The sequence below is a fragment of the Anthonomus grandis genome, chromosome 22, assembly GCF_022605725.1.
Source record: "Anthonomus grandis grandis chromosome 22, icAntGran1.3, whole genome shotgun sequence".
Taxonomy (NCBI): domain Eukaryota; kingdom Metazoa; phylum Arthropoda; class Insecta; order Coleoptera; family Curculionidae; genus Anthonomus; species Anthonomus grandis.
This window is the reverse complement of record NC_065567.1, coordinates 41,148,316-41,292,494: the sequence shown is the minus strand read 5'-3', so window position 1 is coordinate 41,292,494 and position 144,179 is coordinate 41,148,316. Positions and strand designations below refer to the sequence as shown.

Below are 144,179 nucleotides of genomic sequence, written 5' to 3'. Positions count from 1 at the left end.
TGGCGGCTTGTTCAGATATAGTTTCACAAAATTGTACTCGCCTATCAAAATCGTCTTCGTTTAGTTCTTGTACAAGATGCATTTTGTACGGATGAAACTTGTTTTAATATCTTTTGAATGCTGCTTCTCTTAATACCAGACACGGTTGATAACTTCCTTGTGCTCAGTGTAGGATCTTGCACAATATGGCCTAAACTAGCTACTTCTGAAGCTTCATTCACCACTGGATTATCCATTTCGCGCTTTTCATTAGCCACAGACCCAGTTTCCCTAAATTTTTGAACCAATTCCAAAATGTACTTGCGATGGACCTGTCGATTAGGGTGTTGTAGTGTGTTAAAGAGCTGGGCAGTTCTATTAGCATTTTCATTGTTCGCAAAGAAAAGAGATATTATTTCAACTCTTTCAGCAAGTGAATAAACCATTATCACACTCAATGTTGTAACTAACTAACTTTAAAGAGCTATTTGTTTGACACACTATGATCTGACAGCAGTAATTGACAACTACTATTAAACTCCAAAATGTTGCTATAATAACAGTCTCAACAATAACCAAGAGTTCCCTTGTAGAATTGGCATAGATACCTACGGGTAAAAAAAAAACAACAGAAAGTACGGTTCACAATGTAGGAGAACAAATTTTTTTGTATTTATTTAACTGCTAAATTTACAAGCATTTTTTTTCATAAAAAATTTTGACATGTTTTTGTAACTTTTATTAGCCCCTGTATCGACTAGGCAAATAGTAACGATTTAAAACTTTAGGGTTATAATCCACATAAAAATACCTTCAAAATAAGGTATCACTCGACCCCCCGTTCCATTTAAAATTTTGGGGGCTCTTGTCACTCCCGCTAGGACTTTGCCCTCAGGGGGGCGAAACTAGCAAAAAAATGGTTCACCCTTAAATCAAAAATTGACGGGTCCGAGGATTTTTTCGCAAATGTTCTGAAGGACCCAAAATAGGCTCTGTTTCGTTTTCAAATGGCCACCCTGTATATTGTATTACTTTGTCCTCCAAATTTGCTCACGGTAGATTTTGAGACCTTTACCTTTTGGTTTTTGATTTTTATACGATACATTCTTTTACGAAAATTACGCGTATTTTAAATAACCATAGTTTTTTCATTAACTAAAGAGATTTAAAAAATGTAGGTTTGGTCAAGGGACTTAAAAACATGGCCTTAAGAATTTTTGTATGGATTAATGGTGGGGTTTAGCTTTGTGTTTAGCTTGTGACTATATTATTATATAGTCACGTCCCTTGAATCAACATAGATGAGGCTACAAAGAACCGAATTTTACATACATATTTGATCTAATATTATTACATTGACTTGAAACCAGGCGGATTCACAGTGAACTTATCTTTAAAGTAAGCCAATAAGCAGAAACACGCTTCGGCAAGTAATTTTTCTGCTTTTCCACATACGGAATAACCCGACTATTCTTTTTTTTTGTTATGTAACTTTCTTTGTACAGAAAAATAAATATGACTCTCGCTGGATTGCAATTTCATAAATGGGATCATTTTATTCCTTTTTTGAGAAACATTATTTATCTTTCGAAGTTTCATTTAGTGTAACCCATGGAGGAAAGGATGGAAATTATAAGATTATTTTTTATATATAACGACTTGAAGCTTTCCTTAACAAAATATTTTTCTTTTAGAAGGTTAACACTCGGTAAACCAGAAACCACTTCTGAAATAAATAATTATAACCGCATATAAATTACCCTACTAAATGGGACTAATGAGTTATAATTAAATAAATATTACATTTGATTCCAGGAATTATGGTGAGATAGCAGTACTGGTGTGGTTTGTCAATATTACTAGTTGCTTACGTTTTGCGACCGATTGTCAAATATTAGAGGAAAAGTTAGCAAAGGAAATGGTTGTTGTAGCCTATCAAGGAATCTCTGTTCCTGAAGCAGTTCTTTAAAATTCAACTTATATGTGACCGATTTCTGCATACTAAGAATAAAAGTTTCAAATCTGAAGGATTTTCTCATCACTGGAAAATAACAAGAGCAATCCAAAATCAAAAAATTAAGATTAATTAAAGAGTTTCATTCAATTATAACATGGTACCAGTATACGAAAAACTTTAAGCCGGTTTTAAATGTAATTTTTTTTATGAGAGTCTTTTTCAAATTATATTAAGTACATGACTGAAAATTACTCTGAATCAGACAATAGATAAATAATTGATGTAAAAAAAATAGCGGATAATATTTCATAAATTTTTACTTAGAAGAACACATTTTTCGTTTCCTTCAAAGATCAAATCCAAAAGTTAAGCAAGACTTTGAAAGTATTGATAGGACATATATTACTCCGAAAATTACAGAAATATGATTTTTTTGGCAATATTAATTGTGGGGAGGAATATCTTACGAACAGTGACCAGCCTGTGAAATACAGAGCCCATCGAAAAGATCGAAAGTCTATTTGTCACTCGCCTGGCATATTTTGGAAAAAAAGATCGGACACGTCAATTTTGATTTCTAAGAGGACATCTTTTCATCGAGAACCATATAACACACGGTGATCCAAAAATAAGATATTGCGTTACACTTTACATGTTTAAATAAAAACCCTATTTTTTATTTCTAGATTCTCCATAAAGTTTTTAAGAAAGTGGTAGCCGTTGACAACCTGATACGGATTTTTTTTCGTATTATTGCCTTTTCTTAGTCGAAAGAGACGGAAACTGTGGAGCCATGCATGTAAATTGGTTATTCTCAAATCGTTTAAGAGATAGATGATTTTTTGAGCATCATAATAAGAGATATTTTCAAACACCTTCAAACTATTTATACTTTTTCTCTATTATATTCTGGATAATTCTTCGGTTTACTGTTATGGTTAGTTTTGCACTCGTAGCACTTTTTGTTGCATATATTCGTCTGAACTCCGCTCTCGTCTATATCTGTCTCTTAATCCGTTTCCTCACATTGAAAGAGGTAATAACCTCATCTATCGGAGAATAAATACAACAAAACAGCTTCTGCAACATACTGCAAAATTCCGTTCCGCGCCATTTTTCCATGGAGCGGACAACCTCAAAACAACCCGACACGCTCCTTCTATTTATTTTTCTTTTCTAACGGGAGACTTTCTATGATGAGTTTCGATCATCAAATAGACTAGAGTAGATCGCAAATTTTTTTCTTATAATCTATTCTTTTCAAAGTACTCGATCGACTCAAATTTTAAAATATTTCAAAATCGGAGATTATTTACAAAACGTTTTTCAACTTTTTCACCGAAATACGAGTAATAAACCATAAACGAGATATTTCTGGTTTAGGCACTTTGTGTTGATTATAAAGTTTAAAGATTTGAAATTTGAAAGAAATTTGCCTTGTTTTTTGAAAGTCAATTATAGCCTGTTTTTTTTTTTATGGAAAACAACAACCGAAACTTACGGCATTTAAAGCAAATCGCACTGTTGGGTGGCTTAAAAAAAATTTTGAGCACTAATTCACTAAATGATGACATATTTTCTCCGTTTTTCCTAAAATGTTAGGTATTACTTTCACAAATACTCTAGAAAAATGTAGAAAAACCAAAAGTTTTAATAAAATCGGCAAAATTTTGTAAAACGTTCGTTCTGTTTCTATCTATCTCTTTTCTTCTTATCACAAAGGTATAATTACGTATGTCCAAGATTACATGGCTAAATGATTCTAAATATTTCATTAAAAAGCGAAGTTCTCATGTCTCTTTTGGAATTTTTAAGAATATGGGTTAAGAATAAGGCTCTGGGTGTATAGGGGAAGGTGGGGGAATATCGACCGTCGGGCAAAATCGACCAGTTTCAAATCTCATAAACTTGGTGCCATCCGGGCGTAATATACCAGCCGATCGAGAGATGGCTTCATATGAGCCTGATTTATACGATTAGTATCGTTCCATAACTCGTTCTGTGTTGTTGATAGTTTTGCTCGTGTTTAGACTTTTTTTATTAAAACTCCGCTGCCGTTATTAAGGTAGGGAACTCTTTTTACATTCTAAATGTATTGCATTTCCTGTTTATATGATGCTGCAGATATGCTTTCGTTTATTAGGTCCAATTTGGTGCACTTATAATACATATTTTGAGTAAAAAAAAAATCTAGGTTAGGTTTACCGGTTCAGGTAAAATCGATCACACTGGTTGATATTACCCTGCAGTGGTCGATATTACCCTACCTAATGTTTGTGGCCTAATTATATATTTATATTTTATATAATAAAGTGCGCCATAAATGCAAGCATTAGGTACCTACATGTCAGCATTTCATTTCAGATGCCGCGAACATACGTCCGAAAAACTGGACGTTCCTCATGGACGGAGGATTCCATGAAAAGAGCAATAAAGGCCGTGGGAGAAAAGACATTATCCATTAGGCGTGCCGCACAAATGTTTAATGTACCATATGGTACTCTTCAAGATCAGAGAAGAAATGAATATTTTTTTCAATAATCTAAGTTACTATTTGAAAAATATCATTTTGAAGTTCATCGCATCTATAACGTTGACGAAACTGGTATTTCCAATGTCCACAATACGGGTCGCATATTGGCAAGAAAAGGAGAGAAGCAAGTCGGTGCGATAACAAGCGGAGAAAGGGGTCAAAATACTACGATTGTGTGCTGTTTTAGTGCATCCGGGCAATATATCCCGCCTATGTTGATTTTTAAGAGAATGAGAATGAAAGATGGCTTGGAAAAAAATGGTCCGGCAAGCGCGATATACAAATGCTCAAAATCTGGATGGATTACCGAAGAGTTGTTTACCGAATGGTTGCAACATTTTGCGAAATTCGCTAATGCTACTCCAGAGCAACCTATTCTTTTAATACTGGATAACCATTCCACTCATTCTTCTTTAGCTTCCTACACTTTTTGTCGAAATGCTGGCATTCATTTACTATCGCTTCCACCCCACACGTCTCACAGGACACAGCCTCTGGACGTAACTTTCTTCAAGTCCTTGAAAACTGCTTACCACCAAGAATGTGATAAGTACATGAAAAGCAGAAATTATGAAAAAATAAAAGACACTGATATTGCCGAACTTTTTGGAAATGCTAACAATAGGGTGACCACAATAAAGAAGGCTCTAAACGGATTTAAAACGACCGGAATATTTCCCATCAATCGTGATGCGTTTTGTGAGGAAGACTTTGTACCTATCCATGAAGATAATAATGATCCGCCAAATACAACGGCTTCAGGAGATTTACCATTGCAGGAAAATACATCAGAAAATATTTTAGAACCCATAGAATTCAGACAGAAGACTTCTTCTCTAAAACCAGGGCCAAGTGGATTAAGTGGATCTGTTCCAGGAAGATTGAATACCTTACGTAATACTAGATTATCATCAGATTCGTCTGATTCTGAATTCAGTTTGGAAGAAGTTGCGGAAGACAGTCTAAGCGATGATGGTGATAAAACCCTGAAAATTAAAGGAACACTGGAAAATACTTCCTTTCACGAGTTATGTCCACCTCCAGTGTTTCAACGAAGAATTTCACAGCGAAAAAGGCAACATTCTCAAATTTTAACATCTACCCCTTTAAAAGAAGAGCTCGAAAATAAGACATTAAAAAACAAAAAAAGGAGGAAAATCAAAAATTAAAGATCACAAAAAAAATTACAGGTAAGGAGGAGGGAAATGACAAAATTAAGAAGGTCACAAGGAAAATTACAGATGAAGAGGAGGGCAATAATAAAATTAAGAAGGTCACAAGAAAAATTACAGATAAAGTGGAAACCCCGGTTGGAGAGGAAAGAGAAATTGATGAAATCTGCGCTATTTGTGAACAATTTGGATACAATAATGAGATTTGGTGGCGGTGCCGTTCTTGTGCAACCTGGGCTCATGCTGACTGTACTAGCGCAGAAAAAGCTTCAGTATATATTTGTGACTTTTGCTCAGTATAAATTAATGTTTAAATGTTAAAATAAAATGAATTCCAAAATATTACTGCCTGGTCGATTTTACCCTACACTGTGGTCGATATTATCCTATCGGTCGAAATTACCCGATTTTTTTCCATGTTTACAAAAACCCATCTTAGAAAAAAAATATTTGTTCATTTGCGAAAGCAATAGAAAAATCTTCTACTAGATAAAGTAACAAAGCAATTTTACCATTTTAGACATATTTGTACAAATACTTCTATTTAAAAAACTCAGTAGCGCTTAAGTAGTCGATATTCCCCCATTCTCCCCTAAATAGACTGGAGCTGACTGTTATCACATTAGAAAAAAGGGCAATTAAAACAAAATCAAAATAGTAAAAAACTATCTTAAACCCCTCGTGTGCCTAACGGGTTGGGATGGGCATTGGGAGCTTAAGCCTCCCAAATTTGACAATTTAATGGCAACATCAAATAGTCTAGATTAGACCCCTATTTTAGCATATTTTAAAGGAACAAATCGGCGGAAAATTTGAAAAATGGACGTGAAAATTAATGGACTGTGGCAAAAGTCTGTTGGATTTTATATTGTATAATTCAATAAAATAGTTATATAAAATTTAAACAAATATAACTTGGAGAGCCACAACCTTTTTCCGCATATAAAAATAACTTTTAGTATTTTGCTTATTTGTATGTCAATATGGCAACATCGCTCTAGATCAGCGAATAAGCGAGTTATAGGACAACAACCAGCATTTGCTTTTTTAAAAAACAAATTTATTGAGAACAGGGACTAACTAACTTATAACTAACTTGATTGATATATAATGACTACATTGATTACTATATTAATTATTGTTGCTCTTGTCTATTACATTATATTTATAGGTTCTAAAAATGATGACAATACAAACCAAGCTATTTCTAAATAAAGTATGCAGGGTCGACATAACTCCTCCCTCCTAAGAAATGAGCCCAGGGGTGAATTATATGACAATATGGCTCGAATTCTGTAGGGTTTCTTCGTCGTCACTGGTCTGTGTCGGTGGTTTGGTTGGGATGTATTCTTTTGGTCTGGATTAATTTTCTTGTCTTTCTTAGCAACAGGAAGGCGGCTACAGTGGTCATCAGGATATACAGGATGATGGTTCATACACTAACACTTGGCTGGTTTCTTCCATTTTGTTGGCTTGGATGTCCATCATTGTTTGAATGTTTTTAAGTTCATCGAAGTTTAAGATATCGAGTTCAAAGGGCTGTAAATCAATAGCATTAGGGCGATCATTTAAGTCTAAGGTCAGCTTGGGTAATTCAATGTTGTGAAAATGGGTGTTTGTATCGTGGAAACTTCTAATCTGGAAGTCCTGAATTTGTATGGTGCAGCTAGGGTTTAACTCAAGGACAAGGGTGCCTTCGACTGGGATATTTTCTTTATTATGGCTACATTATTGGACAGCTATGGTTTTTTGGGGTGAAACAATTACCCATTTTTCTTGTTCCAGCTTCTGGATTTTCAAAGACTTGACCTCGGTTTGAATGGCTCGACAATTTGAGGGATGTTTTAAATACAACATCATTTGTACTTCACATGGCGGATACTCGGATACGCTCAGAGGACTGTTTTCTTTGCAGAGGTAGATTTCTGTAGCTACCTCTTGACATCTGGCATTGAACAGTACATATGAGTGTTCATTTAGGATAAGGTATTGACTTTGAGGGATAATTATTTGGTAAATGGAATTTAAGGGTACGGGTAAAGGATAGAGGTAATATAGTACATAATTTTCAAGTTCAACTATAGGTACCTATACCTATTATAAAGAATATTTTGTTTTCCTTTGTATAACACTTAATTTCGACAATTTTTTCGAATAGTAAAATGTTCTCTAAAGTTGTCGCAAATGGTAACTTAGTTTTACTTAAGTTAGGGCCAATTAATTTTATTTCATTTAGAAGTTCTTTTGGGTCAATTATTGAGCTGTGAAATATATTTAATTTCGAGAATGTAATCGCTATTTCGATGTTATCCAAGATATCGTATATATTTTGATACGCATTTATCACTTGGAAGACAAGTATTTCACTTAAAAAGAAAGAGTATGTATTTGTATTATTCAAATTCATTTGTTTAGCCACCAATTCTAGTTTTTTTATACGATTTTCTAAAATACGTTGATTATGTGACAAATTTTTGCTTATGCTTTCGAAATGTGCGACAGATTTTTTAGATACAGTTATTTGCTCTTTTATAAACGTTTTTTGCGAATTTTGGTTATTAGAGATTTCCAAAATAGCTTTGTCATATTTTTCAGCATCTTCTTGTGCGAGATTACCAGTTATGGATTTTATAATGGAACCTAAACCGTTAATAAGTCCACGATTGTTTCGGTTGTTAAATAAGGGATTTAGTTGTTCAATTTGTAAGTTTACTTTAGCACTTAACGAATTGACTAGATTAAAGGAGTTATTGTAAAAGAACTGATTCTTTTAGTTTTATAAAAGTCTGTTCTAGGTATTTGGTTTCTTGGATTGCCGTCAAAAGTAGGGATATTGTCAGCTTGATATCTTAACATAGCAATATCTATTTGATTCATTTTCTTTTTTTCGATAGTAGTTGAAGGTAAAGGTCTAAGTTCTTCGTGAGAAACGGTTTGCAAAAAATTTATGAACTCGTTGAGTTCTCTTATTTCATGCTCAGACATAAAAGAAATTCAAAAGTCTAGTAAAATTTACAATTATTAACTGTAAAAATTGTAAAAATAAAGGTTATAAAAAGGTAAAGCGTCTTTTTATAAAGAAATAAAAATAAATGGTAAAATCTTCAATTAAAATTGCACTCAAATAAAATAAAATACACCTTGGTAAATATTAAAATGTACCAAAATACTCGAAAATAAATGCAAAAATATATCACCAAAAGGATTAAAAAATAATGGTAAGGAAAAATGTTCACTTACAGTAAGGCTCTTGCCAAAATTTCCATTTGTCTCTTAGCCTAATTTCCTAAAGGTATCGATTTTTGTATTCCCAGGACCTAAACTATAGCTGTTCTCAATCCGGTGTTGAACGGGTGGTTGCTTCAGTTGGATCGCTGCAGGTACTTCCGACGATTCTTGTTCTTTGAAGGTTTCTGCAGGTCTTCTTTCAGCTTCCAGGGATTGTAGCGGTCTTCAAACCGTAGAAACGGACCCAAATATGGCGATTTTTGTCCAATATTGGAAAGACTGAACTACCGACTGCGCCAGTTATAGGACAACAACCAGCATTTGCTTTTTTAAAAAACAAATTTATTGAGAACAGGGACTAACTAACTTACAACTAACTTGATTGATAGATAATGACTACATTGATTACATATATTAATTATTGTTGCTCTTGTCTATTACATTATATTTATAGGTTCTAAAAATGATGACAATACAAACTAAGCTATTTCTAAATAAAGTATGCAGGGTCGGCATAAGGTGGCGGGTTGGTACCCGTAACTAGCGGAAAACAAGTTTCATCTGATGTGGAGTTTTTGCAATGTATCTTTTGAAAAAATATGCAGATAATTTTGTTTCTTAGGGTTTTTTGACCTTTATTTTGTTCAAAAACACCCTGTAGCTGCTTTTTGTATTTAGATCTGTAGTACAGCTGCTGTTTCACTCTATTTTATAGTTAATTTACCCGATCCAACCCTCCTATTTACTCCCGGTTCCCGGACGCTTCTAAGTTTAAAAACAACCACAAAAAAAAAACATTTTTTTTAAAGCAGCGCCGACAGTTTTGTATCCTATAAAGACACTAGAAAAGGCCTATATAGAAAAATTTTCAGCGTATAATAGCAGAAAACCGTTTTGTTAACTGTTACCGGAGATAGGTACTTAAAGACGACCCTTTTTTTGCAATTAAAATAACGAATAAAATTTAAAAAATGATGTTTAAAGTTTTAATATTTGGAGCCGCCAATTTAAAAAAAAATAAAGGAAAACCTGAGATTACTTAAGTTTATTTTTATGGAATAGAAGGTAGTGGCATTCACTGTTTTCGCAGTTTCCACGTTAACCTACTTGAAGTCACGCCATCCATTTTTAGTAAACTTAACCTAGAAAAAAGCTTGATACATTTTACAATTAAATTACTTTTAAATTTAAAAGGAATATAAGAAAAACTACAGTTATTTGGAAAATAATTAACACATAATAATGGACCCAAATGAAGGAGCAGTCAGAAACGTAGGTTTTTTTTAAACATATTGGTTAAGTAAATGTATATTTTCATAACATGTACAATAGCTGTCCTAAAAGGGAGCAGCTATTTAATATGTTAAAAAATATAGTAAGAAGCTTTAAAAAGACGTATTTATAATTTCCTACTTACTCTGTAAAGGCATTGCAGATCTCTGTATTACATACTATATATTAAATATACACTGAATTGCACCCTCAATAAGAATTAGTAGAATAAACTTCATTATTTCTTCTTTAAGAAATAATTTGAATTTTGCAGTCTATATATTAAAAATTTCTTCAGTTAATAATTGGATTAATTTTTACCTACTGAAACTGCCTACCATGTTGCAAAAATTTTTGTATTCTCTTGGAATATCTTAAACCGACTTAGATATGTAGATCTAAATTATCATATTTTATATTAGATAGCTGCAGCAATAAAAAACTCTTCTGCTATTGTAGGCTGATAAGTTTTATTGAAGCACCTTTAAGATTTCTTCCTTGTCTTAACTGTGTCCATTATCTGTGAATTTCAAAGTTGTCAGTTGATTATTTACTATGAAGTGTCTTGTAAGCATACCAACTGTTACAGTTACTACATTCCAATTGTGGTATCTGTTGTAGATTTATTTTAGTGTTTGGGGACGAACAGGCAGTAAGTTGCTTTTTTTTCTCAAGTCTTAAATGAAAACTTGACTAGAAATGGAACAAATTCTAATTTTATCACCTACTGCCTACCCAAGAAATAATAATAATAATAATAATAATAATAATAATAATACTTCTTTATTTGCTCATATACATCCAACAGCTTAGCATCGTCAAAAAATATAGACTGTCAAAGGCCAATAATACAGTGTACAGTGCATAAAGGGAGACATTAATGTACCAAAGTTTTACCTACATAACATAGCAAACAAGAAACTTACATTTTGTTTACAATGAAAAGGCATCTAAAATTTTATATAGGTATGAAAGTATAATATTCGATAAATTTTGATAGACTATTGTAGAATTTGTCCACTGAGTATGGACAGGTTTACATTACTTGCTTAAATCTATTTAAATGTAGTTGTTTTATGGTTTTGGGTATTGCATTAAAAAGTTTTATGGCATTAGTCATATAGGTGTTGTGGAAGTAAGAGATTTCCCCCATATCTGGTGTCATATAGGTGCCTACTATTTACTTTGCTAGATCTAAAATAGTGTGTTCTAGCAAACATCAGACATTGGTGGATGTATAAATGTATAATGTATGTATAATTTATTTCTGTCAGTCTTTTACCTCAAGATTTCCTAGTTCACCTATTCAGAACCAAACCATAGTATGTATATTATCTCAGACAACTTATACATCATGCAGCCATTGTTAGTTAGAGGGAGCATCCTCTTCTAGTGAACAGGCAATCCATGCGAAAGTATTGATATTGGCATCTTGGAGGATTTCCGTTTCAGTCATTAGCTCCATTTGAAATTTTGAGCGGATTCCAAAAAGCACCTTTCAGCTTTGACATCTGCATCGTCTTTGGTAAATTAGGATATAGAACAGAATAAGACCAAGTTATCAGATGAAGCTCGATTTTGTAGTGTGTGGACCCACATAGATCAAAGAAGAGTCCAATGTCTTGTCTCTTACTAGGGCAGTAATGGTTTGAGTTAATTATCCTTTTGTATTTCTCCAAGGTCAAGTATCAACAGCTACAAGGCCCTTACAAATACTGACTTAACATACCATAAAAAGTACTGAAATAAATAATAAAAGGAAAAACCAAAATGAACAACACAATGTACATAATAAGGCAGAAATTACCTAGACTAATAAAATACAATATCAAATACCAAACACATCATTGATGAGTTCAGTTCTGTTTCAGTTTATTTTTTTAAACTTCTTCAGACTGGTTGAATTAATGTCAATATTGGAAGCATATAAGTTACATAAATAAAACAAATGAAAAACCACTAAAAACAAGTAATTATTAAAAGATAATTTACATGATCTAAATTGAAAATATAACATTTACCTTTAAATCACTAATTACAATAATATAAATTTACTATTCAACCAAACTAGTTGCTATTATGCATATATGTATTTAATACATTTTTAAATCCATCAGGTGATAAATCTTTGATTTCACAAGGAAACCTATTATATTCTTGAAAGCCCCTAAAAAGCACTTTTTAAATTTGTTCTTGAAGTATACAGATTGTCATTATTTCTTGTAGGGTAATCATGGACATTTCTATGAAAAATTACACACCTCGTAAAATAAAGGTGGTGCAAAATTATTTGATATTTTATATATGAATACCATAGGCAGAAAACAAAGCCTTTTTGTGAACCGAAAACCAATTGAGTGAGTTTAGCATAAAAGAAATTGGTGTAAGGCAACGTGCCCTCAATATTACTCTCATTCGCCGACTCTTAAGCTTTTGAAGTGTATTAGTTTGGTTTAAGTTAAATAAATATAAAATTCAGGCACAACGTCAAAATAAGGCTTGACAATTGTATTAGAAACCATCAACTTAAATCTATAAGACAAACTTGATGAAATTCTGTCGAAAAAGTACAATTTTTTTGCATTTTTTTCCAATGTAATCACAATGACCTCTGCGAAAGTCAGATTGGTTGACATAGATATCTCAGATCTAAAGAATTATTTTGCAGGGAAAAACACGGTATAAATTGTATCAGATAGGAGATATATAAAAGCTTCTACCACACATTGCTTCATTTTTTTGACATATTATTGCCTGTCTGTACCACTTGAATTAGAAATAAGTTCATGAAGTGAATTAACACAGATAGGCTACTCACAATATGTAAAACCTCTACAGACAAAAAAACCGTGGAAAAATTCAAGAAAGATCTATCATAAATATCTTGCCAATTAACGTACTTCTTTAATTGAAAATAAAATTAAAACTGTTTGGAGCAATTTAAATACGGAAATAAAAAAAATGAATGATAGTGCCAATTTCAACTTGAAAGGAAATGACGGTGAAAGAATAGAAGATCCACACTTCATTTAGCAATCAGTTTCATATTTCTAAACTCATGGCCATCCCAGCTTCAATTACCCTTCAATATTCTTGATATCAATGAGTTATATGAACCCGTCAAAAAATTTTTTAGCTGGATTGGATGATATTGCTATGATAATTCTAAAACATATAACTTGTTTTATTTGCAAACTGTTAGCTTTTATTATTAATGAATGCTGATAATGAAAGCTACAGTTAGGTAAGTTGCCAACTCGGCCTAAAACTGCAAAGTTAACCCCGATTTATATAAAAGGGAATGCCACTAATCCAACAAACCGACCCGTCTCTCGAATTGTCTTCAATGTGGAGAAAGTTTTTAAGAGAACCGTATTATAAACTTTATTAAACCTCATAACATAGTGGTTAGTGAACAATTTGGCTTTAGTCCAGATCGGTCCATTGAGCTTGCACTTTGTGAAACAGAAGATCTTGACGCTGACTTCTCTTTTCATTTTGGAAACATCTTCCCTTATTTTTAAAAATCGTAGCTTGCTGCAAGGTTCAACACCACTGCATGTGACTCGTCAGAAATTTAATTTACCCTTACCGATTCCTAACAGTACTTTGGTGAAGAGGTCATTGTTATATGAGGGTCGAAAAGTTTTTAATCATTTGCCTATTGCCTATTGGTTTAAAAGCAACTAATTCATTAAGGACTTTTAGAGGATTGCTGTAGAAGTCACTTAAGCAAACCTTATTATAACTTGGAAGAGTTCGACCGGGACGTCCTTGAGGATATTGTATAGTTTTTTGGGTTCTTTTCTTGTTATGCGAGAGGCTAAAGTTATATATAAAGTTATATATGGTTTTTAATTAGTTTTATAGTTTATGATATATCTATTTGTTTTAATACCTTTTATTGTTTATACTTTAAGTTTTACCAGATTTTCATATTTTATTCTGTTTTGCTATTTCATAATTGGTTTTATAACTTAAATCATATGTTTTACCACTACTTTGTATATTTTATAATTTATATTTTACTACTTTATTGAGGTATAATTATTTTCATTCATCTTGTTAAGCTATATTTTGAGTATCGTTTGTTTCGTATTGTTTATCCCTTATAGAGTCCCACTTGGGAGATAGATCTCAAACAGTGTGTATACGTAGGAATGGTGTGAATAAAACATTTTTCTGGTGTAATACAGCTGGGGCAGGGCATGCCCCAGGGCTCCATACTTGGGCTTATTCTGTTTTTGCTGTATGTGAATGACCTTCCCGGGCGGATGACGTTTTTCAGTACGTCGTAACGTCGATGACACCTCGGTTATTATGGTTGCACCATCTTCGGTGGGAGTCTCGAAGTGTTTTTCGTGTACAACGGAGCAGATGCCTTTGTGATGTATGGATCACTCTCTACGGCTAAATGAAACCAAGACTGGCTTAATGAGATTCAGTAAGATGGTCTTGAGGAAGTCATCTTTGGTTTGGCTTACAGACATTCCAGGCTCACTACAGACACAGTTAAGTTACTTGGCCTGCTCTTGCGCATTAATAACTAGATTAAGACACGCCTTAACACTGGATAGCATTCAAATGTTCTACTTTGTCCACATTCAGTCAATTATCAAGTACGGTATCATTTTCTGGGGCTCATCTGGGGAAGCCATTAATTTTTTAAATGCCAAAAAAGAATCATTGGATGTATGCTGGGTTGGGGAGCTAGGGACCCTTGTTGGAATGTTTTTTGGTCACTTAGAATTCTGACAGCTCCTTCACTTTACTATTTATCCTTAGTATTCCGTATAAAAAAGCACAGTACCTTATTCCTTACAAATTCTGACCATTGTTCTGATGGCATCGCTATAGTAACCGGAAGCAAAGACCAACTCGAAATCCCCCTACATTATTCTGGCTTCTATGAAAGAAGAGCACATTTTAGAGCGGTGAGAGCTTTTTAAATGCTACCACAAAATATAAAATGCATTCAAAATTTCAATCCTTTTAAGAGAGTAGTGCTTGATTTGTTACTAGACAGGCGTTTACTACTCCTTTAGTTTTACTTAATTATCGCAACGTTTTCTTTTTGATTGATGCTTATTTTTCTTCATATTGTTTTTAAATTGGTATTTTGTAATTTGAATGTTTATATGTTTTATTTAAGAATGCTTATTACTTAAGAAAAATACTTAAATAAGCAACCAAATATTTAAGAATATTTGGTTGGTAGTAAAAGGCTATTATTATGTTTAAATATTTATTGTTTATTATTATATAATATAAGTTTTTATCTACTGATATTGTATACAGCCGGGAATCTGCGAAAGGTTGGTAATTCTCGAAACTGGAGATGCTACAGACCAAAATATGTGAATTGACCCAAACATACCTTAGTGCGAAAGTTGATAATTTGCGAGATACAGGGTGTCAAAGTTCCAATTCTATTTTTCCTTACAGTTTAAGATGTATGTATTCCAAAGTTTGGCATAAAACTCGGTATAGGAAGGTTTTCTAGTACGAGAAACGAGGCTCTATTATTTTTTATGATGAAACTTTTAAAGGGCGCCACTTACAGCACTATTTCGGTAAATAACTTATTATAATTTTTTTTGTGCTGCCCTGTATACAGCAACTGACCGAAAAATCCTATTTTCTTGTATTTCTATGGTTTCCAGCAATAATAAATGAATATAACAACAAAACTAATAAAAGAAAATACTAATTATAAAAATTTGCCTCTTATACTTTCGAGCTCAACGAATTAATCCTTGTTGCACTTTCCAAAGTATTTGGGTGTTATTTTTCATTTTCTAGCTACGTTGGAAAATGCTTTGTTTAAGATCACCTTCAGTTCTCACTGCCGTATCAAAGCTTTAGAAAACCTATATCAAATTTTATGCCAAATCTGAAATGCTAAGAAGCATTTAGGACGCTATAAGGAAAAATAGAAAATAAAATTATAACTTTGACACTCTGTATCCTGTAGACTATTAACTTCTGGACTAAGGTATGTTTGGGTAAATTCGCATATTTTAGCCTGCAAAATTCCCAGTTTCGAGATTTGCCAACCTTTCCCAGATACCCTGTATATCTCTTTAATAATAATTATAACAAAATAACATTTTTGTTACAGTTCAGAGACTTCCTACAACTATACAATAAGATGACTGAAATGTGTTTTCAAAGGTGCATAACAAACACAAATTCAAGAACACTAGATCCCGAAGAGCTAATATGCGTTGACAGTTGTGCCCAAAAGTTTATAACTTACAACAATAGGCTTATGCAAAACTTTGTAACTGCTCAGTCACAGATTGTAGATAGGAGAGTTAAGGAAGCAAATGAACAACAGAATATTCAAGAATCACAACAGATCTCAAACAGTTTAACAGATCATCAAGAAGTTTCTGTTTCATAGTATAATTTTTGGAACTAATGTTAGTGAATTATTAGAAAGTTTAGCAAAGGTTATAGGCACGCCTAACTATTTGGTAAAGTTATTACATGAAAACTTAATTGGGTATTTGAAGCCAGAATAATATTTTTTAATATCCTCTTTATAATTTTGCGACATATTGCATTTATATAAACTCTATAGTCTTAAAAAGTTTATGAAATAAGGGTCTTTACTAGTAAGTGACATTGTTTCATTGTAAATTTTTGGAAGTAAATACATCGACAATAATATTTCCTCTATTTTAGTGTTTGATATGCATGTTCTATATTATCTTAGTGCTTCTCAGGTTTTTTTTTAGAAAAGCAGATTTATTGGTATTTTATTCGCTGTGTAAAAATTTCGGAGAGTAAAATTCCATTCCGATAGAAAAATACCGAAAGTATTTTTTTCGAGGATTCAGATATGGGGACTGTGGTAGGCCAAAGGTTTTTCGGCCTCTTCCTATTCATTTTCTTTTATAAATATATGTTAAAATTGCAGTCTTTGGCAAGCAAAATGTAGTATAACACCATCTAACTGAAATCACATATTTCTGCGTAAATTTAAAGTTACACTTCTAGTAGTAATGGTGGGGGGACAGTGTCTGGCATGTAGACCTAAAAGTCCCTTTCCGCCAACCCCTAAAACCCCGTCATCACTGCTGACCTCCCTAAGCAGGCGACCCGTCCTCCTAATAAAGGAGAGCAGTCTTCCCAGTTAAGGTCCTTTAGCTCCTCTCGTGGCAGAAACGGACGACCCACGGTTTCTCTTCTTGTCCTAGGCCATCCTTCATACCCTCCTATAAAATTGTTCTTTTGCCTATCAACAACCGTTGTTCCTACTCCAGATTTTCCTGTTCTTTTCCCATGCCCAATTGTCTACACTGAGCATGGGAAAACTACACATGGCACTACTACACTTCTAGTAACACAATGGGCAAATTGTTTTGCAAAATCTGGTAGCTTTGGCATATCTTTTTATTTTTCCCCTGAGTGAGAAATGTAAATTTTATGTAAATCTTGTTGTGGGATTTGTTTCAATTTTTTTATGCACCCTATGTAGTCCGGGAGAGAATGGATTTGCTTAGGGATGTATACAGGACCGTTTAGGGTGAGAAGGTTAAGGAGTAATTTACAAACGTAGAGCGTTGACTAGAACTCGAAATGCTTTGGCAGTTTTTTTTGTTTGAATCGAAAAGAATGTAAATCAGGAAACTCATGGGCGCCACCGTTTGCTACGCATAAATACATTCTCTACCTCAGCGGTCAGTGCAAGTGGGGAATCAGGAAATGAGTAAAATATTGTTCTCTCTTTAACTTTCTATTACATATTAACGCATCGGTATTTCCGCATTAAGACCTGAGTGGTCCCGATTCGTAGGTGTAGGTCTTCGAACTTGTTATTAAGTTTTGCGATAAGAATAAAATACGACAAACTTTTTTTTTTATAACATTTATTATATATGTCTAAAAATTAAGTTAAAAAAACAAAAAAAAAGCCAGATAGTTGTCGTAACACCTAACAGAAAAAAAATATTTGGTGTATATGCTTACCAAGCTAAATACATTTTGATTTTACACTAAAAATAAATATGCACAAGCTTGAATTCATCAAGTCTTGTAGTATTCAATTAAAATGTTTATTTTCCATATATACCTTGTATCCCTTTTTATTTATTTCAAAGTTACACGCCTATGAATATTATTAGAAGATAATACTAAAAATTTATTTGTAAAGTAACTAAAAAATTATTTTGCTAAAAAAAATTGATAATATTTTCAAATTATCCAACTCCGTGTTTAATGCTGTACTGTATGCCCGTAAGCCAACAGATGACGTAGTTATCCGTATTTGATCCCTGTTTTGTCTTATGTGGTCGGCAGCTTGCTGAATACGGTCCAATAACTTCTTTCGTATGAAAACTTGAACTTGCGCATAGACCAAATCTTTCATGTACCCCCATAAATAAAAATCAAAGGAATTGTGATGAATCGGGTGATATAGCTGGCCAGGCAACAGGACCACCTCGACCAATCCATCTTGAATAGTTGGCCCAGTTTCGGACAGCAATTCCAAAATGCGGTGGAGCCCATTTGCAACCACATGTATAAACGAATATTCAGTGGGGGCATCCTCCAAAAGTTCTTGCACTTCTTCCATAAGAAACTGCCCGCATTCAACCTTGGAGGAAGCAACAAGTCATCGATTAAAGCAGCTTAAACGTTAACAGAAAATTCGTGTTGAAAATTACAACGACGTACAGCTTTTGGATTTTCTGATTCCCACCTATGCAGGTTTCTCAGGTTTGTAATACCACGCCTTGTAAATGTCGCTTCATCTGTCCACAGGACTGTTCTGCAAAAATGAAAATTAAGACGGGACTGTCTTAATATCCAGTTAGAATAAGCGAAGATAGTTAAAATAGACGAGGATAGTGATCTTTCTCAAGCAAACCTTGTACCTTACGATGGGTACCTTAGGGAGTACCGTCATTCGCGGTACTCCGACTTGTGTAGATTCGACGTACAGTGATAGTTGGATCTCTTGCAACAGTATCTAATACTCGTTAATCCAAGACTGCTAGCAAGTTCACTCCTCGATCGAAATACTAATCACGCATACTTCCAGAAATATTCTGTAATTAGGAGTGCGCCTATTTGGAAACCTATATTCAAACTCGATAACTGCTTGACAAGCACTGCCGTTACAGTATGCAATGCATGTCTGCGTACTCTTGAGAAGAAAATCAGTAGGGCATTTTGATAAAGATACCATCACTTTCATGGGCGAGTAACTTTGAAACAAATAAAAATGGACCTACAAGTTTTGCGTTTTTTTTTTACTTAAAATAAAGCGTACTTTATGCCCCTAAAATTTGAACATAACGATACGGGACATCTTGTATACATATAATCAATTATAATTATTATATATTATATAATTCGTAAATGCTAAATTACGTATCTCAATTACAGCATACATTATGGTACAACAAAGCCAACGTTTGATGACAAAATTTTACATTTTTTTTTATTTTAACGAGTCTAGGACAGCTGGGGTAAAAATGTATCTACATTTGTGTGTTTTATAAGGATTTTCTTAACACATTAAATAACATTCGAAGTATACGTTAGTTACCATTACAGGGGTTATAAGAGTAGGATTACAACTTGAATTAAACATAAGAAAAAACTAAAAACACAGCAGATTTTAAACCCAATTAATTTTCCATAGGTTTTTATACTTTCGTTTCAAACGTTTGATCAAATTTTAAATATGCCTTATTCATGTGGATTTTGCGTTTAAGTAGGTAGTAGGTCACATTTCCTTTCTTGTCTTACTAATACTTTATATGTTTAATATTAATTTTTTAAGGGATAAAAAAAAATCAAAAGTATATAAAGATAAAGAATAATTTGTTACACTACTTTATTTTACTTTTTTTAAATTTTACCTCTTAAAATATTGATTAAATGAAAAAAAATGTTTGTAATAGCAGCGATTAATGGATTCCTATAAGTTACTTATGTTGTAAGAAAACAATGAACTTTCTTAAATAAAAAATCAACATCGACACATCGACAAGCCTTTTTAAATTTGATACAATAACAGTAAATAAAGTATTACACGGTTAGTATTTTGGGGAGATAAATTTTTTTTATGTAGACGATAACGTTGATGCGTAAATTAGTGGTATATACAGGGTGGGTTGGTTCATCGACGTATATAAAAAAGAGGGTGATAGGTGAGATCATTTTGAACATATGTAGCCCTATATAATGTAATACCGAGTGTTACGGTTTTCGAGATATCATCGTTTTTCCGAATTGTACCAAATTTGGTGACGGATCCATAAAAGTTATAATAAAACTTTTGTTAATTATTTTATCTAATTATTATTTTTTTATTATAAACCTGAATGTGTATATTTCAGAGATATAAAAGACGTACTGAGATTTACATTTAATAAAAAAAAGTGTAGAACAAACTCATCTTTTATGATTTTTACTTATAAGTAAATGAAACAAATTATTAACTATTAAATTTTTAAAGAAGCATATTATAATGTGTTGTGAAAAAAATAAAGGAAAAAGCATTTGTAAGTAAGAAACGTTCTGGGAATCAAGTTAGATCCCAAACTCTCCTGGCACGATCATGCAGACACCAGAATGAAGAAGGACACTTGCGCGCTATGGGCCTGCAGGCGGGCTTTCGGCAATACTGGGGTCTGTCTCCTAAGATCCTCCACTGGATCTACTCGTACATTGTGAGACCTCTTCTCACATACGGGGCTATCGTTTCGTGGCCATGTACGGAGAAATCGAATATTCGTGCTCAACTGGACAAACTGGGACTCAACTGAGTCCAACGTCTTGCATGTCTCAGCATAACGGGTGCCAACTAGAGCGCTTAAGACCGGTCACGCAAAAATTTGGTCACGGGCCATACAGGAATGTCCTCTCCTTCTGATGGGCAGTAACTGCATGGCTCCAGTGACTGTGAACTGCGAGGAATTCGTGACGCACATTGCAGGCAGAGAGGAGTGGCAGCATTCCAACAGACCTGCATTGCTAAATAAGGGGACCATCTGGTACACAGAGGGCTCTAGAATGAATAACTGAGCTGGATCAGGGCTTTGTGGTGGGATCCCACATACCAGTAGGGCATACTCGCTGGGGGAGCACGCCACTGTCTTCCAGGCCGAAGTATTCGCTGTATTAAAATGCGGACAGAAAATCGCAATCGAAAGCTGCGGACACCGCAATACAGTCGTATCAATATGCTCGGACAGCAGAGCTGCCATTAAGGCTATCACGGCCGCAAAGGTAAGCTCCAAGCTTGTACTAGAGTGCATAAAAGTCCTGAAAAAACTGGTGCATGTTGGCTGCAGGGTCCAGCTCTTCTGGATACCTGGCCACGCAGGCCATGCAAGTAATGAGGAAGCAGACTCTCTTGCCAGACTGGGATCCGCGAATGTGCCGATGGGGCCGGAACCCCTAGTTGGTATCGCCAAATGCGTTGCGGTCGCGTCAATGAAGTGAATCGTTGGACAAGTGGACCCACCGAAGATGGACTGAGTCCCCTGGTATGAGACAGGCCAAAGCGCACATAGGTGGGCGCTCTGCCTGTCTCACCAAAAATCTACTACGCCTAAAAAGACGCGAAATTCGGCTAGTGACAGGTCTTTTAACCAGTCACTGGCACTTAAGAAGCCATTTCCATACTATCGGTATTGCGGACAACCCGGAATGCCGATGGTGCTGTGAGGAGGATGAAACCGTTGACCATGTAGTCGAGGAGTAAGAGTCCCAACACTCACTCGCGCCAGGTTCAAATACTTGGGTAACACTTTCAGTGTACCGAGTGACTTAAGTCCTTCAGATCAGAGAGCCTTATCGGTTTCTCTAAGGCCGTTGGGCTTTGATAAACCCCGGTGGGGCATGACGGGTCCGTCAGGAGACCTATATGCACAACTGCCTTGGCAGCCCACTGTTTGACAATTCAATTCAAGTAAGAAATTAGTGTTTAAAGATCTAACCGAAGATTACTTAGCACCGAGTAGTTAGCTAAATAAACAAAAAAATACACCGGAAAATACGGAATGTGAAATTATTTACGAGAATTGATTATTCTCCTGCTCGAAATGAGAACCACCGTTTCTAATACAACGTCGACATTTTCGTCGCATCTTTGTAGTACGCCCAGCTTCAGTTCCGCCTTCATTATTTCTGCTGCTGCGTAAATTTTTTGGGTAAGGTCTTCTTGATTTAGGATTTCTTCATTGTACACCAGTTCTTTTTTCTTCCTCAAACATGGTAGTCGAGGGTCAAATCGGGAGATCTAGCTGGCCATAATATCGGTCCATTTCCGCTTATCCATTTATTACCAAAATGGTTTTTAAGAAAATATTTGTTTTTTATAATTTTGTTTAACAATTATCCATTGTTTTAGTGTATGATCTGATCTCTTATATCCAGAGGCAGTTCATTCAAAATATCAGGTAAGTTATTTCTCAAAAATGTTATATAACTTTCACCATTTAAATTTGGGGCAAAAAATACAGACCGATTAAAACTCTGCCTATTACACCTGCCCTCATATTTACATTAAATTTTCGTTGGAATGAAATTTGTTTCTTCATATGAGATTATTCGTCTGTCCAATAATGTAGGTTGTGAAAATTAGTAATCCCTTCACGAGAAACATTGGATTGATCCGTCCACAAAATTCTCCGTGAAAATGTGTTATCTACTATGTCAGTATTTAAAATGATTCGACAGAAAGTGATTCTTCGAACAGGGTCACCTTCATGCAGCTTGTTGCTAGAAAATAGTTTTTTTTGTTGTTGCTAGAAGCAGCTTGTTGTTCTACCGCAGCAAGCTGCGTTGCTCTTCCGTCGATGCGGTGTTAACGGATCGTGTATCGCCTCCTATTTAAATCTATGTGTCGTCGTACCAATGCGGTACCGCTCCGTTTCTACCGCATCCGTTGAAATCCGGATCTTGTATACCCGCACTAAGTCCCACTAGGTTCCTAAAAGGACAAATTAGGGGATATAAAAACCGGAAAGTTGCAGGCAGTCTTCGCTAGTTATTGGGCCGTTTAACATAAACTTATTTTGAAGTTTTATAACGCTCCTACAATAAATTTTGGTTTTAACTTTTGAGGTTTTAATTAAATCTCATGACTTTACATGAAGTACTCTTCTTTGAGGAAATTTTTCAGCATAAAATGTCCGAGCAGCTGCTGCGCTGCCGTCCGCTTTACCGTACATAAATACTCTATTAGCGTATTCAGAATTCGAAAAAGCAGGCGTTATATCAAAATATTTAACAAAAATATCACAAAATAAGCGGTATGAAATACTGAAGTTGACAACTGTTGATAACTAATCAAGTTATAAGTTTGTTTGTCGCGGCCCAACGGGCAAAACAAACCTACTAAGGAGAAACATTAACAAGAAAAATTAAATTTTAAATATTAAACCACAACTCTAAACTGATGTCAATAAAAAATGAATAAAAATTGAATGAATGTTGAAATGGTAAAGCTGTCATGCGGGTCGACAAATAATAAACCAGGACGCACAGATCACAAAAACGACAGTTTTGACTGCATCTTTGTTGGACTTGTTATACTTTCCAGGATGAAGAAAATTTAGCCTATTGGAAAAGCGGGACACATTCATATAAGGTTCAAAAGTAAGTATGCTGTAAGATCTTCTCTGGTATAATAAAGGTGGAAATTAAAAAAATATATATAAAGGTCGACATGAACATTCAGACAATAATGGTTTTCAAACAATTATTTAGTTATGTAAATGTCCTTCATAAAATCAAGACGATTGTAATTTTAGAATCAATTTGCTGTGAAAAATTTGATTTACTTTTAGAGCTGAATTTGTATTTGTTAGATTTGATTTGTTCACCAAATAATTAATTAGATTTGCCTAAATCTATATACGAGTCTTAAAATGTCTATAAGTGTAACCAATTCAGCTTGTAAAAAATCACTTTTACAAAGGGTATTGTTTTGGTCCCTATTAAACGAAAAGCCTAAGAACAGTTTGTTTTATTACATATAAAACCAAAAACTAGTAACGGACTGACAGTTACAATTTGCTGATCATGTAAAAAAAACTCTCCAGAAAGACTATTTTAACCCCGTTAAAAACTCCTCAATACTTCCCAAGTACTAAAAATTGGAAATCCTGTACATATAATATATGTAAACGATATACGTATCACTCCTTTGAGCTGCTTAATGTATTTCCTGAACTGGTAGCTTTGTTCATTATGTTTTCCACCCTGTTTGCGGTTTCCCGGACGACATCTGATAATTCTGGAAGCTCAGGTAGATCGAGTGTTATGTGTACAGACAGCCGTTTGTATACAGAGTTTGATTCCGATTTCTTTCTTCTTGATTCTTCATATTTCAGTTGTTGTTTTAGGAAAATTGCATTTTTTAAATTTTCTTTTATGTTTTTAAAGCTTTCGTCTGAATTTTGCATGGATTTTATGGCGCTAAAAATATTAAAAGAATTAAACGGAATCGTTAAAGTTGCTGTAACATAAACAAACAGACATTTAGTATTAAATAAAAATTCATAACATTAAAGTTTTTTATTTTTTTTTTTTGTTATAATCTTTCACAAGGATGATTTTTTCAGTATTTCTAAGTAGCTGTATTTGTAACTAACAAAAGAATGTTGTGTACAAAGCCTTAAATTTTCTTAATTTAAGTTGGTTAATATACGAAGCACATTTATTATTCTTTTACCTTTAAGTTGCATATAAAATAATTATTTTAACAAATTATTTTATTTTGACGTTTAAGTTTAAATTCTTCATAGTAACGCGTCAAAAGTAAAGCAACATTCAAATAATTTGTTCAAAAAAAGGGTTTTAGCAAAAGTAAAGGGATACAAAAATTGTGTAAGGTGATTTTTATGGTTTTTGAACATTTCTGTGTAAGATTAATCATGCCGAGAGGAATTCCAATTTCGAAAGAGTTGTGAATGGATTCATGGAAGGTAACAAACAAGCCGATATTTCAAGACTGTTTGAGTTACCCCGGTACACTGTGTCCAAAATAATATCATCGTATAATGAGAGGGGACATTTAGAGAAATTGCCAAAATCGGGAAGGCCAAGGAAAACATCAGTAATGACTGACAGACGCATCAAAAGGATTTCCCAAAATGATCCTTGGAAGTCTAGAAAAAAGTTCTATTCAGTGATGAAACGCGCTACAAAATATTCAATTCTGATGGAATGAGGCGTGTGAGGCGACCAATCAATACAAGGTTTATTCCTAAATACGTAACACCTACAATTAAGCATGGTAATGGTAGTGTATTTTTATGGGGTTGTTTTTCATGGAATGGGGTAGGCCTTATGCACTTTATTAATGATACGATGGACCGATTTGTTTATAGGGATATCACGTAGAATGTTATGCTTCCTTATGCAGAATGGGAAATGCCATTGCGTTTTATTTTTCAACAGGACAACGATCCAAAACATTCTTCACAAGTTGTTCAACAGTGGTTTCGGGAAAATAATGTTCGTGTTTTACAGTGGCCAGCACAATCCCCAGATCTTAACCCTATTGAGAATCTCTGGGAAGAAGTAGAACGTCGTATTCGTACCTAAATGTTTCCAAATAAACAATCCTTAATAAATAAAATTAGTGAAGTTTGGACAAGTCTTCCCGAAAATGTCATTCAGAAGTTGATTGCTTCAATGCCGCCCCGTTGTCAGCAAGTAATTAATAATAATGAATATTCTATCAATTACTAATGTATTACTTTCAATTGTTTTTGTTGTTAATGTGTTAAATATTTTTTGTTGAACTAAAGTAAAATAAAATACTGTTAAATACAATTTGTTGCTCTACTTTTGTCGCCCCCATTCTTATCAATTTTTATAATCATTAATATTTACCGTTCTTAAAATGATTAAAAGTACACCAAAATGTACTGAAATATTACTTTCAGTGTAAGGATAGTGTGTACATTAAGCTTAGCGAAAAATCACGACCCAATAATTTTTTTTATTCAAACATGAATAAAATTGAACTTTGTTGCTCTACTTTTGTCCGATAGGGTATATAAATTTAATAAAATAAAATAAAAAGCATTCGATCAAAACTACAAACAAAAAAAAATCATAATTGCATTGAAACCTATTAACTAATTGAAATCGTTAAAATATTCTCGCAATAATAGTTTATAAATAGTGTTTATTAATAGTGTCAATAATATTTTCTTTAAAGTTTTTCAAAATTTCCTCGCACAGTGGTGTTTTCTTAATGAGAGGACATGATTAAATAATATTTTTCCGTTATAAATTATGAACTTTTTCACTCGCTCAAGACTGTCGAATTGTAGCATGCACATTGTACGCAGTACCCGTTTTTGTAGTAGGAATACTGAGTGAAACAATTAATCTGAACAAGACCCCTAGAATGAAATACCATAACGAAGATGTGGTTCGAATAGGGAGAAATATGACATACAGGCCGCTGCCAATCCCAGATTGAATGATATAATATGAAGAGCAGACCAACCAGAAGAGAGTTTTCTGTCCAACTGAATTATGTGGTTTTCAAATTTTAAGGATTCGCCAATGTACAGGCCCAGGAACTTTATAGTAGATGAATGAAACAATGTTTTATTGTTAAAAGATATTCTAAGTCACAGTTAAAGTTCAGAATATTATTATGAAAATGTAAATACGTTAATTATTCTCCTAGTTTTTGTACAATTTTATTAGTATTCTGTAGTTAAAGTTGATTCGTAGGGTTTCTTTAGGGTTCTACTTACGTTTGGTTTATTATTTTTATCTGTAGTGTTTAGTTTTTAAGTAGTTCATCTTGTTCGAGAGCCTTAATTTAGGTTATTTAGGTTATATTATTGTAAATCCCTGTAGTTTTAATTTTCTAGAATTTGTATACTTGCTTGCTTTATCTGTCAGTATTCTCCTGAAATAATTGGTCTCTTTCGGCAAAAACAATGAAGATAATTCCAAATATTTCGAAACTGTTCCATCACAGTTGGTGGTACAGTGGATATTGTTGTTCTCAGTGGAGCATGAATATTGACTTTTTGAAATAGCTCTGAATTAAGGAAAAATTCAAATTTCTCATTTGAAAGAACCTCGGTACCAGGTACCAATTTTGATTCAGAAATGAGAATTATTTAAGAAATTATGCATTTTAGACTGCACATGTATATATCTTTTTACCTTAAAAATACTTAAAAAATCACCCTGGGAAATACTGGACCCTTATTAAATAACCCTGTATAGAATTTATTAATTTATTGCCTCGTTAATTTCATCAAAATATTAGTAAAGAAATGTAATTTTAGGCTATCTTCAACTTTCAGTTTACACTTCATAAAGGTTGAGGATACTTCCCAACCAAAACGTCGTGCTAAATTTAAAATAAAGACAATGTTAAAATAATACAATAATGGCAAAGTTAGAAAATTAGACTTTAATACTTTACTACTTTACCCATGTCTGCTACTTTCAAAAATTTACAAGAATACACAAAAAAATGATGTATAATGAAAATATGAAAACACAGTTTTCAACAGTCAATAACTGGCATCAGAAATTCTTCTCTTTTTTTGATTCAAACATTGTCGATTTTAAATTGTTTTGGTTTCTATTTCCCCTACAAGGTTTATTAAATATTTAGGTTGATTTCAAAATTTGCGTTAAAACAAATATAATAGTCCATAATAAACTATAAATATGAAACATAATTTGCAGCCAAAAACAACTTTGTACATTCTTTCTGTCCCACACCCAATTTAAAAAACAATTATTAATATTAATGTATTATTTCTTACACTATAGCAACTTACACATGGCATCAATTTATATTAAAACAATAAATCTAGATATAAATTAAGATATTTATTTTACCTCGCAGCATATTCCATGTCATAACAACTTCCTTGTAACTCTACTTGTAACTTATCTACATCAACTCTTCTATCAACCATTGGGTTTAAGGCTTTTCTTACATGTTCTTGAAGTCTATAAAAAGCCAAAGAGGGCTCATTTGCAACAATATGCATATTTTCAGATATCCTTTCTGTGGCTAAAACACAAAGAAAAACTTCAAATATAAAAGACAAAAATAAATTATAACAATATTAAAATTTCTAAATGACAATATACCGGGTGGTGCGTCGTCGAGCATAGGAAAACCCATGTAAATTTTAAGGGGGCCAATTATTAGCTTCCCTGTACATCTTACAGGAAAAATGTAAGATAACTTTTTGAAGAGACCAATCTGACAAACCCTTGTGCAAAGTTTCAAAAAATTTTAATAAGCGACTCTTGAATTATTCAATTAAATGTAATTGCAAAATTAGCAAATTTTCGGTTCAGGTAAAACCAAACGGGCACCAGTAAAATGAATATTGTCATTGACGTGAAGAAAAGTGTCAATAAATCAGTGACAGTCAGTCGATATTTGAAAACAAGTATGAATTATTCAATCGACGAAAAAATAGCCATAATTAAGTGGCATTATGCGGGAAACAGTTTTAGAGCAGTATCTGAAATGTTTTCAGTTTCACCAAACCCATTCCGTCCATTTCAACTACTAAACGTATTGTCAATAAGTTTGAGTCCAAAGGTACCGTAATAAATAATTATAAATGTTCAACTCAGGTTATCGAAAATAGAGCCGAAGAAAGAAAGAACAGAGATCTTAATATTCTACTGAGTGTGGAGGAAAACAAGATGGTTAGTACGAGGGTTCTTGGGCAAGAGGTAAATAAACATCATACAACGGTATTGCGCACGTTAAAAAAACACAAATATTATTCGTATACATTCAAAAAACATCAAGAGCTGCAGGAAAGCTGTAATATATGCAGACTTTTCCAAGGCATTTGACAGTGTCAACCATAGCTTATTATTACCAGAAAAATTGACTTTTAATAATAATAATGATAATAAAGGTCTTTTTACTTAGGAAATAAAATACAATTACAGTGTTTGGCTTTTCAGATTTTCAGAGTGTTTGGTTGCCTGGTTTGCAAGTTTTCTTTCAGCCAGATTTCAGCAGGTACAAATTGGTAATGTTGCACCCTATCAGTGTGACCTCTATTGTGATCATTGTTCTCCTCTATTGTTCAACATTTTCATTAATGATATTTTGGTTTGCTTTGAAAATAGTAATTTTTTGTTGCTTGCCGACAATTTAAAGTTTTATCAGTTCAAAACAAGACATGGTTCTCTTTCAAGATGATCAAGATGATCAACCAACACAGCATGCAAGATTGTGTGAATGGTGTGTTGGTAATAGTTTAGCTTTGAATGTGGGTAAATGCAGTTACATTAGTTTCTACAAAGGAAATAAACAGATAATTTCCTCCTACTATTGATCATGTTAATCTTAGGTACACTAAAGTAGTAAAGGACTTTGGTATCTTTTTTCTCTCTCCTCCTTACTAACTAAAGAACCCTGGAATGACATTCTTCACTATACCAGCACAAATGACATGCTTACATCATTTTTTGATATCTTTATCCATTACTTTAACTTAGCTTTTCCAAAAAAAAAACAAAAAATTTAATAAAAAAACAACACCAAACCAAAAAACCCAAAAAAAGGTGGATTGATGAGAAGGTATTGCAGCTTTCTGAACAAATAAAAGATCTTCATTGGTTAAAAAAAATGCAAATAATTCTGAAATAAACAACAAATATATTGAAAAAAGAAAGGAGTATAAATTTTTGTATGACCCTATTTACTAAAAACGAACAAAATTTTGTCATAGAACCAGTAGATGTTTATAAAGTTTACAATATAATTAATAAGACTTGTTCCAAGAAACCAGCAGGAATTGATGAGATACCATGCAACATTTTAAAGAAAGTCGCTCCCGCAATTTGTCTACCAATCCGTATATTAATTAATCAGTCTTTTCAAGAAGAAATATTTCCATCCATCCTCCATAGCTCTAACTATTTTAATTTTAAACTTTTTAACTTAATCTTAATTCTAGTACTATCCTTAAATCTATGGCCTTATATTACTTATGTAATCAAAAGAGCAATAAATGAATTTGAAAAAAAAATTGAATTTGAATTTTGATGAACAATTAAATTTTAATACCCATGTGAATACTATTATAGTAAAGCATCTAAGGTCCTTGCAAAAGGTTGTACATATCACTTGTTGTCTCTTTGCTGGAGTATGGATCAATAATTTGGTCTTCTTTTTACACGAATTACACAATTGTGTAGCACTAGAGAGTTCAAAATAAATGTTTGTGATACAAACTTCACATTCCAGTTCCTAATGACCATTGTTATGATGAAGCAATGAACTTGCAAAGTTTACTTAAGAGACACACTGAGAATGATTTAATGTTTATTTATAAACTATTGAATGGCATTGTGATTTATCCTGAACTACTTAATAAAATTTCATTTAATATTCCACACCGTAATCTCTCTTTGCCTCATCATCGTACCAACTATGCTATACACTCACCTGTCGAAACAACCTTGAGGCTAGTAAACTCTAATGGAATTGAAGTTTTGGGAATTTCCTCATTGTATTTTAAGAGTCTTATTAAAAATTAGTGGGATTTTGTCCTTTTTAAATTAATTTTGTTCTGTGATTAGTAATTTGAAGTACATTTGATCATTTACATTTTGAGAGATTAGTATTACTACTTGTAAAACAATTTAATTAATAATAATGATAATGTCTTTTATTTCAAACTCAAATAGATACAATATTATTATAAGAAAAAAAAACAAATAACACTAATGCCTTAACTGTGGCGCAATCTAGCTTAAGAGCTACTCTACTGAACCAGGTATAGGCAACACAAATTCTTTAGAGAAAAGAATGTACAAAATTGCTCACCAAATTATACTAAACTATAAGTACTAAACACCGATTTAATTAGATAACAGCTACTGTCTCATTAAACTTATACCACTAAACACCAACTAACCTCAAATTGAACCACATCAACATTCTATAATGTAATACCTACATTATACAAATCGATCACTATAAGCTCTAACATATTTTTTAAAGATTTTATTCAAATTCAAGTATAAATAATCAGGGCACTTTTTCACAATTATTTTATTAAACAAAACAACTGAGTGAAGAATATGCCTCTCATTCATTCTAAACCAGTGCAAGTTGAACTTAGCAACTGAATTTAGGTGATACTTCCTGCTCTCTACCACACAGACCCTCAATCAGTCTTACACAGTGGTTCTGTAGTAGTCTGTAGTAGCCTTATACACATACTGATGTTATATTATTCTTATTATTAAAATTAAGTCTGCTAATTATTGTTAATTAATAATTAGTGGTTAAATAGTCTAGCTTTTATTTTTGTTTCAGAAATATTTATATTTTTTGTAATGGGGTTGATCCCATGTATTGATTAAATAAATAAATAAATATATAGTGTCCCAGATAAAATGATATACATGAGGTTTCATAAACAGTAAGAGATATAGTTTCAGTTAAATGGTAAAAAAGTTGTGCCTTTCCAAGCCCAATCAGACGCGATATGAGATCTACAATACCTACAAGGATTTTTAAAATATAGGGGCAAATCTAAAAATTACATTTAATAACAAATATATATGTTTCACACAGAAACTTATATATTTGTTATTCAAGTTATTATGATTGTTTTTTCAGTTCAATTTTACCTCTTAATTTGACACAAGTAAAAATTGTGATCTGTTCTTTGTATGTTGTAAAAGTTGAAAGGAAAGTGCTGTTTGTAATAACGCCTTACATTTAAAATACTCTCACTAATGAAGAGATTACAGGTTCTCTTTACTTTATTTACCTTTTCTAACTCTAACTTCAAGATCTGCATCTGGATTATAAGACATCTTTTCTATCCGGTTTTAAATTACTTGACAATCTCACTAAGTGTTTTTTTCGTGTAGTGGTAGTCATATATCAAGTTTACATGGAACAATAAATTCTCGCTCTATTATCTTAAAATAAAAAATTGAATTTAATTGATTAAAAGCTTTTAATTTGTTTTGTTTACATTATTTACAATTTTGGCATGACCCGCAAACAAACTCGACAACCCAGTAGATGTCGATTGTCAAAATTCCAACAATCAATTGGTTACCTAAAGGCCTCTCTACACGCGACCCGAAATTACTATTAAATACAATTCGAGTAAAATACAATAACTCAGATATGCCAAACCCAGAGTTATGGTTTCCACAGGACAAGGCGTCTTTCCCATTTAGCTGTGATTGTTAGAAAATTTCTCAAACCAGTGGATAGGCAGGCGTGGATAAATAGAGTGACAACCTAGGTCACCCGATCATAATACATTGGACTTTTTTGGGGTTATAACAAAAATATACAAAGATATACCAAACACGCTCGATATCTCCAAAGATTGCATTCGTAATGTAATTAGGAATATTTCTCTAGACACAGTTGAAATTGTACATCAGAAATTTATTTATCCACTTCTACCATCTGTCAATAAATTTTAAGAATATGAAATGTAATTTATTAATTTATGTTGCAATTAAGTTTTATAATTATTATTTAAACGTAATTATGTCGGGAACAGTTGAAGGTAGATAGGACATATACATTAAACATGTTTAGAATTTTTCGGGGAATCCGAAAATACACAAATATATAAGAGCTTCTATTTAAAAAAAACATTTTTTTCTATCACACTTTTTTCTGACAACATGTGTTATGCTTCCATTCTTATGCTTCTGTTACATTTATTCTTTTCCTGTATACTTATTCTTCTAAATATGTAATTACTGAACAAGCATATTTTCTGTTTAATAATTTAGCCTATATTTCTAAATTTAATATTTATCTAAGTCGATCTTTGAAAGTTATAAACTTCTACAAACGAAGTGTTTTTTCAGTAGATTTATGAAGTGGTTAAATGTGAAACAACGTACAATATATTGTAATGATATTGGCAAAACCGCTAATATCAGATGTACTTCGTTACTCGGAAATGACACAAGCGGATACACTGCACATCTCTAGAGACGCATGAAGGTTAGCGAATCTTCCGGATAGTGTTCTGCCGAGTATATGAAGAGCCGCGTCACCAACAGGAAATTCGTTGACAGTTGAGTTCAGAATATTATTTCGGTTGAAGCGTACCGTCTACGAAACCAGGAAACCTCTACTATCGCCAACGCGTTAATGAGAAAATGGATCTGCTAATCTGGTGTACCTTTGGAGCTAGATTCAGACCAGGGACAAAATTGTGAATCCAGCTTGTTCCAGAACATCTACTAACTACTGTATCCGCAGGCAGATGGCATGGTGGAACGAATGAGTTGCGTCATTAATCGGCCATCGATGAAAACACAGGCGAGTCTCCGGCTCGAATAGTGATGGGAAGACAGCTTCGTCCCCCATACGATCTGAAGTTTAGTTGCCCGCCAGAAGCCGCTGTTGCCGGGGAGCACAACGTCAATGAGATGCGTAAGTAAAAGAATAGAACATCTATTTATTCATAGTGAAGTTTGCATTCCTATTCTAAATGCCAGCGATCGAATGAAGGAGGCATATGATGTCAATGCCAAAGATCAGAGGTCCTACTTCTACCAGAGGTAACTTGAGTTGGCTATATTATCCTAAGATACTGAACGGACTGTCACCAAAACCAACATCCTGGGAGGGGCCATACAAAGTACTGGGAGCCATCGACGATACTCTTTACAGAATATAAAAGTCTCCTAGGGATAAATCTCGAGTCATTCACTTCAACCAACTGGCTTCTTCTTATGGAAACCACAAAGACGCTCTACTCAGAGTGTGACCTGTAAAGTGCAGTAAGATCTGTTTGTTGTTCTAGCTGAGTAGACTCATTTACAAATGTCTGGAGGAATAGTTGAGGTTTTCCGTAAAGAAGTTTCGGAAAAATTCAAGAGCTGCATAAGTCTAATCCCAGAGTTGGGCATTCACTCAAGATAACCGACGAAGATAGTGGGAGAAAGATTTTGTACCTGGTTACCAAAGAGGCCCCACGCCAGAAGCGAACCTATAAGCACGTTTGAGACCCTTTACGCTCTAAAGGAGGAGAGACAAAATAAAAACGTCCCGAAGGTTACATGTTTTCCTTAAAATATCCCATCATCAGACCTTATAAGTTAGTAGTATCTCTCACGAGATGACCTGCTTTGTCCTTTAGCACACTGATGTACAATAAATAAACTACCTCTGAATATTAAATAGCGCATGTGTATGTCAATCTCAAATATTCGCAATGAAATTAAGCACATTTATAGATTAGGTAATATTCCCCTAGAAAATGTCAGGGGTCACACAATGAGGGATCATAGTTTGTAACTGATATTCAACAAATACATCGATGAAGTTGTTAAATCTTCAATGAAAACTCTTGGTTTCATAATCAGATCAACAAGAGAATTTAAAAGGTTAGACAGTCTTGCTAATTTGTATAATGGCCTAATTAAGTTTAAATTACTTTATGCAGCAATGGTGTGGTTCCCCAACTCTAATGTCCACATGGACTAGAATATGTGTAGCGCAGGTTTTTGAAGTATCTATGCTTTAAAATTGATGGAATATACCCTCCAAGGGAATATGACCATAAACTACTACAAAGATTTAACTTTTTATCACTGAGGCACTTCGCTATTCTGAGCAGCCAGTTTTTTTTTATTTAAACTATGCACCTATAAAATTCATTCACTTTATCTTTTAAGGGACTTGTAAAATTGCTGTAATGTTTATGTTATTTGTAACCATTGTTTTATATGCTGTTTACCTAAGCTACCTAAAGTATTTAGTTTTTAGTTTTTTATAATTACTTTTCATCTGTTAAGCATGTGTTATCTTAAAAGGGGATTATTGTAACTCATATAAGGTCTAGCAGGAATAAATCCAGCTGTATTTTGACCTTCCGCAAGCGAAGAAGTAGTTTTATATAAGGGAAATTTTAATAAAGATACTGCTAGGCTATATTGCACCACAATGGTCCAGTGTTTTTGCTTCCTTATTTTGACAGTATTGACATTTGAAGAAATTACACATGATCTAATAAAATGAGGAATGAGGTTATTTTATTTGTTAGTAAGGTAGATGTCTGTGAAGACACTAACAATAATTGTTTATTATAGAATAGTAAAGTAGCAACACCAAAAAAACAAACAACAAAATAAACAGCTTCAAGTAAATAGTATTTAAAGTTTGAGGTTGAGAATAACGTCAGCGGCACTAACCTAACGCGCCAACAACTCTTTTCTCACGTACACGTTTGGGTTTACCAGTAATAAAATACGGGTTTTTCCTTAAATATTGCTAGCACCAAGACTGTTGATTGTTGTGCACTTTGACTGGTCCAATAATTATCAGGAATTATTATTAGGAATTTCCTGTTACACAATGTTTGGTTGCAGGTGTAAAACCCGCATAGATTCGTAATTTTTCGCCACTGGTCTTCAGGAAACCCCTCCTGAGTTTTGGAATATTTAAAACATTTGTATCCATGTTTTTTCCAAATATTCGTCATAGTTTTACGGTGCATACCCAGTTCCTCTCCAACATTTCTGCTCGATCGTGTTGAACCCAAAACTAAAGCACTACAAACCATTTCTTCAGGCCGTTCTATCACCTAGACCCTTTCAATAGGTGGTTGGGTTGGTTTAGGTTTGATGTGACAACTTCTCTATTGTTGGAGGCAAAAAGATGCTTCAAAATTTGACACGACATTTAAAATAGTTATAGCACAGAAAATTGGTCTATTTTCAAAATTTACTGAGAATAAATCCCTGAATTGTACTGCCGAATTGCCTCCATAAAACCATTTAATTAATTGAACTTTTTCGAAAGGAGTATAAACAGTCAGAATGATAAATCGACGTTGCCAAGTCAAAACGGCACAAACGCCAAAACTGAGTTAGGCATACCAGTGCATAGAATTTTTATTTCTGCGTCGAACTGTGCCAGCGGCATATCCATCGAAAAATTGTATTACTCAGCTTTAATGTTTACTCAAGCGCCATTTGACTCACGAGTCTCACTTCGTGAATGACACAAATGCCATGCGGTCGTAAGTTTTACACGGTGTTAGTTTGTGCTGTTCACATGCAAAGGTAGGAAATTAATCATACTAATATTGATAGTAATTGATTGATATAATGTTATAGTACATGTATTTTCGGTTAATAATTATTGTTACCTTGTTAATAAGGTGAATTTCCTTGAAAATTGAGATGCCGCTTGTGCCAAAACAATTATTTTCAAGCGTGTTTAGCATAAGCGCCACAACCCCTTGCTATTCTTATGCAAACTTTGTTCTTGAAAAAATGTGCTTTAAAGCAAAGATTTATGAGATTTTTTCTGGGGTGATACCATTATCATCAAAAAATATTTTATCATCGCAGCAGAATAAAAATTTCAATTCTAGTTTACTTAAATCTACGATGGATACTTATGCCATTTCTTATGTTATCTATTGCAGATGAATTACCATGATGACACTCGCGCACTTGTATCAAAATCAAAAACAATAGTACATACACACAAACTAGTAAAACAACAAGAAAACAAAAAATGTGAAACGAATTGTGATAATAATAGATCAAAGACTGAAATAGAAAAGCAAAAGACTGGTAATCTGCCTAAAATCGACAAGTCCCCAACGTTTCAAAAGTCCTATAATATAGTTGGATATGTTATAATAGAAGAAACCTTAGAATATTGAAAGGCTAGAATTAGTAAACAACAACTTTGTTTGAGTTCAACATGTGCACAGGGGCAAGGGGGATATTTTGTTTACAAACGTATTCATCGATTCTCTGTTGTCAAGTTTACATGCATTTTCAGAAGAGGGAAATTTCAGCTATATATCAACACTTATAATAATATTAATTTAACTTGATATTAGATTTTGGATCACAAATAAAAAGTAGAAATGTAGTATGTTATTCTAAGCGCAAAAATAACATCTTCAAAACAAAAAAAAATTATTAACATTCTTATTCCTAATACCGCTTCTACAAAATTTGAAATGGCAACACCGCAGGCAAAGGTTGATGCCAACTTGCGAAACGTCATTTTGACAAACGGCTTTGTGTTTACATTTAGTATTTGTGAAGTTCTGTGTTTTTTTCTTTAGTTCTTGGTTGAAAAAAGACGCATTTAAGTGTTTTTGAATGTGAATTTTTACAATCACAGATTACTAATACTTACAATAGTAAAAACTTGTGCTGTTTATGCTGCACCATTGGAACAAAGCTGATTTAAGCCGATCTTTTCACAAGTAAATACGGATATTGTCATAACATCACATCAAGGGCCAACCATCGTCAGAAACATAGAATAATAGCAACTTATTAAGAAATCTATAATAATTATAAAATATTTAGTTTCCATAAAAATGCTTTTTATTAAATAAGTACCTTTACTCTAATGAAGTACGCTTAAAAAATGCATAAAGAGTTTATAAACGGTAATATTATTTATAATTTAAAGCATAATCTATTAATAATAAATATTTAACTTGTAAATATCCTTTGACGACGTTACTGGTGAAGATTAGTTGTTTCGGTGGAATCAACAATGCGATCGAGCGGCGTTGCGATGTTGTTGCCTTTTTCTCTAATATACGTTATCTACGTTCATTAGCCTTTGAATGTTGACTTCTTTATAGAGTATCTAATCATATTTTATTAAAGAGGAATAGTATAGTTTTGCGCTTGTCACAATAAGTGACAAATTTTTATGATATAAAGTGTGTTTTTTTGCCATTTCTACATAAGACATTTGACATTATTGCATGAGAGATGTTGCAAGCAAACAAACTGCCCATAGTTCCACGGCAATGCTAATTCTAGCCTTTCAATGTTCTAAGGAAGAAACACTATATTATGATCCTGATGTAAGTCCCACGACAAGCATACTCCTCTGAACAGCCAACTCCTAAACTTAAGTATGAGAATTTAAAAACCTTGTGCCAAAAATTGATTATTAGGCCACAGTACTACAGTGAATATCTAACCATTAAAACAAGCAGTTCATTTCCAGATCAGCTTGATGAAACAGAGAAAGAAGATGAACATTCAAGACGAACCTGAGTCCATTATTTGCCAGTATCTCTACTTCTGCCTCTCGAAACTTTAAAATGATAACACATTTTTAAAATTCTGCTTCAAGAGTGACAGTATTCGGTAATAAGCAATTGCAAAATTTCCAGATTATAAATTAATGTTATTTATTGTTGTTGTTGGTTATTTATTGTTTATTAATTATTAGCGAAGAAGGTATTGGCGCAGAGGAATATCCCCTCAACGCCCATAACATTTTTCGCTGATAAATAAACAATTTAGAATTCTGAAAATTGCAGCAGTTGTTGATTACTGAATACTAAATCGTATCCTTGTAGCGAAATTTTCAAATTTTGTTTGGTTTAAGAAATATTTAATTTAAATGTGTCGAGGGCAAGAGGAGAGGCACCGCCAGATAATGGGAATTTAAAGTACCCACCAACTTAACTTTTTTTTTATTTACTAGATAGATCGTTACAGATTATGTTTTCGTTACTAATGTTTTTATTTATATGAAATGATTTTTAAATTATTTTTATATATTATACATATTTTTTATAACTGAAGAAAAATAGAATTAAGCTTATGATTTTTTCGTTATCAATATTTGTATTTCAATAACTGAAAAAAAAATGATAATAAAATATTTTCGTAAAATTTTTGTGTTTTATTTTTTACTAAAATATATATCAGTGCTATTTTTTGATTTGGAATAAACGACATTTTTAGGGTTTTTTACTTATTTAAAAAGAAGGTCTTATTATAATAACTCGTATCTTTCAACTAAATTTTTAAACAAAATATAAATTTTTTATAGGCAAAAATTAAAATAAAAACAAACAAAATATTTAGTTTTTAGTGTCTTCTAAAAAATTTAGGGAATGGTGTTTGTGTCGTTTTGACTTGACAGCGTTGATATATTTAAAAAAATTATCCAATCAAAAGATCGGAGTCCGCCGCAGAAAACAAGCGAGAAGCGGTGTTGCCATTTATAATGCCTAGTCTTTTATTCGCCAACCTATACAGATCGTGTTTTCGTTCGTTACTTATAGGAAACCGCATAGAGGCGAAATTTTGCAACGTCGTGCGTGTACGAGTGCCTGCGAGAGAGCACCGCCCCGGCCGGCCCGAGGACGGGATTAGTAAATATCTGACTTTCGTGGGAGCTGCGTCGTTTGGCGACAAAATGTCCCAAAATATTACGAGAAAATCCAGGCATTTTTAAAATATTTATTCTAATGCGGGTTTTACAGACATGACAATGTGTAAAACCCGCATAGAATTGTAATCTTAAAATGTTTAATATGCTGTGTTTTGCATAATTAAAATTAAAGCGTTATTCTAATAAAAAATAAAATATCAACTCTGATAAAAATATAATAAAAAATCAGAAATAAAACTCTAATAAACAAACTTAACAACATATCATTTTTTAAATAAAAGGCTCAAATAAACCGCCTTCTTTCGCTAAACAAAAACTTAACCTATCGTAAAAGCTATTTCGCACCTCCAAAAGAGTTTCAGGTAAAACGGAATTGGCACATTTCGACAATTTTATTTCGCAACTCCTCTAAATTTGTTGGCCTACTAGATTCATGCTTGTAAATGGTCTGCTTAAGGTAACCCCACAGATAAAAGTCATTTGGAGACAAATCTGGAGATCTAGGAGGCCATTATTTTAATATCGCCAGTCCCACTAATAAGGCGGTTAGAAAAAGTATTTGTTAAAAATTCTTTTACCCTAGCCGCGTTATGAGCAGAACAGCCATCTTGCTGAAAATAAACCGATCCCAGGTCTACATCAGGTAGGATTTGAATGGCAGGAAGAACTTGGTTTTGCAGCAACTCGAGGTAATTTTGGGCGTTTAAAGTGCCATCAATAAAAAATGGCCCTATAACATTTTCGCCTAAAATACCTGCCCAAACATTCAATTTCTGAGGATACTGGGTACGAAACTGAAAACTTCTGTGCTCGTTTTCCTGAGACCAATAACGAACAATGAAAGGATTGTGTTTGCCATGTAATGGAAAAGAAGATTCATCAGAAAACAAAATATTCGTTTTCATTTGCCTTTTCCATTATGGTTTCACAAAATTCCATTCTTCGCCACGTGTCTTCAGGAAATATTTCCTGAGTTTTTGAATACTTGAAACATTTGTACCCATATTTTTTCCAGATACGAGAAACAGTTTTATTGCTCATTCCCAGTTTCTCTCCAACACTTCTAGTGAACCGTGTCGAATCAAGTTCTAGGGTACTGCAAACCATTTCTTCCCGCCGTTCTATATCCTGGACCACTTCAACAGGTGGTTCTTGACGTTTTGTGTGGAATTTTTTACAATCTTGAAGACAAAAAGATGTCTCAAAATTTGTAACCACATTTAAAACCGTTTTTGCACAAGGAATCGGTCTATTATCAAATGTCACTGAAAACAAATCTCTACATTGTACTGCCGAATTGCCTCCATAAAACCATTTAATTAGTTGAACTCTTTCGGAAGGGCTATAAACAGCCATAGTGAAAAAAACACGAAAATAACTCTCAAAAATTATTAATGCAACGTGCAGTAACACAGCAAAGTGAAGTCTGCTGATTCCCGGTTCAAAAAATAAAAACGAAAAATTCCGCCGCCTGCAAGCAGCAACCAAGCGGTGTTGCCATTATTTTGGGTAATACGTAGCTCACGATTACACGATCTGTATAAGGAGCCGGATGGCCGCACATACGGGTATTTGCGAGATCTGCGCGGCCAAAAGTTAGTTTTTCAAACTATCAAATTAGGTAAGAAAAACGATGGCATAGGATAAGCAACTAATCCAAGAGTCACACCCCACCTTTCACGCCTTTCTCCCGTGCGCACCATTCGTCCAGCGTTAGTTTGAAGTCGACCGTCGCTCGTGCTCTTACTTTTGTTTCTCGCATTTTTCTCAATTCGCTACGCTTTCAGTGAATATTAATAATAGTTGTGCCTTTATTTTGGACGCAGTAGTGATGGATTTGGATAGACCGATAAGAATCCACTAATTTCGATATAATTTAAATTGTTCTAAAATATTTTTATTTAGTTAATAAAATTTAAACCGTAACAAGTATTATGAAGATTTTTTTGGGTATTATTTTTGCTTACTAATGGATTTGATATACTTTCCACCTAGATTCAGCTATTATTTCTATTACGATTAAAGGTTTTAGTCCTGTAGAAGTAAATGTTTTTATAATTAGTCGCGGAAAAGCGCGGATAAGTACTACTAGGGCACATTGAATTGATTTGTTTTTATCTGAATAAAAATAAAATAAAAACATTGTTATTGTAAGAGTAATAACAGGCGAACATTTTTTTGTTATAGATTGCCAAGGTCCCTCGGAAGTAAAACTAGTGACCCGTAGAAACATGTTCGACCGTATGCAGGCCCTGGGTCTACCAAGTTTGGAAGAAAAACTAAATGCTTTGAAGGATCAAATTTTGTCCTGTGACAATTTTACAGAAGATCAAATTGAAAGTTTTAAAGCCAGTTTTGCACGTTTTAAATCACAAACGAAGCAAAGGTGGGTAAAGGCCCATAAGAAGGAAGACGTGTTTTTAAAATACAATCAATCATGGTTAGAAGGAACTATTGAAATTCCCGTGGTTATTCAAAAAAGGCCAGGCCGACCACCTAAGATGTTTGAAGAATCAAGTGAAAGGACTAAAAGAAGAAAAACCGAAGAAATACGGGCTTTATTAGCCAAGGAAGTTATCATTCATGCTGCTCAGGTTAAGTTGCGAAAAAGCGGAAAACGCGATGCTTCCGACATACTAAAGGAAATAACCACAAGTAGCCCGTTACGTGATACGAAATATAAGAAGGCATTTTCAGAAAAAACAAAAACCAAAGAGCCTACCCAACTTGCTCCATTGGAGGCGCTATCAATGTTTGTGGAAGCAGATTTAACTCGAAGACAATATGAGGTAATCCGAAATACGAACAAAAAGTTTTTTCCTTGTTACAGTCTTTTACAAAAAGAAAAACAAAAATGTTACCCACCAACAGAAGAATGCAACATAACCAATACCAGTGCCGAAAGTAATTTGCAAGCTTTGGTTGATCTCACCGTAATGCGTTTATCTATCTACCTGAACGAAGTTCTTATAACGCTGAGAGAGGAAGAAAAAGACAGTTTAAAGGTTATTTGCAAATGGGGCTGTGATGGCTCACAACAATGTCAATTCAAACAAAAATTTGAAAATGACGCCGACTCAGACGCTAACATATTTCAAAGCTGTTTTGTACCTCTAAGACTAGTGTGTGGTAAAGAAGGTAAAAATATAGTCTGGGAAAATCCTACTCCCTCATCTCCCAGGTACTGTAGACCAATAAGGTTTCGATTCGTAAAAGAAAGTACAGATGTTACGCAGGAAGAAATTGAGTATATAAATAAGTCTATACAGGGACTTCAACCAACACGTGTTAATTTACAAGAAAAAGAATTGTTAGTTAGGCATGTCTTTATCATGACAATGGTGGATGGAAAGGTCTGCAATGCAGCTACAGGCACTAAATCAACCAGCAAGTGCTACATATGTGGTGCAACCTCCAAAGAATTTAACCAGTTAAATCTAGAAAAGCCAGTCTGTTCTGAAGCTTTAGAGTTTGGACTCTCAATTTTACATGCGAGAATTCGCTTTTTCGAAACTATCCTCCACTTGGCATATAAATTGCCGGTGAAAAAATACAGAGAACGAAAGACCGAAACAGAAAAAAGTATGGAAAAGGAGAGAAAGCTGGAAATTCAGGAAAGATTTCGCCGAGAAACTGGACTCTTAGTGGATATGCCAAAGGCTAATTTCGGCAATACAAATGGCGGCAACACGAGCAGGAGGTTTTTCGAGGACCCAAAACTGTCATCAGAACTAACTGGTATTAGCTATGAGCTAATCTATAGACTAAAAGTAATTTTGGAAGTAATTTCAAGTGGTTATATAATTAATCATGAAAAATACAGCATATATGCATTGGAAACTGCTAGGTTATATGTTAGTTTGTACCCTTGGCACCCAGTGAGTCCAACTATGCATAAAGTACTTATTCATGGTGCAGTTATAATAAAAAATGCATTATTGCCCATTGGACAGCTCTCCGAAGAGGCTGCAGAAGCCCGAAATAAACATTTCCGAGCATACCGTCAAGATTTTGCCCGAAAATTCTGCAGGAAGGACTGCAACAGGGACATTTTTAATCGGCTTCTTTTAAGTTCCGATCCGGTATTAAGTAGCATAAGGAAAGTAAACAGAAGAAAATTGGGATCTTTTCTACCAGAAACCATAACACTTCTGATTCCTGCCAGTCCTCCAGACAGCGTAACTACTGCAGATCCATCAGACAGCGAAGATGATATTTTATTTGACGAATGTTAGTTTTTTTATCATTATTAATTTTATTATTATTAATTTTTTTTATATTAAATATACTTGACTTATTAAAATAAGATGTTATTTACTTTAAAATATCCTTTGGCATAGATAAAAACAAAAAAATAATTTTGGCCGCATAGATTAATGAAATACCCGTATGTGCGCCGCTGGGAAGCACGTTGACAGTTGTTTAGTTCGGAATATTGGCGCGAGATTTAAATCAGATATAAATAGTTGTAATTAAATAAGATGTAAATAAATAAATAATAAATATTTATAGTAATTGTAAGTGGTCGTGTTTAGTAGTGAATTAGTTATATATCGTGTTTAGTTAAATGTGTAATTAACGAAACGGTAAAACGGTACAAATTTGAAACCAATATCATAAAAAATACAAAAGAAAACACAAAACTTTTACACAAAACAAAAAAATTACTCTGCTACCCTGTATGACGTTAATTAGCACCATTTGAAGTTATAAATAAATATAAATGTCGCAAATTCCAGACACGCCAGGTTATTCAATTTATAGCGGAAACGCATTTCATTCAAAATCGGGCGTTTCGCCATTCTCACTTTGCGCGCTTTGGAATGGAATCCCGGCTTAAGCCGCTTAAGTCTGTTTTTGCTTATGTGTTGTGTGTTCTATATAATATTTATTTGTTGTTTTTTTGTAGCCTCTACTTTAAAAAAAATTAAAACAAACATATTTTATTATGTTTTTTTTTGTGATTGAACAACAGTAAGATCTAAAGCCATAAAAATGCCTGCAACAGATGGTAAAAATTGAAAGTTTTTAAAATAAAACACTGATCTAATCAAGTATAATTTTTTCTTATGTCTGATGAGAATTATTTTAGAAATAGCTCGAATATGGGACAGACTTTTTGAGCAAAAATGTTTTCTGAGTAGAGAAATTGACTTTCTTTTGAAGGAATTCGAGGTAAGACATGAAAGTAAATATCTATATAAAAGTAACTATTTTTGTGTTTTTAGTCTAAAAGGAAAGACATTGAAGTTGATAGCATTTTTAAAACAATAGAAAATATTACGGACATTAAGAATACCCAAATAAACAATCTGAATGAAATTGTAAATGAAAAAGCTATTGATTCCAATCAAAAATTAAGTGAATCTTTAAACATTTGTAATCAATTTATGGAGCTAGAAAATATATATGCAGAGGTAAGTTTGTGTTTAAAGGTAGTAAGTAAAATGAATGTTGAATCAGTTTTACGACTAACAAAAATTCTTTATTTTACTTGTGACATATGTTTCACTAATGATGTTAACATCTTCAGAACAAGATTAAAACTAACCTAAAAATTATTATTTTAATGTATTTCTAATACATTCCAATACTTTCAATGAGTTTGGTTAAGATAATATGATGATGATGTGTTTGCAATATTGATAATTTTGTAGAACAACTCCATAACTTAAGCATTAAATTTATTAACCATTTAACTTTGTCTGAGGCACTAGAACTATAACATGAATTGACAGAACCTCTTAATTGTTATCCCTGATGATGGACATGTTATATGTCCGAAACATATTGGATTAATGATTTTAAATAAATTTACTGGAGAATAACCAAAATACTTTCAGTTACCCATTAATTTATTAACTCCACTGCAAAAATCAAAGAACATTTACTCTATAACTGTATGCTATCTATTAAATTTACCTTCGAACAAGAAACAAATACCTTTAGATACATAACTAGTGACTCTAACCATTGTTTTCAACATAAAATGGCTAGCATGCATTTCATGGTACATCATTTGCCCTCATTTCCTCTTAAGTAATACAAAGTTTAATAAAAAAAAGCTACATTTAAAACAATTGTTTATAATAAGCTGATCAGCAGACATATGTAGGTTTAAAGTTGATCTTAAAAACTTTACAATCTCAAAAAGATGAAAATAAACTTTTGTTGCAATACAATATGATCCTACCTTGACAAGACGCTTTAATAGGATTTTTATAGACTTAATTCTAAGAATGGTCTATGAGAAGTTCAACCAAGTTATGAAATCTTTTATGAAACCCAAAAGATAAATTCAATTTCAAGATAAGCTTTATTATCAAAAAATAATTACATCTTGAATGAATTGAATTGTCGAAACACTGGGCTGCCAAGGCAGTTGTGCATATAGGTCTCCTGATGGACCCGTCATGCCCCACCAAGGGTTACCAGAGCCCAACGGCCTTAGAGAAACCGATGAGGCTCTCTGGTCTGAAGGACTTAAAGTTGCTTGGTACCCTGATAGTGTTACCCAAGTATTTGAACCTGGCGCACGTGAGTGCTGGGCACTCCCCGACTACATGGTCAACGGTTTCATCCTCCTCACAGCACCATCGGCATTCCGGGTTGTCCGCAATACCAATAGTATGGAGATGGCTTCTTAAGTGCCAGTGACTGGTTAAAAGACCTGTCACTAGCCGAATTTCGCGTCTTTTTAGGCGTAGTAGATTTTGGTGAGACAGGCAGAGGGCCCACCTATGTGCGCTTTGGCCTGTCTCATACCAGGGGACTCAGTCCATCTTCGGTGGGTCCACTTATCCAGCAGACCCGTCATTGACACGACCGCAACGCATTTGACGATACCAACTATGGGTTCCGGCCCCATCGGCACATTCGCGGATCCCAGTCTGGCAAGAGAGTCCGCTTCCTCATTACCTGCTGCCAGACGAGCTGGAGCCTGCAGCCAACCTGTACCAGTTTTGTCAGGACTTTTATGTACAAGCTTGGAGCTTACCTTTGCGGCCGTGATAGCCTTAATGGCAGCTCTGCTGTCCGAGCATATTGATACGACTGTATTGCGGTGTCCGCAGCTTAGGATTTTCTGTCCGCATTTTAATACAGCGAATACTTCGGCCTGGAAGACAGTGGCGTGCTCCCCCAGCGACTATACCCTACTGGTAATGTGGGATCCCACCACAAAGCCCTGATCCAGCTCTCTTATTCATTCTGGAGCCATCTGTGTACCAGATGGTCCCCCTATTAAGCAATGCAGGTCTGTTGGAATGCTGCCACTCCTCTCTGCCTGCAATGTGCGTCACGAATCCCTCGCAGTCCACAGCCACTGGAGCCATGCAGTCACTGCCCATCAGAAGGAGAGGACATTCCTGTATGGCCCGTGACCGGTCTCGCCAGCACGTAGTTCGCCGAGGACGTATAGCCTGTACGCAGTCCTCATTGCCTCGAATTGCACAACGATGTCCAGAGGCGGAAGGCTCAGCAGAGTCTCAAGCGCGCTAGTTGGCGCCGTCCGCATGGAACCCGTTATGCTGAGACATGCAAGACGTTGGACTCTGTCCAGTTGAGCACGAATTTTCGCTTTCTCCGTACACAATAATGTGGACAAAGGATATTAATAATTACAAACTTAAAACAAGACAAATCAAATAAAAAAATCCTTTATTGTTTATAACAAAATTGTTTTAAATAAAGCTAAATAAATATGTACATATGAAAAGAGTCAAATTAAAACTTTCAAATCATGGTGCTAAAACAGTCATAATTTTTTTTTAAACAGTAAGAACTGGAACAGAACAGATACATATATTTCAAGAGTATTAGTATTAAAATTGGTCATTATAATATTCCTGAACGTTATAATAGACTCTTGCAATAATTAACCTTTTGACTTCCTTTTTAAATACTTTTAGTAAATAATTAAAAAATGTTCGTCCATTGTAAACAAAGGGTCAAGCATTTGAGAAGTTGTGGGAACTGGTAATAATAGCCTATAAGTTTGTCTGTTGGTATATGTAGATGAATTTTAACAGAGTATTCCTATACTTATGAATTAAGGACAAGGTTTTCATAAAAATGGCAGTGTTAGAATTTTGGTTGTAATAAAAAGTGGTTTACATCAGTCTTGTGGTTTTGCTTTACTCATGTATCCAATAGGTCTTTTTTGCATTAGAAATACTGTATGCATTAGCTGTTTAGCGCAAGAGCCCCAAAAACATATACAATAACGTAAGTGGGATTTTCTATTAATCCAGAATAAGATACCTGTTTTGATACATTTTTATCTAAGTAATTTGAAATAGTTCTTAAAGCAATTTTTTTTTCGATTCCTTGAAGGGATCTGTGCACCCTGGCTCCCTACCACTTATATTAAAATTAAAATCATAAATTAACAGATGTGTATTTATATTATTTTATATATTTATTTATATATTATTTATATATTTATTTTATTTATTTATAATGTATATTTAACAAAAAGAAAAAAATCTTATTACCACTTTTATTTGTTTTAACTTAACACTTAAGTATACATAAAACACCTGTGTGCATTAATATTTCATGCAAAAGTTGTTTCTATTTCTTTTCCTGTTTTTAATAAACATAACTTATTAATCTCAAACTATTATGACAAATCCTATCCTTGATTCTACCTTCGTCCTCTACCAAAAAACTGTATCAAAGACCCAGACTGCATAATAATAATAAACAAAGCAAACAAAAATTCGTCTTCAAACAGTTTTCTAACCTATGTTTATATATATAAATATATCTACATACATATATAAAATGATGATAAATAAAAATTTTATGATAACTTTTTATTTCAATCTTGTATGTCACTTTCAAATTTTGGCCTATTGTCTATTAGTAAACCCAAGAATTTGCTTAGAACTTCATTTGCAAAAGAACTTTAATTGCATGTGCTTGCAATTTATAAAGTATTTTCAATGAAAAATCATTCCATCCTGGAGCTTTTTTATTGTCTAACTCTAAAATAACTTTTTGATGTCATATTGATCAGTGGGAAAAAGGAAAAAATGTATCAAAATTAATATTACTTTTAATTTGACTTGATAAATGGGAGACTGTGTTGTAATAGTAATTATTTAAATCTTTGGCATTCAATTCAGTCACTGAAACTGTTTTTGCACAATTTTTGCCCCTAAGTTCATTAACAGTAACAGCAATTTTTTTCTTGTTAGAAGAAGACTGAATTCTATTTTGGTAATACAGTTGTTTTGTTGCTTTAAATATATGGACCTGTATGAGTTAAAATAGTTAATTGTAAACATGTTTTGCATATTAAATTTTCTGATGTAATGAAGTGTTCTTAAATTTTTAGCTGTGACTTTTATCCCTTTCCTAGTTATCCAACATTTTTTCAAATTTTTCTTCAAGGATTTTTAAAGGAAAGCATTTTGTAAAAAAATTTAGTTAACACTGTCTGGAAAGTTGCCAAAGGATTCTCCGAATTTAATTTTCATCTTATAAGTGGGTCGATTTTGCAACTAGAGGGAAGGTGATTATAGATAATGTCTTTACCAATTTGCAGCCAAATTCTTATGCAAACCTTTTGAGGTTCATCATTCGCCTGACTACAAGGGTGTAATTTTCTATTTTAATCACAACTATAAAGCTAAGAAAGACATGAAAAGTTCCGTTTATAGGGCAGTAGTATTGAAGAAAACGCAAAATGAAATAACAGAGTGGGTCTCAGCTAACAAACACAGCCTCAATGTTTCCAAGATTCAAAATATGAACTTTAGCCTTAGACATGAAGGACCATCACTAAAATGTGACTTGTAGGTCAAATTTGAGGTATTTTTGGACCCTGGTCTTACATAGGAAACTCTGTTTGGGACATTAAAGCTACTAACAGAAATTACCAGATTTATGCCCCTGCTCACGGTCATGTGAGCATATCATAGCTACTTTTCGTCTAATATAACCTATGCCATTTTTAACTTGGGCTATTCCTGCCATGCAAATAAAATTCTGCATTCCAAGTAAAATCTTCAGACTACAAAGAATATGAATATGGGTTATAAGTGGTCCAGGGGTTAACCAGGAAGTCTAAAATCAATGATCAGTAATTTTTTTTTTGAGAAAATGTATCATTTCTGTCAGAATGTTCAAAAAAAGCCCTTTGGTGGCGACATGTGAAACTAATAAAACTACAAATACTAAAACAGATAAAGCCCAAGAATTGGTGTTTTTAAAGAACACAATTGTGTTAAAGTCACCTAAGCCATTTCTAAGATACAGGGTGTTTTTTACCATGAAACCTTTGAATACCCTTCCACCACATTATTTTTAGATACATATTTTACAGGTTTTCTCATTAACAAAATTTTAAATCATTAACATTCGTGATGATGTAGTTGGGATAGTTACACATAATTTCTTCGCACGCGTTCGACGGAAGTTCGCATCAGATTTTCAACCATCCGACATATTTCCACTTAATGCACCTGTTATCAGCTACTTCTCATATCTTTTTTATCCTGCAAATTTATCTGTATAATTTTTGATTATCAGCGGTGCCATTAGGTCATATGATGGTCACATCAGGTCGGTGGCACATATTCAAAAGTATTTTTAATAATTTTTTTCTTAATTCAGCAAAACCTTTATTATCTAATGTGTTCAAGTAACCAGTTGATAAGCAAATCAATTACAATAATAAAGAATAATCCCTATTTCTTTTTCAGAACGCTTTCCTCGAAGAAACCAGGTCAAAAAGGAAATTACAGTGGGAAAAAATAATGGATAAGATTACGTCAGAATACTCGCAAATTAATATAGAATTTGAAGAGAAGGAAAGATTAGCCAAGGAACATCACAAGAATTTGGAACTTAAATTAAAATAATTTGATATAATTGTTTTACCATTGTAATTTTTGTTTCTTTTTATAATTATGCAAAAGTGTTCCTCTATTAGAATCAACGATAACCATTAAATAAGTCATGCTACTAAAACACCTTTTAGCAATTTTTCAGTTTATCATATTAGTTGTCACAGGCTTTCTGTTTGGATTAATAGGAGTAGAACAAATTATGGGTACTTTAGATTTTGGATTTAGACTGTTACTAGGCGTAATTTTTGCTCTTGTTATTGCAATTTCTGCGTTGTATGGCTTAGCAACCAAGCTTAACGAAGAACCTAATTTTAGTGAACATCTAAAAAATTCATAGTGTGTATAAGACATCATAAACAGGAGTTTTTTTTGTTTTATTTTCAAGTAGTCTATTAGTAAAGTTTATGTTAGCGAAATTTGTTATGTTTCGACTGTGTGTCAACATTAATTTGATTTCATGAAATGTAAAAGCAGCTATGATGTGACAAGTAAATATAAACATTAACAGCAGAAATGAACATTACAATATTTGATAACGAATATTAAATATAGCCTACAGAAACAAAACCCTCAATAAACACGAAATAAATCCCTAAACAAGGTATTGGATTATTAATAGTATTTGATAGTTTATTCATTTATCTATCATCATGATTATGTACAAAAGTATATTAGTTATCAGTCCTAACTAACAGTAAAATTCAAAAGTACATGTTTGTATTATTTAACGTCTTAATAAAACAAAGGCTTTATTTAAAAGGAACGACTTAATAGTTTCGTTATAAGTTTTTTCTGGCAACTTATTGTAGAAAAGAGTATTACAAGATTTATTTAGTCTGTGAAAAACAATTCTAAGATCACTCCGGGTTCTTGTGTGGTGATTGTGGTTCTCTGCTAGAAGATCATACGAATCCACATTGTGGTAAGCATAGACGTGAGTCATGTGACGAGCCACCCTGTACAACTATGGAAGCCACTAGTTGCAAACCCAGCATTTTATTATAACAAAACTGTTTCATTGTTTATTATTGAGTTAGTCAATTGAAATCGCTAAGACAATTAGCATGTAATTTTGTATTAATTAATTTTCAAATAAAATAATATTTTTTAAAAAGACGTTTTGGTTGTTAAGTTAGTTAAATCGTGGCAGTCAAAAATATATTGTGTCGGTAATGTTAGAATTTTGAGTGTTTGGAAAAAAGATCGCACTTCATTCCTGTACCCAACAGGATCCAGAACTTAAACTGCCTCCTTCTGAAAGCCGGATATTCTGTCTGTATAAGCACAATGACGGCAAACAGGAAATTTGACACGCGTTAAGATCTACTATGTGAACCAAGTTTCTTAATACAAATATGGATGAGCAAAGGAATTTTTTTTGATAATATAGTTACATGATTTTCAAAGGACAACTTAGTATCTAATGCAACACCCAAAAATTTTACTTCATTGAGGGTTTGTAAAATTTCATGAGGTTTTAGTGAACGAATTAAATTATTTGTCTCAACAACAATCAACGTATAAAGTTATGGGACTGTAACGATTTTGACAACGCAGCGAATATCAGCTGTTCTTCTTTATTCCGGCATCATGTCTCTGGAGACGCGAGAAAGATTGACGAATTTTCCGGAACCATGTCTATCCAGAAATGGAAATGCAGATGCTCAAGCTAGAAGGCTCTGTCCAGAGGACGGCAAACATTGTCAGCGGGCAAAGGGGAAAGATGCTCAGTTGTTAAGAACCACCACGATTGATAATACTTGGCAAAATGGAAAGCATATGAAAAACCAAGAGGAAGATCCCAACATTACAGGCTTTGCGAGTGTGTACGTATAAGATAAATCAGTTGATTATTTTTGTGCATCGAGTATTTTAAATCACACTAATAAACGGTAAAAACTCTACAGTACCCTGCGGCCACGTCGTTTACATATATGAGAAAAAAATAAGTGCCCCTTTATGAAGATCTGAAAAACGCCATGCACCATTATTCTTTTGTCTGAGTAATAAATAGTAATAAACTTCTCTTTACTTTTCTAGCAGATTTTCATAAGGGCTTTTTAGCTTCTCGGCGAAAATTTGTTTAGTGGCTTCTATTTTGGGTGTAGAGTTCAGAATTCCATATTTCCTAGGTTTTTGTTAGTTTTGCGTTTAATCTGACTGGCAACAGAAAGAGCCGATATGTGTATTGGGTCTTGCAGAAACTGTTATTTGTACAGTGAGTTAGTAATATTTTTGTAACATGACGGATATTCATTGGATGATATAAATTGTAGACATTAGTTAATTTGTCTCGCTCTTAGGGGTTAGATCCAGCTACATTCGAATAAACTGGAAACTTATCGGAAAAAATATCTATAGACATATTCCTTTTGACGAGAAACCGCTTTGAGAATTTTTAAATTTTGCAGCCTAATCATAAGAGCAGCAACTTGGTAGTGGGTCACGGTTCTGCCAGGATGACAATTATTTAGTGCTTGATTGTAATATGTGTTTAAAGGCTCAGAAATCTGACGTCAAGTGGATACCACCCATAGAGTGTATAGTGGTGGAAATCAAAACAATAGAACATCATGAGAATTTGCAAATTTCATAACTTCCGTGTCTATCTAGAAGCAATAAATCTTTTTTTTCAGTTGTTGCCTTAACAAACTTACTTTATCCAGTTTCTCTTAACTCTGTCAAACTTCATCCATTTAATGAAAACATTAAAATTCATTCATTTATTTTCTTGAGTGAATCCTACAGCTTCTATATGTGCATTGTCTGTTCAGCTTCATATTTATGTTTTTTCTAGGAAATATTAATGCTGACGGCATAAATGCCCCGACAGCATTCAAACAACATACCAACAAGGGACCTTTTTTGTAGAGCATTAATTTCCCTTTAAGAATCTATATTATTCCTTTCTACTTATATGTGTTTGTTCGTTAGTTACATAATTCCAACATAAAATAGGTAAATCGGAAAAATATATCAATGTTTAAAGATTGATTATTCGAAAACGGCTCCAACGAACATTTTTTGTAGAAAATTTAATTTCCTATAAATATATATGCAGATAAGTTTTTTAACATCCATAATTGGGCAGCTTTGACGCAAAAATCAAAATACAAATAAAAAAATTGAAATTAAAATAATAGATTAAATAATAATAAATAATATTAAAATTAATAATATAAATAATAATATAAAATTAATATTCAAATGTCAAACCTTCACGATATATTTTTTTGTCATCTTGAACAATATTTCCCATATATTAAAAAAAATAATCGATTTTTTGTCTCAGTCTGTACATATTGTTTACCCTATTATATTTGAAGGTTTTTTTTAACGGGTTGTGAAGCATTTGGGCTGAGACGCTAAATCGGTTTTAAAAGTCACATTTTAAAATACGCTCCAATTACCAGTTAACGTAGGTACTTGTGATAGATTGTTGTTATTTATTGTTTAATATTTAACAACGTATTATAAGTATTTTTGCATGATAATAATAGTCATAATACAGTTTTCAAATGGATTTGAATACTGTTCAATCAAGTTCTTTCAAATATAAAAAGCTACGCTTTATTCACATAAAAGAAACGATGTTAATTATTATAATTAATAGGAAAATTAAAAAAATTACTTAACAAGTATAAATTTATTTAAAAATTATATCTACGAGTATATAAAATATATGAATATAGTATATTTAAATCTAAAATTAGTATTAAGGACGGTATAAGAATATATAAATGTTTAATATAAAAAGGAAAAAATGTTAATACTTTAACAAGACTTGAGTATTACAGCTTAAATACATTGATATAAGCGAATTAATGCTATAAAATAAAAAAATACTGTTTATTTATTACGTTAAAATTTAACAGCCATAGAGACGTTGAATTACAGTCAACTCTTACTATTTATAAGAGTTAAAACAGGCCAAAATAAGAATACAGAACCTGTTAAGTAGGTAATTCGTGAGCCGGCACTCCAAAATGCTATGCTAGCAACACAGGGTCCTAAAGCCCTAGCTAAAGCTCCTAGAGATCTAAATATTCCCATGACAGTGCCCTTCTGCTGCTCTCCCCCATATCGTGAAGCTAGAGTTGTTATGGAGGGAACGACCATTGCTGTAGCTAAAAAAGATTATCTTACATAACATAATATTTTACATTCGATAATTTTATAATGGACATAGAGTTGTAATTGCATAGAGGCAAATCCCAAATGTATTTTATTCCGTTAGACAATAAAATCAAATAATCCTCTCAACTATGGATTAAACCGTACATAAAATAATCGAATTATTATTCCAATTATTGCTGAGATTTGGCCTTTTTGGAGGCGAAAATGTGGCATATTTGGCAATTTTCAAAGTGCTCCCATTCCCTTATTTCTGCTCGTAGACCTATATAACCCTGTATTTTTAGGAATGTTCGGATCAATGGCGGCTCCTTCTTAGGGTCAATTGGTCAATGACTCCCCTAAAATAATCTCATAAAAATACCAATTTTATTAAAAATATCTTTTATCTAAAACTTCACTGTGAATTATAAAATTCTCTAAGCAGTCTGCATTGGCAAAACAAATAAATATATTACTAACGTCGCGCCTCGCGCTCATCACACAAGCCCGTGGCTGGGCCGTATTTTAAATTGTCCCTATACAGTTCTTATGGCTTATGGAGAAATGCATATAAAATAGAACAAAGAGGGCAGATTCGCATTTCGTGAGCGGGAGTGAGAGTCACCTTTCAGTCCTATATCGCTAACGTAGTCGACGGCCCGACTGGATGAATGTTTTGTTTTAGTTAGTTAATGTCATAGATAATATATTAATAACTAGGTTAATATATTAATAACTAGGTTAATAACTGGTTAATGTATTTTAAACAAACTAATCGTCTGTGTAAAATTTTGCGGAGTTTTCGAAATTGCATTGCGCGGTCATGACGAAAGTAACAGCTTCAATAATCCTGGAATTTTTCTGGGACTTATCGATTTTGTTTGTGAACTGGATTTAATGTTTAAAGAACATATTGAAAAAAGTACAGTATTTAAAGGAACATCAAAAACAATTCAGAACGATATTTTAGAATCAATGTTAGCCATTGTACATACTCATATAATTAAGGAGATTGGCCAGACAAATTTTATGGCAATTCAAGTAGATGAGACCACAGACAGCTCCAATAAAACGCAGATGATTGTCATATTACGATATGTATTAACAGGTATTGTACATGAAAGATTTTGGAAATTTGTTAACCCTCCAGGTACCACGCACAACATTTAACTAATGTAATATTGGAAGAACTTCAATTATTAAAAATTAATGAAGCACCTGAAAAATTGATTGCCCAAAGTTACGATGGTGCATTAGTCATGAGCGGTAAACTGGAAGGAGTACAAACAAAAATTAAAGAAATATACCCAAATGCACACTTTATTCACTGCTATGCCCATCAACTTAATCTTATCCTGCAAAAAGCGGCGAGTCAATATAAACCGATAAAAATATTTTTTGCAAATTTACACGCATTTTCGTCATTTTTCGGCCGATCTCCAAAACGTACGATGGTTCTGGATAGAGTGGCTAAAGTAAGGCTACCTAAAGCTGCACTCACTCGATGGGCTTTCAATACAAAATGTGTTGAAATTGTATACACTTATAAAGATGATTTAAAATCTTGCTTAGAGGAAATTATTTATGAGGAGCAAGATGGTAACAATATAAATCAAGCAACCGGTTTAAAAAGACATTTGGAAGATGAGCTTTTTTTTTTGGTTAAATTTTTTCCATAAAATAATGCCCCATGTTGATATATTGTTTAAACAATTGCAAATGCGAGATATTGATGTCATATCTGTCAAAAATTATATACTGTCTTTTAATAACAGTATCCAAATAATAGAATCAGAAGAACCAAGCACATCAACAGCAAAAAAAAAGAAAAAGTACTACAACTACAGAGGATCCATAGCGACGAACTGTACTGGAAATTTGTGATATTATTATATCTAAAATAAATCACAGGTTTGGTTTCAATGATCATCTCATGATTTCACAGTTATTCTACACAGAGAAATTTGAAGCATACACTACCAACTTTCCGCAAAATATTTTAAATATGGTGAAGGCTCATTATCGCACAGTAAATATTTCCAAACTAAAATCGGAACTTGAAGTCATATATTGTCGTGAGGATTTTCGCAATAGTGCCGGTGCAGTAGCCATACTTCAGCTTTTTATTAACATGAATTTGTCTGAAACATTTTCTGAAGCAGTGAAATTATTAAATATTTTGTGCACACTCCCTATGACAACCGTGGATCTTTCAAATACTTTAAAAAATCGATAGTTTGATTTGTTTTTTTTTATTAGAGTAAACTATAAGTTTTCAAACCAAAATGACCCCCCTGAAGATTGACCCACGAGCCGCCACTGGTTCGGATGAGAACAAGACGTAAGTATTGTTAGTTCAAATTCGAAAAAAAAATTTTTTTGGTGAAAAATCGATACGGCGAGAGGTACCCAAAAAATTGAAATTCCCAAACTTTGAAGTTCGATATCTCGGCTCCCATTGGCTCTATCAAGATAATTCCAGTAATTTTCTTTTAGTTTTGTCATTTTGAAATCAACGAGACCATCCGTAAGGTCGTAGCTTTTATAATAGCCGAGATATAGCATTTTTGATGACCATTTTTGGCCTCAAAATAGACGTCGAAAAAATACTCGATTTCTTAGTTCTGCTCAAATTCCCTTATAACCTTATTGTTAATTTTTGTGTAAATATTGATAAAAGAAAATTAATTTTTCTCGTGAAACTCTTCTATTTAATAAATAAGATTAAATAATTACTTCGAATCAAATAGTTTATTTAATCCTAGTCAGTCTGTCTTCAGATCCTCAATGTCAACCGCAATGGCAATAAAATAAGCTTAGGCGGGTGCCTTTTCTGCGATCTGCCTGTGACTGTCTCCTTCAGATTGCTTGTGTAAATGTTAGGACATTATCAATTTGTTCAAAACAGCAGAAATCTCATTAAATCGTATCTAACCAATAGAAAGCAAATAGTAGACATTAACGGTAAATTATCAACATTCGAGAATGTTTTTTATGGTGTGCCTCAAGGATCAGTGCTGGGGCCACTGCTTTTCGGGATCTACATTAACGATCTTGGAATCTGTGACCCCAGATGCAGTCAAAGGCTGCAGAAGGGTTCACTGCTAATCAATTGAATCTTATGAACGAATACTGATGAACTGTGTGAAAAAATGGCTTCTCGTGTGTATACACCGAGAACTTTGGCTGACGCAGTTTCTGAAAATGTACTTGCCACTGCATACTACGCAAGCATTGAATCGAGGCTGGTCTATGCTCTTCTAGCTTAGGGCTACTCACCAATTATTAAAAAAAAATTAGTCTTCAAAGAACGATTGCAAAATTCATTATAGAGCAGACTGCAGACAATCTATTATTAATCTAAATATATTAACGGTTCCCTGTCTTTACATATTTTACTGCCTATGCTATGTAAAAAATAACCTAACTTTATATGATACAGAGATATCCATGAGCATCTCACTAGAAAAAGAAAAAGTTTCTGCATCGCATTTCACAGAATTGATAAAATTAAAAGCGCCATAAGTTTCTATTCTCCAAATTTTTTTTAACTTGCTGCCACCTTCCATAAAATTGCTAAATATAAATGAATTTAAATCTGTTATTAAAAAGGATCTAACTAAAAAATTTTTTTATTCACCAGATGAGTTCTTCAGCAATAATTTCTCAGACATGGTGTAATTTTATTTCTTTGCCAACTTAAATTGTGTATCTTGTTATTCCTTCATCTATCTATCTGTGTATTCACTGATTTTTCATGTGTATAACATTTCATTGACATGTGTAAACATTTTTTGTATGTATATAACACTAATAAAAATCTATTTTATTTAATAGATACTTTATAACAATGAACAGAACAATTTAACACACAGTTCTGGCCGATTACACTCATTACATTTATCATGAGCTTTATGTATTTATTGCTTTATTTATTTTAAACATTCATGTTTGTAGTAGATGTGGCCTACTCGCATCGTCCGGTGAAAAATTGGCCTATGGCGCTCAAGGTTTTGTCGCTATGCTGATGCGTCCGGTTCGCAGGGTGGGAAAGGAAAAAAAAATTGCGTGACGGCTTCTCCTGGATCAAAATATTCCGGGCTTAAAATACGCTTCCGTTCGGATCTCCGGGTGGAATCTGATATGGGAAATTCGTCAGATGTGAAACATTTAACAGTAAATGTATGTAATATTAGAGGTCTGAACACGAACAGAAATACCGTGCACCAATATCTGCACAACCAGACTTTATATTTTAGCTCTACCTGAAATGAAAGTGAACTCAAAGACAACCATGTTGTCTCCTGGATAGATCTGTGACCGGATTTAGATAAGCTCTGAAACCCCTAGGGTTCGATGGTATCTGGTTCAAAATAACCACCGAAAGATCCACAAAGTATTTCCGCTTCTTCTACAGACAACTGTTCAGTGATACACACTACAGCAGGCTTTTCACCGACCTTGCAAAAATTGTTATTGTGGGAGACCACGATAACTAGTTGGCGTATTCTAATAGGACTGATGATGAGAGGCGCCAAGCAGAGGACTTTGTGCATAGTCACTGTCTAACGCAGCTTACACGGGAGCCAACCAGAATTTCTGATAGATTAGGAGACTTTGCTAGGATCTGTTTCTCGCGACGGATACATGCACCACTAAGAACATCAGATCGCAATTTAATAAATGCAATATGTGAACTAGGAATGAAAACTTAGAATCCACGAGTTTGGCAATATAGATCAGCCAACTAGAGACATTTTAAACAGTTTTCTTAAAACGATGTCTCTTTCAGGACCAAGGAGGCTTATATTCCGAACACCTTAAAAAGCTCTTCATACAGAAAACCGTTGTTTCATAAAAATTGAACCAAAGCAGTCAAAATCAAAAGTGCTACTTGCCACAAATGGCGCCAACACCCAAGCCTTACAAATCATGCCAACTTTGTTGCCTTGAGAAATTCGTGCAAGCAGATTATTGATACCTGCAAACAAAATTATAATGAGAAAATGAAGTGGGCAACTCCTCAATTGCCCAAATGAATCAAGATCGTTTTGGTTTATAGCAAAACCAGGTAGTCAAGGTTTCTGTAAGTCAAAAATTCTACCATTGCATTGACCACAATGGAAAAGGCAGACTTGCTAGAGCAGATGTTCGCATTAAACTCTACCGTAAACCCACAAGACCAAACACTACCGACTTTGCCAAAAAAGACTTGAACACTAACAAGGCCACCATCCCTGAATGAAAACTACCAATAGTATTAAGAAAGTGTGCGATGGTACTGACACCACGGTTATGTAAACTGTTTTCTCTTTCATACAGAAGAGGTCTCTTCCCTGGATACTGGAAACTTGCGCGGATTCAACCGATGCCCAAAAATTTTGAAAGACCTGGAGTCCACCAACATCATAAGCGATCGTCAGCATGTTTTTCGAAAACACAGACCTACTGGCGATCCATTGGCCTATGTCACGCATATTTGGACCGGGGCTATCGAGAAATATGGTGAATTCCGTACAATAGTTCTGGATATTGCAAAGACATTCGATAGGGTTTAAACTCTATTGTTATGGTTTGCCACCAACTCTCGTTGGTTGGCTTACTCGAGAACCAATCCATCCAGATTGTCGTTGATGGACACACTTCGCAGAGATTCCAAATTAACGCTGGTGTCCCTCAGGAATGCATCTTATTCCTTTTGTATATTAGCGACCTTCTCGACAAGACTTCTAATCCAATTTACAGCTTTGCTGATGACGTTTTTCTGGAAGTCGCGGTTTCTCTAAAAAAAGACTGTATACACCATACAAGCTTTAAACGCTTTCGACGAACGAATCCTTGTTCGTTCATTTCTTGAGTATTGCTCTCACATATGGAGCTCTGCATCCAAATACACTTTGAAGCCGCTTGATTCCATCCAGAAGAGAGCCATACGTCTTATAGGAGATCCAAAAAAAAACTAAAAGTTTGGACAGTTTGGCTTATAAAGAGAAAGTGGCGGACCTGACTTTTTTTATCGATACTGTCACGGTAAATGCTCTTCCCAACTAGTTCATATTGTTTCACCTAAAGCTACACGCAAGATGTACTCGACCGGCAGATGCACCTCATGTATATCGAGTGTATCTGCAGACACATAAAACGTCACTAAATCGGCACTCCTTTTTATGGAACAGTGAAAGTCTATGGCAGCAAAAGCTCATTATTCGTATGTTCCGGTACAATAAATTTCAATTAAATATTATAATAATTCATTTATTAATCGCGCTAAAAGGTATTTATTTTTGGCCAAAAGAGTCGTTTGTCGCTTGTTGAGCCTAATATATAAAGCCATACAACCTAAAATCTATAAATCTAACAGATTTTCCAAAATTGTGGAATTGAGGAGTGCTATTATGGTGGTTAGCAGCAAATAAGGAGGTACCTCCAAGAGCAACGGAAAGGAGATCTAGGTAGGCCTTATATTTCATATCTCTCGGTATTCTCGGTACATGACCATACTCCCACACACAAAATCATCATGAACATATCAAATGTAATACTATTAAACGTAGACTTTAATAATTGAATATAAAGTCAAGGAGGAAACACGTCAAAACACGCATACACACATAATACAGGTCTGGCCAACTCAGGTGCGGCAATAAATCTATTAATATGCAATAAAGAATATTTTCTTGTAAAGTGCGTTCTCAAAGAGGTTTGGTGGATAAAAGATTTTTTTGTAATACGCACGTCTAAGTTTCACGTTTTGTAAATTAATATAAAAAGTAATTCGATATAAAAAGACAGTTATCTAATAGGGAAAATAAATACTTACAGACAGCATATAGGAATAGGCCTAAATATAACATTAAAGGTCCGTTTGCAAGGCCAACACACACAAAAGATGGAATAATTATCCACAGTCCCAAGATTCCAGTAGATTTGATTTTGTCTGGCGAAATTTTTCTTACATATGTTCCTTGTATTAAGGCCATAGTAACCCCTTAAAGGCAAAAAAGGTATTTTTTTAAACTCTTTTTTGTGTCCTGCCCGAATCCGGGACATAATTCACATATTCTAGGCCATAATAAAATAAATGTTTTTATAACAACAATATCTTTTCTTACCAATTGCAAAGAACATCCATCCCTGTTGTATAGACGTGTAGTTGAAAACATGATGAGTAAGGAATGTTAAAGTAAATTCCAAGCCGCTATAAATAAATAAATAAACAAAATAAATAAGTCCTAGTTTTCTAAGCTCCTTTAAGTCTGCTTCTTGTATGTTTGTCACAGCAGTAAATTTAAAAAGATCTCTGGGATCAATCAAATATCTGGTATTTTCAAGTGTTTCAGACAAATTGGCACGTTTGTTCTAAAATTATATTTATGTACATTACACATTTGTAGATTGCTCACTTAAATTAAAAAAAAAACTCACCTTTGGAAGCGATTCCTTAAAAAACATCCAAAAAAAGATTATATCTGCAACCGAAAGAAAAAGAGCAAATAGAGCAGGAACTACATACCAGCTTCCTGTTCTTTGTTTTGCCCATACTGCGAACATTGCACCTATCATGGGCCCTACAATAAAACCCAGTGAAAAGGCTATTCCTACTAGAGCCTAAAAATTTAAAAATAGCGGTAAGATTTTCAGTCTGTAACCTGGTTAAGATCTAAGGGGGTTTTCGAGTTATAATTTAAATAATAAATGTTTAAATAATAAAATAACCAAGTATTATTTAAATATTTCTTTTTTTTTTATTTCAAATTATAAGGCTTTATTTTAAAAATTATATTTTTTTTTAAGAAATTAAATTAAATCGTTGATGTACCCCTCTCCCTGTCTCTCTCTGTAGCTTTTACAACCTGATGGGTCTTAGCTGACTTTCAGCTTTAACCGTTTCGACGATGTACGTTTTTCTCGTTAGAGGTGTTTCTGCTCTAAGTTTTGGTCCTTCACTGGCCCATATATACTCCAAAAGATTTTTCCTTCTTATTCGGTTTTGATTTTGCTTTTTCATGGTCTACGTTTCGCACGCATGATGCGTCTTATAATGTTTTGCATAATGTGTCTTATAATAGAGTGGTAGATAGGGGAGAGTGTTGTACCTTGGATCGGTCAGTACCTCGGGTCAGTGTATTTTATTTTCTACCCACTGTTAATATTTCTTCGATGTGTCTAAATAAGTTGTTTAAAAATACAGTCGATAGGTGGCAGCGTCGTGCGGGTTTCTATAGAGTGTTTTGTTTTGCATCGTGGTAATTTATTGAACAATTTGTTATCCGTCAACATCCGTTTAAATTATAATTATTTTTTTATAATTATTTAACATTATAATTATTTTTATTATTACAATTGAAAACAGGTGTTTAAGCTTGATATTAATGAATGTATTTTTTACTTAAAGGCATAACCTAAAAGTAGAAAGTAAAAATTGCTGAAATAATACCGTTGTGTACCTTTGACCGGTCCATGACTTATTACAAAGCACAATCTTATTGAAAATAATATCATTTTTACTTTTACTTTAATTATATAGGTATACCTTAAAAGACTTTCGCTTATTTCAGATAGTCATTTTAAAATGCCTCGAAGTAAAGTAGGTGCAAAAAGAGCGCATATAAACTCCCAGGATATTATTGCAGCAGCTAATAAATGTATCTATCAGTGGGAAATTATTAATTAGGAAAGCGGCAAGATGCTATAACATATCCAAAACTACGTTTATCAGACACGTACAATCTTTCAGAAATTCGGGAGTTGCAAAATTTTGATATGTTGCTGCCAATAATGTGAAACAGGTTTTTAATATAAAAGAAGAGGTTGAATTAAAAACCTATCTTCTCACTGCTGCACGCCTGCATTATGCGTTAACTAAAATGGATGTTCGTACCTTAGCATACCAGTATGCAATTGCAAATAATAAGTTACATCCGCCTTCTTGGGACCAAAATAAGATAGCTGGAAAGGAATGGCTAAGGCAGTTCCTTAAAAGAAATGCAAATTTGTCTCTTCGGAAACCCGAGCTTACAAGCTTGGCCCGATTAACATCCTTTAATAAAACAGACATTTAGGAATTACAAAGATCTATCTCGCGGCAATATCACACCAGAAAAAAAATTGGTACTGCGACGAGACAGGCCTAACAACTGTTCATGTGCTACCAAAAATAATCGGACCCAAAGGAATAAAACAGTTGGGTCAAATGACCAGTGCAGAACGAGGTCAAAACGTTACACTTATAGCCTCAATAAATGCAATTGGCAATCACATCCCGCCAATGATGATATTTCCAAGAGTACATTTTAAGGCCCATATGCTGAAGGATTGTCCACTTGGAAACATAGGAGGTGCAAATCCGTCCAGTTGGTCAAACGAAACATTGTTTTTGCAGTATTTAAATCACTTCAAGAATCATGTGAAACCGTCAATTAAAGATCCAGTTATACTAGTCAGCAGCGGTATTCTGTGACTTGTCCAAGGCATTTGACTACGTGAGTCACAGAGTGCTGCTGATGAAACTGGAGCTCTATGGTTTCAGAGGAACTGCCCTTGAGTGGTTTCGTTCCTACTTATCAAATCGTGTCCAGGCTGTCAAATTTAATGGTGGTATCTCTAAGGATCTTAATATAAATGTGGGTGTTCCGCAAGGATCAGTACTTGGTTCTTTACTTTTTCTCATTTATGTGAACGATCTGCCACAACTGCAGGTAACTGGCAAATTTACATTGTTTGCCGATGATACCACCATCCTCTGGCACGACTCTGATGTTTCTCAAATGGAGGCCAATATACGTGCAGATTTGTTAAAAATAAAAGACTGGTGTGATGCAAATTTTTTGACATTTAATGTTTCCAAAACAAATATCCTTAATTTTAAATGTAATACAAATGATATATGTTTAAATAACGAAGCCATCACCATGCCACCGTTCAGTAAGTTTTTGGGTCTTTCCATAGACAAGTTCCTTAAATTTGAAGACCATATTGTGAATGTATTTAGAAAAGTCTCATCAGACTGCTACGCCCTAAGGGTTATTGCCACCAGTCCATCACCAGATCTGCATACTTCGCGATTATCGAGTCGCAGCTTCGATATGGAATTTGCTTTTGGGATTCATGTTCAAATTCACTTTTTAGTTCAGTGTTTGTACTCCAGAAAAGGGCCATTAGATATCTATGTGGGGCCAAGACTCGTGACTCATGTCGCCCGCTTTTTGTAAGTCATAATATTTTAACCCTGTGTTGTATCTTTATTTTGGAAACAGTTTGCTTAGTTTTTAGAAAATATAAACAGGAACTCCACTTAGGGAGCCGCTATAATACGCGACAAAATTATTTGTTGAGGCTACATCAACGTCATCATGAGGCTAATACCATTCCTCATTTTGAACTTAGAACTTGTCCGTAGCTCTATCATATATGGAGGTAGAAAGCTGTTTATTAAACTTCCATTAAAAAATAAGACAACTTACGACTGAAAAAAGCGTACGTACAAGGACGAAAATATTTCTTGCTAGTAAAGCGTACTAAACTATGTAGCACCTAAACTATGGTGAATTTTTTAATGATTAGCATTTAAGTATTTTTCAAAGTTTTATATAATTTTATTTTATTTTAAATTAGTTTCTCGTTTTTATTCATTTAATGTACAGTCTATTGGCTTTGTCTACAACTTCTATGTTTATATTGACAATAAAGCATTTTTGAGTTTGAGTTTGAGTTTAGTCTTAGACAATCACGATAGCCATGTGAATATCCCAGCTATTCTTTTTTGCAAAGAAAATAGCATTATTCCGATTATGTTCCACCCCCATACTAGTCACAAAACGCAACCGCCCAGGCAACACAGTTTTTGGGCCCATGAAAACTTATTATAATGCCGCATGTAGCGAGTGGATGATTATGCATCCTGGACAAACCATTACGATTTATGATGTATCTGAGCTTGCAGGCAAGGCATTTCCAAAAGCATTTACTACATCCAACATTTAGAAGGGGTTTGAAGTAAGTGGTCTTTATCCAGTCAATGATAATATTTTTGAAGAGAGCGAGGTTTTGTCATCATATGTGACCGATCGTCCTTTAGATCACTCTACTACCAGTCGTAAACAAGTCAACGTTAAATCGAATGGGGAACAAGCCGAAGCCACGGCTCAGAAAATTGATGGCTCTAATCCCTCTACATAAAATTTTCTTCAAGGAGGAACGTCAGGAAATGTTATTACACCTGAAATGGTACGGTCCTATCCGAAAGCACCGGCTCGCAAAATAAACTCAGGTAGAGCTAGAGGAAAGTCACGTATCTTCACTGACACTCCAGAGAAAGATTAAATTGAGGGCCTTAAAAAGAGAAAGACTTTAGCAAATGCATCATCTGGAAAAGTTCAAGCAGTTATTAAGAGAATAGTTGAAGAACGTGTTTTAAAAAATGTACCAAAAAGCGTTGCTAAATATGATGAGAGACAACTTCAAGTAGCAATGAAGAAACATTTCAGGACTTAGTAGCTAGAGAGGAAGAATTAATAAATGACCAAAATATATACGACTTATCTGAAGATTTTGATATTCAACAAGGAGACTTCGTTTTAGTGAAAGTTGCTGGAAAGAAATCGTTCACTTATTATGTTGCCGAAATACTAAATAGTGAGACTCATAGCGAACTCAAATATTTACGCAAAATTTTAAGCACCAATAAATTTATAAATGACTCAACCGAGACCTATGATTTTTTGCGTAAGCAAAAATGATTTTTTCATTATACGTCAGTTTCCGCAGCCGCACAAAATAAACGGAAGTGCACGTCATGATGCTCACCTGCAGTTTGATGTTGAATTTAGTGGATTTAATGATAAATAAGTATTTGTCGTAATCGTTTCCATTCCTTTTTTTTATAACTGACCCAAGGTACAACATATACTGGTCCAAGGTACATTACTCGTTTGTACCTTGGGTCATCTTATCTTATCTTGGGTCATCTCATTAAGGGATAGCTTATGTAAGTTAAAATTATGTTTAAAAACCCAAATTACGTATACATATTTTTATGCATTATTTTTTAGGTCTGATGATGCTTTTAGGAGCGAAACACGTGTCACCACTTAACAAATCAAATAATTTTTTTGAGACCGAGACTCTGTGTTGTTCTTGTATTGCCACTAGCAACTTTTCTACGTACGATGTTCAGACTTTCCTTCGAGAAACTTGCCGTGGCACTTTTAAAAAAGAGAAAATCCTAACTATAATTAACATCTATATCTTGGACTGCACATGTCAAGTACATAAAAATCTTTCCAACCACATGAGATCTGGAGATCTTAATTTTTATAAAACTCGAAATGCAGATAAATTATACATCCATTTTAGCCGTAAGTACATCTCTCAAAATTTTTAGTTATCTCCCATGTAGAATAAAGAGAGCTGAGACTTTTAAGAAAGCTCTTAGGACCATGTTAGCTGACTGACTGTCCTTTTTATTCGAGTGACATGAGTTCTTTAACTGTAGATTTATTGACTAAATTTAGTTACATTTATTTCCTTTCATATCTTTGTAATTTTATACTATTTTTATTAGCATTTTATTTTATTAATTTTTTATTGACAATTCCTATACATTGTTATGATTTCGATGGAAATAAACGATTTGATTTGAATGTTTACTAAGCCACAAGAAATTGTGCACTGAAAATGAAACAATTACTTATTATATACTTCTGGTTTTTTAGGGGTGGTGAAAGGCGCCACCCATTTCTTTTAAATGTATACTTCATTTTGTTTATCTGTACATAAAAATAAAGACATATTATTGTTATGATTATTATTATTAGCCTATTATTGAGTTGACTATTTGATTTAATTATTTTGCATTACTATAAAAGGCTATTTTTCACATAATTATACAATTTCAGGTGGGTTTTATACTTTACTTACCATTCCTGTTACCCTGGTATTGGCAGAGGAAGTATCAGTAATGATAGCCATGCTAACAGAAACATTGCCTTTACTCACACCTCCAATTATTCTTGCCAAAACAAATAGTAGAAAATTGCTTGAAAGTGCCCACAGAACATATGAGAAGGCAATTCCTACCTAAAATATATCAATAATTATTATTTAATAAGTCTATATTTTATTTCATACTAAAATAACTTCATTTTACACATAAAGATATTTAGTTAAGTGCAGGCACAAGGGTTTTAAATTGGATTATGGTAAAGTATTTATATTTAGTTAAGTAATATGTAATAAAAAGAAACTAGTAATATATTAAATATCTATCATAAAGATAAAAGAAGTTGTAATTCTTACTAAAAATTAAAGAAATTCATACAAAAATCCGATTGTGCTTCAAACTGTACACATTCTCTATTAACGTTATATAAAGTTTAAATGAGTGTTTTTGAAGCTTAAGATTAATGATATATTGGTATATTTTTTTCCTAATTTAAGATATTTTAGATTTTATTACTTAACATTTATTAATCTTAAGAAAATATTGTATTATATTTAAATTTTATTTATGAATTTTTAAATGAGTTAGTTGTTAATTGTGTAATGTAGAATAATTTCCAGCATTCGCTTTAACTATTTAGAAAGGTATTTGAATAAAAAAAATCCCACACTGGGCTAGCATATACTATTTTTGATACTACAAAATTTAAATTGTAACTTTTCATTATTTTTTAGCATTGAAGAAAGTCTGAATAAAACTTTAGTGAATTAGAAAAATTCAGTTTTTTTTTATTTTGTCTGCGTTATACCCACTACTTCCAGTACAACATTATACTAATATAAGACTATAAGAATGATAACTGAAAACTACTATGACAAATCATTTTATTGAGAGCTGTCTTATTTTAAAATCTCGAAGTAATTGTCTTTAACTTTCTATACTTTAATTATATTCGATTTTTGCTGAAATTAAATTTCATAAGTAAAAATTGCAATTGCAAAAAGTGCAATCAAACTGTAAGCCAAAAACATCATAAAAACGAACAAATTCGCCCGAGGCTGATTTTTTGTCAGTTGATTATATAGGAGTTGCACACGCCTAAATCTGAAGTTTCGGCAGTTTAGGGTTGGTTGTGAATTGGTGCTACACTGTAAGACCTATACGGCTTTGATCTTATGTTTAAAATTTTCAGAAAAATCAGAGCTGCATGTTACTTCACATGGTCAAAGTCGTAGGGGTATATTTAAGGGGTGAAAAGAGAGTAAACCTGTGAAAAAGCAAGCATTTTTTGTTCAAATTGCAAAAATATTTATTTATTTGGAACTAGGTATGGAACTAGTATGGCATGTCAAATTCCTGATACAACCACAAAGCTTAATCTAAATTATCCATCTTTCTTAAACTCCATGTCGTTAAAGCCTATAACAAAAAATTAACTAATACTTCATATTAATTCATTAAAGAAAAACAGTTCCCCAGGTCCAGATGGCATAACTTCTGAGATGGTAAAGCTATGTCATCCATATACTGTTGAACCACTTAAATATATATTTAACCTTATTTTCTCATCAGCAAAGATACCTGAAGAACTCAAAATTTCAATTATTACACCAATTTACAAAAAAGGAAGTAAGAGTGATGTTTCTAACTATAGACCAATAAGCTTAATAAATACATTTGGAAAATTTTTTGAAAAATGCTTAAAAGAAAGATTTTATGACCTAAATAAAAATAAAGTACTTAACAAAAACCAATTTGGTTTTCAAAAAAAAAACTGGTACAAATGATGCAATGTATAGTCCTTATAATAGAAAACATAAAATATGGATTGGAGCAGGGAAAAAAATGTGTTGCGGTTTTTATGGATCTAGCAAAGGCCTTCGACACTGTACCCCCCACTCTAAGTTACTTCATGTTCTTGAAAGATATGGAATTAGGGGTGTAACGTTGGGGCTCTTTAACAACTATCTACAAGAAAGAAAGCAAATGGTAAAAATTAGAGATTCCCTGAGTGACCCTAGCACTGTGCAAATTGGAGTGCCCCAAGGCACAGTGCTGGAACTCTTTATTTTATATATAAACTCCCTTTTATCCTTGCATATAGGTGGCATGGCACTATCTTACGCGGATGACACAGTTCTTGTATTTAAGGATGTTACTTGGACTCTTGTAAGAACGAAACTCATAAATGGCATGAGGAAGGTAAAGATGTGGTTAAACAAGTATAAATTGTCCCTAAATATCTTAAAAACTGTTTATGTCGCCTTTTCTCTAACAGATGCAAATCGGCCAAATTTTAAGGAAATATTAATTTATTAATTATTATTTATTAATTAGTTATTGATGAACAACAAAACTTTATTATAAAAGAAGTAGAAAACACTAAACATCTAGGTATAATAATAAACAAAAAATTAAAATAGACACCACCAATATATTGGATAAAAAAACTTTAATAATGTTGTACCAATCATTTGTGGAATCTCTGATATGCTACGGTATAGTGACCTGGGGTGGACTCTACAATAATGCTCTTCAATCCTTAAAAATTGTTCAAAATTATATTATCAAAATAATCTATAAAAAAGACAGATTGTACCCCACCTTGCTCTTGTATGATACCAAAATAGTTAATATCAGAACCTTATATCTATACTCCAGTTGTGTATTCTGGTATAAGATAAAAACTACATAAGTCACCAACAAGAAACCAGACACCTAACTGAAAGACATCTTAATGTACCATTTCGCAGATTTGATGGAAGCCAAAGATGTAATTTTGTAATAGGACCAAAAATTTTCAATAAGTTGCCGTGGACAATTCGGGAGTTTACAAATAAACAAACATTTTCAGAACTTTGTAAAAGATTTATCTATGAAAATTATGATACTTGACCTTCTATAGACCAGAGAGACTCCTGTCGCCCATTATTTGTTAGGCTGGGCGTACATTCAGGAAGTGGCCTGCTTACTTTTTGCAAATCGCTTTAAATTTATAGCCCCAAATCCAAGATACTTAACGCGTCAAGTGAACGATCTAAATCTTCCAATCCCCTCCTCCACATTAACTAAAAAATCTATTCTCTACGAGGGAATCAAAATTTTCAATCGTTTACCAGGTGGAATCAGGGAGGCAACATGTAATGACACTTTTAAACGTAAATTGAAAATACTTTTGACCGAAAAATGTTACTATTCACTGGATGAATACTACGTTGACACATTCTAATTTTCCCTGTGTAAGTTTACAGTATTTGAATTTTTTTTGATTTGTTTGTATGGTTTGAATTCTTTGCTGTCTTATACTTGAGGAGATAATTATGGAATTTAATTTACTTTTTATGTATTTTTTTTTCTGATGTTTGTTTTGGAACTTGAGTGTGTATGGGGTGTAGTGGTTAAGTTTAGCGGTAGTAATGTAAGGTAGCTTTATTTAGAACAATTTTTCTTTTTTAATAACAATAAAGCATGTTTTTTTTTTTTTTTTTTTTTTTTTTTTTTTATAAATGACTATTAATGTTTTCCTCTTTTTCTGAAATTTTTAATATTTTTGTCTTATAGTTGTTTTACCTATATTTTAAATGCACTACCCTCAGATTTATGTAAATTAGTGGTATGGAGCCCCTAGTAAACATAATTATGTTGTATGGTAATATAATTAATTTTAAGTTATACACATATAGGTGCTTGCACCTAGGTGTACTTTATTGTATTGGTACTACAAATTAATTTTGTGTCCTGTATTAAGCATGTATTTCTTATGTTGAATAAATTATAATTATAAAAAAAATAAAAATTACATTTATATTAATTCACACACTGATCAGAAAATGACATCATATGTTTGATCTAAGATTCTAAAAAAAACATAATAAGCAAAATACTATTTAATATACACACATTTGCAAGTAAATCAACCTAAAATATATGTTGACAAATTATTTACATACAGATGAAAATGTTTAAATTTATACACACACACAACACACTAGTAAAACATGTTATAAAGATTAGTTTCTATCAAAAAGTTAAAATTTTCATGCCAAAATTGATTAATATTAATTATATAAAAATTTATTTATATTATAAATTCAAATAAATTTAATTAAATAAAATGTATTTAAATTTTTGCAAAGCAAATTTACCAATTTCACTTTAAATGTCTTTTGCTTTTCAGCTCTTTTAAGTTCAGTTGGCAGGTGATTATTTTTATATGGCATAATATAGGAACCTTTACTAGTGGCAGTTAAATGGGCAGGCAGCAGGTATATTTTTATTAAAATAAAAATTATTTCTTAGTGGATAGTTGTGAGGCATATCTTCTACTAGCACAAAAGAACTTATTTTTTTTCAAATTATCATCATATTACTGTATTGGAATAGTGCCATCAATAAGTTACATGCTAATAAAATTCATACCAAGCAACAAAGCATGATGATTCTCCTTCCAAAAACATCAGAAAGACCTCCCAACATTGGTGAAGCAATAAATTGGAGAAAACTAAACATAGAACCCAAAAATCCTCCAAACAAAACTGAGTTAAATTTCTCAGGTGCTCCAACAATCTTTTGGTACTGGTATATTTGGCTGGAGAGCCATGAATATAGGCCTATTCCATCATTATCTCTGTAATGATCCAGTAAGGAGGGTAGTAGTGGTAAAATCATTGTAAATGCTAATAGGTCCAGAAGCAGACTTATGAATACCACATACACTGTGGGATGAAGTTTCTCCTTGCTTTCCTTCATTTTCGAAAGATTAAAAACTAACAACTGTACATTTCTAATAAAAACTTTGACTTTTATAATTCAAGATTAAAAGTAAACAAACCGATAAGGTTAATTCTGTAGAACAACACACAAATAACTGTTTACGTGCCTGCTACGTGAAGGTTTAGGTTAAACGTAATAGAGTTTAAGCAGGATTTTCATGCATCGATGCAAATTTGTTTTTATTGGTTGAAATACTTATGTTTATAATAATCTCAAATAGTATCCCATAAATAGCAATCCGATACGCTCGCAATAGTCGAATCAATAGCATGGAGAAAGAACCACAAAAGTTATTTTGTATTGGTAACGTACGAGTATTTAAACCACTAACATAATAGAATTTTGAATTCTATTATGTCAGTGATTTAAACCGATGCAAAACAACTGATCTTGATCTGAGTCAACTGATTAATTTACACTACTAAACACGATTACTTACTACTACTAAAAATATTTATTTTCACCGTATTTATTTACTACAATTTATGTCCGATTTAAATATCGCGCCAATATTCCGAACTGAACAGTCAACTGGCCTCGCAGCGGCGACGCGGCTCCTTCTATATTCGGCTGACCATATCTTTCACACGTCTCCAAGTCGTGGGATGTGCTTGTGATTCAAGAATGACGTAGGACAGCTGACGTTCGCGGCGTTGCCAATATCGCTACACTGCCTCAAGAAGATTGGAGGGAGGAGAGATATCTCCTCTGCTTGCCTCACGCACTGGAATTGATCTACAGAAACCAGCTCGTTTCCTCGTGGCATTGTGGGGGTATACCCAGTATAGGCAAAATATCTCTTCTCCATGCAATCTTCTTGCCTGCCCTCTCCCTAAGCTCATTTCGTTCCGAAATAATTCTAAAGATGCTGGATGTCGATATCGGCAGAAGGTTCCTCTCTTGCAACTGGACCTCTTGTAGAAGTAACACTCAACTCCAGAGAAGACATTGGGGAGTAATACGACACACAAGATTTTGCACGCCTGTAGACCTGAAGACCACTTCTAACATGCTACGAATCTTTCTCCGGTATAGGTTATCGAGTTCGCATACTAACGAATTGCTACGCTTCTCAGATCGTCTCTCTCTAGCAACTCTTCCTTTCGAGAACACAAAGCATCCCAAACGTACAGGTTGGCTTCTAGTATGAGGCCTCTTTGGTAACTAAATAAAAACTCTTTCTACCAGTCTCTTCATCAGTTATCTTGACTGCTTGCCTATAATAGTCTCAGCTATAGATGGTGTCCGAGTTCTAAGCATTATGTTCGCACAAGCTCCAATATTTTTGTGTTTTCGGGGCCATTACCGAAATTTATTACTTAAAATGTAAGTTTTGTTGCGGTTTTACTGTAATCGTAATAGTTCCAAGTAGTTTAGTGAAACTATCCCTTAGTATAGTATGAATTTGGTGTTGAATTAATATAAAACCTGTGGTTTCTATCCACCATAATGGTCCTTTCATTAATGGACTTGCGCGAAAACAAGTCGCAAATTGTAATATATACAACTTATATAACTAATTTATATATAGTATATAACTAATGTAATATAATAACTCTATGTAGAAAATATGTTACAAAATGGTTTTCCCATCGAGAACAACAGCTTGACGAGGAGCTTAATTCATTGAAAAATTACTGTTCACTGAAAAGTATGAGAGTCTATCTACAAAAATAATTGCAATGTGTCCCAGATAGCTAAAGATAAAAATCAACAAGTCTGATATAAAAAATTGTAATTAATTGTTATAAACATTGAAAAAACCTTCCATTTTCAATTTTCCTTAAGACCCGATATTAAGACTTCTCAGATTGCTATTCAGTTTCTTTTTATCTACGACGTTAATAAGGATTTAAATATTTAAGAACACTAGAAAAACTACTTCAAAACTTGGAAACATAACTTTCAAAGTTATTAACTATAAACATTAACTATCAAGACTTTATTAAAATATTCTTTCTAATCAATAAACTAATAAAAGAGCATACATGAGGGTGTTTCAAACCCAATTCCTATGTGGGATGCTATTTTGGAGAAACTCTACGTTTTACCTGTTTTTAAACAACAAAAAACTGTAATTAGGGTAATTTCAAAGCTGTCATTCAGTAAATCATGTAGAATTTCATTAGAACAATTATGTAGAATCATCTTATATACAGCATTAAGCTTGAGCAAATAAAAAAATTTTATATAAGGATAAAAAACATTTTAATTTCTTTGTGTTTCCACACATTACAAGAATTTTTGGATAAACTACTGGAAATTGAATACTTGTTAAAAAAATTGCGTTGTTTAAACCTATTTTCCTGTGTTCATAATTTCTATTGTAGTGTTTTTACCCGTTCGTTAAAATGCGAGTTATAATACTTAATGCACAAAAATAGTCAACTGACTTATTTAAACACTTACACTACTAAAAACGATCACTTACGACTACTAGAAATATTTATTTACATCTTATTTTTTTACTACTATTTATGTCCGATTTAAATATTCCAAACTCAACTTCAACTGAACTCCAACTGCCTCCTAGCGGAGATGTGGTTCATTAATACTCGGCTGACGATGATTGCGAAAGATTTGCTAATCTTCCGCGCTTCTCCAGAGATGCCATGTTATTCTGGAACGACGAAGAACAATTGGTGCTTGCGGCGTTACCAATATCGTTACAGTTTTTATTTTTTCTTATGTTATACACTTTTTTTATTATATATACATTAACCCTAGAAAGCTAAACGTTCAACGCCTATGCTGAGCTGTGTATACAGTGAGTCGAAAATCGGAGCGCACGAACATTTTCCCACCACATGCTCTGTCGTAGTCTCTGTCTCTCTCGCACGTTCGTTTATCTCTCACTTACATGAGAGTGTCCCCTATTATGCAAAAACGTCAATCTGCTTTCACGAGGTTATGTTGTATTGTTGTTATTTTGTCTTTGTCAACGCACTAAATGATGCACATCTCATAGCCGTGGCACAGGTAAGCAAAGCAGCTTTTAACTTCCCTTATCAAGGACCAATCCAATCAGGACTTGCTGAACGTCCTGAGATGCTAGGCTTTATGATTGTACATTAATTCTTATGCGATATGTTTTTTTTTTACTTTAATGTTTCGAGTTCGACCTGTTCAATTACGTTTTTCTTGGTGGCGATACTGACGCTAATATAAAGTTGTAATTGAAGAAAATAAAGGTTTGGATTGATTGGTTGGTCCTGGTTGGATTTGCCACAGCTGGGCGTCTTCGTGGTTTCCATAATAAGCAGCCAATCGGTTAAAGTGAATGAGTCGAGCTTTACTCCGCAGCGGCTTTTGTATTCTGTGAACAGCATCGTTGATGACTTTCAGAGTGCTTATGACCTGAATTTAAATGCGAAGTTAAAGAATAACGTATATTCTTTTACGCAGCTCACTCACGTTATCCTCCCCGGCAACAGCGGCTTCTGGTGGGCAACCAAACTTCACATCACACAGGGATAAAGTTCTCTTCCCATCTCTGTTCGAGCCGGAGACTCTGCTATGCTTTCATAGATGGTAGGTCGATAAACCTGCCAAAACCAATAAAGTTAGCTATCCCAGTCTTTTTGGTAGTTAGAGGCTACTTTGGCTAAATACCGAATAATGGTAATATGTAAATATTAAGCGTCGACAACAGTAGATGACCACCGATTTTCTAGTTTGGTAAAAGTTATGCCTCAACTCATTTCATGAAGTGATACTACTTCAGTGATAGATTCAAGTGATACGACCACGATGTAATTATTTCCTGCCTCTATTTTGGGAAACGGGTAATATTATAGACAATACTATATAGCAAGTTTAATAGCAATCCTTTCAAAGGGACTTCCCACGTTGTATTGGCGCATCGAAGCCTTCTGATTTCTTTGTGGCTTATTATACTCCAAGATATCTTCCTGATACACTTACCCTTCATTTCTTCTAGAAACTCCAAAATCCGACATTTAGATACAAGGATTTACCTTCTTTTCTCTTCCCCGTCGCGATCAATTTCCGCCGCAAGATCTTCCAAAATTAGAGAGTAGCATTGTGCCTAATATGACTTAATTTTGGAAGAATACTTGGCAACATCTTCCTAAGTTGGCATCTTCTATTCCTTGATCCAGTTTGGAGTAGGGACAGAAGTGTATGGATTTCTAGATCTCTCTTTTGGTTTTTTATAAGATCGTCATTTCGCCAAGTATCATAGTTCTTAAAAATGAGTAACGATCTCTTCTTTCCGCTGACAATGCTTCCAGTTCTTTGACACAGGGTTCTTGATATGGCTTGCTAAATACAGGTTGGTGATCTTCCCATTACACCGACCTTCCTTAATTTGGCAGGAGTGGAACTAACGCCTTCTGGATCGTGTGTTCGTATGTGACCAGCTTTGCCATATTTCCAGCACTCTAACTTCCGGTTCTGGCGGCTACGTCCTCCATTAACCTCCCTAATGATCCGCTTAATCGATTCCGTAAAGTCGTCCTCTCCTAGAATCACACGAGCTCGGCGCTTGTACCAGTAGTGAGGCCTGCCTCATTTCACCATCGAGGAATGCTTGAACTGCCAAACGTTCGAGGACATCTGAATATTTCGGTCAAACCAAACGTGCAATATAAGCTTCAAATTTTTGCAAGGACTCGCCTGACTTCTGGCACTGATCTTTCAACTGCCTGTGGTAGGTAGACTTGTTGCTCGTAGACTTTTTGTTTTACGGAGGGATATTTTTGCAGAATGGCATCAAGATCTCATCAAAAGTGATGATGTCCAATGTTGTCATTCTGTTTTGAAATTGATCCTGTCCTTAATCAATGAAAAAATCAGTAAAGAAGATTGTTCCATAATAATTTCTTGTTTTCTTAAATCGCTTGTCTTAGCAAAAATAAAAGTCGTCCGCGTCATGGTCTTCATCAAGTAATGCGCTACGAAGCAAGAAGACTGAACGGAGAAGAGATATCTTGCCTGTGCTGGGTGAGCCAATTCCTGTATAGCAAGTTCGCTATCCCCCAAAATTTTCGGACGGGCGTTTGTACGGTAGCGTAGTGCGCAACGCCTGCCTGGCAAATGTACATAAAAATCAACGCATAAACAAGCGCGAAACATGCCGGAGAATATGTGACAGCGGAAAGATATAGTCGGATTACCGAACAGTTGAAGTAATTGATGTGCGCGAGATATAGGCCCGCCCATCGATGCAACCTTGGCAGATTTAGACGAGGAGAATTATGCCTACTTATTTTAAATTATTTTACCGTACAGCTTTGCTTTGTAAGCAGCTTTTTTTTAAATATAATACGGTCGCCTGTAAAATGGGTCCAAACCGATTTTGAGGTTGTGCCAGGTAATGATATAATAATCCCTTTTAAGTATTTTGTTATGCTAAGTTATATGTTATGTTAATGTTATGTCATGTTAATATATTGGGGTTTACTGAAAAGGGATAGGTAATCCTTTTAAGTAATCGTGCCAGGTCAAACATTTAGGGTGTAATTGGCCAGGTTCATCAGAACCGAGCGCTACCTGAGCGCTGGAAGTTTTGCCTAAAATAGTAAGGACCAATAAAAATTGTCATACCTGAGCAACAATCGAGCGCTCAGGGAGCGCTTTTTTCTGATGAACCTGGCCATTATAAAAATATAATTTTATGATCATAATCTGGTTTTGAGAATTACTTAAGTAGCTCTTATCTTTTTTTAAATAAGTGTTTTAAAATGAAAGAAGGAATAACAAGTTAGGGGCTGCGCTGGTAGGCCTGTGAGATTTAAATTTATAGATTGAATATAAGTATATACTATATATTTGTTCCTTATTTAAAAAAGAAACAAATACTATATTTATTTTAATACATTTTTTACACATTATGTTTATAATTATGTAAAAAATTAAAATTATTTCATCATCTCATCCTGGGACACACTGTATATTAAAAATTTTATTACCTGCTGCTTCTGCTGTAAACTGGACTTTTTGCACTTTGTTGTATGCTGGATGCTCGTTATCACATGTTTTATATATGTTCATAATCACTTCCTTTTCAGCAATGGTCAAATGTTTTCGTACTCTTTTCTTGGGGGGTGACAATGGAGGTGTACGTGGCGCGTCAGCCATTATTTGTTAACAAACAAATTAAGAAATTAACAAAAAAATAAACACAATCTCAACTTTTCAATATTGCGAAGATTCTAATATTTGAATAGCAGAAAATTTAACCAAAACGATCTAAAGCCGCTCGACTAATAAAATTAAATAAAACCCCAAGCCATGAACCCTATCGAGGCTCTAGGCCACACCTCCGGCGCAGAACGATCACGTGACCACTCCATCTGTTCGGTAACCCAAGTATAATAGCAGTAACGAATGTGACAGAGAAATACGATGAGACGTGTGCGTGAGTGGGTGGCGCTATCCAACTAAAGCTTTTTATACAACCACCTAAAAATATATATACAAAACTATCTAGTAAGACGATATAAACTTACAATTTAGCTATGTAATTAAAAATAAAACAGATATACCAGAATTTATAATGAATAGAAATAATATATCTGTTTTATAAGTATGTTTTTAAATAACCGGTATACCTTTACTGCCAGAGTTACTAAATGTAACTCTAATTATAATTACTAAGCATTCCTTCCATATGTAAGTGCTACTTTTCCTTGATAGAGAGCCAGTTGGATTCTTATAAATGTGGCAAAACCTTAGACATGCATTTTGTTTTTTTTTGTAGGCGAAGTAGGTCACGCTGAGTTAAACTTGGCATAAAAGCAACATTATAATAATTTAGTAACATATGTATATGAGTCATATGATAACACTAATGAGTCAGATAATTTTAGTCTTGCCTGAACATCAAAAGCCTCTCTAAGCATATATAATAATTTTAGTTTTCCAAAACTTTTGCATAAGCGATGATATATTATGATTAGAAAATCTTAAGCCTGGATCGATAAACAAACCTACATTTTTACAAGTAACTATTGTATTTAATGGAAAATTGTCAAGCTTTAATAAGAAACGGTTATAATTTAAAATAATGTCTCTTGATTTACCAAATATAATAAACTGAGTTTTGCTTTTATTAAGAACTAGCAAATGAGTGTTCATAGTCCTACATGCAAAAAAAAAATGAAAAAATCTGATGTATAAATGAAATGAATGATAGTGAACCGCAATAAATAAGGTAAAAAAGTGCTTTGTAAGAATGCAATATATTCTTGGATTGAATAAAAACGATTTAAGAATATATGAATACTGATTTGATGCGATATGACATTGCTGGCAAGCTGATAAAATTATGTGTGTTAGTTCCTTTATATATTGAATTTTTTGTAATTTGATATATTTGTACTTGACAATATCCCATATTTACATATTGTACAGCATTTGAAAATAAAATATATTTATTTGGTGCCATAGCCATGTGTGTAAGCAAGAAGACTGCAGGGAGGAGAGAATGGAGAGATATCTCCTATACTTGCCCTATGCATCGCGCTGGAGCCTCGTGCCTCTGTCACGCTACTGCTATATAATAGCATTGAGGAGAAGCGCACTTACCATACAGGATTGGCTCACCCAGCACAGGCAAGATATCTCTCCTCGTTGCAGTCTTCGTGGTGTAAAGCTAGGGTATCGAGGACGCAGCATATGCCGTTTGTCAGCAACTTACTTATAGTCCGCGCCCAATGGACTTTGACAATTTTTAGTCCAGACATTTATTAACCACTAGCTGTTGCCCGCGACTTCGTCCGCGTTTCCGTCGTTTTTTGAAAGGTGAATTAATTGACGATTCTTCAAATTCAAATAATACTGCTCGGGAAATAGAAATAAAGTAGTCTGCTGCCTTTTTTTCTTTATTATAAATATATTAATATTTGGTTGTTAAATTCAAATTACGGTAATTTATTTTTATTATAATTGTCGCTGGCCGTATTCATTGAGTAAACGAATTGTTTGATTACAAATTTATATACTTTGATAAATATGCATTATATATAGAGTTGAATGTATTAAGAAAGACTTACAAAGATCATTATCAAGGTTGTTTTTGTATTTACATTTTATGCAGGGAAAACTTTATTTTAATTAATTATTCGTAAAAAAAGTAGCTTGTGTCCTTCCTCCACGGTTCAGTGGTTTTGATGTAATAACTGAACATGTACTTTCAGATGTTCAGTCAGGCTTTAAAGTAGGCTATGAGTCCATGACACTGCAACGACTCTCAGCCTTCAGTTTTGACATAAGTAGAAACATGGATCAATTATCAATTTCCTATCTTGTTCTCCTAGATTATAGTAAACCTTTTGACCTAGTAAATAAACTATGATTTGCTCATTGACAAATTGCACTATTGAATAGTAATTAGTTTCACGGATATTTGGCAGATGTGGCGATGGATGGAACTAGAGACAATCATTATAATGTTATAAATGGTGCACCACAGGAAAGTATTCTTAAACCCCTTTTATTTTTATTATATACCTCTGATCTCCCTTCTTAGGTTCGCTATTGCTCTGTTCATCTCAACGTCTATCATCTTTCAGACCTCAGAACTTCTGTATGGTTCTCAGCCTTATTAATGATGACTTGGAGAGAATTTCTGTTTGGTCTGGAAAACATGGTTTATTATTAAATTAAAAAAGAGTACATTTTTGACCATTAGATCAATTGGTTGGAAAAATTTTACTCATTTAATTTTGTCATCCTGCGTATTAATAATGCTGTTTATATAAATAATTAATAATGCCTTTCTGATGTCCAGTAAGCGAGAAATTTGGGCCTCATTTTTGATAGTTCTCTTAATTTTGAGTCACATATTCTATAAGAACTTTCTTTAGTGTATTTAAAAATCTATATCCATTTAAATATTTGCTTCCGCAGCAAATCAAAATTATGTTGATTGAATCTTTAGTTTTCTCTCAGATATATTACTGTGATGTTGTATAATTTTATTTTTAAAATTCAGGATACCAAAGACAAATTCAATTGGCCCAAAATTAATGTATGCGTTATGTCTATGGAGGTAGAAAATATGATCATATTACTTCAACATATGTTAACAATCACTATTTAAAATTTAAATTACGTGTTGATCTTTACTTTGCTTTACTTATGCATGCATGTCATAGTAAGCACACATTCTCTCAACTACTTGGTTTAGTATCTGGTGCCTCGGGGAGACCTCCATAACGTAAATCTCAGGAATGTTGTTAGATACCGTTGACTCGATAACCTGGACTGAAAAATGATTCGCAACATGTCAGAAGTGGTTTTTTCGGTCTACAGGCGTGCAAGTTCTGGTGTGCTGTTATACTCCTTAACCTCATTCTCTGGAAAAAAGCATTGCTTGTTATTTCCACAAAAGGCCAGTTGCAAGTTGAATGAGAGGAACCTTCAAATTCATAAAAATTATTTATTGTATAAAGGGTGTATTACATCCTCGTTTACAAAGCTGTTAGAAAAATAAAAAACTAAAATTGTCAAAATGATAAAACCAATACAAAAACAGCCAACAAAAATAAATAAAATTGATTTTCAAAGACAAACAATATTAACACTGATAAAATACTAAAACGTAGTTGTTGGCAATAAAAAAAGTCATATACATAAATATGACTTTTTATAATACACAAATGCCATAGACAACAAAACAAATATTTCATCACAGTCATCTCTCATCCTTATAAAATTCATGCAAGCTATAACATGCAGTGCTCAAAAAAAATGTCTTAACTTACTAAACCGCTTATCATTACTAATATCTTTATATTCTAGAGGCAAGTGATTGTATATTTTGATTCTCTCATAGATGATTGGATGTTTCGTAAGAGCACTCTTGAGGATATACAGGCTCAAGTTATTAGAATTAAATCTTATCGTATGTGCATTCAGTAGAGACGTTAGCCCCCTGTACTTCTTACGAACCAACTCTAAAGTCAATAAAATAAAAATACAGGTCAATCTTACTATTCGTTCTCGTATAAAAAGTGGCTAACAGTGGTCTCCAAAACCTGCCCCACATAAAAATATTACAGCCCGCTTCCGTGAAACAAAAATCGACTGCAAGAGATACAGATTTAGATTTGAATCGACTAATGCAAAATAAACATTTTTTGCCGAATCTCCATCTAGTTTACTGCGAACCAGTCTGATGGCATAACAGGCTGAGGCCAACTTCTTTCTAAGCGTCGCAATATGGAGATTAAACTTTAAGGCTTAATAGAAATGCCTAAAAATTTAGTGCAGTCTTTATTTGCGAATTGATCCCCATTTAATGAAGCACTAGCAATTTCTCCTCGAAACATAATTAGATTTGTCTTGCAAGCTTGTTTGCATCAAACCATTTTTTAAAATTGCTTATATCTTTCTGAACTGTTTCTGCCAATGAAGTGTTATTTGTTTGTAGCCACAATATTGTGGTATCATCAGCAAACAATGTAATGAATCCATTCATGATGAAACCTCGTGTCGCCCATCAACTACTTGTTTTCTAATTTATAGATATGATTCAAGCCATTCAAGAGCACATCCTCTAAATCCACAACGAGAAAGCTTCTGCAGCAGTATTCCGCGATCCACATAGTAAAATACTTAGAAAAATCGCAAAACACTGCCGCAGCCATCTGTCCCTTATTAAGACCCAAGTACAGTGTTTCCAAAAGATTGAAAATGGCATCACTAGTAGTGCTCTTATACGTAAAGCCAAACTGATTTTTATTTAATAAATTAGGTTTTTTTAGAAAAGAAGGCATCCTAATTTTAACAAGTTTATTGACAATCTTTGAGAGTGTTGGCAACATTGAGATGGGTCGAAAACTTGAAGGATCAGTTGAATTTCCCCTTTAAGAAAGTGCTTTTACAAAAGCCGTACGCAAGCTTTCAGGAAAGATACCTTTGTCAAAGGACATATTTATAATTTCGCAGAGCTCTGCAAGTACTGAGTCAGAAAGGTTACAAAATAGATAGGCAGAGAAATAAAATAGAGGTTCGTTATGGCTTGCCTTTTTGGGGTTTAAGCAACAAGGGATTATTAAACATAATTTTTGTGATTCAAAAAAAGGCAGTTAGATACCTATGTTCCGCTGGGTTAAGAGATGGTTGTAAACCTCTCTTTGTATCTCAAAAAAATCCTAACTCTTTTTTTCTTTTTATCTTAGAAACAGCTACTCTAATTTATAAATGTCCTAAACCTCCCTCTAACACTGGTCATATGACTCGCCAGGTTAACGATTTTCCCTTACCAATCCCTACATCCTCCCTCACCAAGAACTTTACAACCATGTTCCTCTATGTGTCAGACAAATTTTAGAAGTTAAGAAATTCAAAAAGGAATTAAAATCACTTTTATTATCCAGGGCATATTATAGCCTTGACGATTTTTTTAATGATACCTTTTGACCTGTGCTCTGACATCATTTTAGTGTTTTAGTTTGTTTCCTATTAAATATTTTAATTTACTTCCTCTAAATTCTGTTTTATTGACAGCTTTACTTATTTTTTAATCAAATTTATCAAAAAGATGCTTTTTTTAAAATTTTTCAATCTGTTTTGTTATAATTAATTTTGGTAATGTGTGTAAATTTTATGGTAAAATGTTTTAGATGTTATGTTTGTTTGAACTTTAAAGTGAATTTGGATTTTTTTAGTTTTTAGGATGCTTGTACACAAGATTTTGTTGTCTTACGTAATATAGCACATTTTCTTTCTTTCTTTGTTACTTCTGCCGATATCGAAATCCGCCATCTTTGAAATCATTTTGGGACGAAATGAGCTTACAGAAGGGGCAGTGTAAATATATTGGTAACGCCATAAATACCAGCTGCCTCTGACATTCGGGAATGACACAAGTGGGCACACCGCACGACGTCTGTGGAGACGCGTGTCAGCGAAATTTTTTGGACAGTGGTCTACCGAGTATATAAGGAGTCGCGTCGCCGCTGGGAGGCACTTGACAGTTTGGTTCGAAATATTGGCGCGATATTTAAATCGGACATAAATTGTAGTAATGTAGTACAGGCTATACGTCCTCGGCGAACTCCGTGCTGGCGAGACCGGTCACGCAAAAATTTGGTCACGGGCCATACAGGAATGTCCTCTCCTCTGATGGGCATGGCTCCAGTGACTGTGGACTGCGAGGGATTCGTGACGTATATTGCAGGCAGGGAGGAGTGGCAGCATTTCAACAGACCTGCATTGCCAAATAGGGGGACTATCTGGTACACAGATGGCTCCAGAATGAATAACAGAGCTGGATCAGGGCTTTGTGGTGGGATCTTACATACCAGTAGGGCATACTCGCTGGGGGAGCACGCCACTGTCTTCCAGACCGAAGTATTCGGTGTATTAAAATGCGGACAGAAAATCCTAAGCTGCGGACACCGCAATATAGTCGTAGCAATATGCTCGGACAGCAGAGCTGCCATTAAGGCTATCACGGCCGCAAAGGTAAGCTCCAAGCTTTTGCTAGAGTGCATGAAAGTCCTGGAAAAACTGGTGCAGGTTGGCTGCAGGGTCCAGCTCATCTGGGTAACTGGCCACGCAGGCCATGCAAATAATGAGGAAGCGGACTCTCTTGCCAGACTGGGATTCGCGAATGTGCCGATGGGGCCGGAACCCATAGTTGGTATCGCCAAATGCGTTGCGATCGCGTCAATGAAGGGTCTGCTGGACAAGTGGACCCACCGAAGATAGACTGAGTCTCACCAAAAATCTACTACGCCTAAAAAGACGCGAAATTGGGCTAGTGACAGGTATTTTAACCGGTCATTGGCACTTAAGAAGTCATCTCCATACTATCGGTATTGCGGACAACCCGGAATGCCGATGGTGCTGTGAGGACGATGAAACCGTTGACCATGTAGTCGGGGAGTGCCCAGCACTCACGCGCGCCAGGTTCAAATACTTGGGTAACACTTTCAGTGTACCGAGTGACTTTAAGTCCTTTAGACCAAAGAGCCTTATCGGTTTCTCTAAGGCCGTTGGGCTCTGGTAACCCGCGGTGGGGCATGATGGGTCCATCAGTAGACCTATATGCATAACTGCCTTGGCAGCCCACTGTTTCGATAATTTATTCATTCTTTGTAGTAAATAAATATTTTTAGTAGTAGTAAGTGATCGCGTTTAGTAGTGTGTGTAAAAATTAATCGGTTAATTTTTTTTTGTGCATGAAAGTGTTTTAATTCACACTTAACGAATGGTCACAATGCTCCAGTTTAATAAAACAAAGTTATATCGAAATCCTTTGGGAGTTATAGCTGTTTATATTTTTTAATATCTACAAATTCAATAACTTTTTACCAAAAAACTTTCGCTTGTACAGGTTTGCAATAATCTTAAATCGATGTCAGGACAAAGTTTTAACTAAATTCTTTGGGAGTTTCGGAAGTTATAGCATCGGACGCTAGCTTCACATTTAACCTATAACGAAAAAATTTTTGTTTGTAGAACTTCTATAAAAAGATGTAAATATTAGTTTTAGACTTTTTTACAAATTTTTATTAAAATCCATTGCGAGTTTTAGAAGTTTATTTCTTTAACATTTGACCATTTAATTCATTCTCACAAAAAAACCTTGGTTGGTACAGATTTATAACTTCCATAACGTCAGCGTCATATGAAAAGTGCTCCAAAAAAGGTCAAAAAAAAGACGAGAAAAACTATTTTAAACTAAGATAATTATTATGCTATTTTTAAGAATGAAAAGAGCGTAACTCCAATCCATCTAGCAATGAAAAATGCGTAACACCTGTTAAGATGTATAGGGTATAGGTCTTAAAAAACCGATATTAAATATGCATAATTAGTTTGATGGTACATTTCTATACTTACCTGAAGTATTTGGCGACTCGCTTTACCAATAAGTTTATAAAAATTATCCTCTCTTGATGAAAAACTATGAAAAAAAAACGAATCAGTTTTAAATACACTTTGATATAAACATTGAAAGCGCGGACTTAGGCAATATTCATGTTAATGTAGAAACCAGTGGACTTGCGCACGTTTCATTTGTGAGTATTATGGCTTCACCTATCAACGTAAGCTCAAATTATTGACGCCAAATTACAATTATTTAAGTGCTTAAAAAGATAACGCTAAAATTATATCAATTTACTTATTTATTGTTTATAATTGTACAAAAAAACTATTAAAATTTCCTCGGAATTTTAGAACATACGGGCATTATAACGATTAAATAACAGCGGGCGCGGACTATAGGTTGCTGGCAAACGACCGCGTTCTCGATTTTGTTGCTGACCTCGATTGGACGCGCATTACACACACGCGCCACGGCCTACTGTCGGGCTAAAATATCCCGCCAAAATTTGTGTTTTGTTAAACAATTGACATTCAGTTTGTTATTATCGTTATTGTGTTTTCTCCCAGTTTTTAGAAATTCGGCGCGTATCTTTCCGTAATTAATAAAAGGTTTTTCGCATCTTACAGCTCGATTAATTTTAAAAGGTAAGTCGTTTCATTTCCTAAAATTGTAAGGTTTTCTTATGTTCCTGTTTGCGCCCCGATGTAACCTAGCAGGTAAAAAATAAAATAAATTTTTTTATTCTGCGCAGTATTTGCTACACGATTTATCCGCCATTTTGCCCTCTCTACGAAGATGAGACCTCTAGTCTTGTCGATTTCGTCTTTATCTTTTTAATATACGACTTTGTTTGCAGAATCTAACCATATTATACTAATATAGATTATCAGTTATTATATTCCGGATTTTCAATTTGGTCAAATACATTTTGCGCATTACGCCGCAATAAGGGTTTTTTGTAAATGTTTACTGTAAGAGCGCTATGCCCTTGTATCAATTGATATTACTTGACCAGTTTTTAGTTATTTTAATAAAAATGCCAATAAAATATATAATTTTTTAAAGTTATTGGAAATATTTAATTATTTTAATTTGTGATCGAAAAAATCTAAATGAATAGAAATTGAGTAATATATAAGAGGGCAGCTAAAATAAACAAGCAGATCTATATCTAATAAACATCAATAATAGCAGCATTATTATTGATGTTTATTATTATTCATGTGCCTGAAAAGTTGATCAAAAAGAAGTGGACAACTGCACCCTGTCTTTAAAAAATAAGAAAAATCTGTTAGTAGTGATAAAATCCCAGTTTCAATATCAAAAACATCTACAATATTAATAGCTAAACTTTGAACACATGCCAATAACTACTAAAAAATACCTGTACTTTTTACCTGTTCATAAAAAAAATGAGAAGGAAATATTGAAAACTACAGACTAATATTATTACAATTTAATCTCTAATTCACTCTCTGGAAGTAAATCACTTATTAACTGATCAACAAAATGGGTTTTATAAAGGGAAGTCAACAATTACAGTGATTTACCTGCCTCTTAAAACTATAATAGCATTTTTCTTTTTAAAACAAGTATAGTTCCAGATTTATTCAAACAGTCCTTAATAATTTCAAACCATAAGTCAGGCTGAACATTTAAAATCCTTTTGTATAAACACTTTGGATTTATTAAAAATTGTAGTACAAATGATGCCATATACAGCCTGACTTGAGAAATTATTAATAATCAAAATGAAAACAGAAAATGCTTGGCTATTTTCCTTGACTTCTAAAAGGCCTTTGACACTGTTCCTCATCAACCAATTGATTAACTCTTTGGAACAATATGGTGTAAGAGGTCCAGCACTCGAGGTTCTTGATAGTTATATAAGTAATAGGAAACAATATGTCAAATAACTTTTTCACTGAATATTAAAATAGGTATTCCACAGGAAACAATTTAACAAGCTATATCTTTTTTATAACAAACATTAATTCACTATTGGGGTTAAACATAAATGGTAAAATTATATCATATGTTGCCGATACAACATTGATCTTTTCTAGGATTTTATGGGATGAGGTCAGGGAAGGTAATAAATGGAATGGATGTGATAAAACAATGGCTAGATTTAAATAAATTAGGCAAAATATAACTTGATTAGCCAAATAAGCCCAGACCTCGAAATTAAAGCTCTGTCAAATGTAAAATATGGGAAAATTGTGATTAATGAATATTTTAAGTGCACACAACAGTTAGATTATTTGACAAGTAAAATTCGAAGACTCATTCATAAATTCTATATTCTTCAAGAATTTTTAAACAGAAAATTACTCATACTATACATAAATCATTAAGAAAAAAAAATTAGAATTACTTAGGTATGGCTTTATAATATGGCGTGGAGCATATCAATCTGATTTGAAATCATTAAAAATAATTCAAAATTATATTTTAAAAATAATCTATGATATATCATTGCTATATATACAGTAAACAACAGTATATATAACAATTATTTTAAAACACAACCACAACAGAAGACAGACAGTGTTAAAAACAATAAAACAATTCACCTTAGGTTTCTTAATTATGTAGCCCCGAAATTTTATAATTTGTTGCCAATTATAATAAGATCAATAAATAACTTAAAACTGTTTAACAAAATATCTAGGATATATGTAAACGCACATAGGAATTCCTATGTTCAGGTACTTTCTCAATAATTGTCTCCTTTAAAGAATATTGTTTTCATTTGTTAGTTTTATGTAAGTTGTTTACAACCAGGACAGAAAATAAATACACTATTGCTGTTATTTTTCTGTAAACATGTATTTTTTTGAATAAATTTGAATTTAAATCATTAAATACTAAGCAAGTATTGGCTTTGTGTTTGGACCTATCAAAGGTTTTAACACTATTTATTGATCATATCCTGCCTCTTGATAAAATGGAAAAATATGGCATAAGGGGATCAACATTACAACTATGCAAATCATATTTAACTAATGGGCAATGGAGAGTCATTGAAATAAACTCACAGGGAAGATCTATCTTAGGTATCTTGGACCAAAAAAAACATTATACAGGGTGTGCAACTAGTGTCCATTCTAAGTTCTATTTCATACACTAATGAAATTATATATAAATATTACCACTAATAAAATATGATGATACAAATGTGACTTTAATAATAATAAATGAATTATTTTTTTATTTGATTTATAAGGTTCACCATTTAGATAATACAATTATCTTATCTATCTATTTAAAAAATAATTAGAGAAAAAAATAACCAACATTCAAAGAATTATAATATTAATATTAACGTTACCAGAGTATGGGAAGTAGGTAGAAAGATTAGTAGTGGGTAAGACTACCTCTTCTATCTGATTTTGAAAGATCATAGATTTCAACACAGATCTGTGCCCGTCATTGTTAGTTATTCCTTTATATTTTCTGGCAAATAGTTGTATAACTTTATAGTGTTATAAAAAAAAAGGTTTTGTGTTTGGGGATAACAAAAATAGCTTTTTTTTGATATTTTCAGAATGAAACATTTTTCTGTGAATTATCAATGTTGAGGTACTTGAACAAATAATTAATACTGACTTACTTTCAATCAGAACACTTGTTTTCATAGTAATAAACTATCCTATAACAAAGCAAAGACTAATGTGTAACTTCAAATATTCTGTACCTAACACCTCTTTAATTAAGTGCTAAATTCCTGGATCTCACAATTGATGATAATTTAAAATTTGAGAAACAATTTAGGGCTCTTTCGGTAAACCTGTCTTTTTGGGAGTGCTTTTTAATCACTTAGACCTACTTGTACTGAGATCTGTTCACTTCTTAGTTTAATCTCACATTGCTTATGGAATAGCATTCTGGGGTTATTGTAGAACAACAAGTTTTTCTTCAATATTTAATTTACAGAAACAGCCCCTAAGCTTCATAGTTAAAATGACTTATGCAGTCTTGTAAATCAAGTTTTATGGCATAAAATAATATATTCATAATAATAATATATATTCAGCAGATAATACATTCATACATTATATTACAAAATAACAACTGCTTAATCGCTAAGAATACCCAATGCACAATGGTATTTTAAAAATATTGTGTGTGCATTTCCTGTTTATCCAAATTAATTAATTAAAATAAAAACAATTTTTATAAATAGAAAATAATATATAAACAAAAGCAAAAAATAAAATTAAATTAAATTAGGGAAAAAAAACAGGAAGAAAAATAAACAGTACTATGTGTATCATACTAACCAAGTGACATTATCATCTAATATCCAGTCGTGGATTCTACTTTTAATTTTGTTATAGGGTTTATTTCTGAGTTCTATGGGAAGTTGATTATAGATTTTTTGCTGAGGTATATGTTAAAGTTTTTTAAAAACATTTAATGTGAACAAAAACTAGTTTTTGTGGTCTTTGGGATAGTTACATTCTTATTTAAAGCTTGTCTAGTGTTCTGATTGTGAGATCTGAAATGCAAGTAGTGTGGATTCTTACACAGAAGCCTAACCACTGCTTTCAAGTAAATTTGATTAACTTACAACAATCTAGCTTCTCTGAATAACATATCCGAGGAATACATTTTTGATTTTTAAACATTACTTCAGAACATATTTTTGAGTAATCATAAGAGGTTTCAGGATGGTCTTACTTGTTCCGCAGTAATGGTTAAGTTCAGTTATGGCACAGTCGTTTTTATGTAATTTAATCTCTTTTAATGTGCTTCATGTTCTTGAATCTACAGAAAAGCATAAAAAGCTTGACTTTTCTGAGTTTAGTGATAAATAATTTAAACCAAGCAACAGTGTTTACATCCTTCCAAGACTTTTCCTTAATCATTATTGCGGTAGCATCTGCAAAACACACCATGCCAACATTAGGTAACAACTGCAACAACTCATTAACATATATAGAGAACAATACTGGTCCAAGGACAGTTCCCTGTGGCACACCATATTCTACCAACCTAGGCAAACTGACACATCCATTTATTTTGGTGCTTTGTGTTTTTTGGTTAATGTGACTTTTAAAAAAGGTTGTAGGGGATCCCTTGAATCCCAATATTTTCCAGTTTTTTTAACAGAATATCATGTGTCACAGTGTCGAACTCTTTACTGAGGTCCAGAAATGTTGCCATGCACCTCTCGTCACAATCAAATATTTTGACTATTCCATGCTTGTATTTTCTTGAAAGTGTTTGCCTAGTCTATAAGTAGTATTCTAATTCACTTGTCCCCACTTAACCATATGTTACTAGGCAAGTGAATAATATTCAATTAATGATTCTACGGGGCACTTTGGTAAAAAAGTCTTTTGATTACTTTGCCAAGAAAGCCTTTAATATCTTCCCTTGAGTATTAGGTCTTCGAATATGTAGAAGGGGAGCAAAAGTATTGCTTTTGGGGAAAGCTTATTATAACATTGCGGAATTCCTTAATGATGCCCTGTGCGGTGGACTATAGCATTCTAATGAATATCTTTGAGTTTTTCTCTACTATTTGTTGTGATTTTTTTTATTTGTTCTATATTGTGTCATATACAATTTTTTTATTACATTTATTCTATAGATATTTGACAATTTATAAGTAGTTTGGTAGATTTAAAAAAATTTAGCTTAGTCCATGGAATATTTCATTTTTGATTTAATAAGGGAAAAAAGTACTAAGGTACAGAAGTCTTCTATTTGACATGTTTAACCAATGAACTTTTAGGAACTCATTTGAAACGTCCCGAGTTGAATATTAAGAATACAAACGTCTTGAATCTAATAAGTTTGCCTGATGGGATGTTAGAAAAACTAAACTCAAAACTGGCCCGTTTTTTTTCTCTCTTAGTATCTTCTCATAGCCAAATAAGTCATAACTCATAAACAATCCTAAAACAATGTAAAAGACCAGCTACACTACATACCATCACACCTAGATCTTATAAATACAAGGAACCAAACCTTACCCCGTTCCGTCATTCCCCATGTTCCGAGAGGTCAAAATTCAAGGACCTAGATGCGACCCAGAATGATAAAAAGATGGCGCCAAATCTCGACAGTACGACATTTTAAAAGACCGACAAGAGCCATATGATGCTAGCCCGGAAGAAACCATTGTATAATATCAAACAATGAACTTCATTAATTTTATGAGAGATCATATTTAGTTTTCTAAGGTGAAGTATTAAAGACAACGCGTATTTTTTTATTTTGAAGCTTTACTCACAGCTCCTGATAACCTTTTTTTTAAATTAACAGTTAAATTTGACGGCTACTATACAGTGCATCCGTAAAGTAGCGGATAAATTCAATAAAAATGAAATGGACAGTTTCTTAAAAAATGCTTGAACCCGTCGATTTTAATATTGGGTTTAGGTAGTAGTTTTTAGTAGTTTTTCTACGGGGAAATTAAATATACACGGTGACCTAAAAAAAAGATATGGCGTCATCAGTATGTTTTTTAAATGAAAACCACTATTTTTTAATGCTGAATCAGAAAGAATATGGTACAAATGGTGGTTACATAAGCAATTTTGAACGAAAAATGATGATAAAATGTAAAATTAAGAAAATACCTAACAATTTTGTTTTCATTTCGTTCGTTTATTTTCATTGTTTTTCATGTAAACATCAGAAATATTGGCATTTTCATTTGTGAAGAAAAGTCTTCCCACCCTTCTTAACCCGCTAAATTCTGGATGTATTGAATGCACTTTGCTTCGATTGCCACAAGGCTTTATTAGGTAGATATCTTGTTCTTGTTCACTTGATGGCGCTGCTACGAGGCAATTGCCAGCACAATTTCTTTCTTTTCAAATTTCTTTCTTTTTCTTCTTCTTCAATTTCTTCTTTTCAAAACATCATTTTACACATTCACAATTTGAGATTCGGGAAAACCGTCGGGTATGTACCCTGTTCCCCGAATCGACACTTTCACTATATTAAATTATCAATCACAATCGAAACTTTTCAATATTTCAATGCACGATGTCGCCTCCCCCACGATGCGTCCGGCAACATCCGGCCTGGTTACCGGTGTGAATAGGATTGGCTACCACCGGCAAGGGATTGGGAAGGGTCTGGAAAAGGGATTTAAAGGATAGGAAGGAGGAACAACCACGTGTTGATGGGATGAAGGATAACGCGGAAGTGGGATAGTAACTTTCACAAGGTTTAATTCTGAAATGCACGTTGTACTAACGGCAAGGGGTAGGAAAGGGTTAAGGAAAGGAATCCGTAGGATAGGAAAGGACGAGAACAACCACATGTTGACTGGGTGAAGGAAGACGCGGAAGTCAAGGTAGATATCTTTGACTGTAAAATAATTTAAAGGTTAACAAAAACCTTGTTAATGCAATTGTCAATATGTTCTCGAAATCTTAAGTTAACATCCAATCTATACATCAATTTTTACAGAGCCTAACATTTATTTTGATTTAAGGTTAAACCGTGATCTTTGGAGGCTCTGGAAAAGCAGGGCAAGATCTCTAAACATACGTTTGTTAGTTTCTTCAATTTTTTCAAGGTCATTTTTACCTGATCCTATCATTTTTATAAATACATTTTTGTGTTACAGTGCGGCTTTTAATTGTCCCTTCCGCCTCTTAACTTTTGAATGCGTTTATATCAAAACTTGAAAATTGGCATACATCATTAGCAACCTAAATGCCACTTTTTGGTCCCTAGCTCAATTTTGCAAGACTTCAAAAATAAAATTAAATAGAAGGGGGAGTCATGCGATACATCGTTTGAAAGCTACCACTAAATGCTTTATGGTCCTAGAATATTAAATCATTACTTCTACCCATAGCAACATGGGCAGCCTTTCGAAATCTTATTTTTCGCATTTTTATTTTCTTTACTACGAGTTCTTTAATTTTTTTTTGACATTGTCATAAATACAATGACAAATACTAAGGGGCCTTGGGTAAGGAGGATTAAAGGTAGTTTTCTCTTAAAAAATATGTATCCCCATTAAAACATACATCGACGATGTACTTCATTTCTTATCCTGGGCAAAATGTGAGTCTTATAGTCATACAGCCTCTAGCCATATAAATATATCAGTATATCAATATATCAAATGATTAGTGATACATGATCTTCGTTCCATAAAACCATGTTGATCGGGCGATATTAGTGTACTTACTTGTGCGTGTAATTGTTTGTGTATACTTCATACAAAATTTCAAAAAGCTTAGAAAAATTGCATAGAATTGATATCGGTCTATAGTTTCTAAGTTCTGACTTGTCGCCCTTTTTAAAAACTGGAATAACTCGCGCGATCTTCCAACAAGACGGAAACGAACCTGTTTGAATGGATAAGATAAAAATGTGAGCTAAAGGTGTAACGCAGTCTTTAACTAAAAAGCTTGGAATAGAATCGGTACCACATGTTAATCTGTTTTTGAGTTTTTTGGATGCTTCGATTATATCGGACTCTTGAACAGGATTAATTAAGACTGTGTTTTGATTATGCAGTAAAGTATGAGTAACAAAGTTGCTTGCATCTGAATCAATGAAAACGCTCTAGAAAAAATTAGCAAAAGCCTCGACTATTGACTTGGGATCCGAGAACTCATTATTGCCATCTTTCACCACACCTGGTATTCTGGAGTCGCTCTTCTTCATCTGTATGTATGTCCAAAACTGAGAACTGTCAGCGTGGATATTATTTTGTAATTGACGTAAATAATTTAGAAATGTACTATCAAGTAGTGTTTTAAGAGTTAGTCTGGCATTTCGAAATATTTCATAGTAATAGTTAGTTGTGTTTTTTATATTTTTTTGTAAGCTAATTCTTTATTTTCAATTAAGCGAATGATCTCAGAAGTGTACCAAGGGGGATATCTTCCTTTCCGATTTATTTTTAATGGTACAGTGGTTTTAAAAACATTATTAATTAAGTTATACAAAATGTCACAGGCTTTGTTAACGTCTGTGCATTCAAACAATTGCTTCCAATCGATACTCAAGATTAATTCATATAGAAGAGGAAAATTTGCCTTACGAAAGTTAAACGCCTTAGGAGCAGTTTTGCACAACCCAAAAGGAGACGATTTTTCCATAATTAAATTGTCAATGTTGATAAGTAAGGGGGGGGTGATAATGATCGACTCTTGACAGGGGTCTGCTTGTTTCAGAGATTTCGAAATCGATATTTGAAATTACCAAGTCCAATGTGCGCCCCATAACATTTTTTACAATGTTTAATTGTTTTAGGCCCAGAATATTTAAAAAAGAGTCAATCAGTGCAGCCTTGGTGTCAAATTCATTTATACCATATAGAGGAACATTAAAGTCATCCATAATAATAAGTTTTTGATTAAAAGAATTTCATCATGCATGCATATTGTTTCTATAAACTGCTCAAGGTAGTCGTAGGGTAGAGAAGGCATAATATAAATTACAATAATATTTATACGATATAGATTATTAATGCTTATTCTACACCCTACAATATCGATTAATGGGAATCAATCTGGATAGCCCTAAGTTCCGTCTTAGTTGCTAGACTTCAAACGTATTATAAACGTCAACCGAAGGTCGAACTGTCGGTTGAGCTGCCCGAACCACCGTTTGAAATTATAAACCGACAGTTAAGTGAAGTGTTTTACAAATACTTCTTATTTATTTTTCTATAAAGGAAACTCCTAATCGGATATTTAAATATTATTTGAATGGCGGGATTGGCAAGCAACCAACAAAACAGCAATGTTTGTTGCTAGAAGCAGCGGTTTCTGGCAATAAGAATTAATGTAATAATAATTAATGGAATAATAATTTAATTAAAATAAAAAATAGCGTTTCTGGAATAATAATAATTATTGATTCTTTAAATAAATTAAATATAAATAAAGGATGCAAACAAGAAAATTGAATTATTAATTTTATACATAATGCCCTAATGTAAGTATCAAAAAAATGCAGTTTGGTTGAACGATCCAATGGAATGGAAATTGAATTATTTTTTTTTTAATAAATATTTTGTAAAATTTCTTTGGACATGGATTTATTTGATTTTGGATATTATTTAAAATTACTATAGTTTATTTTTGAGAAAGTGTTATTTGAAAAATTTATTTTTCTACTACCTTATAAGAAAATTTTTAATTTTATTTCCCTGCCTAATTGAATTTTTTTATTTGACTATATCTTGCTTATTATTTTTTATAAAATAAATTTTTTACATTAAATTGTGCTAATTAATAAGAATGGAAGTAGAAAAAATTATATGAATACTGTAGGAGCAGTGTCATTTCCTCACTGTGGATGCTTTTGCTGGATCAAACTTCATCCACGTAAGGAAATTATGCACTTTGCTCCCTTTTGTTATACAAATAACTATTATTTTTTGAAATTCTCTATATGTGGACATATTAAAAGGAAAAGCCCAACTTAAACAATAGGGTATTGTATATTTAGAAAAAATATGGAAAACAAAATTTATAAAATATTGTAGTATTGTACTTTAATTTTAATCTTAAATATATAAATGTTATTAATCTTTTTGAAATAAGTACCTATTTTTTTAAATAACTTTTATACCTAGGTAGAGAGGTATTATTTGGTAAGTGAAAACACAATGGATTTAATTAGTTATATAATAAACGTACCATATCTTAAAAGTTTTATTTTATAAATGCTGCAAAGACATATATATGACTGATTTGAACAGAAACTTATTATTTTATGCTGAAATATTAATTTACAATCCGCAGTTTCGATTAATACTCATAAGAAGAAACTTCAAAAAACTTATGAGATAGGTAATGTTTTTTCAAATATTTGCCTAAAACTTACATAAAAAATTATAATACACATATACTTATATACTTAAACCTATAAAAATATACCTACTATTATATAAAAAAAATAATAATAAATAGAACAAAATATACAATTTATTATTTTTATTTACTGCTCCTTCTTTTTTGATGGAAAATAAACTTGTTTGTCTATTTTTCGTTTACCTGTATTTGTCTTATTTACCTGTTCCCTCATTGATGTCAGTTGTCTCATGCATCCAGACATTTACAGGTATATGTTAATCTTATATAATTTTATAAAAAGATAACTTACTTATCATAAGTTTCATCATTTAAAGATCTGAAAAAGTTTGATACGCTCTCAATTTCAATTTCTCTTGTTGTTTGCTTGTTCAATGGTTGGACTGCTACTTGTTGATTTTCAGTCGTCTTCTCATTAACAAACGTTTCAATTTCTACAGTATTCAATATTATTGGAAGAACATTCCCCAAGGAGTTCAGCGTCATCACCTAAAACAGAATCGCTTCCTTTCGTTTGCTCGTATAAACATATTAAATGTATGTGTTTGCATATTGTTGTTTTAATGCAATATTGTGGACACTCACATGTGTAGCGATGAAAACAGATCTTACATAATTTACAATACAATGTTTTGCAACCAACGTCGCAGACTTCATTTAGGGAAACATTATAAAATTGTTCTTTTGCATTTTTTACCTGAAACCGTCCAAATCCTATTTCAGTTACCATATTTGCCATATCCATTTTTTCTGCCATTTTATGAGCTTTTACTATCACTTTATCTTGGTAGTTATCTGGTCTTTCCAACTTCAAAACTCTCTGCCACATCTTTGCGTCCACCAAATCTTCAATTACATCCATCAACCTATAATTTATATTAATATCAACTTTAAAGCCCTTAGATTCGTACATAATCAAATTTCGATGCAAATTTAGGAAACAGATCAAACAGAGAATGTGTAACGTTTCAGCGTGAAAGCTGAAAATTATTCAATGACAAATAAAATATGTAAGAATTTGTAATTTATAAAATACATATACAAATTCTAGGCTCAACCCGACCCAACTACAGTACGTTACTTATTATTAGCATTCACTAATTTCCAGCTCTCACTGTAACACTGAACTTCTAGTACTTGTCTATGGTAATATAGTGTTTAAAAATAAACTTTTCAGGTATTATTTTAAAACACTATAAACAACAATATGGTCAATATTTCACAAAGAAACAAAGGAAAGTTCAGTATAATCGCGATAATCGATCCAAGTTGAAGGAAAATATAATACTTTCTTTCGTATTCTCTTCTATTATTTTGATTTGGCTTTTCCAATATGTACGACTAGGTTGAAAAATAAGAAGCCAACCTGGATTACACCAGACATAAAAAGATATTCAAACTACATAAAAGATCTTTATGTTTGGTACAAATATACTAATTCTAGGAAACACTACGTTACATACAAACATGAAAGAAAACAATATCGACGTTACATCTCCTCTTATAAAAAGTCTATAAATGATAACAAAATCCAAAACTCAAAAAACAAGATAAAATCAGCATGGTCAATCATAAAATCTGAGTCAGGTAAAAATAAAACTAACAACAATATTGTTTTAAGGGAAGATTGTCAGTCCATTGAAAACCCAGCTTTAATCACCGAATTATTTGCTAAACATTTTACTCTTGACCATCAACAAAGCTGTAACTTCAATATACATGACTTGCATAATGATTATCCAACCATATTTCTCAATCCTGTTAATTCTCAGGATATCTTTAAGATAACCTTCCAAATAAATTTTCCTCTGGCTTGGATGAAATTCCGGTATTCGTCTTAAAGTTTGTTGGGATTCACTTAGCCAGACCCATTTCCAATGTGATCAATGAGAGTCTTTCTACCCAAATTTTTCCTTCTGCTCTTAAGCGGGCAAAAGTAGTGCCTGTTTTTAAGAAGGGAGAAAAAACGAATATTGCCAACTATCGGCCGGAATCCGTATTACCATCCATATCGAAGGTGTTTGAAAGGGTTATCTATCAAATAGTTATGGATTATTTAACTCACCATCAAATAATAAATAAACACCAATACGGATTCGTTCCGAAAAGATCGACGGAAATGGCCATTTATAGTGCAATACAATATATTATGGAGAATCTTGAGAGAAAGGCCAGTGTAGCTGGACTGTATTTCAATTTGTCTAAGGCGTTTGACACGGTTGACCATTCTTTACTGCTGGACATCCTGGAACGGTATGGCATCAGGGGTGCAGCGTCTAAATTACTCAGTTCATATCTAGAGCAAAGAGAACAAATAGTTTGTGTGACACATTCCGGCTCACCAACGTTTTCCCGCCCTCAAATTATAGGAAGAGGTGTGCCTCAGGGCTCAATCTTGGGACCTGTGCTCTTCCTATTATATGTCAATGGCTTGCCTGAGCTGTTCCCTTCTGATATGATTTGTCAATTCGCCGACGACACATCAGTTATAGTTGCCAGAAAGACAGTGGCAGATCTTTCACGGGGCTGCTCATCTGCAGTGGAGCGCATGAGGACCTGGTGTCTGGACAGTAAGTTGTCTTTGAACTCTGGTAAAACGGGGTTGATTAATTTTTCGAAGGCCAATATTGTCTCAGAATCTCTACTTGTGTGGTCTGGTGGGCAGTCAATCCCTGTAGCCAATAGTATTAAATTCTTAGGAATACACATTGACCCCAATTTAAATTGGGAGAAACATATTAAAAACCTTTATTCCAGATTAGCTAGCTTGTGCGGATTGATTAGAAGATTAAGGGATGTAGTGTCTGAGGTATCTCTTCGCCTATTTTATTTCGGACAGGTACAGTCGATCTTACAATATGGTATCTATTTCTGGGGATCTGCAAGAGGAGCTCTAGATATATTTAGAATGCAAAAGCGTATCATTCGTTGTTTATTGGGCATGACCTACAGAACTTCCTGTAGACCTTACTTCTGCAAACTAAAAATACTCACCCTTCCCTCCTTATACTTTTCTTCCTTGGTGTTATTTGTGAAGAGACACAATCATTTGTTTGTTGAGAATAGGGCAATGTACGCTGAGGATGTGACTATGATTACACGACATAGAAGCGATCTCCGCATTCCATTGCATAATTCAGCTTACTATGAAAGAGGTTCTCATTATATGGCCATCAGGGCTTATAGAATGCTACCTGCTGATATTAGAAGCATTGAATCTACAGTCCAATTTAAAAAAGCTGTTTACCACTGGTTGCAGATTAAATGTTTTTATAATTTTACTTTTGGATAATAATTTTAACTTGTGTTAGATATTTAGAATATTTATTTTAAATTTTGTTATTTTGTTTATATAAGTATATTGCCTCTATGAATTCTAGATAAGAAAAATTAATGTACCCTATGGGAGCTAGATCCTCCTTTGTATGACGTTGCTTTGTCGTCCTGTATACGATTTTGTTGGCAAATAAAGGATATTATTATAAATTAGTTGGAGCTTTTTTACGAAAGTTAAACAACCAGCCAACAAACGCAAAAAAAGCGGGAAAATTCGTGTCGTTATTCTTATCATTCACGTCAAACGAACGGAATCGGGTGCTTTTTAGTGGCGTCTTATATGGACGGCTTCCACAGTGAGGGCTAAATTGACCCATATCTCTTTTGTCGAAAATACAGGCTTCACTCTTCACCATCATCAAATATACGGGCAATCACTGACAGATTAATCCCTAGCAACCGACATATGTTGCGTTTTCGATTTGGTTGCTAGCAGCTAACCGATGTGTCCTGTGTACATTTTCTCTCTCTAAAAGCAGCCGCCAAAAAATCGGCTTTGGCCAATCACATTTCAGTTTTTCAAATTGGCACGTTTGGCGCCTTCATTGTTTACAATTTGGCAACCCTGTTCCATGGCTCTCTAGTTCAAAATATTTGTTGAATTACAAATATTTGTTTATTTCTTTTGTTTTTAATTTTTAATCTTTAATAACGTTCGGATGTAGTTGATGTAGCAATAAAAAGGATGAATGATATTGAATAGTGAAATAAAAAAATCGTTTCTGAATCTCTCCTAGGATTTGAATTATATTTTAGGCAATGTCATTAATAATTTCTTCATCAAAGTTGTCCTGAATAACAAAAGGTAAGCTTTTTTTGGTCATAGTAGTAGCCTAGTGAATAGTGAAATAATTTATAAATTATGTATAAACCTTATTACCTAATATATATGGGAAATTTTGATAGAAAACCCTCTTAGTCAACTGAAGTATTTGATGAAATAATTTTGGATTCATCCTGTATTTTGTGGGTACTCATAGCTCCAGTTTTGCCGATCGCCCGGGCGGTTTCTTCAAAACGCAGTCTGAAAAACTTATCAAAAATTTCTCATGCCTTATATGTAAGTTAAGAATGCAAATATACTACATAATGACAATAGTACATAAATGAGGGGTGTCATTCACAATTCCAATTTCTCATCCTTTTCCGATGACGTTAAAATCTCTAAAGGTGTAAAGACCCTATATCATGCCCAACTCTTGCAGGGGTACCTGGATGGTATTGTCTTTTTGTTAGTGGATACTGGTTTGTAACTTAACATTAAAACATATTTAAACATTTCATTTGCCTGTTCTCAAAATTTATCCAGGAAGCACTATTACTGACATTGTTCTAGATTCCGTCACTGCCATGAAGGACTTGTTAAAGTTTTATTTGATGACTAACTCACGAGTAATTTGTACCACAATGTAATGAAATTTCTAATGATGGTATGTGTAACCTTCGGTTTGTTTTTCATAACTTTAGTCCATTATCTATATGCTGCCTGAAAACTCTCTACTTCTCATTGGTCCGATCTAAACTTCAATACACCTCAGTAACTTGGCCTCTCTCTCCTATGACTTCCATATGGGAATTACTGAAGCAGCACAAAAAGAATTTCCCCTTGCTTTAGTTTCTTTTAACTTTGCTTTAGTTTTTAGGGCAAATATTAATATATATTCTAACAATAAATATAATATCCAATTAATAACCAAAAAATAAAATATTCTAAAGTAAAGTAAAACAGTTTATTAATGACAAGAAGGATGACATTTTTAAAGAAGCTGCAGGATTAAAGCTAATAAAGCAATAGGTCCTGATGGCATTCTGGCATATATCATGAAGGGCTGTCAGGATTATGTTTTACAACCATTAAAACCTCAACCTGATAGAAAATTTTAACCAAAATGACAATCAGTGCAAAACTATCAATACCTGTCTATCTGACTATGAGGCAATAGTAGGGCTTATGAAAGTTCATAGTGGAACTAATGAGAATATGTTTAGATGCAATAGACTTTATCCTAGGGCCAATTTTCACAAATTTTTTTATTTATTTATCAATGGAATCCATTTACATTGTAATTATAGAAAATATTTAATAAATTATAAGCTTGTGAAAAATATCACACTACATAACAAGTCAAAGTCAAAATATACTTTATTTGCTAAGTTTACAAACTTGTGCTAAAAGCTTCCTAATCCTAGAATTTATAATCCTAGTATTTATTTGGTTATACAGAATACAGGACAAAAACAAAGTACAGTATTGATTTTGATTGTACATAGAAGCATATTTTATATAATCAAAGAAAAAACCAAAAAAGAAGAAAGGAAAAGGCAAGAACCAATATAAAACAAGAATAGTTAAAAAAAATCTGATCAACAGACATATAATTAATTTTAAATATTAAAATGGGTCGTTAAAATACTCTTCAATGCTGTAGTAAGCTTTTGGTAACATTAATTTCTTTAGTTCTCTCCTAAACTTTTTAAGGTCTGAAACAATCCTAATTGAAAAAGGAACATATTTAAATATTTTACGACTAATAAGAGAGTTTCTTGTAAGTGAGGAGGTGAGGATTGGAAGAGATAAGTTGCCTACTTGATGAATATTATGACTGGTGCAGGATGGTGGACTTATGGACTTATGTATGAGTGTACCAGTTTCCATTATAAAGAGTGAGAAAACTGTTAAAATTCTTTCAGCTGCAAAAAGAGGTTTACAAGAGACTCTCAGACCACCACCACACAGATACCTTAAGTTAAGATACCTTTTTCTGAATAGTAAAAATTATGTTAAGGAGTCCCTTGGAGCACAAACCCCAAAACGGCAACCTATAACGGATATGAGAGTCTATTAAGGCGAAATAAACTGAACAAGCAACAACCCACCCAACTCATGCCTGGCAACCCTGACTGCAAAACAACCAGAAGAAAGTTTAGCAGGGAGGCCCAAAACGTGGTTGTCAAACCTTAAACTCTCATCAATTAAGAGGCCGAGAAATCGACAATAATCCTCACCATGTAGTGGGCTCTGCTCATCAAACAAAAAAGCCTCTACATTACACTTAAAGCCCAGAACAAAAGGCTTATCAACATTGAATACAAGCTGATTGCAGATGCACCACTCTTTAAATTTGTGAAGGTCCTCTACTATGAGAGATCTGCCTACTTTTTGATCTTTGTTATGCACAGAATTGTGGTATCATCGGCAAACTGAACCACTAGTCGACGTAGTGATAGAGAGCTTAAGTCATTAACGTATAATAAAAATAAAATAGGACCTAACACTGACCCTTGAGGTACACCACATTTAAGGTGTGCTATCCCTCACGAAAATCCAGATGCAACCATCCTCTGGGTGCGACTAGACAGGTATCACTCTATATAAAAACTCCATCTCATGTCACTTAAAATCACAGTAAAGAATAATGCATCCTTTTTATTAACAAATAAAAGCAAGTTTGATTCAGTAGATCTACCATTAATAAAGCCGAACTGCTCTGGATTAATAAACTTTCAAAAAGACCAAGAAAGTTTTTTACTGACTAAGAAGTCCAGTAATTTAGGTATCTCTGACTGATTACAAACTGCTCGGTAGTTAGTAGCTTCCTCCCTGGATAACCAGATTAAAAAGACCAATTTTTGGTTTTAAAAAGCATCTCTACCAAAAAGTTGGAAAACAACCTGTGTCCAGAGATTTGTTGAATATCGGAAGAGAAATACTCAGCAAATAAATTTGCTACACTCTCTGGGCTGGCACCCGCTCGATCTGCATAAGATATCCTCTGTGGGAAATCACCACCCTTCCTCTTACGATTAATGTTTGACCAGAAATAATGAGTGTTGCCATACAAGTTATTTTCAATTTTATTTATATCTTGTTGATGACAGGTCTTATGTAACTCCTCATATTGTTTTCTTAGATTTGAGAAATGAATATATTCAGCTTGATTTTTATTTTCGTTAAATTTTTTATGAGCTAGCTTTTTGTTAGAAATTAATTTACGGAGTTCGGAACTAAACCACGCTGGAAACGTAGATGTGCGATACCTCTTTAATGGAATAAATGTAATAAATCAGTTAACACAAATGAAGTATCTCATAAAACTCATCAACCATCTCCTCAACAGATCTTTCCAGAAATGCGTCATACCAGTTGACAGAGGCTAAATAATTATTATTTGAAATATAATCCCTTTTTCTAAAATCGTAAAAGTATTCCTCATATTCCAGAGACTTCAATGACTCATCTTGCAAAAGTTCAAAACATATAGCTCAATGACTCAAGCTATTTTCAAAGATTTGATCTACAGCTGGGTAAACTACAAGATTTTTAAAATTACTAAAAACCAAGTCTAACTGAACACTGTTACTATTCAATACAGAATTATTTTGGAAAAGGTTATAAATGCTAACATTATTTGCTATACAATGAGCAAAGTCATTTTCTGGACACTCCACAGTCAACCCCATACTATCCTTATTTCATGCCCTAGGTAAGTTGTAGTCCCCTACCAAGACAAAGCAACCCCCAGGGTACTAATCATACAAAAATTCAAGAGTTTTACAATGGTGTTCTTATATCAATTCTCCTTGTTTTGCAATAAATCAAAAGGGAATGATGTGTTGGCTACAATATTAAAATTAGTTATAACATCAGTTATAACTAATTTTAATATTGCTTTGCCTAGTGTCAATATAAAAAAATGAAAATGAAAACCTTGGTATACTCAAGGTATATGAGTATCTGGAAGAAATATGCACTCTCTTCATTAGATAAGGAAATATTCTGTGAACAAGGTCTGATTTTTAAATTATTTTAATAGATACCACAGAGTCTTACAAAACAGAATAAATAATACAGAATAAATAAAACAAAACAGAATAAATAATTTCTCTGATAGAGCAAGAGAATCTTGAAAAATTATAAATGACCTAAGAGGCAAAAATAATGTCTTTGTTCTTCCAAGCACCTGAGATTGCAATTATCTAAACAATGTGGTAGTGGCTGAATCTTTTTTTTTTGCTCCAATGAATAATTAACAAAAGTTCATCAGGTTGGGATGGTCTTTCACTAAAGACCTTCTTGGCCTTGCCTCCTATTGCCTTGCAGGTTTTGGTTGACACAATTAACTTTTTATCTGTCTCTGGGGGTTTTCCTGACTAACTTAAAAAGAGCAGTGATTATTCCTCCTTACAACGGGGTTCAACACAACTATACAACTAATTTTAGACCCATAGCATTACTGCTTACTTTGGCCAAGATTGTGGCCAAAACGTTCTTTTGACCAAAAATTTTCGTTTATCAATAATCACATCAAAGATACTGTATCAAAAGCTACTCAGATGCTGGGCTTTATTACTACAAATTGCAAACTTTTTTCGAACACTGCCACTGCCATAACTCTCTACTATGCATTTGTTAGATCCAGGCTGGACTACAGCTCCCTCATTTGGTCTCCCATTTACAACCAGCACATTCACCTATTAGAATCAGTCCAACGGCGATTCCTTAAATGTTTGGCATTTAAGGATAATGGAGTCTATCCTCCAAGAGGTTTTCACCATAACCTGCTGCTCTCTAGATATACTGAACGGTCACTTGCGAAGAGGAGAGAAATGCATTCGGTGAAATTCTTGTTTACTTAACCATAAAATTGACTGCCCATCCCTTTTGCAAAAGATTTGCTTTTATATACCATGCCAGGATCTAGAAAGTATCAAGCTTTTAACTTGGACACAGCCAGGTCCAACATTCTGTACCAGAGTCCTATTCACTTTATGTGTCAAAACTTTAACACTATTGCTGATTCTTGTGATATTCACCATGACAATCTGGCACTTATTTTGAGTCAGCTGCGTATGGTCGGTGGGGAAGGCTATTTTATTAAGTTCTTAGTTTGAATACATTTATTTACTCATTTTTTTCTGCTCTTTTAATTTTAATTAATTCTTGATTCTTATCCTAATTTAGTGTTGATTTTTTATTATTTATTTTCTCAAACTCACTACCTTTTTTATTATATAGCAATTCTTTTATAGTTTAATTGCATGGATCTAATTCAATTCATGCATTTGTACTTGTACATTTATATATTTAATTGATTTTCCCGTAACTGGTGTGTTTGCAACCTGTTGGAAATAAAGCTAATTATTATTATTATTATTATTATTATTATTATTATTTTATAAGTTTTAAAACCTTTACCTATAATGTTTCCTTATTTTGTTTTAAAAATATTTCCACTATTTTCTCTTTTTTACAGCTTTGTTAACAGCTTTTAGATTTATAACAATAAAGCGATTTTCGAATTTACATTATCAGGGATGTTTAAAAATAATCAAATCAAATATATTACATGTTTGTTTTTTTATTCTTAACTTAAAATGACCCTAGCCAAAGTGGTTTAATAGATTCCTAGATGACTAAACATCTATATGCACTTAAGTTATCTAAATAATCTATAATATTTTTTAAAATGGATTAATTTAATTTAGAGACTTAACTATAAACATAAACTTAAATTGTTATTTGGATACCTATCCCAATAGCTAATTGCAACCACCCACTTGAAGTACTTCACTCGTACCTAACAAAAATAAACTTCAAAAAATTTGCAATAAAAAAGAGATTCCTAAAGAAAAACCTCACATCTGTCTATATTTGTAAAATTATAATGTTTACAGAGTTTAACATATACTTTCATATTTTTTACTTTCTTTATGTTTTTAGGCAACAGACTAAAGAACTTGGGTGTCAGGTAAGTTAAAGATTTTAAATGTAAGGTGTTTTGACATAATGGAATAAGTACGCTGTTCTTAAGTGAGTTTCTTTTTGTCAATGTCAAAAAACAAAAAAAAAATTATATTCTAGGACCATAAAGCGTTCAGTGGAAGCTTTCAAACCATATACCTATCGCATGACCCCCTTTCTATTTAATTTCATTTTTTAGAATGGCGTCCCGCCGTCATTTTGACGTTTTGCAAAATGAGCTAGGGACCAAAAAGTAATATTTAGGTTGCTAATGATGTGTGCCAAATTTCAAATTTGTATATAAATGCATTCAAAAGATAAGAGGGGGGGTACAATTAACAGGCACACAGTATAACCTATAATCAATAGCAATCGGTGCGCAGTCTTAATGTACGCATATTCAGTGCAACAATCAACAGGTTTTATTGTGCGAGCGACAGTGCAGACCTAGTGAGACTCTTTATAGCTATTTAACATTTAGTTATTAAAAATGTCACCATATATTGCCTAAATCATTGTTCATGTGCTACCAGATATCCTAGTTTTGGGAATCCAATTAAAGAAATCATTTTAGCGTCATTAAAGGGTGCAGTGAGTGGATTTTTAAAAAACAAAAAGGTTCGGACCCTTATACTAAATAATGTAACACTTCGTACATAATTAGCGACTAGATACATTAACACTATAAGAAAAAGAACCATGGGTACTAAGTCTTACGTTGTGAGTACTCTTTTTTTGAGAAATTTTTTTTTTTGGTTTTATGTACCCAATCTCCCTAGCTAATTGCTTATTAAGTATTTGGATTTGTTTCTTTTTATTTAATTTATCAAGGGTTTTATTTAAGAAGCAATGTAATTGTTAAAGAATGCGACCTAATCTAGCATACATTGCGATTCATTATCGTAATCACAATCAATTATATTTATGGTCTACATAAAGTTTTATGTTTGAGAATGCTGAAGATAGCAAAAATACTGTTTCTGGTATTTTATGAGATTATTATTCTTTATCATATCCCTGTTGTATTTATATATACGATATTGGCAAATAGTAACTTTTGAAATATTAAAATATATTTTCTATTTATGATTGTCAAATTACGAGACAGTTTTACCACTAACCAAAACTCTTTATTTTTAATCTCGACGCGTGTTTCGCTAACGATGTTAGCGTCTTCGGGATATATATCTTCCTTATATACTATGATGTAACTAATAGAGCGGAAATGCAATGAAGCATGGCCAAACAAATCTTAAACACTAACTAAACTATATAATTGACTAAAAGGGATTGGATCTTTATCCCTGTTAATAATGTTTTTTTTTTGATTTTTGAATATTGCTAAACTTTCGTATGCATCTAGTTTTCTATTGTTATTAACTGGTTTAAGTAATTTAAAGTTGTCTATCCCTACAAAGTGACTGAATGTTCAGCCACACCTCACTTTTCAACTCTTCCATATTTCACATGAGCTACATGTTCTTTAAATCTGACATTAATTGATCTTTTGGTTTGTCCTATGTACTTTTTATCACAATCGTTGCAATGAATCTCATAGATCCCAGTCTTTTCATTAGTCTTTATTTTATCTTTAGCCAAACTTTGATCGACCATTCTTAGACCTAAGTCTTTGAAAACTCTCGTCAAAATAGGATCGTATGGGATTGCAACAAAAATTTGCTTATTTTCATCTCTTTGAAATGTGGTAGAGTTTTTAAGATTAACTTTAAAGCAATGCCTTCTAATCAGCTTATCAATAATCTTATCGTCATAACCATTGACCCTAGCAATTGTTTTAATTGTTGATTTTTCTTTATTAAACCTGCTATTACTTAAAGGAAAAAGAGACCAAACGATGTACCAAGAAATGCATGCTAGCCATTTTAGGTTGAAAACAATGGTTAGAGTCACTGTTATACAGGGTGTCTCACGACGAATAGACGCGATTGATATCTCAGAAACTAATTTTTCAAAAATTTGGAAAATTTGGTATTATTTAAATATATTATTTTAATTTTTTTTTTTTGAGAGGAAGGACCACTTTAAAAGACTATTTTAATATTTAACTAAAAAAACGATACAGGGAGGTCAAAAACTAGCATTAGATTACAATTAAATTATTAATATGAACATTTATACAGAAAGCTTTTTTTAGGTGACATTAGACAATACTCTTAAAATATAATGCATTATAGTAAAATAATGCGAATTATTACAATATTCCAAACGATATAATTTTATTTCGATCATTAAATTATAAAAAAAAAATCTTAAAATCTGGGTAGACTATTGACGAAGAAAATAGGTAGCTAAATACAATGGGATTTATGCAAGACATGGAGGAACTTCATGGTAAAGAAGTATTGGAAGACATTAAAGTCTGGGCATCATCTAATAAAAAACTAGTTAGTTTTAGCAGTCATAAAACTTTTCTAATAAAATGCCGAAAACATCGAATTCTCCCTAAACATATTTTACAGACGGCTAAATATATTAAAGAAAGAAAACTTAATTGTAAAAAACTCGCCTTTCACCAAAAAATGTCATCGAACTTTAAACTAGTGTTAAATAGTGATCATTTTACAAGTTTTAATAATAGTCAAATTCAATTCATGTCTTTTTACAATAAAAAAATTAAAGAAAAACAAAACAATAAATCTCTACTAGATCAACAAAAATCTATTAAAGCCTTAAATGTAAACAAGAAATAGATACTGAATTTAAGCGATATAGAAATTTCAAGAGAGTTACAATATTTGTTGTCTTTGGGAGGTAACTTCAACTTACCTTATAATACAAAAGAATAACCAGTTAAAAATTTAATCATTGACTTAAAAAATATATTAAATATGTTACGAAATACAGTAATATATGTTATAATTTTACATTTTATCATCATTTTTCGTTCAAAATTGCTTATGTAACCACTATTCATTTGTACCATATCCTTTGTAAAAAATGCGTTCTTTCTAATTCTGCATTAAAAAATGCTGGTTTCCATTTAAAAAACATATTGATGTTGTATCTTTTTTTTAGTCACCCTGTATATTTTATTTTCACGTGGAAAAACCCTATTTTTTTACCACCATTTTTTTCAGGCATGGTACATTTCATTTTTATTGAATTTATCCGCTACTTTACGGATGCACTATATATTGTATATCATGATATTGTATTTAATTATCATATTTGTTTGCATTTAGTGACTGTATATCTAGTTTATTTTCCAATATATATTTTTGTATATCCAATTCATTTATGTTAATTTGTATCATTTTCTCTTTTTCATCTGCAATAATTTATTATTTTTGTCTATATTTTCGGTCAATTATAATTCTGAGTGGTTCTGTTGTACTTTTTTTTTTCTTATTTTAATAAGGTATTTAACAATATAACGTCACCACGAACTTATAAATATACCTGGACTGCCAATTCAATGAAAAGTAAATGACCACTAGTAGGGGGCCGCCATTGTGCGTGATTGTGTCCTTTCGATGTTGGTCACTCTGACAAATTTTAATTGTGCCAACTGTAGGGAAACAAAACAACTAAAGTTTTTGAGAGGTTATGTTTACAAAAATACAAAATAGAAAGTTATATATTGGTAATAATTTAAGATAGTTGTGTTAGATCTGTGATTTTTCTGGTACTTCTTCAAGAATTTTATTAAAATTTATGAAAGAATGTAATCCTCACCTAAAATGAGACAAAGTTTCAATCAACTTGGAATAGATGTGTGCACTTTAAAATATTTGTTTTATCATTCTGATAATCCTGAATCTTATAAATCCTAATACCATGAAAATCATTATATTCATTTAAATTTTTGCTTGTATTTACTTAACAAATTCAGTTAAAAACACTTATTTTCTTTCTATTTTTACTATTACGAGTTTTACTTTCCTTCCATGTACAGTGTTTCCACATTAATAGGTACAACCATATATAAGAATCAAAATATAGATGATTTTATGAGGGTTTGTAATTATAAAGGGTTTATATAGAAAAAATATATTATTCTGTCAACAACTCTATATATTATTTTGTCATAAACAACACAACAATTCACAATAATTCGGTTTTGAGAAACTGAACCAAATACCTTTAAATAAAGATGGTGATACATTATTCACGTATTAAATAAGGAGAAAGATACATCGCCTGTTCCAGACGATATATCCAAGCGTTGTTCACAAATCGTCAAAAACTAGGCAATCCGCTATACTCACACGTCAAATGTCAACTTCATTACCGTTATTTAATATATTTTTTGTTGGCAACACTAAAAATTTTCAGAGTGACCAACATGAAAAGGACACAACCACTATAAAAATGGTCATTTTTGGGTATCGTGGCCATATGCATTAGCAGTCCAGGTATATTTTTAAGTTCGTGAACGTCACTATATCCCTGATTATAGAATTGTAGGGCGTGTTGAAATGTCAAATTAAACTAAACGTAGATGTTCATGCATCTCTTAATATTGTCACGATGAATGTCAAGTTGTCACTTGGTTGACGGGTTTCTTGCTCAATGTTAATACCTGAAGCTATTTGTTTGCTTGATTTATAATGTAATAATTTAATATTGTATGAATAGCACTGCTCGCGACATCTAATGTCTTGTTAGTGGCATTGTAAAAATAAGAACTCATAAATGGCGTGAGCTGTTCTTCGCGTAGTATTTTAAACAATTTACTGGAATCAGGTTGTTTTTCTCTCTCTCTCTCTAACTAAGGTGATTTTTCTATCTGTCTGTCTTTGTCATTGATCTCGTACGTCATGCTCAAGGATCAACTTTTACGTATTTTCGATACCGGGCTATTGCCATTGTTTTTCCTGTAATTTGAATACTTTGCCTTTTGGGTAGAAAAAAGAAAAGCAACGTTGTATTGTCAATTCTTATAAAACTGGGCCTGCGTGGGATTATCGATCGAAGAGGTACTCAGAAATTGCGTTTTGGGCTTTCTTTTCCAAATGGTGTGGTCTTCAGGTTTACAAGTTCAATTGCTCGAGGTTGCGATTCGACCTCATGGCGACACTAGCCATGTAATGTAAAAGATTATTTTAATACACCTTATAAAAGACCCTCCAACATCTTGAGGTAAGCTTGAATTCTAAAACTAAGATCTCACCTAAGACCCTCTCAATTAAAAGTTGATCCATTGAGCATGGCGTACGTGACCAATGACAAAGACAGGCAAATAGAAAAATCACGTTAGTCAGAGAGAGATAGAGAGAACACAACCTGATTCCAGTAAATTGTTTAAAATTCAAAGGGAAGAACGGTTAACGCCATCTAGGAGTTCTTTTTGAAAACAAATGAGAATCGCATAAGAACATACGGGTTTTTTTAAATGATTTTGACGTGTACAATAATTATGTTCACGGAATTTAGTGCGTTCCTCCGACTTACCCTGTATACGGACAGATTTAACAGGTGGCTGTCTTGACGTAAACTGGTTTGTTATCTATCATTATTCTCTTACTAAATCTCCTTGTTTTGTACACCTCTAGAAAGGCTGCTGTGGCCTTAAGTATTTCCTCATCTTCGAGATCCCTGCATACACCCCATACTATAGCTTTACTATTACTATTACTTATATTATGTTTAGGGATATAACCTGTTGGGCGCAGTTCCGCAGTGTTGAATTCCATCCTCACTGTTTTGCCCCTTACGCATCTGTTTCTTAATATCACTTAACCTAAGTTTAAATATGACTTTGGCTAAAATTTCCTAAATTTTCAGCTTTATTACTATATACATTTACCGTATATGGCCCCAACGAATTACTATCATATTTAATTTGTGGTCTTTCACGGACTACGTTTTGTGACAATTGTTCTTGCAAAGCGTGGCTGTGTGACTGCTCGGGTGGTTATTTCGAATTCATTTCACTAAATTTTATATTGCAACCTTGTGGTCGTGTGTCGGAGGGTCCCTAAAGGGGCGCCCCTGACGTACTTGCCATTTGGCGGGTTTATTCCGCTATTCTTTTTTTGTGCCCTTAACCTGATTATTGGTATGTACCGGTCGTAAAGGTTTCACATAACTTCCGCGTCATCCTTCACCCAGTCTACATGTGGTTGTTATTTGTCCTTTCTAATTCCGTGTATCCCTTTCCTATACCCCTTGTTGTTGGCGTCAACGTGCATTTCAAAATTAAATTTTGTGAGAGTTATGGATCCTACTTCTACGACACCCTTTACCCAGTCAGCACGTAGTTGTTTCCTATCCTTCAAACCTTCTTCCCAGAGCCTTCCCTATATTGTGAAAGTTTCGATTCAGATTTTTTCCCGAATCTTCAAATCGTGCTCGCAATTGCCTCGTAGCAACGCCATTAAGTTAACAAAACCAAAATGCGTTTACATCAAAAAATTGATAAAAAATTGATGGATCTTGCCGATTTCCTATGGGTTTCCAGGAACACTACTTGATTATAGGGTTTAATTTTATTTTTAATGGGTTTTTAAGGGGATCAATATTATGCTCACGGTTCGGTGGCTTGAGTCGCTTTTTTTTTCTTTTTTTATTGCTCTTATTCTTTATACCGAATATGTCCAATCGCGAGTCTAATTATTTATTTTATTGCTATCTTAATGCAACACAGTGCGACTCTTAGTTGTTCTCTGTCTGTTTATATAAAAATTTAAAATTTGGCGTTTTTATTTATTTTTATTTTCTTTACTACACCTGTTCAGATGTAATTTGTTTGCAGGTGTGTTGTTGTTTGTAGAGTTTGTATTTTTTGTCATAGTCAATGTCACATTATTATTATAAAAGTTACTGTTCCACACAAAAACTTATTTGGTTTACCAAGAGCTTTAAAAGCGAATAATACCGAAAAGAGCGAGTGCCTGATCCACGTCCCCTTGCTCAAAAAATTTAAATTTATTTTATTTACGGTGTAAATCGTAATGTACATGATGAGATGTCGAAGTATGTCGAAAGTATATTGGCGAGCTAATTAAGAAATTTACCGAGACCGGTGGTGTTTCCAGTAGGAAGAATCCAGGGCGTCCCAGCTATCCAGAAGAAAAATAGGTGGATATTATAGCAGCTGTGGTAAGATATCCACAAAAGTCTACTTCCACAGTTAGGAACACGCGTGATGTATCTCCTGTTAGTGTGAAAAGGGTACTTAAAAGATAAATTTCATTCGTATAAAATTCAAATGGTTCATCAATTGACAGATGATCCTGATCGACATATGGAATTCTGCGAAGTAATGACTGATAGAATAAGACGCCAGCCTGCTTATGTGAAGAACATTTGTTTCAGCGATGAATGTACTTTTTTTTTTGAATGGTAATGTTCATAGACAAAATGTCTGTTATTGAAGCGACGTAAATTCCCACATATTAAAAATATAGCCCGAAAAAATAAATGTGTGGGTTAGCATATTAGGAATCACATTGTTGGGCCTGTCTTTTTAGACCAAAATTTGACAGGTTACTTAAACATGTTGGAAAATGAATGGACATTCCTTATGAATTTAAGTTGAAAGCAATTTTTCATTTCACTTTAGCGAAAATTTTAAAGAATATTTCACTAATACTTGCCCTAATCAGTGGATTGGTCGTCGAAGGCCTACCGAGTGGCCAGCCAGGTCGCGTTGAATCAAAAAGTCTACGTCACTCAGCCAGAATCTATCTTCGATCTATGCCAAAGAATAATTGATGCATGTCGCAATATTGATGTTGGAAATAAAAATGGGAAAAATAAGATTTTGAACGGCTGCCATTTTGCTATAGGTAGAAGTAATGACTTAATATTTTAGGACCATAAAGCATTCAGTGGGAGCTTTCAAACGATGTACCTATCGCATCACTCCTCTTTCTATTTAATTTAATTTTTCAGAATAGCGTTCCGCCGCCATTTTGAAGTTTTGCAAAATGAGCTAAGGACCAAAAAGTAGTATTTAGGTTGCTAATGATGTGTGCCAAAGTTCAAATTTTTATTATAAATTATAAACGCAAATTATTACAATTATAAACGCATACAAAAGATAAGAGGGGGGAGACAATTAAGAGCTGCAGTGTATATTAGTCATTGTTATTGTCTGATTTTAGTAGAATGTTTAGTATACAATCGATTTTAGTGTATATTTATACCTAATTAAACTTGATTCTTTTATGTTATTTCTCTTATTCAATTGAATCGTATATGCTTTGTCAACAAAAATGTTATCTGGCTTGTATCAAATGTTTCAATAACACATGTATATGCATAACAAAAACCTATTTATTGCTGCCTATCTATTCTAAACTGCAGTAAGGTAATATACAGTGTGAATTATATTTGCTACTTACATTAGAATATTTTTTGTTGCAAGGTGTAGGTATCAGTATATACGTTAAATCAACTTTTTATTGTGAAAGAGTTGATTTCAACGTCAACAATGTAGACTTTGAATATTTACTATTATATGTCAAAGTCGGAGTCCACAAAATTGCCATACTTTTTGTTTATAAACCTCTTAATATCTGAAATCTTGAATTTCCTTGATGAAATCATTTCATATATATTAGCAAATTATGACTTCTCTATAGTATTTGGAGACTTAAATTAAGATTAATTTAAACATAGATATGATGAGGCCCAACTCTTTATATTCTAAATTAAATTTAGTCTTATAATATTACTGATAATATAATTCGAGCGCTTGACAAAAAACTTTCTGCTATCATGATGTTTCTTGATTATTCAAAGGCTTAAATACTCAAAGGCTATAATAGACCATGACTTACTTATTGCCAAACTGAAGTATTATGGGTGCAACGATATTGTTTTATATTTTTTTAAAACATATCTTTGTAATCGTACACAAAGAGTACGTAGACATGCCAACTTTTCAAACATGGGGTACATCAAGGATATAACCTTGGGCCTCTTTTATTTCTTTCTTTTTTTCAATTTAGTTGAATATAATTTAAATGCTGAACTTCAATTTCATTCCACTCAAAGGAGTATAACTTAGTCATTAATCCAGCCAAAACTAAAATGATACTATTTTCAAATAAAAATATTATTTCATCCGTATAACAACTGAATAATACATCAATTCCTTTTTCTGATGATATGGAGGTTCTTGGATTGACTTTGGATAGCTCTTTGCGGTTCATAGAACATATCAGTATCCTGCTAAAATTATTTTTAAATTATAAGACTAGGAAAAAACTTACCGAAGCTTTTGTTTTATCCATTATCCAATATTGTTTGATAGTTATATAATTTTCCCTGTTTAGATCAACAGACATAGTACCGTTTACAACGTGTTCAAAATACCTGTTTACCTATTCTTTTATTAAAATACTGTTCTTTTTTATAATAATCCCAATCCCATGTTTAATGACAGTTTGTATACATTTATAACAAATTTAAAAAAATTATTTTTTGGAAGAATTAATGGGATAAGGTATCTTGTTTATTGTTTATTGGGGGACTGCTAGTTTATGGAAATTAGTTGTTGGACCTATGGTAAACTAATGTATAAGTATAGTTGCAATTCTAATTTATTTAATTAATTAATTTATTTTTTAAGTTTTTTTAATAAAGGTTAAGAGTGGCTTGTAGTTAATCTTCGCCTTGGTAAACAAATAGGCATTATTGTAACATTTGCTGAATGAAGACATTTTCTTATTACGAAGATTTCATGCCAAACGGCAATCGCACTTCCCTGGGGAGAGGGGGACCATTAACTTATCCCAGATATCAGAAAGAAGCAGCTCTGATGGAGTCCTGTCCATGTTATCGGACTTTGTTCTTTACCTTTATTTATACATAATTCACTTAAACTAAAATTACATGATATGTTTCTTAAACTAGTTGACGTTATCTGCGTTTCCAATGAACTTTCTGTCGTCGTTTTCCTTAAGGTTGAGCAGTTTTATGTTTTCCAGCAGGCTCTTTGGCATTACTCCTGTTGTTGACACAATAATTGGGATTGTCCGCACTTCTCTCATTTCCCATTGCCTTCGTATCTGGTGTTCTAGATCCCTGTACTTAATAATCTTTTCATTATATTTCGCTCTTAGGTTGTTATTATTAGGAATAGCTACATCAGTAAGGGTTGTCTTTCTAGAAATTTATGGATCAGGATTAGGTCAGACCTATTGTTATTTACTCGTTGGTCTGTAACTATAGTGCGATCTAAATACAGTTTGTGTTGGTCATGTTCAAGAATTGGTTCCGGCTTATAGTTATAATATGGTACGTTGGCTGCCAATAAAAGGTTTAGTTTTTCTGCGAGCTCTTGAGGCAGTATCTTTGCAACTAGATCATGTCGTTCTTCATATTCCGTTGGTGCAAAAGTTTGACATCCACGAGTGACATGCTGAATAAACTCCGTTGTCTGACATCCATCACTTTGTACCGTCGGGTCACCTACGACAAACTTTAAATAATTTCTTGTTGGTATTACTTGATCTTGGATAGCCACAAGAAACTCTTCAGTTTCGGGGAAAAGCTGTTCCGAAGATAACCAGTAGTTCAACGCCGCTATAGGGACATACTCTTGTTGAACCTTGTGAACATGCCTTCCATGAAGTGGTTTTTTCTTGCTCGCTGCGATGGTGTATGGGCAGCTCAAGCTCCTAGAGTTTAAGTAGTGTTGAGTCGTCTGCTTCCCATACGGCACGATGAATGTCTGATGTTTCAGCCTTAATTAAGAAAAAGGATCGCAAGTTACCAATTTGCTGTTGGTTTCCTATATCGGTCATTTCTGTTCCTCCCATATCTTGAGGTAGCGTAGTTTGTTCTACGGCACTGCGGGGATGATGCTTTCGTTAGTAGTGTTCTAGTCTTTCTTTGCAAGTTTTCAATGTCTGTTTTAGTCCATCGTATAATAGCAAAAGAGTAAGTTAGTAAACTGACTCCATATGTATTTATAGCTTTAAATAAGTTTCTGCTATTAAAACTTGTTTTAAGGAGTCGTCGCATTCTTCTAGTGAACTTAGTAGTCAGCTCATTCTTTATGATTCTATATGGTCTATTCTTTGCGCATTTGTTCTGATTGATTTCGTGTTGCCGCAAGCATTTTTAAGTCATCCATATAAAGTAGATGGTTTACTCTGATTAGTTCTCTATTATTCTTTTTTAAGCTGAATCCATACCCAGTTGAATTGAGTTGGCTCGAGAGTGAATTGATGGCAAGGTCCTTGGAATACACCCCTACGGACAGGAATCATTAATAACTGCATTAGTGCCAATGCAGTTATCATTAGGCACCTGGAGTTTTATTGATGTTCGCCAAGGTTCCATAGTGAATTCTAAAAAGGAAATTATGTGGTTATCTATTTTGGACAATTTAAGTACATTAATAAGGCATTTATGTGGAACTACATCAAAAGCTTTTCGGTAGTCAGTATATGCTGCGAAAAGGTTTCTCTTGTTATTAAATGCCCGATTTCTAACTACTGAATCGATAATTAGCTGTTCTTTACATCCCATGGTACCTCTGGTACATTCTGTCTGTTGAGCGATGATCTATTCTGGTCACAAAGTCTGTAAATACGTTCTGTAATTCAAGATGTAATTAGTTTATATCGTGTCGGTAAGCATGTTATTGATCGATATTTAGCGGGGGAAAAATTCTATTTGATTATGTTTCACACTTTGCTCGTTCTTCATTTAGCCATTCAGTGTCGAGGTTGCATTCACTGGGTGTTGTTAAGCTTTCGATAAAATTCCTTCTCTGACCGTTCAAGAAGTAATTTATCCTGTTTCCTTTTATTACTGGATTTATACTTTCTTAAGCGACCTGAAAAAATAGATAACTTCTGTTTAAGGGTGTCTATACATTGTTCCGGAGTACAGTTTTCTGGTTCCTGCTGTGTATGCTGTTGGGTCCGAAGCATTATTTTCTCTACTCGTTCTTGTACTTTTCTGGTATTCCTTTAGCCGGCCAATGTCTTTCCTAATATCTTCAATCTTTTTTATTAGTTTCTTTTCTCATGGTGGTGTCGGTCTCTCATTACGCGTAATACTTTGCTGGTTATTTAATATTTTCAATCCCAAGATTTTAACAACAGCGGTAGCCGCACAATATTAGATGGTTATTAGATGGAGCTGTTCAAGTCTCCTAATTGTAAGAATATGATCAGGTATAATTAAGTTGGCAGCATTAAGAAGAATAGCCAATTTGCAAGATTTGAGAAGAGTTAACTCTAGGAAGAGCTGGTCTTGTTTAGGGGTTTATGCCTTCATACTCTGCCATTGCCCTTCGAGACTCTGTTCTAAGTTTAGCATGGACTTCATCATTATGTTCATTGTTCATTGTTCATTGTTCTGGTCTTCATTTTGGGTTTATTGATTTATTATTACTTCTGGTAACGGTGATTGGTCTGGTAAGTCTAAGTTTTCTTCCGCTTCTGATGTCTCTTGGTCGGCATTGTCCTGCAAATTGTCCCTTATTTCATCTAAAGCCTGTTGTTCATTTATTTATGCTGCAATTTCCCTTTTAATAGAGTTAATTCGCGTTTCTGGGATCAAGTTATTTCTAAGAATGTCAGCGACTCTCTGCTCAGTCACGTTCATATGTGGATATTGTCTGCAGATTTCGACATGTAGCTGTTGTCTGTCTGTAGCCAATGGTCTGTTGCCCCAGATTTTTTTTACCTTAAAGAAAATACGCGAAGAACGACGGTCCGCATGCTGTCATATTCAGCGCCGGCTCCAGACATGCCCTGGCGATCCACAGGCTTCGGTTATTCTCCATTTTTATGGGTGTATTCTCCGGACTATTATTATTATTATTATGTTTACAGCCTGTTAAGGCTCGCACTCCCTCTAAGGGGGGGGGGGGTCCCTCTACTTATCCCAGATACCTCCGATATCAAAAGGATTAAGCTCTGTGGTCTGTGGGGGCCTTTTCGGTGCCCTTAAGTGACCCGAAATGTAGAGTTATCTCCTAGGAATTTTCGGGTGCTGCGAGCAGTTGCCAGTAGTACTGCCTTTTGCATGTGCTTATATATTGTATTCCAGTAGACTCATTGGTATTACACCCGTTGTCGATATAACATGTTGTTTGAGTTGCAAGTTGTTTGGCCCAAAAATCTTGAATTTGTTCTTTCGTGGGGTATTGCTTATCTGGGTGAACTGAATTTGAATTTAGCTCTCTATAAAATTGTTTTTCGGCCTTTTCAAAACGAAGATTGTCACGTTTTCGGTTATTACTGGTCTTGTATTTGAAAATAAGGAAAGTTTCTGTTTTAGAGTATCCAGGCATTGTTGAGCTGTATTATTTTCTGGTTCATGCCGAGTGTGGATGTTGTTTCTCTGCAAAATTTCATCAACTTTCTCTTTTAGTCTGTTTGTTCGTGTACCCCTCAGATATTCTGTTAGTTGGCCGATATCTTTTCGAAACCTCTGAATTTTTCGTTGAAGTCTGGTCTCCCATGGCGGTATCGGGAGCTCGGTTCTTGCAGAGTCATTGTGGATCCTCATCTTAATCTTCATGGTTTTAGTTTTCTATAAACTAAAAGGTGAAGAGATTGCATGTTATTAATATTTAAAAGATAAGGTGGACGAATTTTGGTGTTTAAAAGTTCCATAATTTGACCTAGTTTTTTTGAAGAGTTTACTTTTGGAAGTTTGGGTCTTATCAGTGGGTTGGTTCCCTCAAATTCTAGCATCGCACGTGCCATTTCTGCAGATAGTTCGTGATATAGCTCAGAATTGTCCTCTTGGGTGTTTTCGGTAGTGTTAGGTTCCTGTGTGTTATTTAATACGTTTTCTATTACAGGTTGCTCCTCAGCTGGTTCATTGTTAGCGGGGTCTTGTTCGTTGTTAATTTACGCTTGTATTTCTTCTTTAATGGTATTGAGTCTTGTCTCTGGAATTAGGTGATTACGCATTATTACCCGATACTGGTCTGTTACTCTCTGTTCGGTGACTTAAAGGTTGTCTGTAGCCAATCATTTCTCGTCCCAGGTTGGTCACTTTATAAAAGCTGCGCATGACGGTTTCATTCATCGCAGATGTCCATTTCATGCGCTGTCTTTGTAGTCCCGCCTGGGTGAGCGCGGGCTGAATTTCCTGCGCAGCACCTTCAGCGAGGGGGGCTCGTGGTGGTGTTGGGCCGTCCTGGTCGTTTTGTTGTTGAAGAGGAGGAGGTGTAGTTTCTTGATTTCTTCTATTATTATTATTATTATTATTATTATTATTATTATTATTATTATTATTATTATTATTAGAGAGAAAAATAAAAAATGCTTCTTACTACAACCAATACCAATATTACTGATCGAATTTTACTTTAGCATTATATTAAGCATGGGCTAAAAGGCCCTTGAAACTATGATTTAAGTAAATTCTTCTGTGAATGAGTAAGTGTGAGTGAGTGATGTGTAAACTAAATAGGTTTGATTTTGTATTACTGTATTGTTATTTATTTATTTAAAATCGCACATTTACTCAAGCCAATTGAACTAGTTGGTATTTACGAATATTTGTTCGAGGTATAATAATAATGATAACACGTTTATTAGTTACTCAAAAGAAAGTTACAAAAATACTAATCAAAGTAAATAAATACAGTCAGGCAACTAAAAGCCTTTTAATTAGATTTCCAGGAATCTCATATAAATGCGGACTTCCTGAGTTCTGTTAAGGCCTGCCAATATTAAAATATAAATTATATAGTAAATAGATAGGGTAAAGGACGGAGGAGGGCAGGGATATGGCCTAATAATATTGCCGATTAATAACGCGATAGTTTTGATAAAAAAGAAAAATACATATTTTTACACTGACTTAAGAGAGTTATTCTTGATCTAATCAAAAAAAATCATATTATTTTTAAAAGATTTTTTCAGAGAACACTGCTTCATTTATTTCAAATTTGTTAATTAGATGTGCTATGGTTATATGGGTTATCCATGGACTATATGGTTTATTTTTACCTTTTATATTTTTTAATGGAGCATGCAAGTTAATAACCTCAAGCAGTGATTGATTAAAAAAAATAGGTTTCTAGTCTTATATGTGTTGTTACTGTACATTAGATGCCACTGAATTGATGCTGCATCTAACTGAAATCGCTATAATCGTATGGGGATTATAAAATTTTTGTGATCGTCAAATTGAATAATATTAAACAATTGTATTTATATAATTTTATTTCAGATGTCAATGCTACCGTCCAGTTTCTTGAAACCAATCGCTAAACACTACCGAATAGAACAATTAATTGGTTCTGGCTCATTTTCAGATGTTTTTCGTGCTATCGATAATGTAAGATTTATCTATGATTACTTCCTATAATATTTACTTTATTTCTTTTTTTTAACTCATTTTTTTGAAGATGATTAGGTATTTTTTAATTTAATAAATATTCTTTTTCAAAATTTACTAAAAAAAATAAATAATATATCAGTAGCATTCATGTTCTGAATAGATTTATCTCAATATTTGTATTTTTATTGCAGGTTTCTAAAGAAACCGTGGCTTTAAAGTGCTTCAAGCAACAAATGAAGTGGATGGGACACTTTCGAAGTGCAGCCAAAGAAATTGCCTTTTTAAGGCTTTTGGATCACCCGAACATCATTCAACTAAAGAGTTATGACCTGAATAAGGAGTAAGTTTCGTTAAGTTAAATATACCCAATAATCCTGTTATGTAGGGTTTTTGCCGTTCGCTAAGATGTGAATTAAAACACTCGATGCATAAAAAATTGTCAATGGATTTATTACACTAAACACGATGACTTAATACTACTAGAAACATTATTATTTACACTGTATTTATTTACTGTTTATTTGTTTATAGTCACTTGCGTGCATAGAAATCGGCCCATTGTTAACTTTTGGCTATAACTATATTTTTTATTTAATTCTTTATAAGATCAAAAAAAGAAATATGCTATTTGAAAGACAATTATATATATTTTAAATGTGAGGATTAATTTATGAAAACATATTTCTGTTATATTGTTATATTTATGTTTAACACAGTGAAATTAATGCATTAAACAAATCAACACTTTTCATCAATTTTTTAATAACGGATGTGACCTTTTCTCGCCCTAATAACATTTCTTAAACGATTGGGCATAGATCTACTCAAGTTTAATATTGTTTCTTTTGCTATGTTAAGCCACACTTCTTCTACTGCAATAATAAGCTCTAGCTTGTTATTGATTATTCTAGCTTGAATTCTTTGTTTTAGCTCATGCCATAAATATTCGATCGGATATAGGTCAGGATCAGTCAGCTCTGTATGCTAGCCATTCCATAATCCTAAAGGCGACTTCTGCAATGTAATCTTACACGAGATTACATTGCAGAAGTCGCTTGGGGTGTGTGGCCTTGCGTTGTTATGCATAAAGATAAATTTGTCTCCAATAAAGTCGACGTAAGCTACCACATGAATTGTTAAAGTCTTCTCGATATATCTAGCAACTGTGAAATTTCTTCTTCCGTGAACAAAGTCACCCCTACGAATGAACTCAGGGTCAGTTCGTCTCCTGTACAAATTATACTCCAGATAATGCATAACTTCCATAACCGCTTTTCAAAGCAGCAATCTGCAAATCCACATTTCCGCGTCATCCTTCACCCAGTCAACACGTGGTCGTTCTTTCCTTTCCTATCGTTTGGAAGCCTTTCCTAGACTCTTTCCTGCCCTTTGCCAGTGGTTGCTGAACCTATTCAAGCCGAATGCATCGTAGGGGAAACGTCACCGTGCATTTCAGTAATAACAATTTTGAAAATTATCGATTCGGGGAACAGGGTACATACCCGACGGTTTTCCCGAATCTTCAAATCGTGCTGGCAGATTGCCTCGTAGCAGAGCCATTAAACTAGCAAGTCCAGTCTAAATCCAATCTGCAAATCGCTCTCTTGGTCTTCGGTCGCTATGATGGAGTCTCATCTGAGAACAAATCTTCATTCTCAAGCAGCACAAATATGCTTTAAATTATGATATAGCATATTAAAAATGAAATAGACCGTTTCTAAAAAAATGCCCGAACCCGTCGATTTTAATATTGGGTTTTGGGTTTTTTTACGTGGAAATTAAATATACAGGGTGACTCAAAAAAAAAGATATGACGTCAATAATGTGTGTTTTAAATGGAAACCACTATTTTTTAATGCAAAATCGGAAAAAACGCATTTTTTTACAAAGGATATGGTACAAAAGAATAGTGGTTACATAAGCAATTTTGAACGAAAAATTAAAATGAAAGAAATACGTCTTATCTAAATTAAATGTTGGTGTTTTGGTTTTTTAGTTGTTGTTGTCAGTGTATTTTGGTGAAACTAAAACTGGTTTATTCTTTTTGAGAGGCGAAAGCAGTGTTATCCTGCGTTTTATTAGTAACTACACTTTATTACCTGTTGTTATACTGTTGTGAAAGAATCGAAATCTTATTTAATTGAAAAGGACGTGGTTCAGTTATTTAATGAAACTCATCCTGATCGGAAACTCATCCTATTAAGCAGAGTTGAAGTAGTTTCGTGAATTCGCGCATGTTCAGGATACTCAAAAAGCTGGTCGGGGTTCAATAATTATTGAAGAAGATCAACTTAACGTTCTGTTAACGGTCCAAGATAATCTCAAAGCCACAATCACAAGCACTGCATAAAGTATTGAAAAAAGCAAAGTTTCACCCTTATAAAATATTCGTACTTCAAGAACTACTATCGGCAGATGATTTTGATCGCCGAAGTGAATTTTGTGAGCAAATGCAGCAATTATGTATAACATTAATTTTGTAAAACGGATAATATTTTCTGACGAAGCAACGTTTACTTTAAACTGCCATGTGAACGGACATAATTGTCGATACTGGAAGACCGAAAACTCTCATTGGTTCACAGAATGTCATACACAACACTGCGGTATAGTGGAAGGAAGAGTTTTAGGACCTTACGTTTATGATGACACTCTAACTGGTGAGAGGTATTTGGATTTTCTCCAAAATAATTTTATCCCCGCTCTGATAACTTTGTATCCGGACTTTGAAGAACTCGACATGCACCAACGTGGTCTTTTTTTCAGAAAGATAGAGCCCCGCCACACTAAGATTTACCCGTTCGCAATTATCTAGATGAAGTTTTTTCAGTTCGTTGGATATGTAGACGAAGGTACATTGAATGGCCACCCAGATTGCCGGATTTAACTCCCCTCGATTACTTTTTATGAGGATGCTTAAAAAGTGAAGTGTCACTAAACCAGCAAGTTTAGAAAATGTTAAAGAACAAATACGCCAGTGTCATTGACAACTTTCAAAAGAATTTTCTAATCGCCTTTGTTATTGTCAGGTTGTTAATGGTGCTCATTTCAACCATTTAATTTAGATAGGTATTTCTTTAACTTTACATTTTATCATAATTTTTCGTTCAAAATTGTTTCACTGTTCATTTGTACCACATCCTTTGTAAAAAATGCATTCTTTCTTATTCTGCATTAAAAAATGGTGGTTTCCATTTAAAAAACGTCATATCTTCTTTTTGAAGTGACCCTGTATATTTAATTTCCACGTAGAAAAACCGAAAACCAAATTTTAAAATCAACAGATTCAGGCATTTTTTCAAAAACGCTCCATTTCATTTTTATTGAATTTATCCGCTACTTTACGGATGCACTGTATGTAAATGCTATGTATATCCATAATATTCTAAGGTATATACATACAATGTCTATTTTTAATGCTCTGTATATTTTATCGATATGAAATAAATATACATTTGTCATACACTAGGTAATACATGGAATATACTATTAGCATGCACAGTGTATATCATGAATATACTAGATATTTAAACTATATCCAGGCATTATATTCTATGAATGACTCATAAACATCTATTATATTCTTTGTATCTGTTACATGTATCTTTATAGAATATACAAATACATTTTTAATATTCCAGGATATATAATAAATATTCCTAAGGTATATAGGCACGAAACATGTTCTGGATAATACCATATATGCAAAATTTCCTAGTAACAAAATGATATTTTGAATACGTCGTTTTTCGTACTACTTAATGACGTGCAAATGTCACATCCAAAATGACGTCCTAAATAAAAACGTCTTAAACGGAATTGAAAAAGGCTTCTCGAAGTCATTTAAAATGACCTTTGAGGATTTGAATATTAAGAAAAAACATTTTTACTTAAATTCTAAATACCTATATATTTATTTATTCATTTGTAAGTATATCAATAAGACCGATATTCTTTGGTCAAGGAAACCCTAAAAAAGGACGAATGAACAGGAGGAAACATTTGGTACAAAAATCCTGACAACTTTTAATCTTAATAAAAGGAAGTGCGCGTCCATAAAATATGCCATGTTTTCCTGTAGTTTTGTTTAAAATCTATAAACAAGATTAGATCAAGATGACATGCTGCTAACGCTATATGAAATAAAACTTTTTTGCAGATATACGGTATATATTTTGGGCGGACATCTTGAGAAGATGTTAGGGTAGAGTGCTTCAAGAGTGCGCACTTAAGGTTTAATCAGGTAAAAAATCCAACCGAATTGCGTTGAAAATATATATTATTTTATTTATAACTGTTGATACTTCAACAGAAAAAATTAAACTAAAAAAAAAGTGATTTTGCGCACTCTTATAAACCCGCTTTTTAAGAGTACGCATTTAGTATTGTAAGAGTACGCACGCAATTTTATGAACATAGGTCACATGTATAAGATCCAGAACCCTCGTAGGCAATGCATTTTTCATGCCACCATTCAGCACACAATATGCACTCAATCCAGTCTTCCGTAACAGGTTCTTTAAATGTTTCGTTGCACCCTGGACAGCTCCACATTTTCTTATGAGGCGGTGATTTTGGCTTCTTCAAAACAGCTTTTCCATTTTTCGGTGTCTTCTTTGCCTGTCTGAGGTTCACAGCGCATTTTCTTTTTAAACTCTCTTCCGAAAGCTCTTGTAGTGGTGGTAGGTTATAGCCCATATGTAGTTTGAATATGGGTTTCGGTTTTTTTTCTCTTTTTCTTCAATTAGTTGGTCCTTATATGGGGAGCTGGTGATAATTTCTGACTTATTGCTTCTGCGACTTGTTGACCTGAACGTAATTGATTTGGGTAATGGAGAAATTGTTGTTAATTTAATATAAGTTGATGATGTTCCAGGAGTGTTCGATAAATCAAATGTTTTGGTTTCTGGCGCTACAGCAACTGTTTGTTCCAAAGTTGAAATGATTGCAGATGTGTTGGAAACCAGCTCTGTAGGCTGAGGTGAATTTTTCTTAGTAGTGGAACTCTCAAGAACAACAGTTGGACTGTCAAGAACTTTGAAAGCATTTTCAGAGGCTAATTCAGAGATTTGATGAGGTTGAATATTGATTTTAGATGTTGAGTTATCAGCGACTTCTAACTGAATGTTTGGCGCATCTACTTGCGTAACTACTGTAGCTGTAGCAGAATTTTCTCGTTCTGTGACTAAAGTGGCCATGAAGTCAGCTTCGGTAAATATATCATCATTAAAGGGACATATCCCTGTCACTTTAAAACCTTCAATCGCATTCGTTAAAGTAGTAGCTTTAAAATATGCAGGTGCAAATATTGAAGCAATTTGGTAGACCGTAATTATCCGACCTGGATGGTTCGTCAACCATTTTTCACACTCGTTGGAATAAAACTTTTTTAACGGGCTAAAAAAACATCGGTCAAGTGGCTGCATACGGTGGCTACTATGAGGAGGAAGTGTTAATGCGATAATGTTATATTGTCGAAAAAAATCAACTGCTGCAATAGAACAATGGGAAGTGTGGTTATCCATTATCATTAGTAGTGGTTGTTCCTTTGTTGGCTTAGCATGATCTCGAAAATGTGTGGCATAATCAACAAACAAATCCTGATTGATGAAACTACTATCAGATACCATTCCAATTGAAGATGGCGGAGCTCCGTCCAAAAGTTCTGCCTTCATTCTTTTACGTGGATATATAAATGCGGGAGGAATAAATTGTCCACTAGCAATTATTGCACATACAACAGTAACATTGGTTCCCCGTTCTGCGCTTGATATTTTATTTGACACACCTGTTTCCTTTTATAGAGAAAACTTTAGGGGGCTTGTTTGGGACAGTTGAAATCCCGATTCGTCCATATTGTAAATTGCACGTGGCGGAAATTTATATTTGTTCATTAACTCCGAGAGGTTTTTATAAAACCGCTCACACTGTGGTTTATTAAACCCAACAGCCCTGGCGACGCTTGAAGCGGTGGGTTGCCTTAATGTAACATCTTTGTGCCGTTTTAAAAATTCACGCAGCCAGCCATTTTTGAAGGTATATATTAAAACGATGTTTTAATTTGTTTTTTTCAGCGAACTCAAATGCTAGACTTCTTAGAGCTCTAGAAGTTAACCCGTAAAACATGTTGTCTATTGTTTTAATTATATTAACTCTTCACATCACACAACACAACTCTTCTTCCATTTCTGCTGTTAAGGTAATGTCGAATCTTCCCAGTTTTGTAGCTACAGTTGTCCTTTTTAGCCTTTTTCTTAACGTGCTTTCCGCCATTCCTAAGGATTTTACCATGCTTCTTTTACTTTATCCATTTTCAATCCTCTGTCTTGCTGCCTCCATAACCGCCGGTGAGCATAAAGCACGTTGAGAACTTCGTTTTCTGCCAGACATGCTGAAACACAAGAAAAAATACGTTTAATCCGTTAGAACAAAAAACCTGGTTTGTAAGAGTGCGCGCGTACTCTTACAATATTAATGATTGCGCACTCTTACAAAACGAGCATGTTTTAAAAAGCGCCAGTGCTGCCTCCATCTTGGTTCGAAATTGTAAACAACGGTATGATTTATACGATTCTTCAAGGTTTATTGTAAGCATGACAAAATATGACCGCGAAATTGTTGAAAACTACAGTTACAATATCCAAAATGTCAAAATATAATAACAAAACAGATAAAATTCCTTAAACTTACCTAATAACGTTATTATCGCTGTTTATTTGCTTAAAATGCACAAGAAACATGCAGACACTCCTCTTAATCAGTATGAACTAACACCTTGTTGTTGTTGACGACGTGCTCCAAAAATCGACGAGTGCGTACTCTTATTGACCGCGCACTCTTAGAGCACTCTATGCTAACATTAAAAATAGAAGTAAATATCACATTTTTTTATAAACAATGGGTTTTTTACGTACACTTATAAGTAAATAACAAATCTTTAAAATAAGATATTGTTCTTAAGGCATACTAATAGAAATTGTAATTAAACCAAATAACGAAACGTGAAAAGGATGATTCCCTTTGCCAAATAGAGTTTGTGAAGATAGACTGCTACTGCAAAAGGGCCATAAAAAATAAATTAGTTTTATTGCACAATATGGCCGCTCACCCTCCATGAATGCAGGGCAAAAGCCAGTAAAATATAATATATAAAATGTAAATAATGATGGTACTATGGTATTATGACAACAATTTTATTTTTTCAATATGATCGTATTTTTCATGATGTTCGTAAATTTCACAGATTTCTTGAGTTTTATATTATATTTGATTTTTTTTAATTGAACAAATTTTGTTTATTCAAAGTTTTAGGTTCGTATTTATCGGTACAGAATATGCGATGTTTGGCAGCCTTAGGAACTATTTATCCGACAAAGTTCCATGCAAAGAAGATGTTATTCAAATCGTGATGAGACAGCTGCTCTCAGCCTTAGATTACATGCACATTTTGGGAATTTTACATGGTGATATAAAGACCCATAACATTTTAGTGCATAGGATAGAAGACAATAATAAGCCTGCCATAAAAATAGCAGATTTTGGGTTAGTATTGAATACTTGTACAGGTCACAGTAATTTTCTTATAGTGGGCTACACAACGGGCAACCGAGGGTATTAAAAAATGATTTGAACTATTATACACGCCTCTCCAACGATAAATCTTGTGCGAAATCAATGTATTTACTTGCAATATCTAGTCTTTTTAAGTTAAAAAAGAGAAGGATTGTCCTTTTCTCTTTTACATGACTTTGTGTGGTATGAAAATTAAAAACAAAAAATTATTATGATACCTAAATCTTATAGTTTATAAGTAGTTCCGAATTTTTAAATGGAAAATTTGGCACTTTAAAAAGTTCAGTCTGTAAGAGTTAAAAGAGTTAAAATTATTTTTGGCAATGTAATAATTAATGTAATTGCATCCTTAAGTAAAAAAAACATCGAATTATCTCTTCAAAGAATAGAATTCAATCAAGCTTAATGGTCATTAGTTTCATTTAAATAATGGGTGTTTCAGATATGCACTGCATATTGCTAAGTTCCTTCACGATTCTAAAACACGATTTACAACTTTAAAAAAAACTAGTACTTTTTTTCTCAATCAAATGTGGAATTAGTAGATTATTTTTTTGAATTTTTATACCAGCCACCTCTACTAACTCTAATCGTATACAGATAAAAATATGCAGCTAGTATCTTTTCATAACAGTTTTTATAAATGTGTGAAGCTCTCCGCCAGCTTTGTACTGCATTATCTTTAACATTTATACAACAAACTACCTTTTTTTCTGAATAACAAATGGCATACAATTTAAAGTGTAAAATCAGAAAACAAGTCATTATATGCATTTTTATACTGTATTTTCGTAACCATTTCTTAATAATGAAAAAAATAATAGAGAAATTTACCTTCTATCATTCAAATGGGCACGTTAAAATGAATAAAGAAACAACAATATTTGATAAAATTTTTAGGCTCTCGGAACTGAAATTGGTTGATTGCAACTTAATGTACCAAGCAGGCTCTTTAAACTTTATGGCTCCAGAAGTTTTGCTTAAGATGCCAGTGGATACAAGATGCGATTTATGGTCTGCTGGAGTTGTCATGTACTATATGATGTTTGGCAAAACTCTATACGGTCATACCGAGAAAGATAAAGAAAGACATATAGATTTCATAAGAAGAAAAATGATACCTGATGTAAGTAATTTGTTCTTTTCTCTATATAAAAAGAATCAAAATAAATCTAGTCTAGGTAGATATATAAATTTATTTTTGGGAATTTTATTTTTCTTGCTATACACATTAATTAATTAATGAATTAACAGATTAGCTGATGAAGAAAATATATTGCAAAACTATATATAGTGCTTTCATTTCAAAACAAACCTCCCTTAATAACTTCTTAAAAAAAATCTACATATCAGGGTTAATAACGTTTACTTTTATATTTGACAAAGCTGCCAATTACCTCACTTTCATATGTCAAATCGGATCATAATGTGCTTCGTTATTCGCCAGATAATAAAGTCTGCTTTGAAATTCCTAACTTGCAAGTGTTTGTCCGCTAATATCTCTACATTCGCGTGTAATTCGATCCTTTAAATCATTAATATTTTCAGCTCGGATTTAATAAACTTTGCGTTTTAAATACCCCCAAAGACAAAAATCTAGTGGTGTTAAGTGTGGCAGCCGTGCGGGCCATTCAATTGCACCATGCCTCCCAATTCACATCCCTGGAAACAGTCCATTAAGCTACTTTCGAACTTTCAAAGCGTAGTGCGGGGGAGCTCCATCTTGTTGGAAATACACATTATTTTCATTTAGTATCCCATCAGCAACTACATCCACAAAAAAAATTTGAACTCAATGAACTGGTTATTATCGTACATTTTACTAGTAAATCGGTTCAACCTGTATCTATTTTTTGGCGAAGTGAGATGGAAAATTGTTTGCGATTTAAAATAATGTGTGACACTATAAGGCAACCCTTTTGACGTTACCAACTATTCGCTTTTACGTTAACCGATTTGATTTTTTTTCGGTTTAGTTAGATAGGAGATTTTATGCTTTTTATTACATTAAGGGTAACCATTTAAAATAAATAAGTTTGAGGTCGATAAAATATCTATTATTCTCAGGCATTCTTAGTTACTATTCATATTACTATTCGTTTAATAGACATTTTAATGCTTTTTTACAGACATTTAAAGGTCCTCCTGTACATCTAGATTAACGTATTTTTTTTTTAGGAAATTATTAAGGGTGGTTCGTTTTGACATCAAGGCACTGTCTATTTTAAATAACATATTTAACTGACGCCTTACGCGTCTTAAAATTAAACCAGTGAAAATACTTGTAACATGCGACAAAAACTTTGATCGACTTAAGCAGTCTATTCCAGCAATGAAAACTGCACTTGTGGACAAAATTTACATTCCTAACAGATCAGTTATTTTGAGACTCAAACAAGAACTCCAAGTGCTGTTCTGAAGACCACATATTGGAAGAAGTTACTGGTGAAGCGGTTAAGATAAAGATCTTAGAAAATCTTAGTTAAGAAAGCGGTCAAAGTAGGATTCCTTCTTGGAACTACTGGATGTATTACTTCAAGAAAGTGGTCATAAAAGTTAGCTGCGCGTGGACATTAATTCTCTTTTGGAATTGGGTCTACTATCTCTCTTTATATTTCCTTATAGATCTCCGGAAAAGCATTTTTGCGATTATGGTGTCAGGATCTAGTGAACCAATTGTTTGTTTAGCAACTTGTCTTCATTGGACGAATGTACGTTCAGCCGTATCGGTGCCGCCACAATAAGAGCATTTCTCCATTTAAGTTTACACGCATTAGATAGGCTTGGAAATTTCCATGACCAGTTAGTAGTTGGTCAGGTGGAAGTTTGTTTTACCGGGTTTCGTTTTTACACAAGTCGTATGTTGGGTATTAGCCTTTTCATTCAACCTACTGTGCTATTTTCGTGATTGTACTCTTCTTGCCATTGGGAAATTAGTTCTTTATTGGCTACGTTCCTGGCTTCTTTTTCTTTCTCTGCTCTTGCTAGCTTGCTAGCATATTGGAGGGAATCTTGCTACTACCAGCATTGGTTGATGTTGTCCTGTACGCGCAAATTATTCGAATTGCAGTTCTTCTTTGCACACTAAAAATGGCTTTTCTGTGAATCTTCTTTTGTATGGCTTTTTCTTATAAAGTCTAATGGACTCTACCATCAGGCCAATATTTTTCTGCATCCTTCCTATGGTCTATATGTTTTTGACATTAGGCGACTTATTTGTTTAATGCTTTGTTGGCCTTTTTAGCAACGATTTTGATATGTAAAGGTGAGATTTCTATCTAAATGGATGCCCAAATAATTGAAATCTTTCTGACTTTCAGTGATTGTGTCGTTTAGAGTCACAGAAATGATTTTGATTTTTCTACCTGTAACAAGGCGTACTACGCCTGGTTTGTGTGGCGCCAGTTTTAAGTTGTTCTTCTCTATCCATTCCGTAATATTATTTAAGGCGTGATGTATTGTGACATCCAACATCTCCTTTTCTCTAGTTTCTACTAGGATACCCGGGTCGTCCACGTATACGATCAGAGTTATGCCTCTCGATACTGGAAAATTTAGGATCTCGTCATAATAGACATTCCACAGTGTCCTAAAACTGAATCCTGTGGGCCACCGCACATTACCATTTTTTACGGGTCTTCAATGTTTAGCAATAGATCTTCGAAATAGCTAGCCAACATATTGAACAAGCATGTAGCAATGTTTCTTCTCCCTAGTTCTGTGAGCAACCCTTTTTATGAAGCCAAGTTGAAAGCATTTTTCTACATCGACTGTTACGAAGGCGCGTAAGTTTCTTCTTTCGCAGTATGCCAACTTTACGTCTGCAACCATTTCCTGGACCTTTCTGAGCTGATAGTAGTGAATTTCTTTTGTCTGAGGCCTGTCTGCCTGCATCCGGTCTATCTATTTCCGCCTTTAATCGACTACGTTTATAAGGCAGATTCGTTTGTATAAGGTCCAGCTGTGCAGTTTTCCAGGGTTTGACGCCTGAAAACAGGATGGAGTTCATAAGGTTAAAAGACTGAGCTGTGTGCTTTTATCACTTCTGGCGGTAGGTTGTCAGGTGCTGATGCTTTATTAGGTTTAATTTTCTTAACCGCGGTAGTGAGCTCATTTGTGGTAAATAATGGGATATCTGGCTTTCTTACTATTTGTCTGGGCCATATTTCTGATGTTCGGAAAAGCTCTTTTCGCTATATCGAGTTGCTTTTAATCGGGCAGATTTGGTAGGGTGAATTTGCTGGTTACAATAAGATACCCCTTACACTATATATTACTATTGACTATTACTATAGTCTTCTTTAAAATATTACAATCGGTGTACATGTCAGCCGTAGTTCTTTTCCATTTTTCAATGTTGCCTTTGGTTAACCTTGTCTGAATTCTCGTACTACATATACACTGCTGTTTTCCTCCTTCCATTTTTTAGGTAAAGCAACATTGCAGGCGTTTTGTACAATTGTGGTAAATTCCTCGGCACTCTCAAACAATTGCTGCCTGTTTTCAAGATGTTTGGATATCTCTGTCGATAAAAAAGGTTTATGTTTTCCTTTTTGAATCGTTCTTTCTTCTGTTTCGTGTTGATAGCTAACGTTTTCCTTCTTAATAACTTCTCACCCAGTTTAATATATTGTTGGCTATGTTTTTGGTGCTGAAAGTAAAGTCGATTCAATTTTTGCAGATATATAACAACCGTACAGTACAAAATGTAGTGGTCTCCACTCAAACAAACCAGACCATACAAAAACCAGACAAAACCACTACCATAAACCATGTCTTAGGATTTTAACATTTGTAGATTTAATTGCTGCATCCTGTTTGTTATCCACAATCCACCAGCCATGAATGAACTTACTGCGGATGGGTTCCATCATAACGATTAGATCAGCTTTATAATCTGAATCGCCAACTTTAGCATGTGATCAAAGGCATGTGTTCGAAAGTCATAAAGTTATTATCATAAATTTATTAGGTATTTTACGTTATATTGGTCTAACAAATAATGCTATTATCTGAATATTTTAAAGATAGAACTGGGGCAGTGTCCTACAATTCAAAATTATCTAGTTTTTAATCTGTTACGAGCGGTGTTCCGCAGGGGTCCACTCCTATTTAACTTATATGTACCTAAGCTCTCTGAAGCCGTTCAATCTTGTAAGCATCATTGACCAGTGCCATGGCTCCTTGGCCCCTTAGGACGACAAAAACAAAAGTAAGGACACAAAGTCACGGTCTCATCCAATCTATATAATTTCTTAAAAAAGCTTAAAAGCTACACGTGTTTCGCTCCTGTCGGAGCATCATCAGGCCTAGACCTACACAGATCACATTACAACTCTTTGTAAAGACAACTCTGAGTTGTAATGTGATCTGTGTAGGTCTAGGCCTGATGATGCTCCGACAGGAGCGAAACACGTGTAGCTTTTAAGCTTTTTTAAGAAATTATATAGATTGGATGAGACCGTGACTTTGTGTCCTTACTTTTGTTTTTGTTTTCGTTTGGTCTCTTAGAGAAAAATGGATGATACGTTTCTACCCTTAGGACGAGCCACTACTGTACCAAAGACATTAACCTAGAGCACAGTACATTGTACAACATTTACTAAATCAAATAAACCTAAATAAACCTTTCAGTGCGATTGCTTACATATAATACTGTATGAAATTCAGGATAATGAAATTAAAAGGTATTGAATAAATTACTATTTCGGTAGATATGCAATTTACGTTAAAGTGCAAATTGCCAGGAAAGAACTTTAGACACTAGAAAATAATTAAAAAATTGAGGATAAAATAATATAAATTAGCCAATATTACAGATTCGAAATCATAACATTGTTTACACATTCTTCTTATTTGGCTTGACCTGGTAACCCATTGTGCAGATTCAAGGACAGCAGCTGATTAAGGTCCAACCAATAACGTCATGAAGAAGCAATAAATCCTGATAAAGTTCTAATTTATGATGAGAAATGGGCTTGGGCTGGACCATTTCGCTTAAGATCCTGCATAAAATTCTGCATACGACCCTAAAATTAACAGGTGAAGCTTCAAAAAATGGCGACCTTAAAGTCCATGAGAAAACGTTTTATAAAAATAGGAATCAAGCTTACTTCAAAATGTTAGAGGATCTTTTATAAAGTTTATTAAAGTAATCTTTCAGATTCCATGGCTAGTAATAAGGTAACCGTGAAGTCGAATCCCTACCTCGAGAAACTGAACTTATTAACCAGAAGACCACACCTTTTGAAAGAATTGATAATCTCACGCAGTTTTACAAGAAACAATATAACGTTGCCCCACTTAGATTTAAGTTATAGCGAATATAAAAATCAATCTATTCTCATTAGGCAAAGTATTCAAATAACAGGAAAATAATGGCAATAACCGCCCGGTATGGAGAATGCCAATGCGTAAAAGGTTGATCTTTGAGCATGGGGTACGTGACCAATGATAAAGGACAGACAAATAGGAAAGTCACTTTAGTCATAGAGAAAGAAAAAAAAACAAACTGATTCCAGTAAATTGTTTAAAAATTCAAAACGGAGAATCGCTAACGCCATCTAGAGTTCTTATTTTTTACAATGTCATTAATCCACTTTATACTAGATGTCGCGATCAATACTATCTTCATACAATATCCAATTTGTGGTGGGATCCCACATACCAGTAGGGCATACTCGCTGGGGGAGCACGCCACTGTCTTCCAGGCCGAAGTATTCGCTGTATTAAAATGCGGACAGAAAATCGCAATCGAAAGCTGCGGACACCGCAATACAGTCGTATCAATATGCTCGGACAGCAGAGCTGCCATTAAGGCTATCACGGCCGCAAAGGTAAGCTCCAAGCTTGTACTAGAGTGCATAAAAGTCCTGAAAAAACTGGTGCAGGATTCAGCTCGTCTGGATACCTGGCCACGCAGGCCATGCAGGTAATGAGGAAGCGGACTCTTTTGCCAGACTGGGATCCGCGAATGTGCCGATGGGGTCGAAACCGATAGTTGATATCGCCAAATGCGTTGCGGTTGCGTCAATGAAGGGTCTGCTGGACAAGTGGACCCACCGAAGATGGACTGAGTTTCCTGGTATGAGACAGGCCAAAGCGCACATAGGTGGGCCCTCTGCCTGTCTCATCAAAAATCTACTACGCCTAAAAAGACGCGAATTTTGGCTAGTGACAGAACTTTTGACCGGACATTATCGGTTTTTCTAAGGCCATTGGGCTCTAGTAACCCCCGGTGGAGCATGATGGGTTCATCAGAAGACCTATATGCACAACTGCCTCCGGCAGCCCACTGATTTGACAATTTCAATTATTACATTATAAAAGCAACCAAAAAATAAAACGCTACAATGGAAGCGTTAGAGAGATTAGTTAGTCCGTATAACGCTAACAAATCACCGAATGCACCACCCAAACTTAGTAAAAGAATGACTGTACTTAGCTGGAAAAGAAGCGGGAAGAGAACTTTATTGCCTTGAACAACTTTTGTCTCAATAAAACTCAAAATCTGCAAAAACTTATTGTTCTACCTCTACCGGGTTGTTCTGGACACCCATTTATCGGCACTGAATCTGGGAAAAGCACTGCCTGAAACAGAAAATATTATTAGAAAGATTAAAGAAAACTGGCAGCAAAAAATAATGCATGGCAGACCATTTTATATTTTTTATCTGGACACAGATAAAAAATAAGGAAGAAGATTCGCATCCTAAATTACATATCTACGAGTAACAAGATCCAAGAGTACTTATTTTTAGAGATTGCAATACAAGATCAACAAGATATTATGAAAAATACATCCTGAAAAGCAAAATAGAAAACTGAACAGGAATCAATCCAGCATATAACATTAGCATGTAACCAACTGCTGCCCAATTGCCTATCTTAGTCGGCATAATTAGTCTAGGCACACCCCTCCTCCTTGCAATTTTTCAGCAATTAGGGCTAAAAAATGATGAAATACCACCATATAAACACTAAACCTTATGGTTTAGCACGAGTCATCAAAAGATTACTGGAATGCATCCCAATCACAATAATCATCCTAAAATAATCCTAGACAAAAGGAACCAACAGGCCACAATAATTGATTTCGCAGTGTCGCTGGATGAAAACAGGTGGGGGGTATACAATGAGAAACAACCAAAACTACAGATCGCTGGCTGAAGAACTTAAAGAAATATGGTGATTAAAACTAGTTGAAATAAAAGCAATTGTAACTTCCTGCAATAGTATTGTTCACGCTAAACTTAAAATACACTTGAAAGAACCGAACATACATATGTCAATATTTACCAATATTCAAAAAGCGGTGATCTTGGTAACCAAGATCGGTGTCAAGAACACTTTCAATCTAAAAGCAAAACATATTAAGCCTTGGGACTGTGAGCTCCCGGCTAAGTGTTAAACACCACACAAGCGTAAAAAAAAGGTTTAATACACGTTAATATAATTTTATCTATCGTAAATTACAGTCTTTTATGTATCCGTTGTAACCGTTATTTTTTCACACAAAATTTTTGGTAATTTAAAAACAATTTGACTACATATAATGTGAAATTTTATGTAAACCAAAAAAATATAATGATCGCTGTTCTTTTAAGAATAAGAAGAACTTCATGTTAAACTGTCGATTTGTACTTAGAATTAAAATAAAATTGTTTTAATTTTTAGAGAAAGTATAGAGAAGTATACATTTTAAATAAATTTACGTTTTTGCCTTTTTGTTGATTTTTAAAGCAGATATTTAAACATTTTTATTCTTAGGTTTTATGAATAAATCTAATTTTTAAAACTTTTGTTTTAGTAAAATTACCACAGAAGGTAATAAATTCATTGAATTAGTATCACAATTTTATACATACTGTCTCAAAATAAGGTGTATTTAATGACTTACTTATCTAAATGTTTTTTTTTTTGCCAGTTTCGGGACCAACAAAGATACTCAGCCAGCTGCAACCATCTTGTAAGAGGGCTTTTACAATTCGATAAAGAGGAACGTTTTTGTGGTGTGTTCATAAGGAGGCATCCATTTGTTGAATTAAAAAATTGTCCTTACTATGGATTGAAGTTTATGGAAGATGGATCCAACCATGCTACTGAAGCCGTTAAGTATGCCGCGAAAGGCAGATATGGAGAATCTTTAGTTCTTGGTATTCAAGGCATCCTAGAATTAAAGATACAAGCGAATTTGACAGAAGATCCTAAACTGCGCGAATATCTTTTCTTAAAATGGACTAGTTTTGAAAATTTTGTCTTATGCCAAGAAAAACTTCTAATATTGAGTACAGCATGCAAACTTGACCCAAAATCAGATGTTATTACCCATGAAGAATTCAGAAAACATCTAATTAGTACTCCTAGAATTTTGGTTGGTTTTGACATTGGTTGTGATGCTAGTATGTATCTACGGGAAGGTCACAAAGATAGAGCAATCAACATGTTCCACCAGGCCTTGCAGATTTTGTTGCCTTTGATGAAAACTGAACCAGACTCCAACAGAAAAGAGATACTAGGTCGTAAGGTAAGTAATAAATTCTTGCATTTCACGTAATAAGGGCAATACATTTATTATTCGCAATTTTGAGACTACGAAAATACAGAATCGTAGGTCAGAGGAGGTAATAAAATAAATAAATAGTCATATATTTCCAACAGGTAATTCACACCAAACAGGAAAAAGAAACGAAAAATAGTTTAACAAAATTACTTAATATCATAATGCTACCCTAAACTATAAAATAAGTAAACAATAGTAAGACAGTAATAGATCAATTAACCTTGCTAGTTATTGCTTTAAGAGAATTATGGAAAATATCACAATGTGTACAATAAGTATTAAATAACAGTTATAATTTATCGGCGCTCTAGATAGCATATTAGTTCTAGGACGTTGACAATAAAAAGCTAAAGAACATGTTCGTTTAACCTGGGAAATATATACCTAATTTGATTTAGTATCTCGGTACAATCAATTTAATTATTTGAGAGTTTGTATAAAAAGGTAATTCCTAATCTATGCCTTCTGGTTTACAAGGATACGATTCCAAATCTATTAAAAAATCATTGTCTAGTCCTCTAGCAGGATAAAAATTATCTTCTTTGAAAGCTAAATATTTCAAAAATTTGCGTTGCACCGGCTCAAGATTCATAATATCAACCCAATAAATGGGATGCCAAATGAGACAATCATACTCCACTTTGGATCTAGCAAGACTAAAGTAAAGTACAGAATTTTTAATAAAATTAAATTAAAATGTCTGCTATTACAAAGATTTAGATGCAACTGAAACGACATTATTTAGATGAGTCTTGAACTCAAAGCTACAATGAAAAGTAATCCCTAAGACTCTAATCTCACTACATCTTAGGTACAATGGAAATGTGGAAAAACTATAATTATTTTATTGATTAATAATGTTATTAAGTATACAAAAATTATCTTTTTACTTAGCTTTTGGTAAAATAATAAAAGTAATAAAGTAAAATAATATATATTTTTTTTGTTTAAATTATTTTCATTTTTTGCGAAATTAACTGCAATTACTTAGACCATAAATTTAATAAGCTACAATACGTTTTTGTTCGGAAGTCATACCACCTACTGCATTAAGCAGCTGTCAGTATTGTATCAAGAGGGAAACAGAGATAAATAATTATATTTTATAGGATTTAGTTTTTTTTTAATATTTACATTTTGCTTAAGTTTGCCAAATTACGAGACAGTTTTACCACTAACCAAAATTCTTTATTTTTAATCGCGACACGTGTTTCGCTAACGATGTTAGCATCTTCAGGAGAAGATTAGAACTAAACTAAAACTACTTACAAATATCCTTATATACTTAACTAATAGAGTAACTAATGATGTAACTAATAGAGCCGAAAATGCAATGAAGCATGTATGCATCTAATTTTCGATTGTTATTAACTAGTTTCAGTAATTTAAAGTTGTCTATCCCTACAAAGTGACTGAATGTTCAGTCACACTTGCATTTTCAACTCTTCCATATTTCACATGACCTACATGCTCTTTAAATCTGACATTAATTGATCTTCTGGTTTGTCCTATATATTTTAATTTAATAGCAAGATCATAAATCATCTGAATAAGTATGCGCCACTTCAGCCACCTTCCTTCTATGCACCAAACTGTCCTAGGTTCAAGTTATCTCTGGAAGCTTCCAAGTCAACCAACGAGATTTGGTGGCAAATCATAAGAATACTGTTTGTTTAAGAGGTTTTCATGCGAGATCCGAAAGACATCGAATTTCATTGCCCCAAATGCGACAATTTTGTTTATTTACGTAACCATTCAAATGGAAATGATCTTATTACAAAAAATGATTTTAGTACAAAAATATTGTTGTTCCCTGTTTTCCTTTCTAGGATCCAATTGCAAAAAGTACGGCCTTGTCCATAGTCGGCTGACTTTAACTCCTGTTTATTCCAAGTTCGGTTATCTAAATTTTTTTCAATAAAAAAAAAATCCACAGCATTTATACAGTCATATTACAAAAATGTTTGATAGAGAAAAAGAAATTGGGTGGTAGCAATATAATAATTTATATGGATCTTACCAAACTATAGTGTGATGAAATTAGGGAAGTTTATGGAGAATTGGCAAAAAGAAAGGAAAAAAGTGAAGATGTGATTTTGGTGTGAAATTTACCAATGGGGCTAGCTCCATCAATTTCTAAGAGAATTGTACTAGGTCCAAAAAAATCATTAGGTGATTCATTAATAATGTATCATTTTAACGCTAGAGGTATAAGTTAATTAATTGAGCTAAATCATTTGAAGTAAACGATATCCGTAAGCAGTTATGATGTAATTTCGTTGCCCGAAACATGGTTGTTTCCGGACATTTTGTCATCTGAATTGGAGTTTACGGCATATGAAGTGTTTAGATGTGATAGAAGTGCCCTTACAAGGAATAAGAAAGATGGTCAGGGTGTTTTACTTGCTGTGAGAAAGTAGTTTAAACCGTGATTAATTAAACACTATTGTTCATCGTTAGAGCAAGTTTTTGTTTCTGTACAACTTAATCTTAAGAATATTGTTTTTGGTGTAGCTTACCTGCCGCCCAAATCTGATATGGCTCAATACAGTGCTTTCTGTGCTACAGTACTTGAGATCTTTGAGGCCCATCCGAAGTGCTTATTTATTATTGCAGGAAACTTCAACCTACCTGGTTGCACTTGGTTTAATGAAAATCAAAATCTTAAAATTACCTTATCGGATGGGTGTTCGAATGTCGCAGTAACTTCACTGCTTGGACAGGTATTTAATTACTTATTTGGTAAAGAAATGTTTCACCTACCAAATCCGGAAGGCACATTTCTTGACCTTTCTTTTTTAATATCAATGGGTCTTCTGGATTGATGGATGATTTTCACACTCCGTAGCAATGTGTCTTTTCAGTACCATACATGTCAAAGTCTTTAAAGTATACAGTGAAGTTCTTGACTTCAAAAATGCTGATTTTTTATTATTAAATAATTTCCTTGCATCTATCGACTGGTCCTTTATTAACAACACTTCTGATATAAATATTTCCCTAAATAAGTTTTATAACCTCTTGTATGAGGGGATCCTTTAAGTCCTATAATACTGGTAGCTTTTTTGCATGGTTTTCAAGAGAGTTAAAGAGCTTAGTTTTACGTAAAAAAGTTGCTCATAAGAAGTTTAAGGAGTCTCAATTGCAAAGTGATTACTTGATTTTTTTCTGAGCTTCGGCAGTCATTGAGCGGTCAGTGTTATCGCGACTATATTTTCGACTAAATTGTCTATTATCCATTTTTTGTTTCTGCTCTTTTTAGTATTAGTTTTGTTCTTTTTTAGGTTAATTAGGTTTTATGTTTATAATCTTTTCAGTTTCAATATGATGGTTTGTAATGTCATTTTCTTGTTAAGCCTTTTCAACAATTGTTGTGATGGTATCATATACAAAAGGTAAAAACAAATGCAGCAGATCCTATTTAGGTAATTAATATTTTTTCTAAATTTAAACGCGTCTTAGGGCCGTAGTGGCGCATTTCCGGACATGGGTTCCTATACTCAAATGGATTCTTCTGTTGCACTGAACAACCCCCAGAAGTTTGATCCCATAGTTCTAAAACACCCTGTATAAAGAGCTTGTGTATAATCAATGTCCTTTTTGTTGCGATAACTTCATTTTCATAAAATGTATTATTTTTATTTTTTTGCAAATAAATGATTTTGAATATAACAGGACAATATCTTACGTATAAATTAATTTTATTTTAGATAAAACGATGGATTGGCAAGTTGGAACAGGTTACAGTGGGTGCATCGGCACGTGAATCAGATACCATGACTTCCTTAATGCTTCGCTTTGGGATTAGACGCAACTTAAAATATGGTAGTAACGATGAAGGCTATTTAGCCGATGTCTCCATTATAGATTCTCAGGAAGAGGCCGCCGCATTACCAGAGCCAAAGAAGAAATAATACTCTAAGACTGATAATATTATTAATGTTTTTGTTGTTGTGTTAGATTTTAATTCTGTTAAAGAATTTTTACTTATTTAAATTCGTTAAACAATTAGTATTTATTAAGGTAGGTAATACGCTCGTCAAAAAGTATTTAGTATAATGTTCGTTTAAAGATTACTGAAAACAAAGAGCAAAATAATTTCAAAGACTTAATACAAGATCAAATAGGTTTAAATAATCCATTGATTAGCACTTTGCAGGTAGGTTTTTTTCTTTAACTTGGAGGTGCCCGTGCTCAACTGCTCCTACCGAAGAAACGCCACTGAATTAAACAGGTTAAATTGAAAGCTTACTAAGATAGATTACTTTAGATAAGTTAACCTAACTTATTGATAACGTTTTGCCCAACCATCCTGACTGTTGTTTGCGATATCCTGTTTCATCCAAACATAGTGTGAATTATATAAATTATTACAAAGGCCTGCGTAAAATTAATGGATTATTTACTACTTACTTATTTTCAACTTGACTGCAACTTATCTAGTTCTAAGGGTAACATGAAATTGTCATATATTAAAAGATAGTATTGTAGTATTAATTTATTAGTATCCACTGATTTTTTAAATATAAATAGTGGTTAACATTAAACCCTTACCATACACATTACAATGCCTTATGGTATGTTATTGACTTTTAGTGAGATTGACGAGCGTTACGTTAATTTAGTATTTTTAAGATATTTCGTATATTTTTGATAGATTGAAAATCCGAATTTTGAAAAAATATGTGAAATTCTTAAATATTTAATTTGTTAATATTTTTCAATGATAAATAAATATAAGAAATATCTATTTGGTTACGCAAGATAATGCGATATGTAAAAAGTTCCTAGAAGCCTTAATGTATAAATGTTAAAGTAATTTTGAAATATTAACAAATTTATTTCTCTAATAAATGTTGGAATTTATGTGTGGTTTCTATTATTTTTAGTATAGATTTGATTTCGATATTTGAATATGGACTTATTAAAAGCACAAAAAAGACTATATATAGGAGTTTTCAAAGTTACATAATAAGAGAGTTATTTCACGTTATTGAAAGTTGTTTTAAAAAAATATATGTATTAATATAAATGGTCACCATTTTTACCAAAATTATTCGAAATTTTCCACATTTATTCTATTAATACACAATCT

General features: G+C 33.4%; 4 protein-coding genes and 1 long non-coding RNA gene across 13 annotated transcripts; 3 read left to right on the top strand and 2 right to left on the bottom strand.

Moving 5' to 3' along the window:
• Positions 1-24,121: 24,121 nt before the first annotated feature.
• LOC126748549 (BLOC-1-related complex subunit 8 homolog) lies at positions 24,122-32,170 on the bottom strand. Of its 2 annotated transcripts, none has more exons than XM_050457866.1 (4): positions 32,140-32,170; positions 31,930-32,083; positions 28,004-28,181; positions 24,122-24,589 (listed from the first exon to the last, which is right to left on the bottom strand). In XM_050457866.1, the coding sequence occupies exons 2-4, from the start codon at positions 31,973-31,975 to the stop codon at positions 24,310-24,312; spliced, it is 504 nt and encodes a 167-aa protein (XP_050313823.1). In that variant the 5' UTR covers positions 31,976-32,083; positions 32,140-32,170; the 3' UTR covers positions 24,122-24,309. The 2 variants fall into 2 exon arrangements, with proteins under 2 accessions (XP_050313823.1, XP_050313824.1); XM_050457867.1 differs by having other exon boundaries at positions 32,149-32,169.
• An 11,986-nt stretch (positions 32,171-44,156) lies between these two features.
• LOC126748552 (biogenesis of lysosome-related organelles complex 1 subunit 5) lies at positions 44,157-50,310 on the top strand. Of its 2 annotated transcripts, XM_050457871.1 has the most exons (5): positions 44,157-44,175; positions 44,236-44,337; positions 44,419-44,501; positions 44,555-44,743; positions 50,039-50,310. In XM_050457871.1, the coding sequence occupies exons 2-5, from the start codon at positions 44,322-44,324 to the stop codon at positions 50,195-50,197; spliced, it is 447 nt and encodes a 148-aa protein (XP_050313828.1). In that variant the 5' UTR covers positions 44,157-44,175; positions 44,236-44,321; the 3' UTR covers positions 50,198-50,310. The 2 variants fall into 2 exon arrangements, with proteins under 2 accessions (XP_050313828.1, XP_050313827.1); XM_050457870.1 differs by lacking the exon at positions 44,157-44,175 and having other exon boundaries at positions 44,182-44,337.
• A 3,506-nt stretch (positions 50,311-53,816) lies between these two features.
• LOC126748541 (major facilitator superfamily domain-containing protein 10) lies at positions 53,817-72,085 on the bottom strand. Its single transcript, XM_050457857.1, has 6 exons — positions 71,661-72,085; positions 67,220-67,378; positions 61,727-61,909; positions 61,414-61,660; positions 61,122-61,289; positions 53,817-54,312 (listed from the first exon to the last, which is right to left on the bottom strand). The coding sequence occupies exons 1-6, from the start codon at positions 71,988-71,990 to the stop codon at positions 54,083-54,085; spliced, it is 1,317 nt and encodes a 438-aa protein (XP_050313814.1). The 5' UTR covers positions 71,991-72,085; the 3' UTR covers positions 53,817-54,082.
• Positions 64,344-67,334, top strand: LOC126748554 (uncharacterized). The gene is made up of 3 exons (XR_007664760.1): positions 64,344-66,287; positions 66,352-66,657; positions 67,198-67,334. It is a non-coding gene; the product is annotated as an uncharacterized LOC126748554 (long non-coding RNA).
• A 14,209-nt stretch (positions 72,086-86,294) lies between the features above and the next one.
• Positions 86,295-143,950, top strand: LOC126748540 (serine/threonine-protein kinase ULK3-like). Of its 7 annotated transcripts, none has more exons than XM_050457852.1 (8): positions 86,295-86,468; positions 106,693-106,720; positions 121,840-121,947; positions 122,142-122,290; positions 129,256-129,492; positions 130,423-130,648; positions 138,449-139,048; positions 142,795-143,950. In XM_050457852.1, exons 3-8 carry the CDS (start codon positions 121,840-121,842, stop codon positions 142,996-142,998), a joined length of 1,524 nt encoding a protein of 507 aa, XP_050313809.1. In that variant the 5' UTR covers positions 86,295-86,468; positions 106,693-106,720; the 3' UTR covers positions 142,999-143,950. The 7 variants fall into 7 exon arrangements, with proteins under 7 accessions (XP_050313809.1, XP_050313807.1, XP_050313813.1 ...); XM_050457849.1 differs by lacking the exon at positions 86,295-86,468 and adding an exon at positions 100,570-100,776; XM_050457855.1 differs by lacking the exon at positions 86,295-86,468 and adding an exon at positions 100,572-100,776 and having other exon boundaries at positions 129,262-129,492.
• Positions 143,951-144,179: the final 229 nt, after the last annotated feature.

Excerpts from the sequence above, each read along its gene's own strand:
- LOC126748541 (XM_050457857.1), bottom strand. The coding sequence starts at position 71,990 with ATGAAGGAAAGCAAGGAGAAACTTCATCCCACAGTGTATGTGGTATTC. Across the intron at positions 61,910-67,219 it reads ATACCAGGGTAACAGGAATG|GCTCTAGTAGGAATAGCCTT; the intron begins GTAAGTAAAGTA and ends TTAAATTTTTAG. Across the intron at positions 61,290-61,413 it reads ATGGATGTTCTTTGCAATTG|GGGTTACTATGGCCTTAATA; the intron begins GTAAGAAAAGAT and ends TTTGCCTTTAAG.
- LOC126748549 (XM_050457866.1), bottom strand. The coding sequence starts at position 31,975 with ATGTCTTATAATCCAGATGCAGATCTTGAAGTTAGAGTTAGAAAAG. Across the intron at positions 28,182-31,929 it reads TGAAGTTAGAGTTAGAAAAG|CCACAGAAAGGATATCTGAA; the intron begins GTAAATAAAGTA and ends TTTGTGTTTTAG. Across the intron at positions 24,590-28,003 it reads GACATGGAATATGCTGCGAG|CGCCATAAAATCCATGCAAA; the intron begins GTAAAATAAATA and ends TAATATTTTTAG.
- LOC126748540 (XM_050457850.1), top strand. The coding sequence starts at position 121,840 with ATGTCAATGCTACCGTCCAGTTTCTTGAAACCAATCGCTAAACACTAC. Across the intron at positions 121,948-122,141 it reads TTTTTCGTGCTATCGATAAT|GTTTCTAAAGAAACCGTGGC; the intron begins GTAAGATTTATC and ends TTTTTATTGCAG. Across the intron at positions 139,049-142,794 it reads AAGAGATACTAGGTCGTAAG|ATAAAACGATGGATTGGCAA; the intron begins GTAAGTAATAAA and ends ATTTTATTTTAG.
- LOC126748552 (XM_050457871.1), top strand. Across the intron at positions 44,502-44,554 it reads TTCTTTTGAAGGAATTCGAG|TCTAAAAGGAAAGACATTGA; the intron begins GTAAGACATGAA and ends TTGTGTTTTTAG. Across the intron at positions 44,744-50,038 it reads TAGAAAATATATATGCAGAG|AACGCTTTCCTCGAAGAAAC; the intron begins GTAAGTTTGTGT and ends TTTCTTTTTCAG.